We start from the raw sequence: 144,179 nt of genomic DNA, 5'->3' as shown, positions 1-144,179 counted from the left end.
TGAGGACCCCATGGCCCTCTAGAACTTGATTCACTCCAGCTTCCATCAACACCTACAAGTATGGCCAATGGTTAGAGATCATTAAAGTTTATGTATTATTTATTATAGTTATCTCTCACCTAATCAGTTAGATAAGGGACGCGGGTGGCACAGAGAGCCTAGGAGGGTCGGCGGTTTGAATCCCCGCGACGGGGTGAGCTCCCGTTGCTCGGTCCCTGCTCCTGCCAACCTAGCAGTTCGAAAGCACGTCAAAGTGCAAGTAGATAAATAGGTACCGCTCCGGCGGGAAGGTAAACAGCGTTTCTGTGCGCTGCTCTGGTTCGCCAGAAGCGGCTTAGTCATGCTGGCCACATGACCTGGAAGCTGTACGCCGGCTCCCTCGGCCAATAAAGTGAGATAAGCGCCACACTATTTAAAACAATTTAAAACAACTTAATTGTGAGGGTGATAAAGGCTTTGAAAGGTACATATTATTTTCATATTATTACAATAAATCAGTATAGTGAAAGGCTATCCTCAGAGGGGTTCACCTGGCTCTTCCTTTAACATCTTTTCAAGCCTTTAAAAACAATTATTTTATTACTGTAATGCCTGCATTTCAATGTGGTTTAAGCTCTGTGGCTTTTAGCTCAGCAAATAACTTTTTCTTGTGGCTCTCTGTATCATGTATCATGTGGCTCTCTGTATCATTGCTGAAATAGTGTTAAGCTCTGCTTTGATGTGGCTGTCCTGTGTGTTTGTGCTGTTATTGACTCATGCTTTAAACTGTGGTTTTAAAGTCTTTCTCCACCTGTCTTGCACCCAGAGAACTTGGATTATTGACCAAGTGGTCAGCAGAATGTAAATATGTAAGAAATGTCCACTACTCTTGCTGGAAGTGGCTCAGGGGATCATTCTCCTAACCTGATACAGTTGGGTTGCCAAATTCCAAACAGTGAAAATCTGGACAGGAGCTTTTTTTTTTTTGGCAAAGTTGTTGAGCTCGTTGCACAAAATCGCGAAAAAATGCCATTTTTGAGCTATTTTTTATGGCAAAAACGGCACTGCCAACATGGGCTACAATATGTCTGGATTTTGCCATACATTTTCCTGATTTCTGCCCAGGCACCGCTGCTGACTGCAGTATTCTGAGTATGTCCTGGAAAATCTGGATATATGACAACCCTAAATCAGTTTTCTTTTTGGGGTGCGGAGAAGCCTCAGCCCTGGGAACCAAATGTGGCCTTCTAAACCTCTTTAGTTGGTCCTCAGATATCTCCACATGACACACCTCATGTTGTACCCTGAATATCCACCCCTCCCCAAAGCTGGAATGTGTCCCTTAACTCTGGTGATGCCTCTCTTTTGTCCGGATGGAAGAAATTAGCCTCCTTTACAAAGATAACATTTACATGAATTGCTCCACCCACTTCCCCCTCTGACGTAGTTGCCTAGATCAGGGTTTCCCAAACTTGGGTCTGCAGTTGTTTTGGGACTACAATTTCCATCATCCCTGACCAATGGTCCTGCTAGCTAAGGTTGCTGGGAGTTGTAGTCCAAAAACAGCTGGAGACCCAAGTTTGGGAAACCCTGGGATGATCATGTGGCCCTTGGGTTGAAAGCACGTTCCCCACCCCTGCCCTGTGTGAGGATGCTGTGGGTGGTATGCATTTCCCCTTAACACAGATATGTCCCACACAGCAGATGTGTTGCCTGACAGCGAAGAAGAAGAAGAAGAAGAAGAAGAAGAAGAAGAAGAAGAAGAGGAGGAGGAGGAGGAGTTTGGATTTGATATCCTGCTTTATCACTACCCGAAGGAGTCTCAAAGTGGCTAACATTCTCCTTTCCCTTCCTCCCCCACAACAAACACTCTGTGAGGTGAGTGGGGCTGAGAGACTTCAGAGAAGTGTGACTGGCCCAAGGTCACCCAGCAGCTGCATGTGGAGTAGCGGAGACGCGAACCCGGTTCCCCAGATTACGAGTCCACCGCTCTTAACCACTACACCACGCTGGCTCCCCAAAAAAGCTAAGGGAGTCCTGGATGAAAATGTCACCTTAGCTTTGAGTAGAGAAGGTGGCTTGAGACAAGCCATCGCCTCTCGCCCTGTTGGTAATAGGAATACTTATCCACTAGTGAGGGCAACCAACACAATGTTCCCTCAAAGTGGTTGGACTCCCAAGTCCCTACAAGCCCCGGCCAGATTGATCGATGTTCAGGAATGATGATGATGATGATTTAATTAATATGCTACTTATATGCCAAAATGGCCTCTTCTGAGCCGTTTACGGCATAATTAAAACACACAGTAGCAAATCCACTAGGGCATTAAATCAGCCTTAATTAAAATATACAATAAAACAAACAATTAAAAAGCATAACAATTAAATCATTTTTAAAAAACAACAACAGTTAAAACAATGAAACCAGAAGTTCATTTCAGGGAAACGCTTGCCTAAACAGGTGCGTCTTCCAGAGATGGCAGAATGCCAACACTGAGGGAGCCTCTCGCATTTCAGCAGGCGGGGGGCATTCCACGTCACTGGTGCCACCAGTGCAAAAGCCTGCCTCTGAGCATAATGCGCTTACCAGGCAGTGAGAGGGATGATGGGAGTTGTAGTCCAACAGCATCTGAATGGCACCATGTTGGCTAACCCTCCTCTGTAGGGTTGCTGTGAAGTATTACGCATGCCCAAATGGCATGATGCAAATGGTAGGGACCCAGATGTTTAGAATGTCATTATTTTGCTCTGCTAATCAGCAACCTCTGAAGAGCAGAGATGCGGTGCTCTGGGTTTTTAACCCTTTTCTTCTCATGCCATCTCCCCCGCTCCTCTGCCCCAAGCTGTTTTTACTTTTGTAGGGGGATAAAAGACACGGAATGATGTATGTAGTGATGTATGGAAGTGAGAGGTGGACCATAAAGAAAGCTGATCACCGAAGAATGGATGACTTTGAATTCTGGTGCTGGAGGAGACTCTTGAGAGTCCCATGGACTGCAAGAAGATCAAACCTATCCCTTCTTAAGGAAATCAGCCCTGAGTAATCACTGGAAGGACAGATCATGAAGCTGAGGCTCCAAGACTTTGGCCACCTCACGAGAAGAGAAGACTCCCTGGAAAAGACCCTGATGTTGGGAAAGATGGAGGGCACAAGGAGAAGGGGACGACAGAGGACGAGATGGTTGGACAGTGTTCTCGAAGCTACCAGCATGAGTTTGACCAAACTGCGGGAGGCAGTGGAAGACAGGAGTGCCAGGTGTGCTCTGGTCCATGGGGTCACGAAGAGTCAGACACGACTAAACGACTAAACAACAACAACAAAAGGCATGGAAAATATATTTTCCTGTGGCCATTATAGATGCTGACATGGCCCTTATTAACCGAGTGGAGTAGATTAATAATATGGAACAGTTGTTCCTCTCTATAGAACTGTGCTACCAGAAAAAACAAAGAAGGCCTCCTCTGTACCACATACGGTTCATCAATGATGAGGGAAAGGTACTCTGCATACACTCAGAGGCAATGATAATTGCAAATAGCTTGCAAAAATGGGCTCTCATGGTTAAGAAAAGGCAAATCCACACTCCTGCCATGCTCCCCTTTCTGAGACATTTGTGATGCTCCCCTTAATGACCCCCATACCGGTGGAAGCTCTCTTAAGAAAACAAATGTCTTTGGAGGTGTGTGTGTGGGGGGGGGGAAGGGATGGACAAGAAACAGGGCCTTCTCGCTGCCTGCCCCCTTGTGATAGAACACAGCTGGCCCCAGCTTTGAGAGGTGCAAAATATCTGCTGGCTTTGAAACAACTTGGAGGAAAAAAACTAGCACTGGTCTTTTTTTCATCACATTCCACAGCGGGAACAGACCTTTGAGCATATGAAGCGGCGTAACAATGTGGTTAAAAGCCTAGAGTTATGAAACAGGAAAGCCACAATTCAGGTCTTGTGGCTGACATGAAAGGGGCTTCTACATCTTTCCGATGGGACTGCATTCCTTTTAAAGGAATGCAATGATGTAATGCATGAGAAATGCTTTGAAGGCTCTGAGGCAGCCCCAACCTGGGGCTCTCCAGACGTTTTGGACTACAACTCTCATCATGCCCCAGACAGCACAGCCTAGGACCCTCGTACCTGCGGGACTGCCTCTCTTGGTATGTCCCATGGAGGACCTTAAGGTCTGCAAATAATAACACTCTGAAGATCCCAGGCCCCAGGGAGATTAGACTGGCCTCGACCAGAGCCAGGGCCTTTTCGGCCGTGGCCCCAGCCTGGTGGAATGCTCTCTCACAAGAGACCAGGGCCCTGCAGGATTTGACATCTTTCCACAGGGCCTGCAAGATGGAGCTGTTCCATCAGGCCTTTGGTCGGGTTCAGTCTGATTCTTTTCTTTCTGTATAAGAACAAGCATTAAAGAGGCCTCCTAGCCCGCTCACAGGTCCTTTATAAGACCAGTGGTAACATTTGGCCCTAGGGACATGGGTGGTGCTGTGGGTTAAACCACAGAGCCTAGGACTTGCTGATCAGAAGGTTGGCGGTTCGAATCCCCGCGACAGGGTGAGCACCTGTTGTTCGGTCTCAGCTCCTGGCAACCTAGCAGTTTGAAAGCACGTCAAAGTGCAAGTAGATAAATAGGTACGGCTCCAGCGGGAAGGTAAACGGTGTTTCCGTGCACTGCTCTGGTTTGCCAGAAGCGGCTTAGTCATACTGGCCACATGACCTGGAAGCTGTACGCCGGCTCCCTCGGCCAATAAAGCAAGATGAGCGCTGCAACCCCAAAGTTGGCCACGACTGGACCTAATGGTCAGGGGTTCCTTTACTTTCACATATGAACCACTCTCAATTTTACCCATGGACTGCCATCTGTCCAGATTTTAATTTGTTCTGAACTAATTTTAAGATGTATTTTAATTAATTGATTGCCTGTTTTTATGTTCTTATGTTCTTTGTACACTGTGTTAGTTTTATGATGTTAGCCGCCCTGAGCCTGGCTCCGGCCGGGGAGAGTGGGGTACAAAAAAATTATTATTATTATGGAGGATAGTTTGTAGAAACAAGCATAATGTACAAAAATAAATTTTATATTCCTTGCTCTACTCACTTTGCATATGCACATCATCATTGGTGACCACACACTTTAGGCTGTAGACGGTTTTGTCTACCTGAGTTCCACCATAACCAGCAACCTTTCCATCAGTGCTGAGCTGGACACATGCATTTACAAGGCAGCTACAGCAACGGTTTGCCTCTCTAAATGGGTATGAAAGAATGCGAGATGCTAACATCCGATATCAAAATGAAGGTCTACCAGGTTTGCGTGTTGAGCATGCTGCTTTATGGAAGTGAGTTATGGGAAACTTACAACTGTCAGGAGCAATGCTTCTGTGCCTTCCACATGCACCATATTAGGAGGATTTGGGGTAACACATGGCAGGACAGAGTTTCAAACAAAGATGTGCTCTTCCAAGCCCATATTCCCAGCATGTTGGCACTCCTGTCTTGGTGACATCTACACTGGCTTGGTCATGTCCACAGAATGGAAGACATCAGGATCGCCAAGGAGGTGCTGTATGGGGAGCTAGGTTCAGGCACCAGACCCATTGGCGGGCCAACTCTGCCAATTTACAAAGATGTCTACAAAGATATCTGCATAATCTGTGTCTGTGGGAATCCCTTGCAGATGACGGCAGCCCCTGGAGACAGACAGTGAGGTTGTGCATCCATAGCTGTGACCAGAGGAGGAATGACCGCTGGGAGGAGCGCAGAGAGAAGAAATGTCATGGTGCATCTGCTGCAGCACAACCGGACGCCTTCCTCTGCCCCAGCTGCAACAAAACATGTCTCTTCCATATTGGTCTCTACAGCCACAGCAGAAGATGCAACCTTCCAACAATTTGACTTCACCTCCAAAGGCGCACCCCTCCATTATCTCCCGAGACAGATGGATGCCAACAACAAACAACAATGAGCAGGGTCAGTGGTGAAGCTGGCTAAGCAGATGTAGCTGTGTATTATCAAAAATGCCACTGAGCCCTTAGCCCAGGGAGGAGAACCTGTGGCCCTGCAGACATCAACACCCTTCAGCCCCAACCAGCATGGCCAATGGTTGGGGAAGGTGGGCTACAAGTTCAGTTCCCCATCCTTACTATAGCAGAAAAGGCAGGTGATGGACCACAGGGAGAGAACAGGGATATCCCTGGAGATGATTGGGCATGTGTGTTTTTTTCCAATCAAGTGTGCCCCCTAGTGGCCATCATCTGCTTGACAAGGAAGCTTGAGCAAAGGCTTCAACTGGAGCCTTTGGTACTGCAGTAGCCAATAGGGTGCCCTCTGGATGTTACTGGACTGCAACCTCCATCAGCCCCAGCAAGCATGGTCAAACATCAGGGGTGCTGGGGGTTCCTAACAAACCACATCCAGAGAGAACCACATTGACTACCACTGCTCTGACCAGACAAGATGGTGGAAGGGAATCTTACATCTGGGTCTGGCCCAGAGTTGGGTATCTACATTGCGGAGGCCTCTATTCAGAGGCAGAAAGTGTGTGCCAGGTGTGTGCATGTGCTGCTGCTTAACCCTTCCCCTGCCTTCAGCTCTACTTTTACCTCAATTAAGAACATAAGAAGAGCCTGCTGGATAATGCTAATAACCCATCTAGACCAGGATTCTGTCCTCAAAGTGGCCAACCAGATGTTTGTGGGAGACCAGCAAGTAGGAATCAAGCATCCCGGTTTCCAGTATGGTTATTCAGAAGCATTGCTGCCTCCAACTGTGAAGGTACAGCACAGCCATAATGGCTAGTAGCCATTGACAGTCCTCTCCTCCATGAATTGGGGTCCAATATCAGAAGTCAATATGACTGGGGAGAAAAGTAGCTATGGGGAGAGGGTTCAGCTCCCTTCACCCCCCTTTTTTTGCTCTGGCAGAGGTCATATCTCAGTGTTGGGGACGTGGGTGGCGCTGTGGGTTAAACCTAGGGCTTGCCGATCAGAAGGTTGGCAGTTCGAATCCCCGTGACGGGGTAAGCGCCCGTTGCTCGGTCCCTGCTCCTGCCAACCTAGCAGTTCAAAAGCACACCAGTGCAAGTAGATAAATAGGTACCGCTGCGGCGGGAAGGTAAATGGCATTTCCATGCGCTGCTCTGGTTTGCCAGAAGTGGCTTAGTCATGCTGGCCACATGACCCAGAAGCTGTATGCCAGCTCCCTCGGCCAGTAAAGCGAGATGAACACCACAACCCCAGAGTCGGCCACGACTGGACCTAATGGTCAGGGGTCCCTTTACCTTTACCTTTACCTCCAGTTTTACAACGGATCTTGCATAGCAGGGCTAGGAAGGCCACTCTCTAGTTAAGTTATCATAGGGAAGAGCCATAGCACAGTGGCAGAAGACATGCTGTCATTGCTGGCGTCCGTACTACCCTGTTTTCATTCCACGGAGAAGCTGGGAAGGCAAGGCCTGCAGCACCACGGAGAGCTCTGTGTGAGCCACTTGCTCTAGTGAAGCACCACCTACTAGTGGAACCTTGTAAAGGTCTAGCCTTCTGACTTGAAGACCAGTACTTCTCCTGCACTTCATGGCCTCCTGCCTGGTGTGCTACCTATGCTGCTGGTCTGGAAAGGTAGTTCAGGAGGCACTCCATTTCTCAAGCCCAGATAAAGGTGGACCTGAAGGTGTTGGCCCTGGGTGTAAAGGCACTGGTGCAATGGGAAGTGCTTCAGAGAGCTCCTGTCTTGCTAGCCTTGAGGTTGGTGCTCCCCAGAAAGAAGCATCAGACTCAGGGTTAGGCCTGGTTTATTAGCCAGTTACCCTATATCAGTGATGGCCAAACTTGGCCCTCCAGCTGTTTTGGGACTACAATTCCCATCATCCCAGACCCCTGGTCCTGTTATCTAGGGATGATGGGAGCTGTAGTCCCAAAACAGCTGGAGGGCCAAGTTTGGCCATCATTGCCCTATAGCCTTCATCTCAATGTACTGGCCACTGTTCCATAAAACTGTGTTTATGGAGAGGAAGGCACTGACGGCTGTTGCAACAACTGGCAGGGCATTGTTGCAACAGCCGTCAGTGCCTTCCTTTCCATAAACACAGTTGGTATCTATCCCCATGTCTCAATTTTAATTCCATGAGAACATCCATCTTTAAGAGAAGACAACCCTTTGTGGGAAATCCTTTGTAGGATATGAGTCACAGCAGTAGAAGCTCTGTTGTTGTTGTTGTTTAGTCGTTTAGTCGTGTCCGACTATTTGTTACCCCCTGGACCAGAGCACGCCAGGCACTCCTGTCTTCCACTGCCTCCCGCAGTTTGGTCAAACTCATGCTGGTAGCTTTGAGAACACTGTCCAACCATCTTGTCCTCTGTCGTCCCCTTCTCCTTGTGCCCTCCATCTTTCCCAACATCAGGGTCTTTTCCAGAGAGTCTTCTCTTCTCACCATGTGGCCAAAGTATTGGAGCCTCAGCTTCAGGATCTGTCCTTCCAGTGAGCACTCAGGGCTGATTTCCTTCAGAATGGATCAGTTTGATCTTTTTGCAGTCCATGGGACTCTCAAGAGTCTTCACCAGCAAGAAGCCCTGTTAGGACATCAAAAAGAGCAGTGGCTGGGACATATCACTGTTGTTGATGATATTGTAATGAACAGCAGTGGCTGGCGACCATTTGGGCTGGAAGGCAGGAAGCCAGCAGCAGGTGACGCAGTGACAGGTAGAGGCAACGAATTTTAGTTTTGTCCCCATATGCCCAGGACTGTTTGTAAGAAAGCAGGCAGGTGCGGGTTGGCTGAGGGCAGACTGAGGTTGGCGGGGCCTTTCCCATTTCCCTGATTGACAACTAGCATTGCATATGGAATATTTTGAAAATGTATGTTTGTTATTTTTCACTGAAGTCACTCTGAATATTATTTTAGTAGAAAAGTGGACCTATGCCCAGGTTAGCTGAAGAGCCATACCCTCCCATTTGAACCTCCCCAGACTCTGAGATTTTCAGGGGAGGCCCTTCTCTTTATTGGGCCACCCTCAGAGGCATGTTTGGTGAGGATGCAGGAGAGGGCCTTGTTGGTGGTAGCTCCCAGGCTTTGGAAATCCCTTCCTAGAGAGACCAGATTGACTCCTTCCTTGCTGTCTTTCTGCTGGTAGGTAAAGATTGTTTTATTTTGGCTGCTTTTAATAGTGCTGTTTTTAGTTATCTTGCTATCCGTTTCTTAATAGATTTGGTTTTTTTCATCGTTTCAATTCCATTATAGTTTAATTACGGTACTTTTTAGTTATTATCTTTTATGGGTTTTTAGCTTTCTGTGTTTTAGCTGTGCTTGTTTTAATTTTTGTGAGCTGCCTTGAGTCCTGGTTTTAGCAGCATATGATATCAATGAATGAATGGATGAATCTAATCTCTAAACGGCTGAAAATCTCTCTCAAAATAAGTTCTTCCCTAAGAGTAGATCCTTGACAAGAATTGTTTGAACTGTTGTTTTCACTTAGAGCAGGAAAGGAAAGCTATGTTTGGAGGTATTTTTTTTAAAAAAAAACATGCTTATTTCTAAAGTGTTAAAAACACGCAAACACACAATTACACACACAGAGAGACAGAGCAAAGGGTTCTCTAGAACATCAGAGAGTCAAGAAGTGTCCAAGTTGCTACTTGTATTGTATTTGAATTGACTTCAGATATATGTACTGATATTTTAAATTATGTGTGTTTGTGTGTGTATTTTAATCATTTTTATATATGCAGTTTTTAAGCTGCTTATAAATGAAATTGTCCTTTTTATTGTACAGGATTATAAAATTGCTTTGGGATTTCTCATGGGAAGTAATCCATAAGTTAAATTAATAACAACAAGAACTTTATTTTACTTATACCCACCTTCCTCCCAAAGGCTAACAAAAATAATTCTTATTATTATTAATAATAATCATAATACTGGAAGAAAAAATGGAAAAGAACATGGATTCTGTAAGAGGGATATCCAAAAAAGGGAGAAGAAAGTAGAAAGTGGGGAGGATTTACAATGCCTCTCCCCCATTTTAATCACAAAAGACGGAAAACTTTGTCAATGAAAAAAAAGTCTTGCCTTCCGTGACTTTCTTCCCTTTCTTCTTCATAAACAGAGAGGACAAGGGGTCACAGCCCCGGGGGCTTCAAAAGATGGCTTTCCCCTCTCCGCCGAGGGAAGATATTCTTCCCAACTGTTTACAAATTAGAGAAAAGTGAGGACATCTTAATGTTGCTGACAAATGGGCACCTGTCCTGTTTTCTGTGGTTTATTTGTGTGTGTGTGTGTGTGTGAAGTTCAACATCCTTTAGTTGGGTGAGTTGTTTTTTCCACATTTCATTTCCATATTATTCATTCATTCATTTCATTTATTCTCATCGTATAGGCCTGAGGTAGGTTACAAGTCCTTATTAGACCATCAGTGCACCTGATGAATTGCAAAGTATAAGCGGTTAGCCCCCTGTCCCTAGGCGCCTACAGTCTAATATTCAACACAGGAATGTCAAAAGAACAGATCAAGTTCTCAAACTCTCCCCGTCCTGCAGTGTGTAACAACCACTTCAATATTGCTGGGGGTGTCAGCGAACTGCTTAATTTTCTTGTTCTACAAAACAAAGCACAAACCCCACTCATATTTTAATTCCAAATTCTCTTGCCTTTTGGATGCCTGTCTTTATGTACAAAGTTCTATGAAGTCGATCTCCATCTTTAGAAAAAGATCGTATTAGTATTATTAGAATGGCAGTTTATCAGATTTCCGTCTCATCCTTTCTCCCAACAGAGCCCAATAAAATGCAGAGCCATACACAGGTAGCCTTGACTGTTCCACCAACATCCACCCTGAATGGACCTCGTGGACCACCAATGGTCTGTGGACCAGAGCAAGAACCTCTTTCACTATATAGACTTTATAGAGGGCCAATGTGGTGCACAGGGACGCGGGTGGCGCTGTGGATTAAACCACAGAGCCTAGGGCTTGCCGATCAGAAGGTCGGTGGTTCGAATCCCCATGACGGGGTGAGCTCCCGTTGCTCAGTCCCTGCTCCTGCCCACCTAGCAGTTCGAAAGCATGTCAAAGTGCAAGTAGATAAATAGGTACCACTCCGGCGGGTAGGTAAACGGCGTTTCCGTGTGCTGCTCTGGTTCGCCAGAAGCGGCTTAGTCATGCTGGCCACATGACCCAGAAGCTGTACGCCGGCTCCTTCGGCCAATAAAGCGGGATGAGCGCCGCAACCCCAGAGTCGGTCACGACTGGACCTAATGGTCAGGGGTCCCTTTACCTTCAATGTGGTGCATAGGCTCAGCCATGAAGGGTCATGAAGCCCATTGAGTGACCTTGGCCCAGTCGCTGTAGAATCACAGAATTATAGAACTGTAGAGTTGGAAGCATAGGAGTCAACTCATAGAGGTTGATGTCCCTCAGCTTCCCAATAAAATATTTGAGGGGCTGCCTCCCAAGTTTATGAGCACTGCCATTGAAATGGTGTGTATGTGTGCTCCGTATCTTGTGACCGATTATGTGGAGTGGGGCTTACCTGTCCCCTCTGATATTTTATTAAAGTTGGCGCCTTTGGTTGGAAGGGACCCCATCTAGTCCAAACCCTGCAATGCTGGATTCTCAACTAAAGCATCCAGGACAGATGGTCATCTGCATAAAAACCTTCAAGGAAGGAGAGTCCACCACCTTCCACTGTTGAACAGCTCTTACCATCAGAAAGTTCCTCTTGATGTTTAGTCGGAATCTCCCTTCTTATAACCTGAAGAGAACCCAAGAGTCATCTATTCCAATCGCCTACAATGCAGGAATCTCAACACACAGACCCCTGTCCAAATTGAACCGGACCCCGCTTAGCTTTGCAAATGTGCTAGCAGTTTTATTGCTGCCCCACTAGGGGGACAGCTTTTTTGAAAGAAGGTTTCCAAAACTGGAATGTGTGGAATGTTTGTATTTAAAAACATAATGGGGGGGGGGGGGGAGGGACTCAACACGAAATGGTGTTTGGAAGGGAAGATGTGTATCTTGTTGTAAAGACATTTCCTTTTAGTAAGAACTTCCCTGCCATAGACAATAGGCAAAGGTAAAGGGACCCCTGACCATTAGGTCCAGTCGTGGCCGACTCTGGGGTTGTGCCGCTCATCTCGCTTTATTGGCCGAGGGAGCCGGCGTACAGCTTCCAGGTCATGTGGCCAGCATGACTAAGCCGCTTCTGGCGAACCAGAGCAGCGCACGGAAACGCCGTTTACCTTCCCGCTGGAGCGGCACCTATTTATCTACTTGCACTTTGAGGTGCTTTCGAACTGCTAGGTTGGCAGGAGCTGGGACAGAGCAACGGGAGCTCACCCCGTCGCGGGGATTCGAACCGCCGACCTTCTGATTGGCAAGTCCTAGGCTCTGTGGTTTAACCCACAGCGCCACCCGCGTCCCACATGCCATAGACAATAAAGTACTCTTATTTTTTCTTTTATGACTACCCCACTTCCCTAATCAAGAGCATGTGTCTTCCTGCCCCACTCAGACCGGAAGGATATTTGAATTTGAAATATATGCACCAGGGCTTTTAGCTTGGCATTTTTTGCTCCCAGGGATTCTTTCAAGGCAAAATATGTCATTTTGTGTGTGACCACAGAGAGAGAGAGAGAGAGAGAGAGAGAGAGAGAGAGAGAGAGAGAGAGAGAGAGATATTACTGGCAACTACACCAGTAATTCCACCATATTGAAAGGGACAAAGGTATGGCCTTCTGATCTGCAGGCTGGTGCCCCCTAGTGGTGTTCCATGCAAAGCTGGCTAGAGATTTTTCTTAACTCAGGCAAGATCTTTGTTGGGGCAATTGCAGTGGCAGACCTTGGCGTCTCAAAATTCAGTTGTGCCCTGTGCAATGTCAAAATGACTATTTAAAGTGGTAAAATATTGTTGTAAAAACGTATGGTTTAAAAGCTGTCTAGGACAAATAGCCTGTCTCTGTATAAAGCTCCCTCCTGTATCCACATAGTGATGGAATAACCACACATGAATCTCTACTGCCACCTCCTGGCCAGAACTATTGAATGCACATTCAATGCTCCCAGCCAGGAATTGCAGTTTTGATGAAAAGCTATAAAAGTCACTTTCACAAATGATATTTATTTGGCTACAGTATTTGCATTTCTCATGCATGTTTTCCTTGTGCAGGCTTCCTCAAACTCGGCCCTCCAGATGCTCTGAGACTACCATTCCCATCATCCCTGACCACTGGTCCTGCTAGCTAGGGATCGTGGGAGTTATAGGCTAAAAACATCTGGCCGAGGTTGAGGAAGCCTGTCCTAGTGTAACACTGATATGGGCTGGAAAATCACACAAAAAACAGCTGACTCCCACCCTCCATCTCATATGGCCAACACATAATATGGGATCTAAACAGTGTAATAAATGAATAGAATTGGTAGAATATTCTTACATGAAGGTATAATTTCCCCCCAAAAAACTGTGCTTTGCACCCTCTTTGAGTGTTTTTGCCTGGCTGGGATATGTCCTTGAACTCTGCTAATGCTTGTTTGCCCAAATAAAGAATAAAGAGGGGTGTGTCTAGAAACTAGCCTAACTGTACAAAGGTAGAATTTACATCAGTGGCTCCTCCTACTTCTGCCACGGCCCTGCCCACTACTGGGGTGTGACCCCTGGAGGACTGTCCAGAGGGGAATGCAGCCCTTGAAGAAGGGTCTTAAGCCTGCTCTTAAAGATGTTACCTGTGGGAGCAGACTGAATGTCACCCATGATGTGGGTGTCCCATAGATGAGGTGCCACCACCAAGAGTGACCTGTCTTGTGTTACCAACCACCAAGCTTCTGCTATGGATAGAACCACAAGTAGGGAATCTCCTGCTGATCGCAACACCCAGGTCACCTGCTAGTGAGGAAGACCGCCCCCTAGGGCTTCCTGTGCCCACAGCAAAAATTTAGCTCAGTAGTTCACTGAGGACTAGGGGGCGCGGGTGGCGCTGTGGGTTAAACCACAGAGCCTAGGACTTGCCAATCGGAAGGTCGGCGGTTCGAATCCCCGCAACGGGGTGACCTCCCATTGCTCGGTCCCAGCTCCTGCCAACCTAGCAGTTTGAAAGCACATCAAAGTGCAAGTAGATAAATAGGGGGTGGGAAGGTAAACGGCATTTCCGTGTGTTGCTCTGGTTCACCAGAAGCAGCTTAGTCATGCTGGCCACATGACCCGGAAGCTGTACGCCGGCTCCCTTGGCCAGTAAAGCGAGATGAGCGCCGCAACCCCAGAGTCGGCCACAACTGGACCTAATGAGCCAACAGTGTGACTTGACATGAGCCAACAGTGTGACGCAGCAGCTAAAAAAGCCAATGCAATTCTGGGCTGCATCAATAGGAGCATAGCATCTAGATCAAGGGAAGTAATAGTGCCACTGTATTCTGCTCTGGTCAGACCTCACCTGGAGTACTGTGTCCAGTTCTGGGCACCACAGTTCAAGAAGGACACTGACAAACTGGAACCTGTCCAGAGGAGGGCAACCAAAATGGTCAAAGGCCTGGAAACGATGCTTTATGAGGAACGGCTAAGGGAGCTGGGCATGTTTAGCCTGGAGAAGAGGAGGTTAAGGGGTGATATGATAGCCATGTTCAAATATATAAAAGGATGTCATATAGAGGAGGGAGAAAGGTTGTTTTCTGCTGCTCCAGAGAAGCGGACACAGAGCAATGGATCCCAACTACAAGAAAGAAGATTCCACCTAAACATTAGGAAGAACTTCCTGACAGTAAGAGCTGTTCGACAGTGGAATTTGCTGCCAAGGAGTGTGGTGGAGTCTCCTTCTTTGGAGGTCTTTAAGCAGAGGCTTGACAACCATATGTCAGGAGTGCTCTGATGGTGTTTCCTGCTTGGCAGGGGGTTGGACTCAATGGCCCTTGTGGTCTATTCCAACTCTATGATTCTATGATTCTAATGGTCAGGGGTCCCTTTACCTTTAGTTCACTGCCAGCCAGTGCAGTGTACATTCAGGACTGGGTGCTATGATTCCTCTTGTCTGCACCCTCTTGCAGATGGGCAGCTGTATTCTCTGCCAACTGAAGCTTCCAGTCTTCAGGTATAGTCCCACGGAGAGCACACTACAGTAATCTATCCAGGATCTATCTAGGAATGGCTGTAGATCTGCATAGGTGCCCCTAGGCAGCGAGATCACATGAGGCTGTGGTGACAGCCTGGAAGAGAGAGAGAGAGAGAGAGAGAGAGAGAGAGAGAGAGAGAAACAGCACAATTAACTTAGACTACCTTCTGTACCAAAATAAAAAAGTCAACACCAAAGCACTCCAATGGCTACAATTTAAAAAAGAGGCACATTTTGACACTGTCTCTGGCCCAGGTGTGAAAGCAGTGCTTTTCTCCCCCTTAAAAATGTTTAGGGGTACTCTCATTTTCCTACTCATATTGAAATACTGCCCCTCAATGAGGCCAAACTTAAATTCACAAAATGTTTAGGGGTATGCGTCCCCCCAGAAAAAGCAGTGTGTGAAAGTACACACACACACACACACACACACACACACACACACACACACAGCGAGAGAGAGCAAGACAGCCTAGAATAAATGCATTTGCAGCCACAAGGTGGTGATAGATCTCTTTGAGCTATCCACACAAAAGTTGCAAGCATAGTTCTGATGGCCAAGTGTGTAGGAGAAAGCTGCAAAGTGACAGTAGCGTAATAAACTCGTTAGCATTTATTAAAATGTCACAAAGTAGCGAGAGAACTTGAGAGGCCCCTTGCACACTTCTCCAGGCTGAATGTGAAGCAGGCTGATTTGGTTACGCCAGGGGTCAGCAAACTTTTTCAGCAGGGGGCCGGTCCATTGTCCCACAGACCTTGTGGTGGGCCGGACTATATTTTGGGGAAAAAACGAATGAATTCCTATGCCCTGCAAATACCCCAGAGATGCATTTTAAATAAAAGGACACATTCTACTCATGTAAAAACATGCTGATTCCCAGACCATCCGTGGGCCGGATTTAGAAGGCGACTGGGCTGGATCCAGCCCCCAGGCCTTAGTTTGCCTACCCATGGGTTAGGCCATGCCTGATAAAGAGATGAGCCCAGATCTCCCCAACAGCTGCTCCCCCCTTGAAAACATAAATGCCAGCATAACATAAATGGCTCTAGCACACACATCTCTTGCAAGGAGAAGAGCAGAAGTCAATGGGAAGGTGGTCAATCTTTATTGGGCAGAATACCAATTTCTGGAAACCCCAGGAAGGGAGGATTCTCTTGTGCTCAGGTCCTTCTTGTGGGTTAGAATCATAGAATCATAGAGTTGGAATAGACCACAAGGGCCATCGAGTCCAACCCCCTGCCAAGCAGGAAACACCATCAGAGCACTCCTGACATATGGTTGTCAAGCCTCTGCTTAAAGACCTCCAAAGAAGGAGACTCCACCACACTCCTTGGCAGCAAATCCCACTGTCGAACAGCTCTTACTGTCAGGAAGTTCTTCCTAAGGTTTAGGTGGAATCTTCTTTCTTGTAGTTTGGATCCATTGCTCCGTGTCCGCTTCTCTGGAGCAGCAGAAAACAACCTTTCTCCCTCCTCTATATGACATCCTTTTATATATTTGATGTCCGCTGGACATCTCTGTTTGGCCACTGTGAGGAGAGGATGGTGGACTGGACAGGCCATTGGCTAGACCCAGCAGGCTCTTCTTATGGTCTTATGTTTCTATACAAGCACACACACTCTTCTCCACCCCAAGGAAGCAAAAGGCATGATCACAGTTCAAGTACACATTCAAACCAGACAAAAGCGCCTGGGGAGAAGTGAGTAGGGACACTGATGGATGTATGGCCTGGGAAGGGAGTGTCCCAAGGATCAGATATGGAGGCCCTGAGGGCTGAAATTCACCTCTGGAGAAGAACAATAGCATTGAGCTAGGTGGACCAGGCTTGGTACAAGGCAGCTTCCTAAGCTACTTGTCCCGTCTGACTGATTGTCCTCAGATCCTTTTGAAGTGTTGGTGTGTAGCTGATGCCTGGACTCTGGCCTGCAGCAACCTCCAGGCAAGAGCTGAGGAGGCCTTGCCCCCCTTCAACACCTCACCACAGGCCATTTATTTGGACCTTGGTGGAGATGCAGAACAGGGCCTTCTTGGTGGCTGCTCCCAGACTCAGGAACTCCTTACCTGGAGAAGCCAGATTCGTTCTCTCCTTGTAGACCTTTTGCCGGCAGATGAAGACCTTGTTCCAACAGGTTTTTGGGAACTGACTGCTTGTAATGAAAGGGCTGATGCGGTGCTGTTTTTATTGAAATTATCTGTATGTTTTAATATAATATATATATACATATAGTTTTTATTCTATTAATGTTTAATTGTTTTTAATGATTATTATTAATTAAATTTGTATACCACCCTTCGTCTGAAGATCACAGGGCAGTTCACAACATAAAAATACAAAATGAGAACGCAAAATGCATAACAAAAAAACAAAAACAAACCAATTAAAATACAGCAGTACCTCAGGTTAAGTACTTAATTCGTTCCCGAGGTCCGTACTTAACCTGAAACTGTTCTTAACCTGAAGCACCACTTTAGCTAATGGGGCCTCCTGCTGCTGCCGCGCCGCCAGAGCACAATTTCTGTTCTCATCCTGAAGCAAAGTTCTTAACCCGAGGTACTATTTCTGGGTTAGCGGAGTCTGTAACCTGAAGCGTATGTAACCTGAAGCATATGTAACCTGAGGTACCACTGTAATTTTAGCTGTTCCTATTTTATCTGTAAGCTGTTTTGAGTCCCTTTCTGGTAAAAAGGTGGGGTATAAATGAATATATGATGATGATGAGGAGGAGGATGGTGATAAGTTATTTCAACTGAAACATACTAGATGAAAGCCCCAACAAATTGGGCCACACAAGGTGAGCTCCATTGAACACACCCAGCCTGAAGAAGTTCTGGTCCTTGTAGCCCCATCTGACTGAATTTATTTTGACGTCGGCTGTTAGGGGAGAAGGCCAAGGCCAAACCTGGGCTATGACCTTCTCTTCCAGGCAGAGCCTACCGAGGAGGCCCACATTACAGTTTTAACTTTCCTGCCCTGCCAACCAAGTCTGCAGAATCTCACTCCTAAGGACGAGCTGAGGAAAACACGAGAGAACAGAGGGTTTCCTCCGCGGCCTGAGCTTGAACTGTTGGTAGCCGCCGGGGGAAGCGAACTCTGTCATGCTGAAGGAAGCCAGGCCCATCCTCTAAGCTTGCTCAGTCATGTTTTCAATGCTCACGTTGGGTGGCAGTGCTGCAGGGCTAACCCCATGACCAAATGGGTTGCAGGTCAGCCTCGACTCAATTTCACGACTGGTCAGCACCATCTGATCAGCAAAACACTCCTCCCTGCTGAACCGAAATCAGAAAGGCTGTAAGCTTGGGCTGCCTGCCAGTGAGATTTTGCCTCAAGCCACAATCAGCTCCATGTTTGAGGGAGACCCTCCCTTGTGTTGGTGGGACCCCAGCTACAGATGGTTCTGAGGCAGTATTTTGGAATTTCCCACTCTGAGGCACTGTAGGAGATTCAAAAGGGCAGCTCACAGACCCAGCCACATGTTGTCAAGGGCCTAGGGACAGTTGGGCTCTAAACCTGAGTGTTGTTCATAGCAATAGTAATAACAGTGATGTTTAGGGGGCAGATTGGGCTAGTCAACCTTGGAAGGTAGCCCATCTAGGAGAAGAGGAGAAGAAGAGTTTGGATTTGATATCCCGCTTTATCACTACCCAAAGGAGTCTCAAAGCGGCTAACATTCTCCTTTCCCTTCCTCCCCCACAACAAACACCCTGTGAGGTGAGTGGGGCTGAGAGACTTCAGAGAAGTGTGACTGGCCCAAGGTCACCCAGCAGCTGCATGTGGAGGAGCGGAGACGCGAACCTGGTTCCCCAGATTACGAGTACACCGCTCTTAACCACTACACCACACTGGCTCTCAATAAAGGAAAGGAAAACTCTCATCCTAAACCAACACTGCCTTGAGGGATATCTTCAGGAGAAGAAAAGGCTCAGGAGCAAACCCTACACAAATCCAGAGTGGAGTCGCTCAGGCGGTGGGATGGCGCTTGCTTTGTATGCCTTTTTCCAGCAACTCCTGCATCCAAGCTGGAGCTACATGTCTTGCTGTGCTTTGGACCACATCAGCAAGGCTGAAAGGTGGTGGGTCTTGACACAAGATCTACCCACCCTGGAAGAATGACAGATGAAGGTGATGGACTATATGGAACTGGCGGAAATGACTGGCAGAATCCGAGACCAGGGAGAAGAGTCGGTGGAAGAAGATTGGAAGAAATTTAAAGACTATTTACAGAAATACTGCAAAATTAATGAATGTTAGAATGATGTCGGAATGAAGTTAAGTGGTTTTTAGCAGCAATGTTATAAAGGAATATGTAAAAATGGATTGTTAACAGGTGATAATCTAAAGTTATAATATATTAAGATAAAGGATTAAGATAAACAAAGAGGGAAAGGATTTGCTGAATCAACTAATTGATCTGGAATACAAAAAAGGGAGGTGTGAGGAGGTCAGGGAAACAAGCAAACGAAAGACAAGATATGGAAAGATTGATTTGTTTTTAACTGTTTTTATTTTTCTGTACTTTGTATTTTCTTTTTTCTTTTTTTCTTTTTCTTATTTTTGTAACATTTTGAAACTTTAATAAATATCTTATAAAAAAAAGAAAGAAAGGTGGTGGGTCTTGTCACCTGGGCAACCGAGGACCTCCAGACGCACTGCCCAGGCTTGTGCCCCAGGGATGTCACTTTGGTGCTGCAGAGGAGGTGGAGAAGGAGACATTTCCCTCAAGCATCAAAATGCGCTGGGCCAGCCCTGTGGCAGATGTATTCAGGAGTTCCCGCTTCCAAGCCATGGAATTAGCACTCAAGAACTTTGAACATGTTGATCTCTATGGAGAGAAGTGGCTTGGCTCTTCTGCCATTGAAGGGAGCCTGCAAGGTTGTGGAGGGCAAGAGGGGAACATTATAGATGCTTATGTGCTACCTGACTCAGCTTGAGGTTTTGGCATTCACAAACCAAGTCCTACAGGGTTTGAGGCCCAAGTGCTTACAGGATCACATCCTGTAAGATGTGATTGAAGAGACCGAGAGGAGATATGATGGCCATCTTTAAATATCTCAGGGGCTGCCACATGGAAGATGGAGCAAGCTTGTTTTCTTCTGCTCTGGAGGGTAGGACTCGAACCAATGGCTTCGAGTTAAAAGAAAGGCGATTCTGATGAAACATCAGGAAGAACTTCCTAGCAGTAAGAACTGTTTGACAGTGGAACAATCTCTCTTGGGAGATTGTGGACTCTCCTTCCTTGGAGGTTTTAAAGCCAAGGTAGTCATGGGTGCTTTAGCTGAGATTCTTGCATTATAGGGGGTTGGGCTAGATGACCCTCAAGGTCCCTTCCAACCCTACAATTCTATGATTCTGTGAACTCCCAATACCAGCCCACCTATGCTTTGAGTTCTGTAGGTCCTGTTGATGGTGTTACCAATGAGCTTGGGCCCCACAGGTGGTGAACTGTAACAAGGCCTTCTTTAAGGTGGCACCCTGTTTTTGGAATGGCCTTTGCTGTGCGTGTGTGACATTACATTTCGTAATTAAGGTTGTGTTTTAAATATGCTTTATTGTATAGATTGCATATTTGCATATTGATGGTATTCACGGCCGTTGGCTTATATAAAAGAAAGGGTTGCATAAAAATGGAAATAATGATAATGTAGGTGATAATGATCTATAGTAACAATTTATGGAAAGTCCAGTTTAAATCCTTTTTTGAAGTCTGTGCCAGAATATAGAACCTACTTTCTGAGTTTTAGGGTTAGAGGTTGGGAACGTTTTTCAGCCCGAGGGCCACATTCCCACAAGGGCAACTTTCTGGGGGCCACCTGGCCATGGTGGGTGGGGCCTAAGGCAAAGGTGGGTGGAGCAACCATATGACCCTTGTAAGGTAAGGTACATTCTTGCCAGGCAAAAGCCAGAGATGACTATACACACAAACGTCAGTGAGAGTCATGGTCACAGTTAAGGACCCATTTCAGACAAGAGGGTGCGAAAGAGGGATGTGATTGGAGAGGGGTGGGTGGCCTCAAGAGTGGGGTGCTGAGGACTGGATAGAACAATCTCATCCAAAGTTTTTTTTTTGGGGGGGGGGTCCTTTCCATTTTAAAAATGCAGATGTGTGGTTGAGTCCATCATGCTCTTCAGCTTTCCAAACATGGGACGCCTCATTTGCTAGTCCCTGACCTTTGGACCCAGGTGGGCAGGCATGTGTTGCTAGCAATGATTTACAGGCTGTTCACTGCCCGGCATATTTCTTGATTGAAATCACAGGGGTTTTTGCTACCTGGTGCACACAGTGATTGAATCCCAGGCCTTGGTTGACATGCTACTGATTGAATCGCACCAGGACCTACCCTCCTTCCATAACCTGCAGAACCCATGAAGACAAGGAAGCACAACCAGATCTTCTGAGGGCTGCTTTTGATGTTGATATAGAGGAAGAAAGAACCCTCTTCTGGAGGAATTAATATGCTTTCTCTGTGTAAAGCAAAGCTCCGTTGCAACGAACAGGTGTCCCCAACATTGCAAATTGCCGTTATTTCCATAACCACTAGATGTCTCTCTTTATCATGCAGAAGAAGGTCCAGGGTTGCAATAAACTACTGATTGTGGTTTGCAAGGTAATGTAGGCACTGGGCAGTGATGATAAATCAAAGGTAGGGAAATATGGCTGGTCTTCCAGTTGGACTCCAGCTCCCATCACCCCTAGCCATTGCCTATTTTGGGTGGGGCTGATGGGAGGAGGAGTCCCAACAACATCCAAAGGACCACAGCTTCCCATTCGTGTTATAAATCCAGTGGAGCAACCCAGAATATGATTCTTTTCTCTATGGCAGGAGTAGCCGTAGAGCACCATGAGTCAGTGTGTCTGGCTGAAACCAGAAGGTTGGTGGTTCGAGCCCACTCAGGGACGGTTGTGGACAGGATTCCTGAATTGCAGGGGGTTGGACTAGATCAGGCACCCCCAAACTCAGCCCTCCAGATGTTTTGGGACTACAACTCCCATCATCCCTAGCTAACAGGACCAGTGGTCAGGGATGATGGGAATTGTAGTCCCAAAATATCTGGAGGGCCGAGTTTGGGGGTGCCTGGACTAGGTGATCCTCAGGGTCCCTTCCAACTCTGCAATTCTATGGTTCTGTGATGCCTTCTGGGTGATATTTGGCTTCAGCTTCCATCGGCCCCAGCTGGCATGGCCAATGGTGAGAGATGATGGGAGCTGTAGTTCAAAAACAGCTGAAGGGGACCATGTTAGCTATCCCTCCTAAGAGCATCAAAAGAGCCTGCTGGATCAGCTCAAGTGCCTGTGTGGTACAGCATCCTCTTTGCACAGTAGCCAACCAGATGCTCTAATGGGAAGCCCGTACGCAGGATCCAAGCACAAGTGCAGCTCTCCCTCAACAAGAGGTTGTAGGAATGATCGCTGGGTGGGGAGCACACTCCCTGCCCGCAGGGTGCCTCAACTGTCGGGACATCCTGCCCTCTGTCTAACCTTTTGCGGTCTCAGTAGTCTGCGGTGTCCTGTCTGTGACCTTTGTCTCTGAGACCTTTGTCTCCTTCGTCATACACTGTGCAAGGGGAAAAATGACGTGGTGGAAACAGGTGGCAAAATAACTTTGTACCACCCCACAATCTCGGGACTGGAAGATGTGTAAAGGTCACAGCCCAAAATGTATCTGCCTGGGTTTGCATATTGTGTCAGTAAAAGGAGCCTCCACAGAGCTGGCCGGCAGCTTGCTTTCAGCTCACCTGTGCGCAGCTCACCTGCATTACCACCTCCTGCCTCATGTCTTTCACTTCAGAGGTAATCAGAAAAATGACTGCCTTCGACTGTAGAGGCAGAGCACAGCCATCACGGTTAGCAGACATTGATAGCCTCCTCCATAAATTTGTCCAATCGTCTTTTAAAGCTGCCCAAGTTGGTGGCCCTCACTGCCTCCTCTGGGAGCCAGTTCCATAGTTAGACTACGAACTATGTGAATAAATACTTTCTTTCACCTTTCCTGAATCTTCCAGCATTTGGCTTCACTGGATGAGAGTTCGAGTGTTATGAGAGAGGGAGAAAAACGTTTTTCTATCCACTTTCTCCATGCATGCATAATTTTATAAACTTCTATCATGTCACTTCTTTAAACTAAAATGTCCCCAATATTACAACCTTTTCTCTTCCCCTTGACCATTTTGGTCGCCTTTTCCTGAACCTTTTCCAACACTTACAATATCCTTTTTGAGGCAAGTTGACCAGAACTGTACAGAGTAGATTCCAAATGCAGCCTCGCCATAGATTTGTATAACAGCATTATAATTTTGGAAGTTGTCTTCTCAATTCCTTTCCTAATGATCCTTAGCATGGGATTTGCCTTTCCCACAGCTGCTGCTACATCTTAGAAAAAGCATCTTGTTGGCCACTGCAGAAATGCCACATAATGTTGCAATGCTCTGAACTCTTTTGGCTTCTTTTCAGACACCCTTCTGCTATTAATCTATTGAATGGATTTGATTTTTAAAAATCATTAATATCCAAAATCTAGATCAGAGCAAAGTGAAGCAACTACTGAACTATCAAAATGTTTTCCAGGAAAATAATAATAATTCATAGATTAGATGCTCACAGGAAAGAACCTGGGGGGAATATTTTTCCACCGGGGCTTGAACGCTGCTGTTCTGCAGAAGACCTTATGACTAATTTTCTTAAGCTACAAAAGTCTGCAGCACCATAATATATCATATGGTGAGCCCAGGGTTTATTGAAGAAAAATTGGAATGACAGAGGTTTATGTTTTTTGGAATATGATACATGGTGTATGTTATTAAAAAGCATTCTCTCTCTCTCTCTCTCTCTCTCTCTCTCTCTCTCTCTCTCTCTCTCTCTCTCTCACACACACACACACACACACACACACACACACACGTTCCCTCTGAGCCCATGCACAAGGAGATGCCCTTTCCCAACTGTATGCCACTAAAGAAGACTTTGGCCACATTCCCACTGTACGTTTAAAGCACTGATGCCAGTTTAAACAGTCATATAGCTTCCTGCAAGGAATTCTGGGAGCTGTAGTTTGTTAAGGGAGCTGAGAATCGTTAGGAAACCACTGTTCACAGAGCTACAATTTTTCAGAGTGGCTTAACAGTCAATCCCTTGTCACAGGGAACTCTGGAAATTGTAGCTCTGTGAGGGGAATAGGGGTCTCCTGACAGCTCTCAGCTCCCTTAACAAACTACAGTTCCCAGGATTCTTTGTGGGGAAGCCCTCACTGCTCAAAGTGGTATGATACTGGTTTACATTTATTGTACAGATGGGGCTTGAGAAAGGAGGAGGTCAGATTGCATTAGGCCTCCATTAGGCAAGAATTTTACAGAATTTTGAAGGTTCATGGCCAAGAAAGAGAACCTTAGTAGATGTAAATGGTGAAAGATTTATACAATCTGACAGTCCTTTTTTCTGGAAAAAAATGTTTAGGGGTTACTCTTATTTCTCTACTCATATTGAACTGTTGTTGTTGTTTAGTCATTTAGTCGTGTCCGACTCTTCGTGACCCCCTGGACCAGAGCACAACCGGACACTCCTGTCTTCCACTGCCTCCCGCAGTTTGGTCAAACTCATGCTGGTAGCTTCGAGAACACTGGCCCACCATCTCGTCCTCTGTCGTCCCCTTCTCCTTGCGCCCTCCCTCTTTCCCAACATCAGGGTCTTTTCCAGGGAGTCTTCTCTTCTCATGAGGTGGCCAAAGTATTGGAGCCTCAGCTTCAGGATCTGTCCTTCCAGTGAACACTCAGGGCTGATTTCCTTCAGAATGGATAGGTTTGATCTTCTTGCATTCCATGGGACTCTCAAGAGTCTCCTCCAGCACCATAATTCAAAAGCATCCATTCTTTGGCGATCAGCCTTCTTTATGGTCCAGCTCTCACTTCCATACATCACTACTGAGAAAACCATAGCTTTAACAATACGGACCTTTGTTGGCATGGTGATGTCTCTGCTTTTTAAGATGCTGTATGTTTGTCATTGCTTGAGGCCAAACTTAGATTCACAAAATGTTTAGGGGTATGAGTACCCCTGCGTTCCCCCAGGAAAAAAAGCACTGTGAACTGAGAAGAAGCCAGAGTATAGAGAACCTTAGTAGATGATACCATGAATCTTAGAGGGTGGGTGTGTTATAAGGGAGGAAAAGGTCTCCAAGCAGCTTTTCTCATGGAGTGATCCAAAGCGACTGACTTTTAAAGCAATGAAGAACAACCAATAAAAAGCTAAAATACAGCTATACAGCTGGAAGGCCACAGCACTACCCTTCAAATTTTTAAAAAATGGATAAATGTGGTTCCAGACATGCCTCCCTGGATTACACAAGCTAGGGACACTCCAAAGGCCCAGTCTCATCATGTTGCTGCCCTCTGAACCTCCGATGAAGGAGGCCCACAAAGAAGGACCTCAGATGATGATCGAAGTTGGTCTGGGTTGGTTCATGTGGGAAGAGGTGGTCCTTGAGGTACAAGGGTCCCCAGCCAGATGCTTTATAGGTCAAAATCTATTGTGCTTGAATTGGTGACATATGTTTGGATGGTTCTGAGCCAATCAACAACCTGGCTGCCAATTCCTTCACCACTTGCAGTTTCTAAACTGTTTTCCAAGGCAGCCCAATGTATGATGAAATGCAGAAGTCCAGCCTAGAGGTTACCAAAGCACAGACAACTGAAAGTAGGCTGTCCTTGTATAGATTGGGGAGCAGTTCAGCCACCAGCTGATGGAAGCTGATGGAAGGCAGTCTGTGCCATCGAGGCCACGGGACCCTTAAGTAACCGTAGCTTATCCAGAAGTGCATATCCCTAGCCTATTTACTTGACTGTTATGTACTGAAGTTCTCACCCTGGGGCAGCAGGGGGATACTGTAGATAGTTTTCACTCAGGTCTACATATGCAAATAAGGGATTGAAAGTGACATTCAGTGATTGGATAGTTACAGAAAGTGTTACAGTTGCGTTGTAGTGGAGCTCTATATAAGCAGGCTGGCTGAACCCTTCAGTTCAGTTCTGTTCTGGCCTGTGAATAAACAAGACCTGTTTGAAGAATCACTGTGTCGTCTGATATGTTCACCCACAACTTAACACTGACCTTCAGAGAGAGCGTAACTCCATTCAGAACAGGCCACATCCCATTTATCCCTTAGAGTCTATTATAAGTCCAGCTTGTATATGTAATTGTCAGCACTTTTGAATTGTGCTTGGATACCAACACACAGCAGGTGAAAATTATATAACTCAGGTCTGTGCTCCTGGTAGACCCTGAAAAGCAGTAGGTGGTAGTAGTTTTTTGCAATAGCAACAGCTTCAAGGGCGGCTCTGCACAGAGCAGATTGCAGCAGCCAATCTTTCCAAATACACAGATGACAACAGCCAGATCCCTGCTCTCTCAGGGGTTCAAATCAAACTGCTTTGTGCTTGGGTTCACAAACCATGGAGCAACTATAATTGTGCTGGTTTTAAAGTGGTCTAAGCTTTGCAAAGCCAAAATGCCTTGTAAGTAATTACAGTACTCAATAATGCTTTGCTTCGGTGCTGTAGGGCTTCCTGGTGAATGGAGGTCCCTGTGGTCTCAGCTACATCGATTAATTAAAAATATACATGCTGGAGAGCACATATGTATGGTTCTTTAAGGCTACTTACATTGGAGTAAGCCCCATTGAATTCAATGGGACTTACTTTGGGGCAAACATTAATAAAATTGCTCTGTAAATGAATGAATTGCATCTTTGCAGGAAATAACAGTAACGGGGGGGGGGGGGGGGAAACCTACGCATGCTTCCTTCAAAGTCAGTTCCATTATTCCCAGATAAGTGTACCATACAGGATTGCAGCCTCAGGGTTGTCTCCAACCAAGTTCTACTCAGAGTAAACCTACTGAAATTAATGAACCCTGAGTCATGTCCATTAACTTCAATGGGGCTACTCTACCTTTTACATCAGGGGTCACCAACCTAAGGCCCATGGGACAGAAGCAGCCCACTGAGGTAGTTTGACCGGCCCACAAACCACCCCTGAACGAAGCTGCTCGCTTTTGCGCTGCGCTAAACTGGTGCTGCGCGATGTGGGGACTCACTTCCGTGGTGCTGAAAACCACATCTGCACAGATGCAGACACCGAAAATCTCCGCAGGGCTGATCTCCGCAGGATCCGATCCAGCCCAGGCAAGATAAACCTTGCTGACACCTGTTTTACATTCATTGAAATGTTTAGCCCACCCTAAGCATAAACTTTCTCTTTTGGGAGAAAGGCGATGGCAAACCTAGACAGCATCTTAAAAAGCAGAGACATCACTTTGCCAACAAAGGTCCGTATTGTTAAAGCTATGGTTTTCCCAGTAGTGATGTATGGAAGTGAGAGCTGGACCATAAAGAAGGCTGATCGCCAAAGAATGGATGCTTTTGAATTCTGGTGCTGGAGGAGACTCTTGAGAGTCCCATGGACTGCAAGAAGATCAAACCTCTCCATTCTGAAGGAAATCAGCCCTGAGTGCTCACTGGAAGGACAGATCCTGAAGCTGAGGCTCCAATATTTTGGCCACCTCATGAGAAGAGAAGACTCCCTGGAAAAGACCCTGATGTTGGGAAAGATGGAGGGCACAAGGAGAAGGGGACGACAGAGGACGAGATGGCTGGACAGTGTTCTCGAAGCTACCAGCATGAGTTTGACCAAACTGCGGGAGGCAGTAGAAGACAGGAGTGCCTGGCGTGCTCTGGTCCAGGGGGTCACAAAGAGTCGGACACGACTAAACAACTAAACAACAACCACAAAGCATAAACTTGGGGCAAAAAACCAGAAATATATATTATCCACTACAAACAAGATAAAATGCAGCAGAATCTAATAAAATCCAAACCGATTGTGCTGATAGCAGGCTGAACAGCTGTTCAAGCAGCAGTGGCTGGCATTCCCTTTTTCAGATGGAGGGCTACATTAACTTCTAGCAAGCAAGAGTCATTATCGGAGTTCAAAGGCACATTCTATTCAGACAGGAACACTTGAAGGGGGTGTAGAGCAGGGTCCATGAGGGGTGTGGCATGGGGACAAGAGGTGTTTCCTGGGAAGAGTTCCGAGGGCCAAATAGGGAGACCTGGAAGGCCACATTTGGGCCTGAGCTTTCCCGCTCTTGCCCTAAAGATCTGTCAGTTCAAGAGAGCAGCACTCTATGTCAACCCTGCTCTCCATTTATTAAGAATATCCAATGAAGGGTGAGGCACTGTCTCCTTTCTTCCCTAAAAACGTCAAGCAACACAGCAGCTCTGCATTCTTTCTCTGCTAGGCCCTGGCTGTACTGATTTCCAGATGTTTCCAGTGCACCAGCTGTGGGTCACCTGCAGGCTAAATCAACTTCAACTCAGGACTGACCTGCGATAAACTAGTAATGTAAACAAGCCGAGGCTGGAAGGACGTGTCGATTTATTTATTTAGGGTTTTCTTTTCTTTTCTTATATATAGAAAAAGCTTGTCCGATTCCCCCAGGCTCAGGGAGGATATCGGGCTCTTTGCGGAATATAAATATAAAAATCTTCAATATGAAATATTCAAAGTCAAGATAAAGCTGCAGCGCTTGAATGTTTCCTGCCCAAAATCATGGGGCAGATTTCCGTATGGTGGATCGGTTGGCACCAGTGTCCCTTTATACAGGCTTTCTTAACCTGGTGCCCTGCAGATGTTTTTGGGACTGCAATATCCATCGGTCCTATTGATTATGCTGGCTGGGGCTAATGGAGGTTGGAGTCCACAGTATCTGGAGGGCACCAGGTTGGCTACCCTTGTCATAGCCAACCTGAGAGCCAGTGTGGTGTAGTGGTTAAGAGCGGTAGACTCATAATCTGGTGAACCGGGTTCGCTTTCCCGCTCCTCCACATGCAGCTGCTGGGTGACCTTGGGCTAGTCACACTTCTCTGAAGTCTCTCAGCCCCACTCACCTCACAGAGTGTTTGTTGTGGGGGAGGAAGGGAAAGGAGAATGTTAGCCGCTTTGAGACTCCTTCGGGTATCACATCCAAACTACTACTACTACTACTACTACTACTACTACTCTTCTTCTTCTTCTTCTTCTTCTTCTTCTTCTTCTTCTTCTTCTTCTTCTTCTTCTTCTCCTCCTCCTCCTCCTCCTCCTCCTCCTCCTCCTCCTCCTTCTCCTTCTCCTTCACCTTCTCCTTCTTAGACTATGACAATCTGTGTGGGCCCAAGGTGTTGTGATCCAGAAACATCTGGAGGGCAACAGGTTGGCAAAGCTTCCTTCTGAGTTGTCTGGCTCTCTCCAGTAGAGTTGCTAGACATCCAGGTATGAACAGGTTTGCCTGGCCATCTCCAGGAGGGTGAGAGTGCTAATAATAATAATAATAATAATAATAATAATAATAATAATAATATATTACAAAGAATCATAGAATTGTAGTTGGAAGTGACTCCAAGGGTCATCTAGTCCTATCTCCTAGCCAAGGTATGAACACCTTTGTGTAGGGTAAAGCCATTCCTCCCCATCAGTGTTTCCTGGTATGGACACCAATGGAGAACAAATTGGTCACTAATGAAGCCATGCTGATGTGAACAGCAAGTGGGGAAAGAGCGATTCAACACACTGAAACCAGCCACAAATTTGCTGCACTTGAAGGAGGTGAACACACCCTACTTGTCCAGGATATTCCTGGTTTGGTTATTCCAGTTTCAACCACGTCTCAATAAGACACCTGGTCAGTAGCATTTCACTGATGGAAGGAACCAGTGGGGCTTATCATGACCCATAGACACCCAGAGCTTCATCTGGAGATGGGGGTTAACTCACTTGAACCACGTGGATAGATGATTAACCATTAAAGCAATAGAGGTTGCCGACCCATTAACCAAGTAGGAAGGCTTTCTAACTGGGACGGGGGCTGCTTTGGATGCCTCCAAACTCCCAACCTAAATTGCTTTCGTTTACCACCTTCTTACTGTCATCTCTTCTCTCCCATCTGCTCAGAGGTGTTACCTCTTTCCAGCTATCATAATTTTGGCTGCATGCTCCTGAGGGCAGAGACCTGCTTTTGCGGCTGTTGCATGTGTGAAGCAACCCTACAGCCGCTTTGCACTACAATGCCAAATGGTCCTAGGCAGGTTGGCGGAAGCTGAGATAGCCTGATTGGGAAATGATAACGATGATGATATACTAAACGGTTTCTGCCGTAGGTGCTCGTTGTATCTTCAGGGTTTTTTTGTACAATCAATCAATCAATCAATCAATCAATAAAATTGTTTTTATGGTGCATTTGTAAATCGCCTTGAGACATGGATAAAAGGTGATTCATGAATTTGTGGAATGGTTTTGTTTTGTTTTTTAATTTTAATTTATTTAACATAATGGTTACAAAATATAAGCAAAATATTGTAAATACATACATACATACATATTTCAAATAAGCACATATATATGAAAAAAGGTACAAAAGAGAGAAAAAAGAAGAAAAGAAAAAATAAAGAGAAAAGAAGAAGAAGATGAAAAGTTGGAATAATTTCTTCCAAATTTATTCTACAAATATCTCAATATGAAAATAGTAATAAAAGTTCATTGATTGACTTCCGTCGCTTACACTGCACTTCCTATATACATTTTAAGCAAGATTGTATCTGTCACATGAATTTGTAAATAGTAATAACAATGCCGCTGTGGCTGTCTCTACAGCTGTTTTCTGATGTGCTGCGGAGATCTCCACAGATAGCTCACATGCATGGGCATAGCCAGGTTTTTTGTTGGGGGGGGGAGGCATTTGTTAGGGAGGCAGAACCTCAGATTTGTATTGATTTTTACTGATTTTTACTGATTTAGGAGGGGCAGCTGCTCCATCGCCCCCCCTAGCTAAACCCATGCTGGCATGGAGGCATATTGACCTGATCATCCAGTCTGTGCTGAACTTGATAAGAGGTGTGTGTGTGTGTATTTCCATTAACATCCATCGCTGCACCTGGAACTGGATTGAGCCCATGGGACACATACTGAAGAGTAGAAACTCATGGGTCTGAAAGAGGGTGGTTGCTAGATTGCACATGTCTCAAGCCCCAGATCTGAAGGAAAGGAAGACTCATGAGCAGGATTCATCTAATGCGCCCTGTGAGTGGAAGCCCTGTGGAAGGAATTCCACTTGTATAATGGGGCTTCCACTGTGCCCATCTCAATTGGCTCTGAGACAGTCAGGAGAACCCCCAGAACAGGGGTGCATGGGGGTCAGTGGGAGGATAGGAAGACTCATTCGACCTGGAAAACTGCAAGACTTTGCAGGGGGAACATTTACAATTGTAAGACGTTGACTTTCACCCTATACAGTATTCGGTTTAGGGATGATGTTACCTTTCGCTTCAAAGGACGCGGGTGGCACTGTGGGTTAAACCACAGAGCCTAGGACTTGCTGATCAGAAGGTCGGCGGTTCGAATCCCTGCGACGGGGTGAGCTCAAGTTGCTCGGTCCCTGCTCCTGCCAACCTAGCAGTTCGAAAGCACGTCAAGGTGCAAGTAGATAAATAGGTACCACCCCGGCGGGAAGGTAAACGGTGTTTCCATGCGCTGCTCTGGTTCACCAGAAGCGGCTTAGTCATTCTGGCCACATGACCTGGAAGCTGTATGCTGGCTCCCTTGGCCAATAAAGCGAGATGAGCGCCGCAACCCCAAAGTAGGCCACAACTGGACCTAATGGTCTGGGGTCCCTTTATCTTTACCTTACCTTTCGCTTCAGAGACCTCTCATCTCAGGAGAGGTGTCTTGCCCCATAGGAGAGGCCACTAGTGAACTACCTCTTCTGAGATGGTGCCTGTCAGTCACAATAAGCTATTCATATTATTGTGCTAAGTATCTGTACTTAAAAATAACGAATAATTACAAAAATATGTGCCGTCCAATTGCTTGGGATCAACCGTTTCATCTGTCAAAAAGCTTGTCTGTCTGTTCAATCAGTTTATTAGTTTTTATTTTCGTTTTCAAACCCTTCTTTTTATTCTAGATTTTTGTGGTTACAGTTTAAAATGCAAGTCCCTCTTTTTTTTGGCGGGGGGCACAATAACAAGAATGAGTAAGTGAATAAATGCACACCAAGAAAAGGCAACTCATTGTAATAGAGCTACTGCCAGGGCCAGGATCACACCAGTGGAAACTCACACGGTGCAGAAATCCACATGAACCCCAAATTTCATTAGCGGGTTTCTGTCCCTCATGCCTATGGTGGTAACCTTGAGAATGTGTGGGCAATTTGAAAGTATGGCAAATTTTAGAAGCCAAGATAGTGAATAAGGGGGTCTGCTGTGTATATCTGAGGGTGAGGTTTCATCGCCCAGCACTTCATCATGTTCTCCATGATTGACATTAAGAAACCAAGCAAATTTTGCAAAAATAAACAGGTGCATGCATGCATAGCTTGATTTGCAAATACAAGGACTGCAATTTGGACTGATTTACTTATCATTTATTTCTTGATAGCATTTAGGACCTCACCCTTTAGCCAAAAAACGGCTCCCGGAGTGGCTTACAAAAATTACCATTAAAATGGTCCCTGCCCTCAGGTTTAAGATCTAGAAAGATAGGACATGCTAGGAAAATGGAATGGGTGGGATGGGGAGAGAGAGAGAGAGAGAGAGAGAGAGAGAGAGAGAGAGAAGCTCAAAGACAGGTTCTGAAATTAGAGTTCTTGTACTGCAAAGAAGAGCGACAACTCCTTGCCAAGATCAGTGATGGATCTGAGTACTTCTGGAGTTACAGCCCATTTTTAATTTACAAAGGCGTTTTTAAAGTGTAGTTTGTTTTCTCATTCTTTGATTATTCAGGCAGATTAACTGATGAAAATCTGAAGTTCTTATCTCATAGACCTGTATCAATTACATATGCTTTTAGGTAGGGATGGACAAGTCTGTCAATTCTGGTTCTCTCAATTTCTCATTTTTCCAACCTTAAATTTACTTCTCTACATTTCCACAACAATCTTTCTTTAAAAAATATCCTCACGAAAATTTGTCAACATTTTAACACAAATGTAACCAAATATTCACATTTTGTTGATTTTTATAAACACACACATTCTTGCAAGCCATTTCCCCATATACAACGCATTCTGTATGTCAACCTCACTGCAATTAATCCAGAATGCGGCAGCTAGACTGTTGACTGGGAGTGGCCGCCGGGACCACATAACACCAGTCCTGAGAGATCTGCATTGGCTCCCAGTATGTTTCCGAGCACAATTCAAAGTGTTGGAATTTAAAGCCCTAAACGGCCTCGGTCCAGTATACCTGAAGGAGCATCTCCACCCCCATCGTTCAGCCTGGACACTGAGGTCCGAGGGCCTTCTAGCAGTTCCCTCATTGTGAGAAGTGAGGTTACAGGGCCTTCGTGGCTACAGGTTACAGAGGGCCTTCGCGGTAGTGGTGCCTGCCCTGTGGAACGCCCTCCCACCAGAGAAGAACTACCAGACTTTTAGAAGACACCTGAAGGCAGCCCTGTTTAGGCAAGTTTTTAATGTCTGACACTGTATTGTTTTTAATATTCAGTTGGAAGCTGCCCAGAGTGGCTGGGGAAACCCAGCCAGATGGGCAGGGTATAAATAAATTTATTATTTTTATTATTTTTATTATATTTATTTATTTATTTATTTATTAATTAATTAATTATTATTATTATTATTATTATTATTATTATTATTATTATTATTATATCTGCATTGTGCCCCACACTGTCCCCAAATATAAAGCATGATTGTACCCATTACTGAGGCGGGAGAACTGAGTTGCAAAATTTGGAGCTGTGCGAATTTCAAAGGCTTCAGTCTGGTTTGCGTATCGCTCCGAGAAGCGCGATTTAGGTCGTTTCTCATTAAAACGTGGACCGAATTGACTTTCCCTAGGCAATCCAGAAATGAGTACTAATGAAAAATGCCATGCATTTGCTACGGAGCCGGGGTCATGCTGATTCTGTGACCTCCCTGCTTGGATAATTCCACTCCTTCTCCTCCTTCTTGGGTCTCCCTCCCGCCTGGCTGAGTCCCCTCCATCTCTTCTAAGCTCCCCTTTGCCTTCCAAGAGCAACAAGGAAACCCAAGGGGGGCTGGGGTTGCAGCGGAGGGCAACGCAAAGCCTTGGCAGCCTTCAGCGGCGTTACCCGCTTGCAGCCACGTCACATTGAGTTTCCAGAGTTTGTTGTGATTCACAGCAACTGCTGAGCACCAGATACTGTCCTTTCTTGGCCCACCCTACTGGGAGGGCACTTGAGGGCTCTGCAACAGCCAAAACATAATAATCACACATGAGGATTATTATTATTATTTTCCAAAAAGGGAGAAAAGCTCTTCTGGAGAATGTATGGTATAACAATGAGAACTGATTTCTGCAATATTCCTGACTGCAGTTGGTCTGGGGTGGCTCAGAAGGGTAGGAGGTGGAAGCCAGAAACGAACTCCTACACCACAATGGCTCGCAAGGTGAATTTAGGGGTTATTTAGAAGGGACATGGAAGTTTGGTGGTGCTCCTTTTCCTTTTCCTTCTGTGCCCATGAAGTCCAGCTCCGAGGGCCTTCTGGCGGTTCCCTCGTTGCGAGAAGTGAGGTTACAGGGAACCAGGCAGAGGGCCTTCTCGGTGGTGGCACCCACCCTGTGGAATGCCCTCCCAGAAGATGTCAAGGAAATAAACAACTATCTGACTTTTAGAAGACATCTGAAGGCAGCCCTGTTTGTTGTTGTTGTTTAGTCGTTTAGTCGTGTCCGACTCTTCGTGACCCCCTGGACCAGAGCACGCCAGGCACTCCTGTCTTCCACTGCCTCCCGCAGTTTGGTCAGACTCATGCTGGTAGCTTCGAGAACACTGTCCAACCATCTCGTCCTCTGTCGTCCCCTTCTCCTTGTGCACTCCATCTTTCCCAACATCAGGGTCTTTTCCAGGGAGTCTTCTCTTCTCATGAGGTGGCCAAAGTCTTGGAGCCTCAGCTTCAGGATCTGTCCTTCCAGTGAGCACTCAGGGCTGATTTCCTTCAGAATGGAGAGGTTTGATCTTCTTGCAGTCCATGGGACTCTCAAGAGTCTCCTCCAGCACCTTAATTAAAAAGCATCAATTCTTTAGCGATCAGCCTTCTTCATGGTCCAGCTCTCACTTCCATACATCACTCCTGGGAAAACCATAGCTTGAAAACTATACAGACCTTTATTGGCATGGTGATGTCTCTGCTTTTTAAGATGCTGTCTAGGTTTGTCATTGCTTGAGGCCAAACTTAGATTCACAAAATGTTTAGGGGTATGAGTACCCCTGCGTTCCCCCAGGAAAAAAAGCACTGTGAACTGTCTAGGTGCTGTCTAGGTTTGTCATTGCTTTTCACATTGTTGTGAAATATCCATGATTAAATTTTCTCAGGTCTTTACTGATTAGATTTTTCAACAGCCAGTGGGAGAGTGGCGGTGGAGTAATTGAATCCCAGAAACAATGCTGGGTGTGTTCTTCTGTCTTTCCTCCTTCTGGGGTGGGTGGGGTGGGTGGAGCCAGGTATCTAGGGAGGGGTGAGGGTAGCCAAGCAGTATGGTCTTTCAATTTAAACAGTATCTACCTTTGAGCAGCCACCACTGTGCTCCCAATACACATGTGTTGTTCCTTTTTTTACTGTTCCAAGTAACTGGAAAATACCCTGGCGTTAATACTTCAAAAAATGCCCCCCACCACTACTTATAAAGAACATAAGGTGAACCATGCTGGATCAGGCCATGCTGGATCAATCCACTATCCTCAGGGCCAGATTTAGGTTTGATGCGGCCCTCAGCTACTGAAGGTAATGGGGCCCTTTATACGTCCAGCTGTCCTTTGTCAACAACAAATTGTCACTTTTTTGTGTTGAATATATGCTATATGATAATTAAGAACAGATTAAGTTTGAGAACCCAGGTACCACTGTATATAAAAGGTAAAGGTACCCCTGCCCGTACGGGCCAATCGTGACCGACTCTGGGGTTGCGCGCCCATCTCGCTTAAGAGGCCGGGGGCCAGCGCTGTCCGGAGACACTTCCGGGTCACGTGGCCAGCGTGAGGAAGCTGCTCTGGCGAGCCAGCACCAGCGCAGCACATGGAAACGCCGTTTACCTTCCCGCTATAAAGCGGTACCTATTTATCTACTTGCACTTAGGGGTGCTTTCGAACTGCTAGGTGGGCAGGAGCTGGGACCGAACGACGGGAGCTCAACCCGCCGCGGAGATTTGAACCGCCAACCATACAATTGGCAAGTCCTAGGCGCTGAAGTTTTAACCCACAGCGCCACCCGCGTCCCAATACCACTGTATATAGAAATGAGCAAACCAGTGATATTTTAGGGAGCAGGCTAGCAGGCGGGGCCCATGAATTATATCATAGGAGCCTACACAACACAAAACAAAACAAAACACTGTTGCTGTATGTAGGATTTATTTTATTTGCTTTTTTATCTTATACAGTGGACGCTCGGGTTGCGAACGTGATCCGTGCGGGAGGCATGTTCACAACCTGCAGAATCGCATCTGCATACACATCTGTTATTTGGTACTTCTGCGCATGCACAAAGCGTGATTTAGTGCTTCTGCGCATGCGCGACTGGGTTTCGGCTTCCAGGTTTCAGCGCGTCCGTATCCCGAAAACGCACAACCTGAAGCGTCTGTAACCCAAGGTATGACTGTATTTTGCAAATGTGAATCCAGGTTTTCTTTTCCTTTAGGGGGCCTCAAGAGATTGGGGCCCAAAGCTACAGCTTCTTTAGCTTATACGTAAATCCTGCACTGACTATCCTCTCCTCTAACCAGATGTGGGGAGAATGCTGTTGTACTCAGGTCCTGTTTTTGGGCTATGCATTGGGGCATCCAGCTGGCAACTGTGAGAGCAGGATGCAGGACTAGATGGGCCACTGGCCTGATCCAGTTCTTATTTTTGACTTGGGATTTATACACTTCCCCCAGCATTCAACAACTATAGGACCCCCTCCACTTCCAATTCCTAGGCTCTAAGTGAGCAGAGCCCTCCCACATCTTTGAACAGCATCTGTGTCATCAGCCCTATCCACTGATGAGCTGTACGAGGACCTTATATTATTATTATTACATTTTTTATTTATACCCCGCCCATCTGGCAGGGTTGCCCCAGCCACTTTGGGCAGCTTCCAACATATACAAAAAACAGCAACAATCTGATCCAATATAAAAAGTCACGATAACTTTAAAATAAACAACTTTTATCAGACAAAGCAACATTCAACTACCAGAATCTAATTGTGAAGAGTATAATTAGACACCAGCAAATAATAATTAAATGGTTTACACTTATCAGCCACAACAAAGAATTACCAATCTTTAATCAATAAAAATAACAGCAAGTCACAATGCATAAAATACTACAAAACATACAAAACCATGTTAAAGGATCAAACTGAGAAACAAGGATGAACAAACTATCGCCACCCCCCGAACCAAACAAATTCAAGCCCCGGAGTGGAAGATTTTACGTTTAACCCAAAGTTCTTCCTTAAAATGGAGCAAGCATGGATGCCTGAGATTCCGAAACCAATTCCGTTGCAACAATGCCACAGATCAAGACATCAGCAGACGACACACCTTTGATTTGATGATGTAGGCGTCAGGCTACCCTTTGTGGAATTTGTTGGTGGCTGATACTGGATTGCGTGGATGTTTGGTTTAAACAGGCAACCGATCAAGCTCAGCTATTGGCCGAGTGAGCCTGGCCCACGCCACTGCGTTACCTGATCAAATTAAATCCAACAAAGGGGAACCAGTGTAGACAGGCCGCCCGACACAATCTGAAGAGAAATCAGGCTGAAGTGAATTGCGCCAGCTCAAAAATCTATCAGAAGCAAGTTCAGCCCAGGTGGAGTTTGTTCAGCCCAAATCGTTAATCATTCACCCTAGGATTGCCTGTGAAAGCAATCCTAGAGTTAAATCAAATTAGTGCGTTCAAACTGAATTACGCCTAATCATCTTAAGAGGCAAACCTCTCTTTTTTGAGCACACAATAGCAAATTTCTGAAAGGTTAAATATTTGAGACCCTTTCAGTTCTTTTTGGTAAAGGAAACAAATATTTGAATTCCAGGCACACAGAGAGGGACCGCTTCCAAAAACAGGGCGATATTGTTTTCCGAAAATGAATTGCATTTTAATTTTGGGTTGCTGGCTGCCTGTACCATCCTTTCACAACCGCATGGCATGCAGAAATTAAAAAAAAATGCATGCTCCTCTTGGAAGGAGAAAAGTCTGAAGTGCGGGGGCTGTTAAGGAAGGTGGCATTGACCTCTATTTCCTTCTCTGAAAATTTAGCCTATGGATGTAAAGATTTGGCATGGGATTCTGCCAAGTACTGTCAGAGGCTGAATTCCTCTATATACCAGTTGCTGGGAATGAACAACTGATTAAAGAACAGCCCACTGGATCAGGCCTATGGCCCATCCATCCAGCAACCTGTGGCCAACCAAATGCCTGTGCGAATCCAGCGAGCAGGATCTGAGTGCAAGAGCCCTCTCCCCATCTTCTCTTCTCCCTCTTTTTCAAGAGGATACCATGGAGCAAGGGACGCGGGTGGTGCTGTGGGTTAAAACCACAGAGCCTAGGATTTGCCGATCAGAAGGCTGGCAGTTGGAATCCCCGCGATGGGGTGAGTTCCCGTTGCTCGGTCCCTGCTCCTGCCAACCTAGCAGTTCGAAAGCACATCAAAGTGCAAGTAGATAAATAGGTACCACTCTGGCGGGAAGGTAAACGGTGTTTCTGTGCGCTGCTCTGGTTCGCCAGAAGAGGCTTAGTCATGCTGGCCACATGACCTGGAAGCTGCACGCCAGCTCCCTCGGCCAATAAAGCGAGATGAGCGCCACAACCCCAGAGTCGGTCACGACTGGACCTAATGGTCAGGGGTCCCTTTACCTTTACCATGGAGCAAGCTCCAGTCACGTAGTGCAGAATCCAAAGCTATTCTTGTGAATAGGAAGTAACGCAGGGCCTGTGGAAGAACAGGGCGAGAGGAGACCAATCAGCAATACAAGAACCTGCTGGATCTTCTGTCATGACCTCTTGGTAGATACCAACATTTGGGAACTGGCCTTCTATGGTGAGAGAAGAAAGAGGGAGGCAGAGAGGCATAGCCAGGCATGCAGAGCCTCATGAGATACCATGACCAAACCCTTTTTTAAAATAAATATTTTTTATTAGGGATTTCAACATAACAATTTATTAAAAATACGCCATCCACATTCCCGCCATTTCCCCCCTCCCCTCTCGCCCCCTAAAAAGGAAAATGTTATGTACTGAGTTGAATAGGATCCAAAAGGCAGCAGTCAAATTGGTCCTAGAACAATAGGATCCAAAATGCAGCAGTCTGATTGGTCCTAGAACAATGCAGCAGTATGATTGGTCTGCAGGAGCCACGCAATCGAGCTCCAGATGGAAGTGAATCCACAGCCTGATTGGCCTACAGGAGAATTCTGGAATTAGCCAATCACGTGCAACCCATTGTGTAAATAATGTATATAAAGCAGATATTTTGGGGGAACTTCCATTCTTCCTCACCACTATGAGCTGAATAAAGAGCATGAAATCCACTCTTGACTCCGAGTATATTTCAGAAAAACCCACCCTCCACCCCAGCCTGACTTCCCTCAGTTCCTCTCTCTGGTTTCTTAACACATGTTATTCTCTGCATATTATAAAATTGTAAAGATCCTCAATTTATCTATCTGTATGTTACCAATAAAGTTTTGTGTTTATTCAAAACCTGCCAAGGAGTCCAGTTCACTTTGTTGTTTCTTTAAATACTTCGTAAAAGGTTCCCATTCGTCTTTAAAATCACAGTTATCCTTGTCACGTAGTTTATGTGTCAATTCTGCCAATTCCGCGTAGTCCATCAGTTTCTCTTGCCACAGTTCTTTAGTCGGGATTTCCTCATTCCTCCATCCTTGTGCTGTTAAGACTCTTGCCGCCGTTGAGATACCATGACCAAACCTGATACGGTAGTTCCCGAGAGGGAGGAGGCAGTTTTTGGATACTGCATGTTATTTTGAATCAATATGGTGGACCGAAACATTCTGAACTCCGCCACTTCAGATGCCTCTGGAAATATTGCTGCCCAATTAGGTAGGTCTGTTCCCAAGACTGAGGAGTGGATTTTGGCCTGTGCTTTAATGCCATCAGACACTGTTTTGAATTCAGCTGGTGGACCAAACAGTTTCAAACTGCGATAATCTGGATGCCTCTGAATATGTTGTTGTTGTTTAGTCGTTTAGTCGTGTCCGACTCTTCGTGACCCCATGGACCAGAGCACGCCAGGCACCTCTGTCCTTCACTACCTCCCGCAGTTTGGTCAAACTCATGCTGGTAACCTCGAAAACACTATCCAACCATCTCGTCCTCTGTCGCCCCCTTCTCCTTGTGCCCTCCATCTTTCCCAGCATCAGTGTCTTCTCCAGGGAGTCTTCTCTTCTCATGAGGTGGCCTCTGAATATATCACTGCCCAATTTGTGGTAGCAGTTCCAAACTGTGCTGATGTGGATGTCTCCAAAGAGATCTCTCGCCATTGGTTTTGTCCTCCTTTGTAATAGTGACAGCTGATACAGGAATTGAGCCATGTACCAAGTGTGTGATCCTGAAGGGGTCTGCTCCGCCATCATGTTTAGGAAGTTTTTAATGACTGGTGTTTTAATGTATTTTTAATATTTTGTTGGAAGCCGCCCAGAGTGGCTGGGGAAACCCAGCCAGATGGGCAGGGTATGTATGTATAAGGTAAAGGTAAAGGGACCCCTGACCATTAGGTCCAGTCGTGGGCGACTCGGGGGTTGCGGCGCTCATCTCGCTTTATTGGCCGAGGGAGCCGGTGTACAGCTTCCGGGTCATGTGGCCAGCATGACTAAGCCACTTCTGGCGAACCAGAGCAGCGCACAGAAATGCCATTTACCTTCCCGCTGGAGTGGTACCTATTTATCTACTTGCACTTTGACGTGCTTTCAAACTGCTAGGTTGGCAGGAGCAGGGAATGAGCAACAGGAGCTCACCCCATTGGGGGGATTCGAACCGCCGACCTTCTGATTGGCAAGTCCTAGGCTCTGTGGTTTAACCCACAGCGCCACCCGCATTTCATATGTATGTCCCATATGTATGTATGTATGTATGTATGTATGTATGTATAAATGAATGAATGAATAAATAAATAAATATCTTGTGGTCTCCAGCTACTGCTATTCAGAAGCAAGCAGCCTCTTGACTGTGGAGGAAAAGCATAGTCATTGTGTCTAGCAACCATGAATGAAACATGCTGCAAATGAAGCCACTTAATGAATAAACCGGGTCCAAACTCTGCAAACGATTTCACACCAGGCTGCAGGTGGGGAGATTCCATTTCTTTCTTTTTAAAAAATTATGTTCATTAAAGATTTTCTCAGTTTACATGCATTGTCTCGGGAGATTCCATTTCTGAACGGTTCCTTGATTACCTCCCCACCCCACAAAAACATCCCTCCCTGCAAGAAGAAATCTAGCACAGCAGGAAACAGAGCTGTCCTCTTATTGGCGCAGCAATAAAACCGCTAGCAGATTTACAAAGCTAAGCAGGGTCTGGTCTGGTTACAAATTGGATGGGTATTGCAGAGGGTTGGACTAGATGACCCTTGGGGTCCCTTCAAACTCTTCAGTTCGACCTATGATTCTATGAACTTTAAACTGTCAAGGAACTTTCCCGCTTCCTTCTTCTCTAGATATGGGGGAGCATTCAATATTTCTACCCCTTCACTCTGTTAGGTGGCCTTGCAGAGCAGGCCTAATCTAATCGTCACCCACAGCACAGTTTTTCTGCTGGCAGGTGAAGAGGTTTTTGGGAACTGCCCACTTTTAATGAGGGTCATGCTGTTTCTGTTGAGATTGTCTGTCTGCTTTTGTTTTTAATTACAGTTTTTTCCCTATGTTTTTAGCTGTTCTTATTTTATCTGCAAGCTGCCTTGAGATTTCCTTTCCCCCAACAGCCGCTGCCACACAAGATTTTATGCAATATTTAATTGCTATTATTCCTAATTGTTAATCACCTTCCACATGCACGTATCCAGGTGAATGTAAAGGGTTCAAATCTTCACTTGACCATGCAGCTAACTGGGTGATCTTAGGCCAGTCACTGGCTCTCAGCCAATAGCCTGCCTCACACGGGTATTAAATTGGGGAGAGAAAGGAAAACCATGTACACCATTTTGAGCTGCTTGGAGAAAAAAGGTGAGATATAAATGCCAAAAAAAGAAAAACCTATAATAAAAACAGCAAAGAAAATACAATATATTATTATTATTAATTGAATTTATGTACCACCCTATACTTGGAGGTCTCAGTGCTCGATTAAACCCCTCCCCAAAAATATACCTGTAAGGGGGTTAGATAACATGATGCAGTGTAGTGGCTTCCTCAAGCTTGGCCCTCCAGCTGTTTTTGGCCTACAACTCCCATGATCCCTAGCTAGTAGGACCAGTGGTCAGGGATGATGGGAATTGTAGTCACAAAACATCTGGAGCAGGCTTCCTCTACCTTGGCCCTCCAGATGTTTTGAGACTACAATTCCCATCATCCCTGACCACTGGTCCTGCTAGCTAGGGATTCATGGGAGTTGTAGGCCAAAAACAGCTGGAGGGCCGAGGCTGAGGAAGCCTGGGTTAGAGTGTAGAACTAGGATATGAGAGAACCAGGTTCAAATCCACGCTCAGCCATGAAACTCATTGGGTGACTTGGGGCCAGTCACTGCCTCTCAGCCTAGCCTACCTCATGGGGTTGTTCTGGGGATTAAATGAGGTGAAGCAAAATACACCACTTCGAGCTCCATGGAGGAAATATATATATATATATATATATATACAGTGGTACCTCTGGTTGGGATGCGGGTGGCACTGTGGGTTAAACCACAGAGCCTAGGACTTGCCGATCACAAGGTTGGCGGTTCGAATCCCTGCGACGGGGTGAGCTCCTCTTGCTTGGTCGCAGCTCCTGCCAACCTAGCAGTTCGAAAGCATGTCAAAGTGCAAGTAGATAAATAGGTACCGCTCCAGCGGGAAGGTAAACGGCGGTTCCGTGCGCTGATCTGGTTCGCCAGAAGCAGCTTAGTCATGCTGGCCACATGACCTAGAAGTTGTACGCCGGCTCCCTCAGCCAATAAAGCGAGATGAGCGCCGCAACCTCAGAGTCGGCCACGACTGGATCTAATGGTCAGGGGTCCCTTACCTCTGGTTACGTCCACTTTATTTTAAGTTCTTTCAGGCTACATCCCATGGCGACCCAGAAGTACCGGAAAGGGTTACTTCTGGGTTTTGCCGCTCGCGCATGCACGCAAAATGACGTCACATGCATGCGAAGAAGTGGCGAATTGCGATCCATGCGTGCGCAGACATGCTGCTGCGGGTTGCGCTCTTTTCATGTTGCGAACGGGCCTCCGGAACGGATCCCGTTCGCAACCAGAGGTACCACTGTATACCTTCAGTAAAATAAATAAATAGATGCTGTAAGTAAATAAATCTGTCATTTTAAAAAAATGACAGGCTCTTAAAAACGGCGCACATATTAAAAGCATCAAAATATAGACAAAATCCACTGCTGCTGTTTTGTTTTTTTAAAAACCTCCAAATGCTTGGACACACAGAATTGCAGAATTGGAAGGGACCCCTTCGGGTCATCCAGTCCAACCCACTAATCATTGCTGGAGAGTCCCTGGCAGGTGGCCCCCCGACCTCTGCTGGAAAACCTCCAACAAAGGCAACTCCATCACCTTGCCAGGTAAGTCCATTACCTTGCCAGGTAAGTTACCATTGGAAAGTTCTTCCTGATGCGTAAGCGGAAGGGGGTTGGGGAGAGTTTTTGGCAGGCTGCGAAGCCAGCAGGGCAACAGGCGGGGAGTTCCAGAGAGCAGTTGCTGCTGCCCTGGCCGAAGATCGACTTTCCCCCTTCCCGGATCCACCTCTCCGTCCTCAGCTCAGGACCCGAAACTCGCCTCGCTCTCCCCGAGCGCAGCGCTGCCTCCTTTGCGCCGGTCTCCGCCCGGAGCGCGCGGAGGGTGGGGGGGAGGGAGGCGTAGCGGAGGGGGCGGGACTCCCCTCCTGGCCCCGCCCCCGGCCTTCGCCTCCCTGCTCGGGGCCCCGCCCCCGGCTCGCAGCTGGGCTCGGGCCGCCGCCGGCCTCCCTATAAAGCGGCCGCCTCCAGCCGCCCGGCTGCTGATCCGGCTCCGCGGGGGAAGGAACGAGATGGTCAGCCCGAGCGCCGCAGCAAAATGCTGGATGGACACCGCCTGCTCCGCTGGCTCTTCTTCTCCTCCGCCTCCTGCGCGCTCCTAGTGCTGCTGCTCGCCGGCGCCCCGGGACCGTCCCTTGCCTACTTCGGGTAAGTCGGCGGCGGGCGCGGCTGCCTCACCTCGGGGGGCTGCTTTTTATCTGACACCCCCCTAATCTCCTCTCCAGAGGTAACGCGGCGGGGTCGGACTCTGCAGCCGGCGATCGCGTGGCGCTGCGACGCTTTGCTGGCGAGGAAGCGAGCCCCGGGCCGCCGCTGGCTGCTCCGGGATCGGTTGGCTTTGGATCGCGCTGCGCTTCACCCGCGCGCAAGTGACGCTGCGCTTCGTGGGAAGTAAAGCGCAGCTGGGTATTCGGGGGCCGGTAGGAGCAAAGGGAGCGAGATCTGGTTGTGGTGGCTGGGGCTGCAGCGCTGTGCGCGCTTCCTCGCGAGTAAAGCGCCCTCGACCTGGGAGGGGCCTGCTTCAGAGCAAACCCGCTGTCCGCTTTTTATTTGTTCGTAAAATGCTTCCCTGGAAACGGGGCTTGTCTTTTGCAAGTTCACCTTCGTGCCTTCCTCTGCCCCACACACCCCACAACAACCTGCTAGCAGTGTTCCCCCTCGCAGCCGTGGCGTGCGCCCATCACCGCACCGTCGATCCTGCCTCTTCCTCTGGGAGCCCACCCTTTCTCCAACATGTTGCTTGCAAACCCTGAGGTTTTGCATTTAAGCCAAAGCCTCGACGCCCTTCCCTATTCTCTCTCCCTTCCATTTTCATATAGGGCGCCCGCTGTGCCCCCTCCCCACCCCCACCCCTGCGTGACTTGGCAGCAATCCGGCTGCCTCTGTCTCCCTTAGGTGTGCCCCATAATCCCGCTTCACCTTCCAGCAGAGAGCGGCAGGTTGCTCGCTCGCTCGCTCGCTCCGGCGGCGTCCCTGCCCGCTGGACGACCCGCGAGCGCTTCTCTCCGGCGCGTAAAACGCACCGCTCCAAAATACTGCCTAAGAAAATCTCCTGCAGGCTGCTCAACCCAGCCTCTATGCAGTCTGTATTTTCCCCTTACTAAAACCCCTTTTTCAGTATTCCCCCCTCTCTCCACCCAAAGCCCACCACATCTCCCGGCAAAGTTTTTGCAGACCCCCCCCCTCCCTGCCCAGTAGGAATGTTTAGGGATGAGGGGTTTGCACTTTGCACGAATCTCTTACCTGAACCACCTGTCTTCGCTCTCCAGGGCTGTTTGCTATGTAGACCAATCCTCCCCTCCTTTATTATCCCCCTCCCCAAATTATTTGGGGTCAGGTGCATCCAACAAGTGGCAAACGATTACTTGTTCCCCGCAGTCACCCTTCTAAAAATCCGATTGCATTGAATTGGAAGGGACAGGAAGTGGGAGAGGAGTAATTTGGGGGTGCCACTTTCCCTGCAGAACCAAGCGACTCTCTTGGGGTGGGTGGGTGGGTGTGAAACACAAATGCACAATTTTTGTCTCCCCTCCCCTCCTTGCAAACTACCTGTGTAGCCCCTTCTGACGCTCTTTCCAAAGAAGACACATTGAGTCTTCTTAAATGTGTGTTAGGAAATGTCCAAAGATTGTATTGTGTGTTCCTCACCCTGCAATGAAAATCTTCGGTAGATTGCATAAGAACAATACGCTGTTCCTGGGCTACCGGTGTCAAAGTGGTGGGTTTTTGGGAGAAGTGGCAAAGCTTAAGGGGGCTGGGTCTTTGCTTCTACTTTGGCATTCTAGCAATGACCCCTCCCTTCCTCTGCTTGTGTGACTCATGAGACTTGTCCTGGGTAAAGATGATGGCAATGTCAACCTGTTTAAACTCTGTGGATTTGCTTTAAGTTGGCATTAGGCTGGTCTTGAGGAATTGGCCTGAGTCTCACTGCTGCTGGTGGCGAGTTGGCCTTTCTGCTCAAGGCATGTCTCCTGGCTTGCTTGAACTGCATCCCTTTTCCACGTTAACTTCATGTCTGAAGTTCCAGGCTGTCAGCTGGGAACAGTTTGTTGAGCTCTTTCCTCGCTCCGCTTTGCACTTTGGAAGAATATCCATTGCTTGGCTTGCCTTGAATTTCCCTGGAAGCTGAGCAGGCTTGGAAGAGTGAGGTGAGAGGGTTTTTTTTTTTTGCTTTTGCTATAAAACATTGTGCTGATCTGCACGCCCTCTATTTATTTTTCTTTTCCGTGGCGTTTAGTGGTGGGCAACAGCCTGGGTTCTGCAAGCTGACATCGGTTTTAAATGTTTGTGGTCACTCTTCCTTTCTGTGTCTTGTGAGTTTTTTGCTGGCCGTGCAATTTACAGATGACTCTGTTAGGAAATGGCAAGATACATTTTATTTATGGGATGGATCATGCTGGTTGTTCCTTATAGCAGTAGGCTGGAGTGGCTTGTGGAGCTGTGCTACCTTTTGAGGCTAAATTGGCTCCCTGTAGAACAAACGTAGAAGGCAACAGTCTACTTTGCCAGATGCATGGTTTTCCTGCAACCCTACAGGCCAATCAAGGATATAGCCTTCTGATTCCATATCTACCTGCAGTGGCTTACAAGAACAGGCTTCTGCAAGAAAAACCAAAGTATTTCTTTTACTTGTTGCTCACCTGGAGTTCACAGGTGGGAGGCATTTTGCTTGAGAATGGTAGGTAGCTCCACTAAGGAGATGGCGGAACTTAACCACTTAGTCTGCGAGATCTTGCACTGGAAGCCAGCTGTGACAATGAGCTTCAGTCATCAGGGGTGTACAAGGATGCTGCAGAACTGGTGCATGAAGCTTCTGCTGTAAGGGGCTTCAAGGCTCCTGTAAACGCGTTTGTCGAGATGCAATTGCAGGGTCTGGAATGTGCGTTTCTGCTGCCCTGGTGTGTGTGTGTGTGGCTCCTTCTCTCTCCCACCCTGCCCCAGCTATAGTGATTACTGCTGCCATGTGTTTCTAAGCTCTGGCATTTGGTGGGCAGGCAATCAAAGAGAACAGCGAGAATAAGCTGTTTCTTTTCTTCTTCCTGTATTTCATAAGACTCTGTGTCTGGGAAAGTGCCCTCCCCCCCTTTTTTTAAAAAAAGCCTCACCGGCCTGTCTTGGAAGTATGTCCCCCACCCTTCTGAGCTGGTATGTCTGAGTCCCTCCCCATCCTCCCTCCTCTGTGTGCCTGCTCTGATTTCTGCAGCTTCCTTTCTGGAAATGCAAAATGGGTGGGGAGCTGTCATAGGTCGAAAGGCTGTTCTTCTGATCTCAGATCCTTCCCACCGGAGAGGAAAAAAGGAGCAAAACTATTGCGTGCTGGGTGTCCTGTTGTGGCTGCTGTTGCTCTCTCCTCCTTACTCCCCCATCCGCCAAAGACTTGCTACATCTTCCCCTGTTTTAATGAAGTTTGAAAGAGAAGCCCAATCTGTTCCTGTTTGATCAAAAGCATCCCTGTGGCTCTGTGTTTTGCTGTCCCTACTCCTAATTAAGCCTGATGGCAATTGGAGCAATTGGATGCAGTTGTAAAAAGTTGACCTTCCTTACCACTTGTTAAAACCACTCTAGTTTGAAGGGGGTGGGGAGCGGATGGTTTTAAGTGCAGTTCTGGCTCCTGCCAGCAGAGGGGTCCATTAATCCATGAATTAAGGTTTTTTTAAAAAACCACCACCCCCAACTACCCTCTGGTGTTAAGACTCGCAGGTGTATCCTGTTCTCTAAGAAAATAAAATATTTTCATGGGAAAGTTTCTTTTTGCACTCTCCCTCCCTCCCCTCGTCTTGTTCATTTCTATTTATTTTGTTTCTCTCTGGGAGGATCCATTCTCTGTAGGCTGGGATCGGAGGCAAATAGCCAGCCTCTCACCCCCCCCCCCAGCCCACAAGCACCATAGCAAGATGAGGTTTCTGTTTTAGTGCAGAAAGAATTAAATAAAATGCAAGGAGGTTGCTTTAACCTGCTTCCCTCTGTAACTTCCACCTCTTCAACCTGCTGAGGTCCTCTCCTTGAAGCGTGGCCATCGCTTGCCTCCTCTTAAACCTCGATGCTTAATGGGTGTTTTGGATTCCCGACAAGTATCATACCTGGAAAAGAAGCACTCCTGAGTCTTTGTGCGTGCAGGCACATAACAACCATGCACGGATCTCTTTCTGCATGGACAAGAGGAGTCTGGGTGCCACATATGGTGGAATAGGTATCTGCTTATCATACAGTTGCAGAAGTTGGATGCTTTAGCTGAGATTCCTGCATTGCAGGGAGTTGGACTAGATGACCCTTGGGGGTCCCTTCCAACTTTACCATTCCACGAAGGAACACCAAGGGTCATCCAGTCCAATCCCCTGCAGTGCAGGAATCGGTGCATGGGTGCAGAGCATGGCACTTGCCCATTGAATCCTTTCCACATGCAAGAATGTTGAAAAGGCCACTTAATTCATGTGTGCAATGCCTTTCAGAGTGACAGGGGAACCCAGGGCGTTGCAGGGCTTCCTGCAGTGTGGCTGATGTGCATGGGTGCATTGCAAACCCACAGGGAAAGAGCGTCACTTAATACACCAGGCATGGGCATTAATGGGTGTTCAGGGCATGCCTTTAGAGAGAGACTGTTCTGCAGAAATGTTAAGGCCTCCATTAAGGTCTCCACTGCAGGCAGAAGGCTTGACTTTGCTCAGTGTTTATAACACAGTTGAAGGCTGTCAGATGGGGGAGGCTGGTGGTTTCATGTGCTGCTTGTGGGGTTAGGCAGAAGCCAAATACCTCTGGTGGTTAGGCAGAAGCAGGACATTAGACTAAGTCCATCCTTCCAGCCTGGTGCCCTATGGAAGTCTTGGAGTATAGCACCCATTGGCTTCAGCCAGCACCAGGCTGGGGATGGACAGACCCAGCGAACTATTAGCGTGGTCTAGCGCTGTGGGTTAAACCACAGAGCCTAGGACTTGCCGATCAGAAGGTCGGTGGTTCAAATCCCTGTGACGGGGTGAGCTCCCGTTGCTCAGTCCCTGCTCCTGCCAACCTAGCAGTTCAAAAGCATGTCAAAGTGCAAGTAGATAAATGGGTACCATTCCAGCAGGAAGGTAAACGGTGTTTCCGTGCGCTGCTCTGGTTCGCCAGAAGCAGCTTAGTCATGCTGGCCACATGACCCGGAAGCTGTACGCCGGCTCCCTCGACCAGTAAAGCGAGATTAGCGCCACAACCCCAGTGTCGGTCACGACTGGACCTAATGGTCAGGGGTCCCTTTACCTTTACCTAGCTGGGCTCTGATATTGTCCTCATGCACCTGTGGCTGGAGCAGAAAACTGTGAGGTCCTGATCCGCTTGCGACCAAGCCTCCTTCTCTTTGCTTTGCCTCTTGCTGGGTTTTGTTCTTGGTCACAACACGGTGTGACGAAATGTCAGGCAAGAATGTTTTGAGTTGTCTTGGATATCGCAGCAGCAGCATCAACTGTGCGAGGACCAGGGTTGGAAAAATAAGTGCCCAGGCAGTGAGGTAGGTGTCTAAGAATGGAGGGGTGGGAGAAGTGGAGATATTGCCATGGGATGATGTGAGTAAACACTATTGCAATGCATCCTGTATCTGGTTGGCCACTGTGAGAACAGGGTGCTGGACTAGATGGGCCATCGGCCACCAGACTCTCCTTATGTTCTTCGGGCCTGGGTTTGCCGTGGGATGAAGGCTATGGAGGCTTCTTGCTGGAATGAGGCCTTTGGAATAAAAGGCGGAGGCAGTTCTAGGCTGATGGGATGGCATGGTAGAGCGGGCAGAGAGTACTGAAGGCAGGAGGTTTTTGGGTGATGGAGCTGGAACTGGGAAAGGCTTTTGCATGATGACTGTGTAGAATTCCTTGGGCAGAGCAGGTCCTCATCACAACTTGGGGCAAGTTACATCCTCTGTGCTTGGGAAAGCTGGCGGCTATGGCAAAGTGTGTTTTTAACGTGGACGTTGCCTCTTGGAAGATGCTTTGTAAAGAAACGAGCAAGCTGCGAGGATGCTTGCAGTTTCCACCAAATCTGTTCTGGCTACAGCTGCTTGGAACACATTGCGTGGAAGTGTCCCTTGGAACCTGGTGGTAATTGTGTAGGGGACAGTCTGGCCAAACATCTGTAACTGTTGCCTCTTACGACTTTCCCTGTGTAAGCAGCTGAGGAAATCACCCTTTGTCAATCAACTTGCAAATATTTGACTGTATTGTATGAGCTTCAGTATTGACTGGATTCAACAGTCCTAGTTGGTTAGGAAGATGGTTTCTGGATTAGCCCAGGCAAGGTCACTGGGGGCCTCCAGTGTTGGCAGCAGTTCATCTCATGTTAGAAAAGGAGGGTGGCTATCATCACTATGTCTTATGCAGCTCATTTCCAGAGGCAACTGGTGCCAGATAGAAAGGGAAGGCTGGGCTAAGACAAACCTCACTCTGATGTAGAAGGCATGTGTTCCAGAGGGCACAGCAATCTGGTGCCGTTTCTGAAGCTGAATGATACGCTTTACTGCTGATAGGCGAGCAGCAGACCGCAGTTTCTGGCTGTGATAGTTTTGCAAGAACACCTGTAGATGTTTCAGTCCACTGCTGACGTCCCAGTAGGTGCAGTGGTGGAGGAGATCCATGTGCCAGGAGTCATAGGGCTGTATCTGACAGTATTCGAATCCAAAACACTCCTGCATGGCTAACTTAGGTTCATTAATTTTAGTGGGTCCTTTCTGAGTAAAATTCCCTTGGCCACAATCCACAAAATCCTGACAGAAGGGGAACTTGTTCTTTGTACTAGGGTCCAGATGCAGGAAATGTGAAGAGTTCTGGAGCATGTTCCAAAATCTGTTTTCCGTGCATTTCCCTTTGCCATTTATTACATCTTTATATCCCTGCCTTTTCTTCCAAGGATCTCAAGGCAGTTTGACTCAAGGCAGTTTGACGTAGCCATAGCTGAATGGTAGAACATCTGCTTTGCATGCAAAAGGACCCAGTTTCAGTCCCTGGAATCTCTAGGGAGGGCTGGGGAGAAGACCCCAGTGTGAAACCTGGGAAGAACCTCTCCTAGCTAGTGTAGACACGGGAGGTGGATCCTGCGGTCCTTCCAGGCTGGTTCAACAATGTCTTCCATCACTCTGGACCACTGCCCTTGCCGGCAAAGGCTAATGGGTGTACAAGGAAGAGTGGGGGGCTCTCGGTCCCCATCTCTGGTAGAAACAATGCTGAGCTCATTGGACTGAGTTTGTAGAAGTCAGCTTTCTAGGAGATCTGTACCGCCGAACATCCCCAGTTCCCCTTTGGCAGTGGCAGTCAGCAGCCTGGAGCCAGCCTGGGAGCAGATTTTCCCGGGGACAGATTTGCAAATCCAGGGACTGTCCCCGGCAACCGGGGACATCTGGTAACCCAACCTTGGTGTGATCAGCAGCAAAATATTGGACACAGCGGAAAGGAAATGCTTGGGGAAGCTGTGCTGGTTACTTGGGAGAAACCAATCGGATCTCTGTTGTTTCAACCATCTGGTTGGCCACTGTGTGAACAGGATGCTAGACTAGATGGGTCCAGCAGGTTCTTCTTACCATCTTAAGAGGGATGGTCATAGACCTTGCCCCAGAATCTCCTGATAAAGCTTAAAGCGAGTGGAATAGGCCGCCCTCCTCTGTGCTGTGCAATGTGTGTGTGGTTTCGACGGCCATGATGCAGGAGCTGTCTGCAGCACCTGCCCCAGTCTTTGGCTTGGCCTGCAGCAGCAGCAGCAGCTGTTGCAACGTGCTCAATGCTCTTTTCCAGTGAGTCTTGTTGGCATGTCAGCTTTCCTTAAGCCTCTGTCTGCCTGTATAGGTTGCGCCAGCTGAATTGTCCTACTTTAGACTGTGCTGGGGAAGCTAAGCACCCTTTTGTTTCTTCAAGTGGAGACCCTGCTAGCGAAACCCTGGGCTACTCATAGGGCAGTCATGGGCAGAAGGTGGATCAGGATCTGCGGGTAGATCTTCAGGGGATCTCTCTCCTCTCGTGTTAGACGGTGAAACGGACAAAGCTAACCAGGAGTGGACTTCTGTGTGAAAGGACTGTGTTCGGTTCTGCGGCTGAAAACAAATTTCCATACAAAGTGCTATGACTGCAGAGAGCCAAGCTTGACCTGATGCAGAAGTCTTGTGCTTGAAACTTTTGATATCTCTCTCTTTCTCCCCTCCACCCTTTAACTGAAAGCAGGTGGTTTGGATTGGTGTTGTGGTGCTTGGAGATGCGGCGTGTCTGTTAATAAAAAAAACCCCTCAGAAGCGCCACAAAGATCTTCTGCTGGTAGCTAGAAAGAGCAGGGCTGTCTCGGTGGTTGTTGTTTAGTCGTTTAGTCGTGTCCGACTCTTTGTGACCCCATGGATCACAGCACGCCAGGCACTCCTGTCTTCCACTGCCTCTCGCAGTTTGGTCAAACTCATGTTGGTAGCTTCAAGAACACTGTCCAGCCATCTCGTCCTCTGTCGTCCCCTTCTCCTTGTGCCCTCCCTCTTTCCCAACATCAGGGTCTTTTCCAGGGAGTCTTCTCTTCTCATGAGGTGGCCAAAGTCTTGGAGCCTCAGCTTCAGGATCTGTCCTTCCAGTGAGCCCTCAGGGCTGATTTCCTTCAGAATGGAGAGGTTTGATCTTCTGGCAGTCCATGGGACTCTCAAGAGTCTCCTCCAGCACCAGAATTCAAAAGCATCCATTCTTCGGTGATCAGCCTTCTTGATGGCCCAGCTCTCACTTCCATACATCACTACTGGGAAAACCATGGCTCTAACTATACGGACCTTTGTTGGCAAGGTGACGTCTCTGCTCCCCCTCCTCTGTGGTGGGCCCCCACTTCGTTTAATGCAAGCCTAGAGCATCTACTCTGCCTGGCATCAGCTCGGCATTCCAGGATCTTGGGTAGGGATGTGTGGTCCCTCCTGCCCCTCTTGCCACTTTCTGCCTGGTTCTTTTTCAATGAGAGATGCCAGGGACTGAACCCTCTTGCATGCAAAACTCCTGCTCTAAGAGATTGGTTAAAGGAAGAGGAGGCAACCCAAGTAGCAGAGGTTGGTAAAACAAAAACCCAGTCCTGGTTCTTGGTAGATTGTAGTAGGAGGGGAGATATCTTAGGTGTGGTGCACTTAACCTGTCTCAGGGCGGGCAATGTGATCTGCTTGCGTACAGCCCCGTGGTAAAATCATTCCAGATCCTACAGTGCCACTGGTATGTATTCTTTGCAGATGATTCCTCCTTCCAATCAAGAAAAGGAATTCTTTGTGAAAGTAGCAGAACTCCATTCTTAGCAGAGGAAGCCAACTTGCCACATTAGATTATTGTCGGTCCTGACCGTCACCAGTTCTCCAGGGTTTTGGGCAGGGATTTCTCTTTCTCCGCCCTACCTGGAGATTGAACCACACAGCCTTAGCCACACAGCCCTTCTCCAGACTAGCATCATAGAAAGCTGCCTTATACCAAGGCAGACTTTTGGCCCATCTTGCACTGACTGGCAGGGGCTTGTCAGGTGGGGGAGATTCCCAGAGATGCCGTTGGGTATAGGATCTCTGCAAAGCAGGTGCTTTCCCGCTGAGCTTTAAAGCCCTTATTAACCATGAGATTAAATGAGAGGTGCTTCAGTTTGTTGGGGCTACACCTCTCTTCGCACAGAATTCCTTAGATAAGAGGAGCAGTAGTGGACCAGTCGGGAACTTGAGCAGGCCAGGGATGTAGTTTGGTGGAAGGGTATCTGCTTCCTAAAGTTTAACATTCCTCTTCTCCTGAGCTTTTGGCTAATTAAACAATCTATGTGTGGGTGGGTGGGGCATTGTTTTAGTCTGTTATTATGTTATGTACTTTTTATGTTTTTATATTGTAAACCACCCTGTGATCCTCGGATAGAGGGTGGTTTGTTGTTGCTGTTGCTGTTGTTGTTGTTTAGTCATTTAGTCATGTCCGACTCTTCGTGACCCCATGGACCAGAGCACTCCGGGCACTCCTGTCTTCCACTGCCTCCCGCAGTTTGGTCAAACTCATGCTGGTAGCTTCGAGAACACTGTCCAACCATCTCGTCCTGTCGTCCCCTTCTCCTTGTGCCCTCCATCTTTCCCAACATCAGGGTCTTTTCCAGAGAGTCTTCTCTTCTCCTGAGGTGGCCAAAGTCTTGGAGCCTCAGTTTCAGGATCTGTCCTTCCAGTGAGCACTCAGGGCTGATTTCCTTAAGAATGGAGAGGTTGAGGGTGGTATAGAAAATAATCATAGTAGCAGGTATGTGTGTAAGTGGGGCCTGCATTTGGGACAAGGGAGGACCCTGGCTTGAGAAAGAGGTGTAGCTTAGTGGTAGAGAATCTGCTTGAGTGCAGAAGGTTCCAGGTTTGATCCCCATCATCTCCAGGTAAAGATCCTGCCTGAAATCCTGAAGATCCACAGCCAGGGAGTGTAGGCAATGATGGATTGATAGCCTGACATGGTAAATGGCAGCTCTCTAATAGATGTAACACATCAGTCAGAGCCAGTGTGGTGTAGTGGTTAAGAGCGGTAGACTCGTAATCTGGGGAACCGGGTTCGCTTCCCCGCTCCTCCACATGCAGCTGCTGGGTGACCTTGGGCCAGTCACACTTCTCTGAAGTCTCTCAGCCCCACTCACCTCACAGTGTTAGTTGTGGGGGAGGAAGGGAAAGGAGAATGTTGGCTGCTTTGAGACTCCTTCGGGTAGTGATAAAGCGGGATATCAAATCCAAACTCTTCTTCTTCTTCTTCACAAGCAAAGCGATCTGTCTGCCTGGAGATCTCTGCAGTTTTAAGGCAAACCTCCCTGTCTGTTTCACAGCATCCTGATAAACGAGACTCCTTCCTAGTAGCAGCTATTAATGTTGCTCTTGTGCATCCAGGGCACCAGCAGCCGTGTTAAACAGATGTCACTTGGGTGAAGCGGCCTGCTTGAGCCACCGCTGCTCTGTTTCACAGTCTGCCGAAGCAATTGAGACAGCTGGGGCTAATCTCCAGCAACCCCAAAGTTTTTTCCCCCTCTCTTTTATTTTGAGCAAAGAATTTTTGGCCTTTCCAAATGTGTGGCCTATCCAGGAATTGGAGCAGCGGGACAAATCTTTCATGGTTGCCTGTTAATGAGATGGTGTCAGCCCAAAGCTATGCTGCTTGTCTGGCAACTCGACTGTGTTGGCAACTGGGTGAGAAGCATGCTGCGTCAGGTGGTCCTCTTTTCTTTCTTTCCTGGGGTAGGTTGGCGGGCCTGGATAGGGTCTTCACTAGGTGATGTGCCCACTGGGATTTTCAAGGTTCTTAACCGTAAACAGTTGTGTGTTTTAAAGGAGAGTGATTATGTAGGGTTAGGTATATCGTGGCATATCGGAATGAGCGGAACTTGTCAACTCCATTTTTTTGGTTTTTTCTAGTGTGAAAGATTGGTATGCTCTATTTCCCCATCAGCGTGTCATTTATTATTATTATTATTAAAGAAAAATCCTGTGCATTTATTTAGACACATTTGTATATGTGCCGTCTTGTCCTCAAACTTGGGCAGCAAAATGCTGGCCTGGCCTTGTAGGGATGTCCCACTTAGTGGACATGGATGGTGCTGTGTCTGGCCTGTGTTTAGCTGTATTCCACACACAAACATACCCTCCTCTTACCTGAATGGGGAGGGTGTGGTATGCTGTGTGCTAGATGCAGAGACATCATGTTTTGACACCATATGCATTGTTGTTGTTTACTCGTTTAGTCATGTCCGACTCTTTGTGACCCCCTGGACCAGAGCACGCCAGGCACTCCTGTCTTCCACTGCCTCCCGCACTTTGGTCAAACTCATGCTGGTACCTTCAAGAACACTGTCCAACCATCTCGTCCTCTGTCGTCCCCTTCTCCTTGTGCCCTCCATCTTTCCCAACATCAGGGTCTTTTCCAGGGAGTCTTCTCTTCTCCTGAGGTGGCCAAAGTCTTGGAGCCTCAGCTTCAGGATCTGTCCTTCCAGTGAGCACTCAGGGCTGATTTCCTTAAGAATGGAGAGGTTTGATCTCCTTGCAGTCCATGGGACTCTCAAGAGTCTCCTCCAGCACCATAATTGACACCAATGCATAGGCCTAGCTTTAAGCATGTAAGGTCTACGCAACCTGCAATACTGCCATAGCTGGAAGAGGATATGAGAATTTGCTTTCATTTTTGGAAGTAGCGCTGAATGGCTTGACTTGCGTTCTTTCTCCCTTCGCCCCCTGGTATTGGTAGTTGCTCCAAAGGTGTTCAACCAATGCAAGCTGAAATAGCTTCCCCATCTAAATCAAAGCACGAAATTTTGCATTGGCGAGTCGGTCGTCCTGGTGGTTTAGCCAGCTCTTGGCAAGATGCTTGAACCACAGTATCCGTAATACTCAGCAATTTGCCCGATTGTTATGCTTGGCTGGGTGTGTGGATTTCCTTTGTGAGCTTAGAGCTACTATCTTTATTAGCAAAATCCGGCTCTTTAAAGAGTCCCCAACCCCATGCTGATTCAAGTCTGGAGGACGGTGTGATTCAGTGGATAGTGGGGTGGGACTGGGAGAGCTTTTCATCTGCCTCTGCCTTGCGTGCAAAAAGGGAGGAATCCCACATTTTGGCACAAGCATCTTCCCGGTTTCTAAGTTCGCAAGATGTAGCTGAGCTTTATTAGATATTCTAGCTTGGGTTGGGCCCTAACCGTAAGTGCCTCTTAATTCTAAAGCCTTGCAAATGGGTTGCCCTGCCCATAAACAGCACAAGCCCCCAAAGTCCTGCAGCTGCCTCCACTTTTACTACAGCTGCCTCCACCCAGCATGAGGTCATGCCGTGACATCAGCATGGTTTTTTTTGGAAGCTAGTGGGTTTACTCCAGTTGCTGACATAACCCTTCCATGTCCACGGCAAAGCCATGCTGGGTGGTGCAGTGGTCATAATACAGGCAGGAAGAACTGGGTCAGGATGGCCTGTGTTGAGATTTGGGTTGTGTCTACATTGCTTTAGATCAGGGAAATGTTTTCAGCCCATGGTCCATGTTGTTTGTTCATTTATTAATTAAATTCGTACACCACCACCCTTCATCTGAAGATCACAGGGCGGATAACATAAAAGTGCAAAAGGAAAACACATAATACAGTTGTTGTTGTTGTTGTTGTTGTTGTTGTTTAGTCGTTTAGTCATGTCCGACTCTTTGTGACCCCCTGGACCAGAGCACGCCAGGCACTCCTGTCTTCCACTGCCTCCCGCACTTTGGTCAAACTCATGCTGGTACCTTCAAGAACACTGTCCCACCATCTCATCCTCTGTCGTCCCCTTCTCCTTGTGCCCTCCATTTTTCCCAACATCAGGGTCTTTTCCAGGGAGTCTTCTCTTCTCATGAGGTGGCCAAAGTCTTGGAACCTCAGTTTCAGGATCTGTCCTTCCAGTGAGCACTCAGGGCTGATTTCCTTCAGAATGGAGAGGTTTGATCTTCTTGCAGTCCATGGGACTCTCAAGAGTCTCCTCCAGCACCAGAATTCAAAAGCATCCATTCTTCGGCGATCAGCCTTCTTTATGGTCCAGCTCTCACTTCCATACATTACTACTGGGAAAACCATAGCTATACCTCGGGTTAAAGTTGCTTCAGGTTGAGCGTTTTCAGGTTGCGCTCCGCTGCAACCCGGAAGTAACGGAACGTGTTACTTCTGGGTTTTGCTGCTCACGCATGCACAGAAGCGGCGAATCGATACACGCAGACGCGGGTTGCGTTCTCTTCAGGATGCGAACGGGGCTCTGGAATGGATCCCATTCACATCCAGAGGTACCACTGTACAGTGGAACCTCAGTTTCTGAACATCTCGGCTGCCGAACGTTTTGTAAGCCGAACGCCAAAAACCCGGAAGTAAATGCTTCCATTTTTGTATGCGCCTCGGAAGTCGAATGGCTTCTGAGGTGCCTTTCTCCTTTTTCTCAATGAGATTTGCTGACCGCCCATTGCGCCTCAGTTGCTGAAAATTTCAGAAGTCAAATGGTCTTCCGGAATGGATTACATTCGACAACTGAGGTACCACTGTACATAATTAAATAAAAAGCGAACACCCCCCCTTTCATAGACAATCTGGCAGTGGGTGGGGCTTGCAAGCAACAAGGCTGCAGTTGTTTGGGGAGGGTTTGTGATGATGGAGGGCGTACCTGCAATGAAACGAAGTTGTGGCTGTGGAAAGAGGCAGACAGCAAGGCCAATGATTAACGTAGCCTTGTAGATGCCGCAGTGGCAGCCGTGAGACTGAAGGGGTAGAGGGGAAATATGCAGACCTCCACTGTACCCCCTTAACAGGAAACCATTTCTGTTTAATCATTACTGGGCACGTGCTTTATCTCTTATTTGGACATTTCCTGTGAGCAGGTAATTTAATTGGCATTCAAGGCAGGAGGCTGAGTGTTCAGAGTGGGGTGGGGAGAGGAAGTTAACTGCAATACATACATTTGCTGGGGGGAAAAGCTTCTCTGTGTGTTTTGTCATAGGAACATAATAAACTGCCTTATACTGGATCCCTGTACATTGCAGTTGCAAAGGAACAGAAGAAGCTGCCTTATGCAGAGTCAGCCCAATGGGCCATCTAGTTCAGTAGTGTTTGCACTGCCTGGCAGGGACTGCCCAAGGTTTCAGACAAGAGCCTGTCTGGAGATTGAAGCCTTCAGAGGTCTTCTGTAAGTCTGGTAGTTGTTTTTCTCATTGACATCTGGTGGGAGGGCGTTCCTACCGAGGAAACCAATTCCGTTTGTGTTTAAAGCTGAATATATCAAATTCACCCTTTCCAAAATCACATGACCATCCTTCAAAATTTGCATGTCAAGGAGTGGAGGGGGAGCCGGAAGCTGCAGGTCTTTCAGCAGAGCAGATACAGAAGCCCTGTGGTACCATGACACTTCATCTACTGTAGCCTGATGGAATAGCAGCTGTGGATGTTGCTTGAAAGAGCAGCCTGATGGAGTAGGTCTTCAGCAGAGCCTCTCCTATATAAGCTGCTGGAAGGACCACTCTGCTTCCAGTCCTCCTCAGCTTGAAGTCCGGGTCTTAAGTTGCAGCCCAGATGTCCACTTCACCTGTACACATGAGCGAGGAAACCATGTGGATAAAGAAATACCGTAATTTTTTGCTCTATAAGACTCACTTTTTCCCTCCTAAAAAGTAAGGGGAAATGTGTGTGCTTCTTATGGAGCGAATGCAGGCTGTGCAGCTATCCCAGAAGCCAGAACAGCAAGAGGGATCACTGCTTTCGCTGCACAGCGATCCCTCTTGTTGTTCTGGCTTCTGAGATTCAGAATATTTTTTTTCTTGTTTTCCTCCTCCAAAAACTAGGTGTGTCTTATGGTCTGGTGCGTCTTATAGAGCGAAAAATACGGGGTATATGGCTGCTCCATCATGTCAAGTTTGGCCTAGCAATGGGCTGGGTTGTCACAGCCATGCATAGCGCCACCTGAACTGCTCTACTTTGAATAAGCTTCAGGAAATGACACAAAGCCTGCAAGCATTCAGTGACATCATGGGGAAGGACATAGCAACCAAGCTTTGGCAGATAGCGCAGATGAGACTATTGAGGGTCTTCCTTTTAGAGGATGAATGGCCCATCTGCAGTTTGTCTGTGGAATAGGACAGCAAGCAAGCCCTGTTGTTGGTTTTAAATCTTGTCTGTTCTCCAGTGAACTTTCTTTTCCCCTGTTTGCAGAAGCACAGTTGTAACTGATGGGAAGAAACACTGGACTCAACAGGCTGGCAAATGCCAAGGTTTTCTGGTCTCCGGATGGAAAAAGCAGACCAAAATCTCCTTATGCCGCTTGTTCCAAGGAGTTGAAATAATTTCATGTCTTGCATGTTGCATGTGGTTCTCAGCTTCTGTTTCTGATATTAAATCGCTCATTTTCCAGCAAGAGTTGAGGGGGGGGGGGGTAACTTCATGGCTCTGGTTTTTTTTAAAAAAATAAAGAAAAACTTGGGGAGTGTGAAAGCATTTTAAGACTGAGTTACTCCCTCTGGCTTCAAATTTGGCAGCCGTCTGCAATATTAAGAGCACGGAATAGGTCCTCCACCATGTCGGTTCATGAACTTAAAGCAGATACACTGCTGAGTTCTGAAGCGAAGCTGGGAAACTCGCTATCTGAAAAATATCAAGTCGCTGGAATTTCCTGATCTTTAAAAACATAGAGTGCACATGCACACAGAAAGCTTGATGTCAATTCAATATCGAGTAAGTTTGATCTTAAAAATGCACACACCCTGTGATATTCCTTCTCCTGCAAAAGGTTTGCAACCCGTGCGGAAGGCCTGGAATTCAATCTACAGCATTCCCAGGGAAGCCTGGAAGAAATGCCTTTATTGAGACACTTAGTAGTTGCTCTTAAGGCACGGGTGAATCCATCAACTGCAGCTTCTCTTTTTTTCAGTTATCCCCATCAGTTTGCTTCAAACCCCCCACCCCCCCAAAAAAAAATCCACATGAAGATTCACCAGCATTTCTGTGTGAGTTGTCCTAAAATACCCATCTTTGCAAAGTAATTTCCCTTCGAAGCTACTGGATTATATTCTTGCTGTGGCATTTGTGACACCTTGTAATAATAATAATAATAATAATAATAATAATAATAATAATAATAAATTTATTATTTATACTCCACCCATCTGGCTGGGTTTCCCTAGCCACTCTGGGTGGCTTCCAACAAAACACTAAAATACAATAATCTATTAAACATTAAAAGCTTCCCTAAACAGGGCTGCCTTCAGGTGTCTTCTAAAGGTTTGGTAGATATTTTTCTCTTTGACATCTGATGGGAGGACGTTCCACAGGGCGGGTGCCATGACCGAGAAAGCCCTCTGCCTGGTTCCCTGTAACTTGGCTTCTCATAGCGAGGGAACTGCCAGAAGGCCCTTGGCACTGGACCTCAGTGTCCGGGCAGAACGATGGGGGTGGAGACGCTCCTTCAGGTCTACTGGACGGAGGCCGTTTAGGGCTTTAAAGGTCAGCACCAACATTTTGAATTGTGCTTGGAAACGTACTTGTGCATCTATTGTCTTTGGCTCCCAGTACAGGTCTCCCATTGCAGTTTGTTGCTTGAGTCTTCAGGGATGAACACGCTGTAAAATGCAGTGATTGCGACTGATGCAGCTGAAAGTCAAGTGAAGGTAGACAGGTCTTGAGCATGGAGGGCCGTTAGAATAGTCTTGGGTTGCCCAGGATATGGAGGGCAAAAGGAGTTAACTCCATGGACTGTGTCATTAACTATTGCCTCTAATTGGCCTGATCTGGGGTGGATTCGAACAGGATGTAATAGAGAGTGTAGGGCTGCTATTAAACCTTGGTCATTAGAGCCTTATTTACCTTGGTTACTTGCCTCTTGGGCTGCTTTATTCTCTGAAGGAGCAAACCATGAATGAAAATAGCTTCAGCGAGGGTGTGTGTGTGTGTGTGTGTGTGGCGCACTGCCACGCCACTATGTGCTGTGATCCCGCCAGGCAGCTGAGTCAAAGCAGGTCAGCGATTCTATGGGAGACCTACAATGGAGAACTGGGTATAAGCAGGTCTCCCTTTAACGCTCCTTTGAAGAGCCTCGCAGGATCAGACCAAAAGTCCATTGAGTGCAGGATCTTGTCTCTGATGTTGGCAGCAAGTGATGTAAGGCCTGATGGGAATTTTTGATTTGGGTTTTTTTCAAAACCCCCGCAAATGATGCTAAAGTTGCAAAGGGTAATTTCCATTGGAAAGTTATTCAGTGTCCTAGACAGTGAACCTATTTGGAGTTCTGTTTTGCTTATATTTAGCGAGCAAAGCTAAATGCTTAAGCTGTTGAACCTGCCTGATAACTGCATTTCCAATTGTGCCCATCCCTTGTCACTAATGAACTTGCAAAGCAGAATTTTCTGCAGAAAAACAATGCCCCTCTCCTGCCTGTTTTCCAGTTTCCCACTCCAGATCACTGAGCAACCAATTGCCTCTGGGAAGCCCACTTAGTGGGGTGTGAAGGCAATTTCTGCCCATTGTTTTGTATATTGAACTATAATGCCTTCTGAAGCAAGAAGTTCTGTTTGGCTATTGCCCACTCGCCTGTCCAGCTGCCCTGGAAAAGAGAGCTTGGTGGCAGAGCTGGTGCATTGTTATGCCAAAGGTTCCAGGTGCCAGGTTAAGCCTCTGGCATCACCAAGTCGGGTTGGGAAAGGACTCCTGGAGGGCTGCTGCCAGTCAGTGTAGGTAATGCTGAACTAGATGAGCAAATTGTCTGACATGCCCTTATATTCCTGAAAGCCACCCTTGTTGTTGCATATTGCTGCATTGTTTTGACGCTGCCTGCTAGAAACCAGGAGCTGAAAGGTACAATTAGATCTGCTTTCACTGATGCCACATAGTGACCCAGAGTTCTAATGCTTGGGTGGGTGAGGGGTTAGTAAAGGTAAAGGGACCCCTGACCATTGGGTCCAGTCGTGGCCAACTCAGGGGTTGCGGCACTCATCTCGCTTTACTAGCCGAGGGAGCCGGCGTACAGCTTCCGGGTCATGTGGCCAGCTTCTAAGCCGCTTCTGCCGAACCAGAGCAGCGCACGGAAACGCCATTTACCTACCCGCCAGAGTGGTACCTATTTATCTACTTGCACTTTGACGTGCTTTTGAACTGCTAGGTTGGCAGGAGCAGGGACCGAGCAACGGGAGCTCACCCCGTCGCGGGGATTCGAACCGCCAACCTTCTGATCAGCAAGTCCTAGGCTCTGTGGTTTAACCTACAGCGCCACCCACGTTCTAATGCTTTTAGTATCTATCCCCATTTGTTCCAATGGAATCTAAAACTGCATAAACCTCAACTCTGATCTCCCCACCTCGCCCTGATAGCTTACTTTTCTGGTGCCAAATGCTGCCTGCCCCTCCAAAGCATTTTAGCCTTTCCCTGTAGGGAGCATGTTTTGACCTCTGAGCATCTTGCTCGCTCTCCTCCTGAACGTTTATCAAGCTTTATAACACCCTTTTAGGGGTGAGAGAGACCTATGGGCTGTGTAGCTGCCGCTGAGATGAGGGACTGTCGCAATCAGGAGCTTGGGTGTCTTGTATTGCTCCAACTGCATCAGGCGTATGGCAAAAAAACCCCCGTATTTTTCGCTCTGTAAGACGCACCTTTTTCCCTCCTAAAAAGTAAGGGGAAATGTGTGTGCGTCTTAGGGGGCGAATGCAGGCTGCGCAGCAATCCCTCTTGCTGGTCTGGCTTTAGAGATAGCCGTGCAAAGCCTCTTCAACAACATTTGATTCAGAATATTTTGTTTGTTTTCCTCCTCTAAAAACTAGGTGCATCTTATAGTCGGGTTCATCTTATAGAGCGAAAAATACGGTAAATCATATCCTGAACTGTTTAGATGAGGTCCAAGGGTGGGGAAGCAGTGAATAGGCATCTGGTTTATATGTCGGAAGGTTGGTATTATCCACCTTACCTGGCAGGGGCTCACCGGTGTTATAGGCAAGGGTCTCTCCCACGAATACCTGAGATGTTGGGGGTTGACCGTGGAATGTGATGCATGCAAAGACATCCGCATTGCTACAGAGCCACAAGGCTTCCTTGTGTTCTCTGACTTGCAAGGCGAGGCCCATCTGAACTGCTTGTCAGCTGCCACCAAGCTTTTTGTTTATGTATCCTTCTGCTTGTAAAAGGGAAGAAATTTGCCTAATGCAATGGAAACCTCCAGTTCCAGGAGGGGAGGACTGTAGTTTTTTAGGCCGCAGCTTGGGAGAGGACCTCGGCCATGCGCTGCTTGCTTCTCTCCCTCTCTCTCTCTCTCTCTCTCCTCTCCAGGAAGTTCAGCCAGAGAAAATATCAACAGTTCCATTAAAAAGTCTGCCGGTTTTGCTAGAGTAGTGAAATAAACATACCTGTAGGCAGAGCAGTTTGAACCGCACAGGAAACATTAACTCGAGAGAACACACACAGAGCCCTCCTTGCTCTCCCCTGTATAATCTGCCCGCTAGAAAACATTGCTGCATGCAGATGGCAAGGAATAAATCAAAACAGCAGCCGAGGGGATTGTGCGGGATGTGGGGAGAGAGGGGATCGGCGGCTGGGGGGGTGGGGTGGGGAGGGTAGCGGCGCGGGAAGAGGAGAGACCCAGCTTGGATCGAATGCAGAAAAACTGGAGCGGCGTAGCCAACAAAAAGACTTGTGCCTCTGAACTCGAGAGGCAAAGCACGAAACTGGAGCTGTGGACACGGCGAGAGCCAAATTGAGCCACTTTGTCTCTCTCTCTCTGCTTGTTGCAAAAGTGGGGAGTGCCTGCAGTTCAGGGGCAGAGCAGATGTTGTACAAGGCAGGGGGGTGCAAGAGAGGTCAATTGCTGGCCCCTGCCGCCGAGTGAAAATATTTTGATGTGGCTGCGAAAGAGGGTTCTGCCTTGGGACTCTGGAAGAGTTGCTACCCCTCTAGAGTTTTCCGCGTGATGAGTATACACCGGAGTGAAGGAAGCTGCCGTAACCTGAGTCAGAGTCAGACCATTGGCCCATCTGGCTCAGTACTGTCTACACGGACTGGCAGCAGCACTCCATGGCTGCAGGTAGTGGTCTTGCCCACTTCTGCCAAGAGATGCCGGCTTTTGAACCCAAGGCTCATTCAGATCAGGTGTTCTGCCAATGAGCTCTTGACCCTTTCCTAAAAGGTAAAGGGACCCCTGACCATTAGGTCCAATCGTGCCCGACTCTGGGGTTGTGGCGCTCATCTCGCTTTATTGGCCGAGGGAGCCAGCGTACAGCTTCCGAGTCATGTGGCCAGCATGACTAAGCCGCTTCTGGCGAACCAGAGCAATGCACGGAAACACCGTTTACCTTCCCGCTGGAGTGGTACCTATGTATCTACCTGCACTGGCATGCTTTCAAACTGCTAGGTTGGCAGGAGCAGGGACTGAGCAATGGGAGCTCACCCCGTCGCGGGGATTCGAACCGCCGACCTTCTGATCGGCAAGTCCTAGGCTCTGTGGTTTAACCCACAGCGCCACCCACGTCCCGACCTTTTCCTAGGTGAACACTAATTGCCTCTTTATTCTGAAACCTTTGGGGTTTGGGGCCTGGGTCCAAGGAGTCATGACCTGGAACGGTGTTCCATTGGTTTGAAATAGGCCAGATCTTTGGGGCGCAGGCATTTTTTGTAAGAACACTTTGGGAAATGTGGTAGCAAAGGAGTGAGAAGAGATCTTCGTGAGTCTAGCAAAAATTAAACGATCTTGGCTGTAACCAGCGAGTCTGATAGGCTTTCAACTTTTCCCTGAACTGTGTTGACAAATGTTTCAATAGGTGCACGAGTGTTTGATCAAAGCCAGGGCTTCCCTTGATGGCCACTGCTTTCTCCTTTGACGCCTCTGGAGTCCAACACATCATGGATCACATAAATTAGGACAAATGTTGGCATGCTACATCTGATGTGCTGGTTTTGGTGAAACTGAAATTGCAACAGGAGTGCAGGAAACTGTCTTGTACAGAGGCCATTGGTCTACCTAGCTCAGGTTGCCTACACTGAATGGCAGCAGTTCTCCAAGGGGGACATTCCCAGCTGAGGAGTGCTGAAGAATTTGCCTTGAGGCAAACCTGGTATTTTGCATTAGCTGACAAGCTTTTGGAGAGAGAGAGAGAGAGAGAGAGAGAGAGAGAGAGGCTGGCTAAAGGCAAAATCTCATGACGCCTTTGATGCTGATTGGATACCTTTTTGTTTTCTGTCTTAATCCAATCTGGGAGAGCTTGGATTCCACCGACTCCCAGGTCTTCCTGGAGAGAATCCTTGACTTGAAGCTGGGTTCCCAATGGCGCTTGGATACATTTGATTTTGTCTTTAATATAGTCCACTTCTCTTGGGACAGTCTTCTTTGTTTGCAGAAGTTTGGCATGAACAATGTGGGGAGGACCATAGCTTAGCATTAGAGCATCTGCTTTGCATGCAGAAGGCGCAAGGTTCAATCCCAGACATCTCTAGGTAGGGCTAGGAATGTCCCCATCAGAAATGCTGGAGAGCTGCTGCCAGTCTGTGTAGGCAATACTGAACTAGATGGACCCAGTGGCCTGACTCAGTCTAAGGCAGCTTCTTATGTACTGCCCACTTTTATTACTGTTCACCAGTAAAGGTAAAGGGACCCCTGACCATTAGGTCCAGTCGTTGCCGACTCTGGGGTTGCGGTGCTCATCTCGCTTTAGTGGCCGAGGGAGCCGGCGTACAACTTCTGGGTCATGTGGCCAGCATGACTAAGCCGCTTCTGGCGAACCAGAGCAGTGCACGGAAACGCCGTTTACCTTCCCGCCGGAGTGGTACCTATTTATCTACTTGCACTTTGATGTGCTTTTGAACTGCTAGGTTGGCAGGAGCAGGGACCGAGCAACGGGAGCTCACCCTGTCGCGGGGATTCGAACCACCGACCTTCTGTTTTGCAAGTCCTAGGCTCTGTGGTTTAACCCACAGCGCCACCCGTGTCCCTGAACCTGTTCACCAACAATGATGCTAATAATCTACCTCTAGGAGTGTGCCATGTGCACACTCATCGACCCTGTGTCTTTATATGCAGTGCTGTTATAGCTGCCCTGTTCAAACCAGGCTCTCTTCTTCAGGAAAAACCCATCTGTTGATTCCACGCCAAACCTTTTGGGTGTAGCAGTTTTCCCTGCCTCATAACTCCACTTTCCCCTTCTGGCATGTTGTAATCTGGCAAGAACTAATTCCATTGGAACATGCCGTGTGAAACCTGGGCAGTTCCTGTGGCCGGCCTCTCCAGTTTCATTAAATAAAAAAAAATTCCAGGCCCTCCTGGGCAGGATGATTTTACCATCCTTCTCCCCCCCCCAACCCCCCCTCTCTCTGCTCTCAGGGATGGATGGAGATGAGTGAAAATTTGGCTGTCAACACAGAAATGTTTGGCAAGCAAGGCTTCTTGGTTGACTCCCATCGCTCGGCTTGAAGGCTGGTGAATGGTGACGAGAGCAGAAAGGTTCCAAGTTTCAACAGATTTAAAGGGGGACGGACCCCCAGAAACTACAAATACTGCAATTGACAGCTCCTTCAGCCACCTTCAGTGGCTGCTGATCTTATTGAACTTTGCATTGGGGGTGGGGTGGGAAGACCTCATTCCTTAAATTTGAGCTAGAGTGGGGAACCCGCATCACTCCAGATGTTGGGGACTACAACTCCCATGATCCTGTCTGTCGAGCATGTTGGCTGGGGCTGATGGGAGTTGGAGTCCATCGATCTCTGGAAGGCTACAGGCAAGTGTCAAAGACTTTCTTTTTCAAGCAGGCATTTATTCAAGCAGACATTTAAAAGGCAGTGTTTGGCTTTCTGATTTATCCCGATCTTACTGTTTTATTCTCTGTGGTTTATTTTATTTGCGCAGCTTAGAAATGCTTATGAGGAAGCGCCATATAAATGTCTCAGATAGCGTTTTTATGGTGTTGTTTGGCTCTGTTCAAAGTGCAGTTGCAAGATGAAGTCCCATTTTGGTTCCTGTGGACTTTACCTGTGTTAACATGGCTGAATATTCAAAATATTCAGAGAAATCTTTCTGCATCTCTGCTAGGGATTGATGAACCTGCCGCTGTTCAGTTTCCCAGTTGCACATTTCCCCAATATTTTAAGTTCAGTTCACCACATTTAAACATCAAGTTTGTAATTATTTAAAGAACAAAATGCCCTTCACAAAATTTGTCAGTTTTAGGGCACATTTCTTGCAATACATAGTTTTGCAAACAATTTACCCCTGAGTTTTGTATGTTGTTTTCACTATGCATTTTTATTCACAATATATGGAATTTTTGCGCTTGCTTTTTGGGTTGGAGAGCTGCATCACCATTCAGAAGAATGCAGATCTTGAAGAATAGCTACCTCCTCCTTGTAGGGACTTATGATTTCTTGTTATCTCACTTATTGGTTTGCACCTTTGGGTCTGCTGTGACTTTAGATGTCACAATGTCTACTTGATTGCATTGAAGCCACTGGTAGCTGCCAGCTTGGTGTTGGTCCAGGGTGGAAAGATGGTTCAAACATTAAAACTGAAAATTGACTGTGCCTATTGCACTTCATGGAAAAACTCACCATCTGAGTTTTGCGGGATGCTGTGAAACCCGGAGGATTATGCAGCTGTCTGGTAGACTTTCAGGGCATAGGTCAACCGTTGTTGTTGTTGTTGTTTGTTTAGTCATTTAGTTGTGTCCGACTCTTCGTGACCCCATGGACCAGAGCACGCCAGGCCCTCCTGTCTTCCATTGCCTCCCGCAGTTTGGTCAAACTCAAGCTGGTAGCTTCGAGAACACTGTCCAACCATCTCGTCCTCTGTCGTCCCCTTCTCCTTGTGCCCTCCATCTTTCCCAACATCAGGGTCTTTTCCAGGGAGTCTTCTCTTCTCATGAGGTGGCCAAAGTATTGGAGCCTCAGCTTCAGGATCTGTCCTTCCAGTGAGCACTCATGGCTGATTTCCTTCAGAATGGATGTGTTTGATCTTCTTGCAGTCCATGGGACTCTCAAGAGTCTCCTCCAGCACCAGAATTCAAAAGCATCCATTCTTCGGCAATCAGTCTTCTTTATGGTCCAGCTCTCACTTCCATACATCACTACTGGGAAAACCATAGCTTGAACTATACGGACCTTTGTTGGCAAGGTGATGTCTCTGCTTTACCATTGCCCACATCTTAATATGGTCCCTGCTGAGCATGAGTTTGTCTGGAAATGCCTCTAACTTTTACCCTGGCTGCTTGCCTTTTCCCTACGTATCTTGGGAAATGTTTTCATCCTCTGCTAGCCTTGTTATGGACATATGTCTTCCTAGCTCAATCGGTAGAGAGCATGAGACTCTTAATCTTAGGAACATGGGTTCAAGCCCCCATTGGGCAGAAGATTCTGGGGTTGCTGGGGGTTGGACTAGATGACCCTCATGGCCCCTTCCAACTCTACAATGCTGTGATTCTGTTTTACACTCCTATAGCTTCTTCACAGCTCTATTGCTTTTATGTATACTTGCTGTGCTCATGCCCTTTGGTTGCTTCATTGTTCTTCGTTATTTCCGTCTCCTTTTTCTCCGATGCCACCACATACCTGTTAAAATAAGCCATTTAAATTTTTAAGAAGAAACTTACCTGACCTCTGGTTCGGATATGTTTTTCAGGAAGCGCGAATTAGGTTTTCAGTATACTGGTCCCTCCAGTTAAGAACTTAATTCGTTCTGGAGGTCTGTTCTTAACCTGAGGTACCACTTTAGCTAATGGGGCCCCCCGTTGCTGCTGCGCCATCGCCGTGCGATTTCTGTTCTCATCCTGCAGCAAAGTTCATAACCCGAGGTACTACTTCTGGGTTAGCAGAGTCTGTAACCTGAAGCGTATGTAACCTGAAGTGTCTGTAACCCAAGGTACCACTGTGAAGTGCAAACTGAATCAAATTTCTCCCTCCCCCATAATCTCTGGACCCAGGGTACTTAGCAGGCTTTGGAAATGGGATAGGCTTTTGCTCCTGCGATCGTGGTCTCTCTCTCTCTCTCTCTCTCTCTCTCTCTCTCTCTCTCTCTCTCGTCTCATTCCATTCCAGTTCACTGTACAATACACTCTCCTTTATGGCTTGCATTTGGGTCAGTCTAAATCAGGATGGTAAGTTCTGCCTAAAGCTTGGATCTATTTTTAGGTGGGTAGGAAACCCTCATGGCACCCTGTGGGGGAGCCCTTTACATAACTAGATTGCTCCCAATTACTGCAGTTTGAACACAGCCTAATCGGATTGAAGTGCTTTGCCGCTTTTTAAAAATACTGCTGGGTTGAGGTGCAAAGGGAGGTTGGTTCAGTCACCAAAACAGTCTGTTTCTTTCCTTTCTTTTTCCCTTTGCTAAATGTTATATCTGATCAGCAAATGTGGGACCAGGAAACAGTTCTGCCTGCTCCTGTAGCATGTAGCTTGTGAATTGCGACCATTGATAGGTCTCCTGTAACGCACATAGTAAGGGACGCGGGTGGCGCTGTGGGTTAAACCACAGAGCCTAGGACTTGCCGATCAGAAGGTCGGCAGTTCGAATCCCTGCAAGGGGGTGAGCTCCCGTTGCTCGGTCCCTGCTCCTGCCAACCTAGCAGTTCGAAAGCACGTCAAAGTGCAAGTAGATAAATAGGTACCTCTCCGGTGGGAAGGTAAACGGTGTTTCCGTGTGTTGCTCTGGTTCGCCAGAAGCGGCTTAGTCCTGCTGGCCACATGACCCGGAAGCTGTACGCCGGCTCCCTCGGCCAATAAAGCGAGATGAGCACCGCAACCCCAGAGTCGGCCACGACTGGACCTAATGGTCAGGGGTCCCTTTACTGCACATAGTATTTGGTCTGGGTTCCTCTCTATTCATGTCCAGAGAGGAGGACGAGTTGTCTTACTACTGCAATTGCTTGCCAATCCTCAGGCTTCCTTATGCAAAGACAAAGATCTCGTGCCATGAATCTGCCTGCTGATCGGAACGGCATGTGCTGCCTTCGGCAGTCGGAACGGCAGGACTGCAAACCCGATCCCAAAAGTTAGAGCGTTATGTCGCTGGACTGTCCTGATCTTGGGAGGTCATGAGAACAGGCGGAGGTGAAATGGTTAACTTTTCACACCTCTGCCTTGGGTGTTGCAAATCCCCGTTTAATCAAGAGGCACGCCACCTTCAGAAAGCAAAGCCTGCCCCGGCCAGTGTTCTGGTTTCCAGCATTTCTCGACATTTGCTGAGGAGTGGTTTTAAGTTCTAGAAGGCAAAGATCCCAGTCTGCTGCAGCTTGGATGACAAATTGCTCCTCCGAAGGTGCTATTTACCTTGGGAGGAAACCCCCAGGGGTGGCTGTGTGGGGTTCCCCACCCCCGAAGCAAACTGTTTCGGTGGAGGGATTTCCCTTTGAACTGTAGCCAGTTTAACACCCACCCACCCCCAGCACCAATTCTGCCCTGCATGCTGTGGTCTCAATTGATCAGCGCCCTTTCAGTGGATGCATTTTTTAAAGTACATGTTAAAATGCTAAGACGCATTTAATGTTGTGTGTGTTTTGGCCAATTACGTGGAGTCAGCTGGAGGGTGAGTTCAGCCTGGTCTGCTTAAAGATGCACTAGATGTTGGCCTTTCAGTGGGATGCCCTCCATTGATCCGGCTGTTGGCAATGGAGTCCATGTTTGCCCTTGATCTGATGTGCAGCTGTTCCAGCATCGCAGGTGCAAACAAAGTGCTATCTCTGGCAAGCAAGGTGCAAACACTTTTCCCACCGGCCTCCCTCCCTTGGTGGTGTAAACAAAATCATGGACATGCCCAAAGTGCTCAGTGGTTTCTCTCGCTGACTTCAAAAATTTTATTATTTTTCGAACATTTATACAGTTTTCCAAAATACAACAAATTACTTCTTGTTTGTTTTTTTGAACTTCCCTCAGCGTCTCTGACAATCATCCGTATTCATAACTGTAATTACACAGTCCTCCTTTCATATTGCCATTACACTTCCCTTCTCCCACTATTTACTACTGACAATACTTCTCCTTCTTTACAGTGCCTCTTGAAATCCCGCTAGCATTATATTCACACCACATATGTTTTTCAGATAGTCTACAAACTTTCCCCAGTCTTCGATGTCTCTCTCGCTGACTTCAAGTGCCAAAGTCCTCATGCAGCGCACATCGGCCATTTTTACACAAAAAGTTATTGTGCATTGTGCTGCTTTGCTCAGTTACGCAGCTATATGTTTTAGCCAATATATATTTAAGAGCTAACACAGAAGATTGACCCAGTGGCATGTAATGCTAACAGGGAGCGAGGCTCTCATTCACCTATGGCTTATGCAAGAAATCCTGTTTACGATAACAAGTGCTGTGCCAGAATTTTACCCTATGGTTTTTGGCTGTTCTCCCTTGATAAATGAGGGAAAGGCATTGCCTTCAAAAATTCCCAAGGGGAGAGGAACTTTATCATGGGGTGGGGGTGCAGGGGTTTCATTGCACTTATGTTGTTCCATGGCAACTCAGAGCAGAGCCTTCTGTGTGGCTGCCCCTGCTTTTGTGGAACAGCATCTGTACTGATGGAAGACAGCCCCTCCCCACTATTTGTACTTTCTGGAAACAAACTGAAGGGGTTCAGGGTTCCTTCCAACTCCATGAATCTATTGGTCTCTTTGCCTTGGGTGTTTTTTCCTTGTGTTGGTTTGCAAAACCCTCCTTTTAGTTGTTTTTGCTGCATGCTTGCAAATTGCCTTGAGGCTTAAACGTGATATGTCAGTTAATGGAATGCTAAAATTAGGGTTGGTGGGATCAGGGAAGCTCGAACCCCCGTAGCCGGTGATTTATTTTTTTTAAAGCACCCTAAGAACGAGGCAGAAAAATGGAAGCTTCTTTTCACAGGGGGAAGGAAACACTGGGGAAATTGAGAGGACGGATTTCTGCACAGCGCTAATGAGAATCAAATTCTGGCAGCTTTGCAGCTAAGTTGGCTTAGTTTTTCTGAGATAAAGGAAACCAGGAGAGGGGGAGGAAGAAGTGATGATGGCAGAGGAGGCTGCATTCATGCAACACTCCCGTGGGAGCCCTTCCTAGCCAAACCACATTTTCTGTGCATCTTATTATTTCTTAATTGCCTCCATATCCCACCTTTCCTGTAAGGTGGTGTGCAACATTCTCCATCTCCCCTCAACAACCCAGTGAGAGGTAGATTAGGCAGAGAGTGAGGGACTGGCCCCAGATCACTCAGGGAGCTCCCTGGACAGCTGGGGATTTCAACCCTGGTCTCCCAGGTCCTAGTCTGACACTCTAACCACTGCACCATGCTGTTGTCCAGGAAGGAAGTGCATAGTTAGTGCAAAGTGGCTGTAGGCATGCAGTCCAGAAATCTACCAGCAAAAGGATCTCGTAAGAGCAGTGCTTTCTTTCCCTTCACAACACAGATTTGTTCTTGTGAAGTGGCCTTAACAAATTCAGACTTTTTGAACCCAGGACTGTTCATCCTGATGGGTTCTACAGGGTCTCAGTACAGAGATGTATTTTCCTGCCCCACTGTCTGAAGGTGCCGGCAGTTTGAACCAGAGAATTATTGGCATGCCAAACGCTGCTGTGGACTCTGTTTTGCCATGGAGTAAAAACGGTTCCTTTTCCTTTGTCCTGGGAAACCTCAAGGCTGGGGGCCAGGTGTGGCCCTCCACAGCTCTCTGTCTGGCCCTTGGAACTCTCCCCAAGCCACACCCCTCACTAGTCCTCCTTCTCTCCTTCCTTGACTGTTTCCCCCTGATTAGAATGTGTCTTTGAAACCCTGATGGATGCCTCTTGCTTGGCTGGATGGAGAGAGGTCTGTAAATATGTGGAGAAGCTCCTGTGCAACTGTCCAATTTGCATCCATTGCTCCACCCACTTTTGCCTCTAGCCTCACCCACCAGTGGCAGGTGGGCCCTGGAAGGTTGCCCAGAAGTGAATGCGACCCTTTCCTGCTTTATCTCATCAAGGATCATGTCTTGCAGTGGTAGCTGGCCCCATGCCCTCCAAGTCTTGATGGACTCCAATTCCCATCAGCCCCAGCCAGTGTGGCCAGTAGTCAGGGATGATGGGGGCTGTAGTCTGTCAACATCTGGGCTTCTGGAGCTCCCCCATGCATGGTGCCTTCCTTAAGTAAGCAGAACTAGCCCAAGAAACAGGATTTGAAGAAGCACCAAATGCTTCTCCTTCCCTTCTCATCTACATTCTTGGCTTCTAATTTTCCAGCTGGGGTGTTGGTGGGGGAATCCCTCCCTTTTGCCCGTCTCGTCTGTCTGCAGCTGCCTGTTTCCGACCCAGGCACATAAGCAGCAAACCTCGACTGCGCTTATTGGGGCTCCTGGCAGCCTGCAGCACGACGGCCTGTCCATCACGGAACTGTTTTAAATTTAGGAGGTGAGACCGAACCAAAGGCTGGCCGTGTTAGGGAGACAAATGGGTGGCTGATTACGAAAGTCAGCTGTGTGTGTATTGTTTGGCACTGCACAATCCACCTCTTTAACCGTTTTTGCATTAATTCAAATAATTTACCTCACAAAACTTCTTGCAAACCTACAAACGTAATCTGGTCATCACAATTACTTTTCAAATAGTCCGTAAATTTACACCAGTCTTCTGTGAATCTCTGGTCCCGCAGGTTTCGAATTCTTCCGGTTAGTTTATCCAGTTCTGCATAGTCCATCAATTTCATCCTCCATTCGCTCCAGCATCCTGCTTCCAACAGGGGAAGGTACCAGTGGTTGTAGCCACAGCTAGACTCATGTGCCATGGATTTTTCTAATCCTCGTTTGGAGCCATCCGAGTGAGTGGCCATCCTTACCTCTTGGCTACTCTCTGTGAAACCTGCGCTGGCTCACCCCACTTCCAGATTCCAGCACTCTGCTGTGGTAATGGCTCCTCATGGCATGTTATGAGAGTGACCCTGCTTAACTTCCATAGGGGCTGCCAGATCACAGGGCACATTTATATGCAGAGATTTCGATACGGCAACATGCATCTGCTCTGCTTAAATACGATTCAGAACTTGCAGAGTAGTGGGGGGGGGGAGGTATTTGTCAGGAAACTTGGAGTTCTGATACTCTTGCTAATTTGAACTTTAGATTCCCAGTTGTTGGCATCCATCTGTCTCAGGAGACAATGGAGGAGTGTGCCTTCAGGGGTGAAGTCAAACCATTGGAGAGTTACCGTGCCTGCTTTGGTTGCAGAGACCGATATGGGAGAGACATGTTTTGTTGTAGTTGGGGCAGGTTGGTTGTGCTGATGCAGATGCGCCATGGCATTTCTTCTCTCTGTTGTTGTTGTTTAGTAGTTTAGTCATGTCCGCCTCTTCATGACCCCCTGGACCAGAGCACGCCAGGCACTTGTGTCTTCCACCGCCTCCCGCAGTTTGGTCAAACTCATGCTGGTAGCTTTGAGAACACTGTCCAACCATCTCGTCCTCTGTCGTCCCCTTCTCCTTGTGCCCTCCATCTTTCCCAACATCAGGGCCTTTTCCAGGAAGTCTTCTCTTCTCCTGAGGTGGCCCAAGTATTGGAGCCTCAGTTTCAGGATCTGTCCTTCCAGTGAGCACTCAGGGCTGATTTCCTTCAGAATGGAGAGGTTTGATCTTCTTGCAGTCCATGGGACTCTCAAGAGTCTCCTCCAGCACCATAATTCAAAAGCATCCATTCTTCGGCGATCAGCCTTCTTTATGGTCCACCTCTCACTTCCATACATCACTACAGGGAAAATCATAGCTTTAACTATACGGACCTTTGTTGGCAAGGAGATGTCTCTGCTTTTTAAGATGCTGTCTAGGTTTGTCACTGCTTTTCTCCCAACAAGTAGGTGTATTTTAATTTCGTGACTGGATGTCAAGCACTAAAAAATTATCAGTTAGGGAAAAAAATGCATATCTCTAAAAACACATACAGTGGTACCTCGGGTTAAGAACTTAATTCGTTCTGGACGTTGGTTCTTAACCTGAGGTACCACTTTAGCTAATGAGGCCTCTTGCTGCCGCCGCCCGATTTCTGTTCTCATCCTGAAGCAAAGTTCTTAACCCAAGGTACTATTTCTGTGTTAGCGGAGTCTGTAACCTGAAGCGTCTGTAACCTGAAGCGTCTGTAACCCGAGGTACCACTGTACTTGAAATAGGTACCTATAGCTTTTGTGGTATTCGAGATGATACATTATAGTCAGGGGCTGGGGGAAGAAAGGAAGTGTTTTTCTTTCAGCAGGAGGAATAAGTAGATTGCTGAATCTCTAGAATCCAGCTTTTCTCCATGCTTTATCTGTAATATGGTAACAGAGGCCCCATCTGTACAACATGTTTAAAACAGTACCGTGCCACTTTAAACAGTCATGGTTAGGAGACCCCCTCACAGAGCTACAATTCCTGGAGGGGTTTAATAACCTATCCTCCTTTCCGGGGAACTCTGGAAATAGTTGCTCTGTGAGGGGAATAACATCCAGCACCCTTAAACTACAGCTCCCTCGATTCGTTGGGTGAAACCATGTCTGGTTAAAGTGGCATGGTAGTGTTTTAAGCAGATGGAGAACAAGCAGGTAAACCGGCTTTGTGGGTTAGTTCTCTCCACCACCCTCTGATCCAAGTGTTGACCCTCTTAGTTGAAAAGCTTAATATCAAATGGGAGTTAGGTTTAGGTTGACGGGTTGTTGTTGTTGTTTATAAGTTATCACCTGCCCTTCACTCCAAGGTCCCAGAGCATGTTACAACAACTCAAACACAATGTTAAAAAAAGTTTGGAACAGGTTATAATTGCAGAAATAAGGCGGGTTGTAAAAGGCCCTGGTAAAGAAGTGGGTCCTCAGCATTTGCTGAAAGCTGTATAATAAAGGGGCCAGACACACCTCTGTGGGCAGGGAGTCCTTCTGCTCAGGTCCAGCCACTGATAATGGCCTCTCCCTGGCTGCACACACCTTGAGCTTCTGAATAAACAGCGAAGGCGGCATTTGTCAGGTATGTGGGTCATTTTGGGCTTCAAACACTAATGTGACCACCTTGAATTGGGCTCAGAAACAAACTGGCAAACAGCTCAGCTGTTTTAAAATGGGGGCTATATGAGAGCTAAATGGAAACCCAGCCAGTAATCTGGAGGGCTGCATTTTGGACCAGTTGAAGTCATCTTCAAGGGCAGCCCCATGTAAAGGTAAAGGGACCCCTGACCATTAGGCCCAGTCGCGGACGACTCTGGGGTTGAGGCGCTCATCTCGCTTTACTGGCCGAGGGGACCAGCGTACAGCTTCTGCGTCATGTGGCCAGCATGACTAAGCCGCTTCTGGTGAACCAGAGCAGCGCACAGAAACGCCATTTCCCTTCCCGCCAGAGTGGTACCTATTTATCTACTTGCACTTCGTGCTTTCGAACTGCTAGGTGGGCAGGAGCAGGGACCGAGCAACGGAAGCTCACCCCGTCGCGGGGATTCGAACCGCCGACCTTCTGATTGGCGAGCCCTAGGCTCTGTGGTTTAACAATCCAATCCAATCTGGAAGTTGCTACAGCACGAGGCATACAAGGGGCTGTCGCCGGCAAACCAACTGGAGCTGGGGAAAGGCAGTTCCCGCCGAGGCCACCTGAGCCTCCGGTGACTGTGTTGAACCCATGATCGCCTGCAAGTTGCAGGCCTAGCTCCTTGCAAGGAAGATCAACCCCATTGAGAGCAGCCTGGCTCCCCACCTCCCAGATGTGGGAACGTGGGACACATAATGCCTCTGTCTTTTCAGGATTCAGATTCAGTTTGCTGGCCCACATCCAAATTGGGGGGGGGGGGAATTAACAGTATCTATGTTGCTGCAAAGAATCTTGGAGGTGGTTTGCATGGATCTAGCAAGTCATTAGTCGTGGGAGGGAAGGAATAAATCTTGGCAAGCGCAGTGCCAAAAAGCCGAAGCAGAGTGGGGCGAGGGGAGATACCTGAGATGAAGAGTAAGAAATTCCAGCCTTCTCCGCTCTGTGTACATTCCATTGATACTGCAAGTCATTTTGCAGCCTAGAGAACTCTTTCTTCTTTCTCTCCCCCCCCCCCACCGTCGCATGATCAGCCCATGGTAGGGTTGCGACGCTGGCTCCCAGCTCCCATCGTCCCCAGGCAGCATGGCCAATGGTTAGCGGTGTTGATAGTTGTAGCTCGTGTTTCTATTGGCAATATGTTCGTGTATGCAATGATGGCAGCCAGAATATTAGTGGCAAGAAACTGGAAAAATGAAGCAATGCATACAATAGCAGTGTGGCAAGCCCTAAGGATAGAATATCTACAGCTAGCAAAGATGACAGGGAGAGTAAGAGATCGATCGAAACACAATGCATATAAAGAATGGAGAATATTTAAAGAATACCTAAAAAATTATTGTAAGAATCAGAATCTCCTGGCAGAGCTAGAGTGAATCTTGTAAATAAAAGGTGGAAATGATATTATGTTTGGACGTACAAAAATGATTAAGTAAATTTGAGACTGTGCATTATAAAGGAAAGAATAGATAAAGTTAATGAAAATATTTGGTAGTCTTTTTTAGCTAATTCACAGTAATGTTTTTGTTCTTTTTTGTGAGTTTGTAAATACGATATGGCATTTACATATATGAAATGTATAGGTTTTTTTGTTTTAATTTTTCTTTTTATTTTCTTTGTTAGTTTCTTGCTTTGTGTCTGTAGTAATGTAGTTGTGTTTTTATATTTTTTAATTCAAATCAATAAAGATTTATTAAATGCGATAGTTGTAGCTCGACAATACCTGGAGGGGCACCAGGATCCCTGGCCCAGTTGCCATATCACTTCTCTGTTTAATGCTGAGAAGATGTTGGCCTGTTTCAACAAGTGGCGCATGGTCTGAAACCAAGACCACGTTCATACCTGTCAGGGGTTCAGGAGCAGAGGGACAGGAAAGGGAGGAATTAGAGACCGAGGGAGAGGGTTCGGAGGGAGAAGTCAGCGATGATAGCCATCCGAGGTCTCTAAGTCTCTCCAGTGAATCAGAGGATTCACAGAAAGGGGCTCCAGTGGTCAGAGCCGGGGGGTTGCCAGAGGGAACACCCCAGGAAGGAGGGGCCAGAGGGGACTCAGAGAGCAGCAGCTGGAAATCGGGACCAGCTTCTCCACCGGAGAGCAGTAAGGGGGAGGAGTCCCAAACATCGGCAGCAGGCAGCATTCCGTCAGCGGAAGGACAGGAGTCAGGGTTAGCCACGCCTGCATCAGAGAGCGAGGTAACGGTCAAAAGGAAGGTCAGGGGCAGCGCGCGCGCGCCAAGTTCAAATGTACAAGAGGGGGGCGCAATGGGCAGTCCGGAGAGAGAGCCGGGTCCCAAAGCCCGCCGGAGAGAAGGGGAGGAGTCCGAAGGGTCCGCTTCCGAGGCATCCAGGAAGGAAGGCACCCAGGGGGGTAGTAGGACCCAGAGGAGGAAGGAGAAACGTAGAAGGTGGAGTAAGGTTGAGTCTTAAGCTGGTGTACAGGGGGCGGAGACTCAGACGAGGCTTCGCTGGTCTAGGGTCTAGACGTAGAGACGCACGCTAGTGCTTGAAAATGGAAACTAAATGTCAATAAAGACTTCTGTACAGTTCTACTGGCTAGCGTTGGTCTTCTGTGAGCTGAGACCTGGAGGCAGTCTCTGACAATACCATACATTTAAAGCACTGTCATACCAGTCATGGCTTCTCCCAAATATTCTGGGAGTTGCTGTTTAAGGGATCTGTTTGGAGACCTCCCCCGGTCACCTCCCAGAGCTACAATTCCCAGAGTTCCCTAGAAGAAGAAGAGGAGGAGTTTGGATTTGATATCCTGCCTTTCACTCACTTTAAGGAGTCTCCAAGTGGCTAACATTCTCCTTTCCCTTCCTCCCCCACAACAAACACTCTGTGAGGTGAGTGGGGCTGAGAGACTTCAGAGAAGTGTGACTGGCCCAAGGTCACCCAGCAGCTGCATGTGGAGGAGCGGAGACGCGAACCCGGTTCCCCAGATTACGAGACTACCGCTCTTAACCACTACACCACACTGGCTCAATCTTCTAGGACGATTGATGGTTAAATCACTCTGGGAATTGTAGCTCTGGGCAGGGGAACGGGGCTCACCTAACTCACAGCACCCTTAACAAACTTCAGCTCCCAGGATACTTCAGGGGAAACAAAGACTGTTTAAAGTGGTACCATAGTGCTTTAGATGTGTGGTGTGAATGTGGGCCAAGTTATTCTTCTCTGGATTTTCTTAAAGCTTACTCTTTAGGAAGTGGGAGGTTTGGGACAGGAATGCAATATTTCCTCAGCATCTCATCAGGCCTGTCAGCCCACTGGCTGTTAAATGGGTGTTTTTGCTCTTTGATGTTGTGGGGTGGGACTTGGCACATCAAAACTCGTGTGTAATTGGGGAAGCATTCTTTTGATATCTGCAAGTGAGGGGGGTGGGGGGGTGGAATCGTCCTGTATCTTGAGTCCCCATCCTAAACCCAAAATACTTGAGAGCAAACTCTGAATTTCATGTCCCAGCACAAAGGAGGTGGAAGAGGCAGACCTTGAGCATCTCTGAGATCCATGACTGCTGCTTCCTGGCACAGTGAGGAACAGCTTTTGTAAGGGGGCTGTGGCAGGCCTGGTCCTCCTGAGAACATGGAGAGAGCCCTGCCAATCTAGTCCATCACCCAGTTCTCATGGTGGCCAAACAAGATACCTATGTGAAACTTGCAAGCGGGACCTGAGTGCAACAGCACTCTCTCCTCTTGTGATTCCTGGCCTACTGAGGCATACTGATTATTGTAACACACAGTACGTGGGGCTGCCCTTGAGACTGACCCAGAAACTCCAGCGGGTGCAGAATGCCGCGGCGAGACTCCTTATGGGGTCCTCGCTGTGGGATCACATTCATCCAGTGCTATAGCAGCTGCACTGGCTCCCAGTGGAGTACAGGATCAGGTTTAAGGTGCTGGTTTAAACCTTTAAAGCCCTATACGGCCTGGGACCCTCGTACCTACGGGACCACCTCTCCTGGTATGTCCCACGGAGGAACTTACGGTCTTCAAATAAAAACATCCTGAAGGTCCCAGGCCACAGGGAGGTTAGGCTAGCCTCAACCAGAGCCAGGGCTTTTTTGGCCATGGCCCCGATCTGGTGGAACACTCTGTCACAAGAGACTAGGGCCCTGCGGGACTTGACATCTTTCCGCAGGGTCTGCAAGACAGAGCTGTTCCACTAGGCCTTTGGCCGAGGGACAGTCTGACCTCCTCCTTTGGTATTCCTCATAGAACTCTAGCCCATGGTTGCCATGAATTTGATTCTGAATTAATTTTAGAATGAATTGATTTTAGAATGCTGTTACTTTTATTGTTAGCCGCTCTGAGCCCAGCTTCAGCTGAGGAGGGCAGGATATAAAATTTATTATTATTATTATTATTATTATTATTATTATTATTATTATTATTATTATTATTATGCAGCCTCTGAAAATGGAGGTAGAAGATAGCCATTGTGCCTATGAGCTATTGCTAGTCTTATTCTCTTTCCCCCTCCCAACCTTTCAGGTCCCCACTGCTGTTGGGCAAAGGCTGTAGCTCACGGGTAGAGCACCCGCTTTTTGCATGCAGTAGTTCTGAGGTTAAGCCCTGGCAATTCCTGGTGAACTGCTGCCAGTCCGTGTAGACATTGCAGAGCTTGATGGGCCCAGTGGTCTAAGGCAGCCTCCTATATTTCTGTTGGCAAATGATGCTTCTTGCCTGGCCTCTCCCTCTAGGCATGAGGACTTGAGCCTTCCTATCTTCAGTGATTTATCAAGTAAGCTTTCAGCAGCTCTGAGTGACAACAGATCTTGTTGCTCTCCCAGGAGTACATGGCCAAAGCCAGGAGGCATCGCACACAGGATTCGTCTTTGGATAAAAAGTCCCTCGCTGTAGCTGGGTCTTCTCTCTCCAGTTTGTTGGCAGGGCTGGAATGCAAATCGGTTGGATTGCTGCAACCAAGAATCTCTTTGTGATTAAAAAAAGATGCCCCTAGTGACAAATTTGGTTCCTCCTCTTAAATAGGTGCATGCCACAATTGTTGAATTCCATCACTCCAGCTTATGCCAGCATGGTGCCTTCCAGGTTTTTTGGACTATAATTCCTATCGGTCCTCTCCAGCGCGGCGAAGGCTGCCTTAATTCTGCAGTACTCCAAGACTGTAGTTGGATGATGCTCCTAATCTTGCAGTAACTGTTTTCATAGAATCATAGAGTTGGAAGAGACCACAAGGGCCATCGAGTCCAACCCCCTGCCAAGCAGGAAACACCATCAGAGCACTCCTGACATAGGGTTGTCAAGCCTCTGCTTAAAGACCTCCAAAGAAGGAGACTCCACCACACTCCTTGGCAGCAAATTCCACTGTCGAACAGCTCTTACTGTCAGGAAGTTCTTTCTAATGTTTAGGTGGAATCTTCTTTCTTGTAGTTTGGATCCATTGCTCCGTGTCCGCTTCTCTGGAGCAGCAGAAAACAACCTTTCTCCCTCCTCTAGATGACATCCTTTTATATATTTGAACATGGCTATCATAACCTCCTCTTCTCCAGGCTAAACATTCCCAGCTCCCTTAGCCATTCCTCATAAGGCATCGTTTCCAGGCCTTTGACCACTTTGGTTGCCCTCCTCTGGACACGTTCCAGTTTGTCAGTATCCTTCTTGAACTGTGGTGCCCAGAACTGGACACAGTACTCCAGGTGAGGTCTGACCAGAGCAGAATACAGTGGCACTATTACTTCCCTTGATCTAGATGCTATACTCCTATTGATGCAGCCCAGAATTGCATTGGCTTTTTTAGCTGCCGCGTCACACTGTTGGCTCATGTCAAGTTTGTGGTCAACCAAGACTCCTAGATCCTTTTCGCATGTACTGCTCTCAAGCCAGGTGTCACCCATCTTGTATTTGTGCCTCTCATTTTTTTTGCCCAAGTGCAATACTTTACATTTCTCCCTGTTAAAGTTCATCTTGTTTGTTTTGGCCCAGTTCTCTAATCTGTCAATGTCATTTTGAAGTGTGATCCTGTCCTCTGGGGTGTTAGCCACCCCTCCCAGTTTGGTGTCATCTGCAAATTTGATCAGGATGCCCTTGCTGGTCTATAATGTCCCCTTGAACTCTGATATTGCCTCTTGCTTCCTAGATCTACAGGCACATTTAAGTAAATTAACACTTGTTGCTCCTCCCAGTTTTGCTTCTGGCCCCTCCCACACCTGGCATGTGGCCCTTGGAACATTGCCTGGAAGGGAAGGTGGCCCCGGGGCTGGGAAAGGTTTCCCGACCCTTTGATAGAGCAGCTCTTGTCCTGATGAATCCCTCTGACCTCTGTCTGGCTGAATCCCCTTGAACACCAAAGCAAGCTGCGTGTCGGACGCACGTTCAGGACACACTGCCGCTCTCGGCATTCCAGCGGGGGACTCCGATGAGCTTGTGCCAAAGCTGGAGGGCTCAGCTGGGTCTCTTTTGACACAGTGGCCGGACATGACCCCCCCCCCCACTTTCCCCCATCCTTTTCATAAATTGCATGAAAGAGTTTTAAGGGATTATATGGGTGCCATGCAGAGGCTGCTCCCAGCTAATGTCCTAAGCCCTGGGCATGGATCTGGTTTGTAATTCCTGTCCTTGTGAACTCTTTCTAAAAAGGGAAAGTACCTGGCCCACAAAATATCAAAATTCTATAGCAAAAACAAAAAACAAATGAACAAAAACAAATTATGGGACGCGGGTGGTGCTGTGGGTTAAACCACAGAGCCTAGGACTTGCCGATCAGAAGGTTGGCGGTTCGAATCCCCGCCACGGGGTGAGCTCCCGTTGCTCGGTCCCTGCTCCTGCCAACATAGCAGTTCAAAAGCACGCCAAAGTGTAAGTACCTTCCGGCGGGAAGGTAAACGGCATTTCCATGTGCTGCTCTGGTTCTCCAGAAGTGGCTTAGTCATGCTGGCCACATGACCCGGAAGCTGTACGCCGGCTCCCTCAGCCAGTAAAGTGAGATGAGCGCCGCAACCCCAGAGTCAGCCACGACTGGACCTAACGGTCAGGGGTCCTTTACCTTATAGCAAAAACGTACTGCTTACGTATACAAAACCTTTGTCCACAGCAACCATGGAGAGTGTTTCCCTCTCAGTCTCTCTTTTGAAGGGGGAATAATCTTTGATTTTGATGTTTCAGATGGTGGCTCAGCTGTGTTGAAGAGTTATTGGGGTTGTTTGAACCCTTTCAAGCACCACAGGATAGCTGGCATAGAACTACTTGCAATAAATTAGCCCAGAGATCAAAGAGGCGCAGATTAACCTAACACAGGAAAACCTTTCCTATGTGGAAAGGTTGCAATGCTTTGGGGGTTTGGAGAACTGACTACTAACAGGGAGGTGGACATAATAAAGGTAAAGGGACCCCTGACCATTAGGTCCAGTCTTGGCCGACTCTGGGGTTGCGGCGGTCATCTCGCTTTACTAGCCGAGGGAGCCGGTGTACAGCTTCCGGGCCATGTGGCCAGCATGACTAAGCCGCCTCTGGCGAACCAGAGCAGTGCACAGAAACGCCGTTTACCTTTCTGCCGGAGTGGTACCTATTTATCTACTTGCACTTTGACGTGCTTTCGAACTGCTAGGTTGGCAGGAGCAGGGACCGAGCAACGGGAGCTCACCCCGTCGCTGGTATTCGAACCGCCGACCTTCTGATCGGCAAGTCCTAGGTTCTGTGGTTTAACCCACAGCGCCACCTGCATCCCTACAGCTCCACCCGCATATTAAAATTCTGCATGAACAGGAGAAAGTGGATATTCTCCAGTGGTGCCACTCATTGAAGTGGAATGTTGGAGGATTCCGGACACTGCTTCTTCATGCTGCACAGAGTTAAACTATGGAGCTCCCTTCCACAGGGGGCTGTCACCGACTTTGGATAGCTTTCGAAGAGGATTAGACAGATCTCTGGAGGAGAAAGCTCTAGATGGCTACTAGCCACAACGGCTATGTTCTGTCTCTGTTGTCAGAGACATTCCGCTTCTGAATACGAGTTGCTTGAAACCCTGGGAGGGGAGAAGGCTCCTGTGCTTGGGCCACAGCTGTCAACGTTTCCCTTTTTTTAAAGGGAAATTCCCTTATTCTGAATAGGATTCCTCGCAAGAAAAGGGAAAAGTTGACAGCTATGGCTTGGGCCCAGCTTCCCACTGGGGTATCTGGTCGGCCACTGTGAAAACAGGATGCGGGGCTAGACAGGTCTTTGGCAGGATCCACCCACCTCCTTTGTAGACATGCTGGATCACAGCCTCTTTATGGAACCAAAGACCTCGCTTGAGGACCAGAATCCGGCATGACTTCAGGATTCTTGCTCAACAGCCTTAGTTCCCAGCAGTTTTAGCCAATCCCTAATTCTGGCACCAGAAGTGACTCTCTCTGTGTGTGTTTCCTCTTTTTAGCGCTGGGGAAAAGTACCCAAACTACTTTACGGCAGCTTTTCCTGACTCTCCAGCTTCCACCCTCCCTGACACCTGGTTAGAGGAGAGCCTGAGCCAGGACCTCGGGTGATTGGCCAGCAATCCTGGTCGCAGTGCCAACAGATGTTTCTGCTGCCTGTGTTCACCTCTTTCCCCCACCCCCCACAGCCGGTGCCAGCCTGGTCCCCATCCAGCATGTTGTCACCCGGCACTGGGAACACTGTCCTGGCTACACTTCGCTGCACGTTTTTGTGAGAGAACAGCCGGGCCATGTGTTGCGAAGCAGCTCTGGGAGAAGGAACAGGGAGGGACCCATGTTCCTGGTGGGTTGGTTTGTTTGTTTTCGAAGGCTTCCTTCCCAAAAATTAGTTGGGCCCTTAAGCCGTGTCAGGATCTGGGTGGGCTGCAGGTACTGGGATATTGGGGAGGGGAGTTAGCGGGCTGCTCTCCAGAAAGGACTGCTCTGTGGCTGGAATAGATGGTTGAAATATGGTTGCTTTTTTGCGTATGTGAAATATATACAGAGTCGAGAGTGGATTTCATGCTCTTTATTCAGCTCATAGTGGTGAGGAGGAATGAAAGTTCCCCCAAAGTATCTGCTTTATATACATTAGTTACACAATGGGCTGCACGTGATTGGCTAATTCCAGGATTCTCCTGTAGGCCAATCAGGTTGTGGATTCACTTCTATCTGGAGCTGGATTGGGTGGCTCCTGCGGAACAGTCATACTGCTGCATTGTTCTAGGAACAATCAGACTGCTGCATTCTGAATCCTATTGTTCTAGGACCAATCAGACTGCTGCGTTTGCTTGTGGCCGTGTTGTATCTGAGCCTCAAGATCACTGACGTCGGTCACCTTGTTCTCCTCTCCAAAGGTTGACTGGGAATGAACCCCTGACCATCCTCCCTCTGACTTCAGAAATGGAGGAAGCTGCCGTCAAGGCCCATTGCACATCAAAGTGCAAGTAGATAAATAGGTACCACTCTGGCGGGAAGTTAAACAGTGTTTCCGTGTGCTGCTCTGGTTCGCCAGAAGCGGCTTAGTCCTGCTGGCCACATGACCCGGAAGCTGTATGCTGGCTCCCTCGGCCAGTAAAGTGAGATGAGCTCTGCAACCCCAGAGTCAGCCATGACTGGGCCTAATGGTCAGGGGTCCCTTTACCTTTTTAAAAGATGCTTAGTCCTCATTGGGTTTTTAAAAACCCATTTTTCCAAGGGTTTGGCTCATTTATACTCAAACCCCTGGGTTTACACAAGCCTGCTGCTGCCTTCCTCTTTATGCATGGATGGTGCTGTTAAGGCTATTTAAGGAATGGCACACACACCTTGGACATTGGAAATAATGGGAGTGATATTGCACACCCGTTGGCATTCACGGATATGGCATACATGATGGCAGGTCGTTGCTTGTGGCCGTGTTGTGTCTGAGCCTCAAGATCACTGACGTGGGTCGCCTTCTTCTCCTCTCCAAAGGTTGACTGGGAATGAACCCCTGACCATCCTCCCTCTGACTTCAGAAATGGAGGAAGCTGCCGTCAAGGCCCATTACAAAGTCTGTGACCGCCTGAAACTGGAGAAGAAGCAGCGGAGGATGTGCCGGCGAGATCCCGGTGTGGCCGAGACTCTGATGGAGGCCATCAGCATGAGCGCCCTTGAGTGCCAGTACCAGTTCCGCTTTGAGCGGTGGAACTGCACCCTTGAGGGGCGCTATCGGGCCAGCCTTCTGAAGAGAGGTGAGCAGTTGGAGGAGGGAGGCAGTGGAACGGGAGTGGGGGAGCTTCTGGACTGAGAACTAGATGTGGCCCTCCAGGTGTCTCTGTCTGGTTCTCAGGGCTCTCACAGCTTGGGGGTTGGTGGTGGGATGACAATGAGTGGTCAGAGGGAGAAGAGGGAACAGACTTGGAGGAGGAGGTATCAGAAGCTGCAGAGGCAACAGGGCTTAGTGAGCTGGGAGAGTCTGTGATAGAGAGAAGTCCAGAATCAGAGGCTGAAGCTGAAGCAGGAGAGAAGGTGGCCAAGAGGCAGAGATGAGTCCGACTGGTGTCTCCCTCTCCTGCTGCAACAAGCTCCCCTCTCCCTTAATCTCCGAGTGGATTAAAGGGTTGAGGAGACATCACCTGACTCACCATGTTGAGGAACATTGGGAGAAGCTACTCTAAGCAAAAGCTGGTTCCTGTTGCGGCATGGAGAATACTCTCTTTTCATGATTCTGGCTTTGTCTTCCATTTAGAGGGGGACAGAAGCTAGACAGTGCATAAACGTCTCACCTTCATTTATTAGAAAACCTACGTTAGTCAGCCTTTTCTAGCTATGGAATTTCATTTTCAGCAAACACTGTCCTAATGCTTCCGTATGCACTCTGTGGGCCACAAGGATTATAATAATAATAATTTATTACTTATACCCCGCCCATGTGGCCGGGCCTTCCCAACCACTATGGGCGGCTCCCAACAGAATATTTAAAATGCTATCAAACATTAAAAACTTCCCTAAACAGGGCTGCCTTCAGATGTCTTCTAAAAGTCAGATTGTTGTTTATTTCCTTGACATCTGATGGGAGGGCGTTCCACAGGGCGGGCGCCACCACCGAGAAGGCCCTCTGCCTGGTTCCCTGTAACTTCACTTCTTGCAGTGAGGGAACTGCCAGAAGGTCCTCAGAACTGGACGCTCCTTAGAGATATACAGTGAGGACTTTAAAAGATGTAAACCCAAACGTGTGTGTGTGTGTGTGTGTGTGTGTGTGTGTGTAGCTCTGTAGCCATCCTCTGGGTAACGATGCCATTGTCCTTTGCAGGTTTCAAGGAGACAGCCTTCCTTTACGCCATCTCTTCGGCAGGACTTACGCATGCCATGGCCAAGGCCTGCAGTGCCGGGCGGATGGAGCGATGCACCTGCGACGAGGCCCCCGACCTAGAGAACCGGGAGGCCTGGCAGTGGGGTGGCTGCGGCGACAACCTCAAGTACAGCAACAAGTTCGTCAAGGAGTTCCTGGGGAAGAAGTCCAACAAGGACCTGCGAGCCAGGGTGGACTTCCACAACAACCTGGTTGGCATGAAGGTGAGGCTGTGTGAGTGATGGAGGCGATCGTTGTTATTTATTTTTTTTTAAACGATTTTTATTAAAGTTTTCAAAATGTTACAAAAAAAAAGAAAAAGAAAAAATACAAAGTAAAAACAGTTAAAAACAATTCAATCTTTCTGTGTCTTATCTTTCATTCGCTTGTTCCCCAGACCTCCTCACGCCTCCCTTTTTTGTATCCAGTTCAATTAGGTGGTTCAGCAAATCCTTTCCCTCTTTATTTTTATCCTAATCTTTAATCTTAATATATTATAACTTTAGATTATCCCCTGTTAACAATCCATTTTTACACATCTTTATAACATTACTGCTGAAAACCACTTAACTTCAATCCAACATCATTCTAACATTCATTAATTTTGCAGTAAATAGTCTTTAAATTTCTTCCAATCTTCTTCCACTGACACTTCTCCCTGGTCTCGGATTCTGCCGGTCATTTCCGCCAGTTCCATATAGTCCATCACCTTCATCTGCCATTCTTCCAGGGTGGGTAGATCTTGTGTCTTCCAATACTTTGATCGTTGTTATTTCTTCTTGATTGATTGGATTTATATACCGCCCTATACCTGGAGGTCTCAGGGCAGAAAGATAAACAGAAAAACTACAATATATATAACCAAAATAAAAACAACTACCCTCCCCCAAGAAAGAGCCACATTTTAAAAGGGCATAGTATGTCAATCAGACCAACCAAAGGCCTGGTTCTTGCCTGACACCTAAAGGTGTATAATGAAGGCACCATGCGAACTTCCCTGGGGAGAGCATTCCACAGATGAGGAGCCACTGGAGAGAAGGCCCTGTTCTCGTGTTGCCACCCTCTGGACCTCTTGAGGAGGAGGCACATGAAGAAGGGCCTCAGAAGATGATCACAGGGTCTGGGTAGGTTCCTATGGAGAGAAGCAGTCCTTGGGTTATTGTGGTCCTGATACTGCCAACATGGATAGCATTAAAAGAGGATTGGACAAATTCATGGAGGAGAAGGCTATCAATGGATTCTAGACATGATGGTTTCCAAGGTCAGAAGCAGTAATGCTACTGAATTTCAGTTCCTAGGAATCGCAGGTGCTCAAGTCCTGCTTGCAGGTATCTTGTTGGTCAATGTGGCTCTCCCCACTCTCTAGACCAGCAGTTCTCAACCTGTGGGTCCCCAGATGTTGTTGGACTACAACTCCCATCATCCCTGAGCTCTGGCCTTGCTAGCTAGGGGTGATGGGAGTTGTAGTTCAACAACATCTGGGGACCCACAGGTTGAGAACGGCTGCTCTAGACAGAGTTGGCAGGTCAGGTTTTGCATCAAAGGCCAATTCTCCCCTTGCCTTTGAGGTGTTGCTTTGGAGAGAACTTTGTAGTGTTCCCAAATGGGACTTCTTGCAGGGAAAGAACAAGTACTATGGAAATCTGTTGCAGTTCAAGTGGGGAGAATGAAAGGAATCGCACTCCAACAACTCAAGAATCGGATCATTCACCTTATTTCCACCCCGGCCCTGCTGTCTAACCCTCCAAAAAAAGTGGCGCCCTGTATCGGAAAGGCCTTGTTGCCACTTAGGCTTTCCCAACAAGTGCAGTTGCACCCCAAACTTAAAGGCTGCTATAAGCTGGTTGAAGTCACTGAGATTCTGTTTCAGTGCAAACAAAGAGAGCCTCCATTGGGTTGGGAGGGATAAAGGGGAGGGGGAACTGATCACGGTAAGCTGACACTAATAAGATTTGGGTTTGAGCAGTGTGTTAATCAGACCTGAGAAGATTCGCAGGAGTGTTGCTATGGGAACGGCTTTGGGGCGTGGGCATGGGTGTCTGTGCAGCTTTTCTGAGACAGAGAGCTGTCGGAAATGTTTCGTGCATGCACACTGAGCAGGGGAGATCTAGAATCTGCCGGTTCTTGCAGAACAGAAAAGCTGGCATTTCTGACAAGGATATTGATTGGGTTTCTGTCCTATTTCCCCCCTTCCTGGCACAGCCTTTCTTGGCTTGGTGTCCTCCTCCAGATGTTCTGGACCACTGGCTGGGATGGATGGGAATTGTTGGCCAAAGCACCTTGAGGGGTCCAGACAGGGAAGGCTGGCCTCAAAGCTCAGGACTTGTGTGGATGCGGAGCATGTCCTATATGAGAGTAGGCTAGGTGAGAAGAGTGACCAGCTCAAGGTCACTTGGTGGGCTTCGTGGCTTCATGTGGATTTGAACCCTGGTCTCTCAGGACCAGTTTTGATGCTATTACCCCTATACCATGCTGGTTCCTCCCCACCTAGCTCCTTAACTGTGAAACTAGTAGAACCCAGGTGACCCTATACCAGTAACCCCTGTCTCCCCACACTTCTGTGGGAGTATGGCAGGCCGAGGGGGAAGTGGTAGTGTGTACAGAACACTTTGAGGATTTTGGCTCTTTGTTGGTATTAAAAAGGCAAGTTTGTAGCTCTTAAGCTTACAGAGTGATGTTTCCAAGTGGGCTGGACATCCCTGGGTTAAATTACAGTGGTGCCCCGCAAGACGAATGCCTCGCAAGACGAAAAACTCGCTAGACGAAAGGGTTTTCCGTTTTCTGAGTCGTTCCGCAAGACGAATTTCCCTATGGGCTTGCTTCGCAAGACGAAACGTCTTGCGAGTTCTTGCGAGTTTGTTTCCTTTTTCTTTAAGCCGCTAAGCCGTTAATAGCCGCTAATAGCCACTAAGCCGCTAATAGCCGTGCTTCGCAAGACGAAAAAACCGCAAGACGAAGAGACTCGCGGAATGGATTAGTTTCGTCTTGCGAGGCACCACTGTACCAGACTTTCCTTGGGTATTCTGCATAGCTCCCAACCAATGACTAGCCAGAGAGACAGATAACAAGCGCTCAATAGAGTTTATTCTAAGTTTCCCTCGAAGATCGACCCTGAATTTGAGCAGTGGTTATTTACAGATGCTTGTTGTATGCGCAGATTAAATTCTAATCTAGGGGTGCAAGAAACAGTCAAAGGAGATATAAGACCTGTCCTAGGCTTTGCTGCCATTCCAGCACAATTCTCCATTCCAAATCTGCTTCCTTAGCCCTGCGGCCGCCATACTGTGAGCCCATGGTGGCTTGGTGAACCATGCCCTGTTAGCCTCTTGCTCTGCTTAGTTAGTGGCCAGGCCCCATCCCACTTCAAATGTTTATCTGTTAACAGAACTTTCCCTGTTCAAAGAATCCTGGGCATGGTCTCTTGAGGGGACTGAGGAATTTTCTGGCTCTGTAACTTCACACACAACTACAGTGGTACCTTGGGTTACATACGCTTCAGGTTACAGACTCTGCTAACCCAGAAATAGTACCTCGGGTTAAGAACTTTGCTTCAGGATGAGAACAGAAATTGTGCTCCGGTGGTGCGCCGGCAGCAGGAGGCCCCATTAGCTAAAGTGGTGCTTCAGGTTAAGAACAGTTTCAGGTTAAGAACGGACCTCCAGTACAAATTAAGTCCATAACCAGAGGTACCACTGTATGACTCCCAGATGATAATTAGGGAGTCTATGTCAATTTCTCTAAGCTTAAATTTGGTTCTCCGCATTACCATGCCATTTATTTTTTAAGTCCTGAAAATTCACCAGCCTTTGGGTGCAAATTTCTCCTAGAACCACCTGTTATTGTACGTAACGTTGCCTAAAACGACCCTTTTGCAAAGCTGTTTCCTGGAATAGAATGCATTTTTTGTAAGTTTTCACTTTTTACCTCCAACATATGCATTTCTATGGATGTTACTTGGCTGGAGAGCAGCATTGCAAAATTCGGAGAAGTGTGCATTTCCAAGCATGGCTGTGTTTTGTTTGGTTCTCGTATTGTTTCGGGGAGTGCAGATCTGGTAGGTTTGCCATTAAAGGTGAGCTGCGTCAAATGGTCTTCCCCATCCTTTGTGACGGTTGAGAAATATGCTCTAGAAATAGGCAGGTCTGTTGGGCCCTCTGAAAGTGTCTTCTCCATTGCCCCGGCTTGGTGGTCTCTCAGCGGTCTGGAATGTTGTGTTTTCCATTACACACACGCACTTGCTGCGCTTCTGATCGTAACGGCTCTCCTGAGGCTCAGTAGACGGGTTTCTCCTTCCCGACCCTTTGAGCTATTGGCAGACGGGATTGCTTGCTGCTACGGGGACAAGGGGAACCTTTTTCCTGACCCCGCGCTGGAGAATTTGAGTGACGCAAGTCTTCCAATGCCACGCTTGCCATCCAGCCCACCCCTTTGCCGCCTCTTTAAAAATTTGCTTCCCGGTGAGGATTTCATTCCTCCCCTTTTCACACCCACCTCAGCAGTGTCTCTTTGCCCCAGAAGAGTGCAAGAATCGCCCTCTTGCGCCCATTTCATGCCTCGCTCAAGCGCTTACGATATGACCTCAACGCCGGTGACAAGGCCAGCTTGTCTGGCACGGGGGTTGAGGTAATTAGCCAGAAGGAGTTGGCCCAAGCTCCTTCTTTCTCTTTCTTGGTGAGGTGGAAAAACAAACAAAAAAACAAGCCTAAGAATTCTGCAGCTTATTTAAAAAAAAGAAAATGAAAGCATCCCCCCTGGCTCCTGCCAGATCCATCCCAGTTCATTCAACTATTCTTGGGAATGGGAATAGTGGAGAAAGAAGCGGGAGTGAGAAACCAAAGAACTCTCTCTCTATCTCCCACCCTCCAGGCCTCCCATGTTCCAAGGTTGCTAGATGATTTTCATGTATATTAAAAACGAGCGGCTATATAATTCCAGCAATGCCCCCCTCTCTTCTGCATATGGTACCTTCCCCCCTCCCCTGAAAAAAAACAACCTCCCCTCGATTGCAATTCTCCCTTTTGTGTCCCATTAATGAAAAGTCAGAGTGTTAGCACACTTGATTTTGTTCCACCGGGCCAGAGTTAAGTGATGTTTTAATTAAATCTGCCTCTCCGCCGCGCCCCCCCCCCCCGGCCTCTTGCCCATGTTTCTCAGCAAAGTATCATTAAGCATAACTTTCTGACTACCTCTCTGGAGCGTTGCTAAGTTCCTTAATCCCCCAAAGGGCTGACCCCTTCTTTCTTTCTTTCTCGTTCCCTTCCACTCCACCTCCCGCCCCCCCCCCCCCGGTGAGGTATGTCTGTTCAAGCGTGTCTTACAAATCTGAGGGGCACCATGAAAGGGGAGGCTGTTACCCTGGGCAGGATAATATCCATGTTTGCCCTTCCCAGTCTTGCTGGCTTCATCAGAAGAGGAGGAGGAGGAGGAGAGCCTTCTGGTATCAGGCCAATGGCCCATCTAGTCCAGCTTCCAGATGCCCCTTATGGGAAACCCACAAGCAGGATTCGAACACAAGATCTGCCCTCCTGCGGTTTCCATCAGCTGGTACTCAAAAGCATTGCTGCCTCTGACAATGGAGGCAGAGCCTCTGACAGCCCTCTCCTCTATGAATTAGTTGAACTGTCTTTGAATTTGAATTTGTGGGTTCTCCCACAAAAATACTGATGTCTTACAAAAGAGGAGCAAGTATTCTAAGAGAATGGGAATCGTATGAATTATACCAGTTAAATGAATAGTCAAGATATTGAGGAGCGGGATAACGTTTCAGGCCCTCCTTTTGAGTTCCCCAGAGACATCTGGTTGGTGACCAGTGCGGATTTACGTATAAGCTGAACAAGCTATAGCTTAGGGCCCCACTCTCTTGGGGGCCCCAAAAAAATTTAAAGGGAAAAAAACTGGATGTAAACTTCCAAAATACAAGATAAAAAAACAAATAAAATAAAACCTACATGCAGCAACAGTGTTTTGTGTTGTGTAGGCTCCTATGATGTAAGTCATGGGCCCCGCCTGCTAGCCTGCTCCCTAAAATACCACTGCTTTGTTCATTTCTGTATATAGGGTGCCTACATTCTGCATGTGCAAATGGCTTTAGGGAGTGCCTGGCGTGCTCTGGTCCATGGGGTCACGAAGAGCCGGACACGACTAAACAACAACAACCTATTAGGTCCATAAATTACCATATAGCATATATTCAACACAAAAAACTGCGACAATTTGTTGTTGACAAGGACAGCTGGACATATAAAGGGCCCCATTACCTTCAATAGCTTAGGTCATAGGTAGGCAAACTAAGGCCCAGGGGCTGGATCTCGCCCAATTGCCTTCTAAATCCGGCCTGCGGATGGCCTGGGAATCAGCATGTTTTTTCATTAGAATGTGTGCTTTTATTTAAAATGCATCTCTGGGTTATTTTGGGGCATAGGAACTCATTCATCCCCCCCCCCCAATCTAGTCTGGCCCCCCACAAGGTCTGAGGGACAGTGGACCGACCCCCCCTGATGAAAAAGTTTGCTGATCCCTGGTTTAGGGCCTCATCCAACCTAAATCTGGCCCTGTTGGTGACTGTGAGATGCTAGACGTAATGGCTCATTGGCGTGATCTAGCCAAGGCTATGTTTCTCTTCTCATGTGTAGAGTTCTGGGAACCTCTTGTCAATGTTAACAGAGAACGCTTGTCTTTGTAGCTTTTAGAAACATTCTTTTTTAAAAGGAAAGAGGGCACAGTTCATTTGCCTGGAAGCCTGAACTCAGTCACTCCCCACAGCACCATTTTGCTGCCGGCTCGCTTGCCTTGCCCGTCATTAACGCTCAGTTCCTTACCTGCAGGTCATCAAAGCTGGCGTCGAGACCACCTGCAAGTGCCACGGCGTCTCTGGATCCTGCACCGTCCGGACGTGCTGGCGGCAGCTCTCCCCCTTCCACGAGATTGGCAAGCAGCTGAAGCAGAGGTACGAGATGGCCCTCAAAGTGGGCAGCACGACCAACGAGGCCACGGGCGAGGGGGACATCTCCCCGCCCAAGAAGTCCATCCAGGGCCACGGCGACCAAATCCCACGGACTACGGACCTCGTCTACATTGATGACTCGCCCAGCTTCTGCCTGGTGAGCCGCTATTCGCCCGGCACCTCGGGCAGGAAGTGTTACAAGGACAAGAACTGTGAGAGCATCTGCTGCGGCCGGGGGCACAACACCCAGAGCCGCGTGGTGACCAGGCCCTGCCAGTGCCAGGTCCGCTGGTGCTGCTACGTGGAGTGCAAGCAGTGTACGCAGAGGGAGGAGGTCTACACGTGCAAGGACTGATGTGGCGCACGAGAGGGGTCTTGCACACCAGCGGATTGCCTTTGCTGATGACGGGAGAGGGCCCACCCAGGGAGGTGAAACAGGGTTTGAAAGGGTGTTTTTCACGGTTGACTTGAGAAGCGATGCCGAGATGGTGTAAGCACTTTGTAGGGTACAGGTGACCCCCCCAACTCTTGCCTTCTTGTTTCCTCGACCTTCTGCCCCCTTCTCTGCAAACCCAGCTGATGCTTCGGGAGGTCCAAGTGCCTATTGCATGGAGTCCATATCAATTGTGTGCTGTTGCGAAAAATGCAGCAAAATAATTTGTGGTGACTGAGATGGGATTCCTAGAGGTTTTCCCTTGTCACTGCCCTTCACAAAACCTTGGCTAAATCAGGCATTCTCTTTTGGGTAGAGAACCTTCTGGCCTGTAATCTGGATTGTCCTATTTGTTCCATGACTGCCTTGAGATCCATGGTGAGGAACGGGAAAAAGCACCACCCCGTTTTATGAAGAATTCGATACCAAAAGTGTATCAAGGGGAAGGGGTGGTGATGTCGGACTTTAGCACCTCTTTAAAGGAGGAGAGTCAAAGTTTAAAAAGTTACATACTGGGATCTCCTAAAATAGGATGTTTCAATGTGGCCTGCTTGATGGAAGGCGGTTGTGGTTCCTCAACGTGGAGGGTTTGGTTTGACCACCTCAACTTTGAAGCAGACATTTTGAGATTTCCTTCCAGATGTCAAGACGTCCCATTGCATTGCCCCACTTCAATCCCCCTCTGACTTCTTGTCACCTTCACGATCTACTTTTGTAAATGATGAAAACCACTAGAGGCCTTCTTAAACCTTCCCAGGGACACACCAGCACTCTATAACTCCTTATTGTTCTTATTTTTATTTTGTACCTCTTATTGCTCCAAAACTCACCCTGTGGATGGTGCCTTAAATTCCAGTATGTACTGAAATCCTAACTTCTGTTTTGGCAAGTTGCCTTCCTGGTTTTATGGAGAAACCCTGTTGCCTTATAGGCTGCAATGCTGCTTTGACTTTTCCTCGTAAGCCGTTCTTGACCGGATCGCACAACCCAACTTCCTCTACATCTCTTCGGATCTCATTCCAGTTACACTCAACAGCGATAGTGGTTTATACCGGCACAGATCTCTGTAAAGATCTTTGTAACATTTCCCTCCTTGAGCCGCTAGATTGAGGCATCATGTGTGCTAGAAATCAAGTACAACAGCAGTGCAAATACTGGGTTCTGAGTGACTGACTGGCGACCATCAAGAGGGGAAGGGAAGCCAGAGAAGAACCAACAGCAGTGACCAAAACCAAAGGGTGGTCTGGGCTACTTGTGATTCTTCCATTGCTTTTTTAAGAATTGGAACGTTACAGATCTGATGACTTGGCTGCGACGATTTTCCTCCTTCAACAATACTACTTGGATCAGAAGCGGCTAGCTAACTTCTTGGCAAAGTGCCCACTGTAGGCAGTGATCAGCATTTCTGATTCTCCAGTAGTAGCATTTTTTTAAACTTTTTTTTTTAAAAAACCTGTTGACCTGGTTTTCAGTGGGGAGCTGGATAAGAAAAAGAACCTTCTGCATGGTTTCCGTTTGTGTGCCTGGGGCTGTCCAATCTTCGAAGGATGCCCTCTCTATCTTCCCCCCCCCCCTTTACTGCCGCTTCTCTAAAATAATAAAAAATAGTAGCCACTCGCCTCGTATCTAAGCTATATTATTGTGCATCTACTGGGAGGGGATGGATTTGACTGGCTTTGTATACTGTCAGATTGGAAAACTGATTGAGGGTGGTCAAGAGGCGAGGCCTGCTTTTGCTGGTCCAGGATTCTGCAAAATTGGAAGACGGTACTTCTTGTCCATCTTTTGGAAGGCCAGATGAGACCGGTTGCAACAGATGTTGAACCTCAGAGACACATATTCCCCTCCCTCTCTGCCCTGGTGGCTCTCCATGCAACAGACTCCTCAATCTGAACTCTGTCCTTGGGTGTCACACCAGATGGACCAGTCCTGTAGTTCTGTGCAAATTGGTTTAAGAAAAGGCTGAATAGAAACCTATTATTCAATGTGGATATATATAAATATATATATATATATATATGCGCGCCTAAATATAAATATGGAACATTTATTTATTAAGCCTTTCAGAAGTACCTTCTTATGGTTTCAATGTGGTATTATGTCCAGTCCTCTCTTGAGCATGCTTGAGCTCTCCTCCCCACCTTGTTTTGCACGCCCACATAACTTTATCCAAATCATTACTTCTTTGACAAAATTTAAGATGCATGCCGCATGCCACATTCTCCAGATTTTCTTCTTGTGTGTGGGATCTGGACCACTCAGCTCAGTCCTTGCTCACTGGAAGAACGGATCGCAAATAGTCAGGGAGGAAAGTTTAGGCCAGTCCACATTTTTTCAGCAAACTGACCTGAATTTACACCCCCTGGGTTTGATGTGCGACTTGGAACATAATTTTCCTTTGGATCTTGCCTGTCTCCAAATTGAAAAAAAATAAATGTATTTCCAGATGCAAAAATGGGATAGAACTAAACAGATTTAGGGATTGATTCTTAAGAATTTGATATGAGGTAGAGCAGGCATAGGCAAACTCGGCCCTCCAGATGTTTTTGGGACTACAACTCCCATCATCCCTAGCCAACAGGACCAGTGGTCAGGGATGGTGGGAATTGTAGTCCCAAAACATCTGGAGGGCCGAGATTGCCTATGCCTGGGCTATAGATATTGACTCATTCATGCCTGATCTCGCTATGGTACCTTAACTCTTACAGTTGAGCTCCATTCTGAGCTGGGACAGGGCCAGACTGAGCTATTTTGCTGCCCCAGGTGAAACCTGTTTGAGTGTGTTGAGGTGGGGAGGGCCACCATTTATATTTTTCTCCCTAGGGAGTGTTTCCCAGCTTGCAATTGGCAAGAATGAGTGTATAATCTGGGAAACCTTTTGCCAAAGACACTGTGACCCCAAAGATCTGTGTTGAAGAGGAAGCGAGGGGATTTCTCCCCCCCCCCCATTTCCGAGCCAACAACTTTGCCTGTTGCCCTGTGCAGCCCCCATGATTGGGGTAGCCTTGTGCTCTCTGGGCCTGTCCCCCTTATCAGCTGTAAATGACCTTGCTTTCTGGATCTTTGCCCAGATTGGCTGACGAAAGGCAGACATCCTTTCACACACACACACACACACACACACACACACACACACACACACACCAGTTTCTTGCTTTTGCTGGGGTTCCTCTCTTGTGAAACCATCCTGATTGAGACCAGCGTGCAATGAATTGGCTTTAAGTTAAGTGGAAGAAGGGGTAGCCCCAACTTCAGTGCTATTGGCTAGGCGATAGTCTGAATGGCGGTAGCTCAGTGACAGAGCAATTGCTTTGCCTGCACAAGATCCCAGGTTCCATCCTCAATATCTCCAGGTCAGGCTGGAAAAAGTTCCAGTCTGATACTTGGCAGACAATACTGAGCTAGTTTCACGCAATGGATTGCCGCTGGTGATAAACCTGGCTGTAAGGAATCAAACCCTTGTAATGGATGCCACTGTGGTATTTTGCCATGGAGATCTGGCTAAATGTTGTGTTCACCGGAAAACAAAAAGTGTGAATGGGCTTTTTCTTTCTTTGACATCTTGCCCGTATGGGTAGGATGGCGCTGTAGCTGACTGTAGGAACCCAGCTTTGCTGCAAATATTGATATGCCAGTTTGAACTGGAGTTGGGGGAACCCGCAAAATGCCCGCATTCTATTGCAAAAACGTTCTCAAAACGTGGGGGAAACCATCACTGGTCCTGTGCAATTTAAAAAGGAGCAAATCTCTGGGCTCACTTAGGACTTCCTGTAGAAATCTGCATAGGATCACAGCCCTAAATTATATTGCATCTCAAAGTGGATCAACCTCCAACTGTGTGGCAAATTTGAGTGTACCATTAAAGACAGTCCTGTGAATTGTTACTACTCAGTAAACCCTATTGAGATTGCAGCTTCAGATTAGTAATTTTACCCCCAGTAAAGGGGAAGGAGGGATTCTGCATTTTCTGCCTCCAACACCAAAATGTCTTAGGCCCCAAATCCTGGATGGATTTCCCTTGTGGGTGAAAATGTGTCAACCTTCTGAACTGAGAGCATTGCAATAGTAAAAGGCCAACTTTTTAGGACTTCAGATAGGCAGAGTAGTGAAATTGCAGGTGTACATTCTGGGAATGTGGCCCCCATTTTTTTTGTACATGCTTGCCTTGTTGAAACCTTGTCCCAGATCACACATCACAGTAAACCAGTCAGCGATTTTGCATGAACACACCTATTCTTGCGTACAGAGGTAAAGGGTCATGACTCCTTGCCTAGTGTTATGTCTAAACCAGAGACTGTGGTGTATCTCAAACAAACCATAATTGGCTACAGATCATGGTTTGCTTGGGGAGCAAAATAAATCCTATTCCTTGGTTTGAATGAATGCAAGCCAACGACCATGGTTTGTTATTCCCCAACTCTTGCATGGAGGTGCAAAATGAACATAATTGGCTTATGCACAGTAAACCATGGCTTACCCTGATGTGTGAACATGGTCTTATGTGCAGCTGTGCAAAGAAAGGAGAAGCAGAGCATCTCTTGCAGTCTTTTCCCACCCACCTTTGCTCAGAAGTTGGTCCCGCTGAATTCTATAGGACTTCCTCCTGAGTAAGCGTGTGTAGGATTGTGGCATTTGAGCTGAGAGGCAAAGGAGTGAGTGAACTACTGAGTGGGAGAAACTCCTCTTTGTATAATAATTCGCGCACTGAAGCCCGGGTGTTTCTGTAAGTATTTAAAATTGTATTTATGTTAATGCAAATATTATTGCTTTCATGTTATATAGATATATATATATTGTAAATAGTAAGGTTTATTCTCCTGTGGTTTTTTTAAATATATATATATATATATATATAAATAGTATTGAGGCACATGCATTGAATTGTATAGGCAGGTGTAATACACATTATTATTATTATTATTATTATTATTATTATTATTATTATTATTCCCCTTTTGAGATTGGGCTAGCTTTTATGGGGCTTTCATCAACCCAAGGCCATATTACAAGTTGTCCTCCCCAGTAAGGTTGATGCTAGTGTGCAGTGCTTTCCTTGCCTTAAATCCTGGGAAACTAACATGGTGTCTTACATACTATCTAGGATTCAGACTGCCCTCCAGCCCTGACCATTGGCCCATGCAGACTGAGCGTGGCGAGGGTTATGAGTCTCTACACAATATGAGGACAATATGTTGGCTCCCCCTGCTATCATTGTTGGTGGAGAGACAATTGACCAGGATCCAAAATGCTACCCTTTGGAGAAGCTTCCAAAGGCTGGCTTGTGTCCAGTGAGACTTTTGATTTCGAGTTTAACCCCCGAGCTGGATCTCAGAACTGCTCTCGACTCTTCTGAAAAAACCTTTTTGTGTCATGGAGATGGGCGAGGGAGTTTCTGTTGTTTGTGGAACAGCAAGTCGAAAGCCCGCCGGGTTCTGCGTAACTAGCTAGCCGTGTTGGTTCTTTAGATGCTCCCTATGGAACAGAACGAGGGAGAGAGAGCCCTCAATCCAACCTTCACCCACCTCTTGGTGTTGTTAGACTGTAGCTCACATCAGCCACAACTGGGCGTTGCAGCCCAACAACATCTGGAGGGTACCAGGTGGGTGAAGAGAGGTCTTAAATTCCATTAAATTTTAATGAAAGTGTCCTCTAGTAGCTGAGGGCCAGCAGATCCCTTGTATTCTACACCTTCCATTTTGCTTCTCTTTGTTGCTTAATCTCTTGCGGCTGTTTCATAAGTTAACATGTTTAGCAAATGTTCCTAATATACACACAATGATATTTTGTAGTAATATATATGCAATATGGGTGCACACTGCAGAGGATGTTTTGCTCAGCCACGGTGCCTTGTAGCAAGTGCCCTTGTGACCATCTGCCTTCTGCATATTTATGGCAGTTTTGTGGAAAGCCAGGAGAGTCAGCGTTAGGGTGTTTTTTTGCCAGACAAAATGAAACAAACCCAGGAGGATGTGTTTTGTTGAACCTACTGAAGTTGCAAAGAACCTGTGACCGTCCATGCAGTCACCAATTGACTTAAATGGGCATGCTGAGACTGTTGCTCCCCTATTGAATTGTACTGGGTCATGATCATGGTCTTCATGGAGATGGGTTTTTCATCATCTGCCAAATTCCCACTGGGTCCAAGAAATATCTGCTCTTAATGGGTTTTTTGTTCCATGACCTAGCAGTGGGCTGTTCCTATTTGTAGCCCAAAAGTAGGTCGTTGACCCAAAGATGAAAATGATCTTGTGTTGTTTTAACACATTGGTTATGCCTTAAGGTAGACACTTTCCTGGTCTCCTAGAACACTTTTTGCTGCTTCAATCTAAGGCAACTGGTTCTATTGTGACAATCATAAGAATTGGCTCCTTTGTAAAACATGGAGCGACAGTACACTTTGACTGTCAGTCTTTTCCAGGCAAAGTGTAAATCTGACTCCATATGAAACCTAGTCAATGAAGGGGAGAGAATGGGGAAGAACCTGCCACAGCTATGCTAGCCCAGGGCCAGCTAGGGGCAACCTAGAGAAGGCTGGAACATAGGCAAGTCATAACATAGCAAGTCATAACCTTGGTCCATCTAGCTCAGCATGGTCTATCCTAACTTGCGGCCCCTTTCTAGGGTTTCAGATGAGGCGGACATTCTCAGCTCCTCTTGGAGATGCTAGGAATTGAACCTGGAATGTTCTGCACACAAAGCAGACTTGGTTGAGCACAGCACCAGTGGATTGTGCATGAGTTGGACTGCTGCGGTGGCCATCTTGCCTCTCATTGATTTCCTATACCTCTCTCTCAATCTTGATGGAAACCACATTGAGTCCTATCAGGGGGAAAGGCGGGCTATAAATAAATGTATAATAATAATAATAATAATAATAATAATAATAATAATAATAATAAAAAAAAATTGGTTCTCCTTGCCCAATCAACCTTGTCTTACTGACATTCTTCCTCTAGTCGGGTGCATCCATTATTTATATAAATTACTATTCAATAATATAGTTACAAAACTACTTTTCCCAACCTGATGTAACTGAGACACCTTTTGTGGTAGGTTTTCCGGTGTTACATTCAAACCCACAAAACGCCACACCAGGTTCTGTCTTCTAAGACTGCCTGAGGCAGCCCTTGACTTGCGGACCTCTAGGTGGTATTGAGGCTCCAGTTCCCATCAACCTTTGCAAGCTTTGCCCATTGTTAGGTATGATGGGAGCTGTAGGTCAACATCTAGAGGTCACCAACTTGGGGAAGGCTAGGCCGAAGGTGGAAGAGTCAGTGGTGTGCATAGAAAGTTGTCAACGTCCTATCGGATAGTAAAGGCAGCCATGTGGTTGTCCTTGAGATATGATAAGTTGATGTCAGATGCCGTAATAAAAAGTTTATAAACAGAGGCCCTGTTAGGGTCTTACTTCCAAGCTTGGACATGTGAGGAAAGGGGGAAGTACAATGCTTCTCTTTTGAAGCTAAAAGTACAGCCAAAATGGCACCCCCATGTCAACTGGTTTTCTCTCCCTGCCAGAAATTGTTAGGATCTCTTTCACAATTTGGAGTGGAGACTGTAGGGGTGGGGAGTCTTAACATGATGTCGAAAAGGCTGTAGCTCTTTGGTAGAGTGTCTGCTTTGCATGCATAAGCCTCCAGGTTCAATTTCTGGCATCTCAGGGTAGGTTTGGGAAAGATCTCTGCCTGAAATGCTCTAGAGCTGTTGCCAGTCCGTGTAGACAGTACTGTACTAGATGGACCAAAGGTTTGAGTCTGCGTAAGAGAGCTTCTTGTTTACCTAAGCCAATGCAAGAGGGGAGGTGGAGAACTCTGGAGGAGATGTGTTCAGCAGAACTTTTCTTAAATTTAAAGGTTCATAGTTTCAGCCTCTATTTATTGGTTTGGAGAAAGACACGGAGAGGTGATCTCCCTGAATATGAAACAAACAAACAAAACCAGCCTTTGGGTATTAATGATTAAGTTTTAAAATTGCCATCTGAAATTGGATCAGCATCCTCCGTTTCTGTTTTGGGTGTATCGATTTTTAGTCAAAAAAGTATTGTTTAGCTCATTAATGGTCTCTGATTCCATTTTCCATCTAGGAAGCATGAACGGGGACTTGTTGTGCAAACTGAGTTCCTTTTGGGAAGGGTTGTGAGGAGCAAATTCTGACATATGAAGGATTTGTAGTATGTATTATTGTATTTTCCAGGGGGTGGGTTTGGGGTGGTTAATGTCTTATGGGAGCCTAAATTATTTTTCTCTACCTCATATGTACAGCTTTGTTTAGGTATAAATCTGATTCTTGAGTGACTGTGGAGAATGTATTTAAATTATTTAACATCTTTGTATAACAAATGAGAACAAATGAAACAATAAATGTATTTTAAATTATATCATGGAGCCTGTCTTGATATCTTGCTGAGGTGGAATGATGGCAATAGATTACTCATATACTACTGCCCTGTGGGGGAGGGAGTGTGGGTCCCATGGGTCTTCCAAGACTTCTAGAAGTCTCCAAAAACAGAGTGCTTTCCACCGGTAGAGCAACTGTCTATGTAGTATGATGTTGTGTCCAACTCTTACCCATAGAGGAGTTGTGAGGAACCTTTGGCCTTCTGAACTACAACTCCCAACAGCCCCAGCAAGCATAGCCAATGGCAAAGGGTGATGGGAGTTGTAGTTCAGCAACAACTGAACTACAAGGTTCCCCTCACCGCCCAGTAATAGAAGGTTGGTGTACAGTACAATCCAGATAACATGGGTTAGAAGCTTTCTATAGCCAATTCAGCTAAACTACTTGTGGAGTGCAATCACACAGTCCATGATTATGCTATGGAATTTGGAATAAAGTTCATGAAGAGATAATAAAGATTTTTTTTAAAAATCGTTCAACAAGAAACCAGATGCGTAATTTCTGGGATTAATAACAAATGACATCCCCATAAATAAGAAAAGGATATTCTTATACGCATCTGCTGCCGCAAGAGTTCTTATAGCAAAGAACTGGAAGGGAGACAAAATACCCACAATAATAGATTGGCAAATCAAACTTACTGAATTTGTTGAATTGGCCAAAATGACGACAGCTATCGGAGGTCAAACAAATCAAAATTTAATAAAAGAATGGAGTTGCGTGAATGAATATATGAAAAAACAGAAATATTGATATGTCAAGGTTTGTAAGGGGAAAAGGTAACAAATGCAAGTAAAATCAGAATGTTTGTCAAATACAATATAACAACACAACTGTAAAGATAAGTTATAGAATTAAGGTCAAGCAACGATGGAAGGAAGTAAAATTTTAACTCACATTTCAAGTTATTTCGAAGCAATGGTGGGGGGGTGAGGTAGGGGGATGCTTTGTGTTACTAACATGTACACATGTTTAAACCTTTCTTTCTTTTATTTTGTAGAGATAAAAACTTCATTATTATTTTTTAAAGTATTTGCTCCTATGGCAGGTAGTGATAACCACCAACTCTGGTGTCTTAGAAAGGCAGAATAGATGAATATATGGAGGAAAAGGCCATGTTTTGCCTCTGAATACAGCTCGGTCCCTGCTCCTGCCAACCTAGCAGTTCGAAAGCACGTCAAAGTGCAAGTAGATAAATAGGTACCGCTCCGTCGGGAAGGTAAACAGCGTTTCCGTGCGCTGCTCTGGTTCGCCAGAAGCGGCTTAGTCCTGCTGGCCACATGACCCGGAAGCTGTACGCCGGCTCCCTTGGCCAATAAAGTGAGATGAGCGCCGCAACCCCAGAGTCAAACTCAAGTGGGGAGCACTGTTGCACTCATGCCCTGCTTGCAGGCTTCCCATAGGTATCTGGTTGGCTACTGTGATAACAGGATGCTGGATTAGATGGGCCATTGGCCTGATCCAACTGCCAGGTTCCACTTATGTCCTTAGAATCATAGAATTGTAGGGTTAGAAGGGTCCTAGAGGGTCCTTTCTAGTGTATCCCTCTGCAATGCAGGAATCCCTGACAGATGGTCCATGCAAGCTCTTTTTTAAAACCTCCATAGGAGGAGATACAACCTTCTTAGGTAGACTCTTCCATAGTCCATCAGCTTCTACTGTCAGAATGTTCTTTCAGATGTTTAGTCCGAACCTCCATTCTTTGAATCAATTGGGTTGAGTCCTTCCCTGTGGAGCAGCAGAAAACAAGCTTGCTCCATCTTCCGTGTGACCCCCCCCCCTTCGGATATCAGAAGATGCCTGTCATAGCACCTCTCGGTCTCCTCTTTTCCAGGCTAAACATACCCAACTCCTCCAATGGTTCCTCCTAAGGCTGGGTTTCCAGACCCTTCACCATCCTGGTCCTCCTCATCCTGTGTGTGTTCCAGTCTTTCGATATCCTCCTTAAACTGTGATGCCCAGAACTGGACTCAGTACATTTGTAGATTCTTTGCTCACTTCAAAGTTCCATTTAGCTGATGGAATTTATTCCCTTATCTATATCTCTTCAGGGTTGTTGACTTTGAACGGCTGGACATTGAGCTCCAATGGAAAATGGGTTCCACATATAAGGCAGACACTACCTGCTCTCAGAAATGCATAATGAGACTGAGTTGGGTCAAATATCCATTTATGCATTGAAAGTGAGAGCCATTTTGACCCTAAATCGAGGCTTCGTTGCTGCAGTGTACTTACCCTAAGCCTTAATCCAGACCTCCTTCTGTCATTTGCTGTCTTGCCTTTATACAGGCTGATATTGCGATGCCTTTGTTTACTTTGGCTCTTTGACTAAGACGACAGACGCACAACACCCATCTCTCCCTTAATGTGGCTTTTGCCATATGGGCCTCATACTGCCGAGATGTTAAAACACCCTATTTATTTCACAAACCACAAATGTGCTTGTTTAAAACAAAACAAAAGTCTTTCCAGTGCAGGCTGGGAACAGGATCACTCAACCCTTTAATGAATTTCAGTTCCTCATGGTGGTTGGTCTGTGTAGCTGGCTACCGCCTTAGAGCAGTGATGGGGAAACCTCTGGCTGACTCCAACTCCCATCAACCTTAACCAGCACGTCAGAGAAGATGGACACTGCAGTGGAGAAACATCTGGAGGACAGCAGCTTCCCCATCCCTGATCTAGAGGGCCGTGTAGAATGCCTATGGCCTGCCTTAAGCTAGATGCTTTGGACTACATCTCCCATCAACCCCCGCCAACAATGTTCAGGGATGATGGGAGTTGTAGTCCCGTAATACCTGGAGGAGTTCCGCAGCCCTGGTGCAACCATTGAGATGGTTGAGCATCTTCCACAGGCCTCATACATTGGTTGGCTGTGGATTGGCCCTAGAGCAACCTTTCTCAACCTTGGGTCCCTAGATGATGTTGGACCACAACGCCCATCATCCCTAGCTAGAAGGACCAGTAGTCAGGGGTGATGGGAGTTCTCCAAGGAGTTCTAGGTTCTTCTCATTTAATCACTACCCCAACAACCCTTTGAGGTGGGTTGGGCTGAGAGGCAGTGGCTGCCCCAATGTCACTCAGTGAGCTTAGGAAAGACTCGCCGCGTGGTATCCTGGAGAGCTACTGCCAGTCAGTGTAGAGAAACACTGAGCCAAATGACCCAATGGTCTGGCTCAGTAGGAGGCAGCTTCCTATGTTTCCTACCCCATGTCTGTATACTTGAACACTGGTCTCCTATGTCCTAGGTAAAGGTACCCCTGCCTGTACGGGCCAGTCGTGTCCGACTCTAGGGTTGTGCGCTCATCTCACTTAAGAGGCCGGGAGCCAGCGCTGTCCGGAGACACTTCCGGGTCACGTGGCCAGCGTGATGAAGCTGCTCTGGCAAGCCAGCACCAGCGCAGCACACGGAAACGCTGTTTACCTTCCCGCTATAAAGCGGTACCTATTTATCTACTTGCACTTAGGGCTGTTTTCGAACTGCTAGGTGGGCAGGAGCTGGGACCGAAAGACGGGAGCTCACCCCACCGCGGGGATTCGAACCACCGACCATACGATCGGCAAGTCCTAGGCACTGAGGTTTTACCCACAGCGCCACCCGCGTCCCTTCCTCCTAGGTCCTAGTCCTCCTCCTAGTCCAACACTAATCAGGACACAACCACGGCTCTCATGCTCTCATTCCTTCACTTCTCAGTAGTGGTTGGGTTACCTGACTTTCTGTAGACTAGAGAATAAATGGCTGAAATGGGGAGCTTCCTGCAATTGCAGAGGCTCCCTGTGTCTTTTAGAAACTCACACCTTCTAAAATGCATCTTCACGAGTATGAAAAGGTCCCCACTTTGGACAGCGCCCCCTCCCCAAATCATGGAGGGTGATGAGAGTGATTGCGGCGAAGGCTGTAATCCAGTCATAGGCAAAATCCAGCCCTCCAGATGTTTGGGACTACAATTCCCATCATCCCTGACCACTGGTCCTGTTAGCTAGGCAAGATGGGAATTGTAGTTCCAAACATCTGGAGGGCTGGAGTTTGCCTATGCCTGCCGTAATCTTTCCCGTATCTTTACTGAACGTAGCATTGGAATGGCTGGGGTTTTTCATTTAAAAAGCAGCTGGAAGTTTGTACACATACGCAGTGCTTCCCCCCCCTTAAAAATATTAAGGGGTACTCTCATTTTCTTACTCATATTGAAACACTGCCCCTCAATGAGGCCAAATTTAGGTGCACCAAATGGTTAGGGGTATGCGTCCCCCCAGAAAAAAAAGCGCTACACATACGCAATATCATATGTTCATTTATACAGTGGTGCCCCGCAAGACGAATGCCTCGCAAGACGAAAAACTCGCTAGACGAAAGGGTTTTCCGTTTTTTGAGTCGTTCTGCAAGACGAATTTCCCTATGGGCTTGCTTCGCAAGACGAAATGTCTTGCAAGTTCTTGCGAGTTTGTTTCCTTTTTCTTAAAGCCGCTAAGCCGTTAATAGCCGCTAAGCTGCCAAGCCGCTAAGCCGTTAATACCCGCTAAGCTGCTAAGCCGCTAATAGCCGTGCTTCGCAAGACGAAAAAACCGCAAGACGAAGAGACTCACGGAACGGATTAATTTCATCTTGCAAGGCACCACTGTAGTTCGTTTGTTGATGGAATCCATTGACATACCCTGAAATTGAGGTCAGGTGCAGTAGCAGAAACATTATTACAGTCATTCATTCATTTATATGAATCAGTCATTTTTTAAATAAAAAAATAGCTCAATGTGTCTTATATTGTTGTTTAGTCATTTAGTTGTGTCCGACTCTTCGTGACCCCATGGACCAGAGCACGCCAGGCACTCCTGTCTTCCACTGCCTCCCGCAGTTTGGTCAGACTCATGTTTGTAGCTCCGAGAACACTGTCCAACCATCTCGTCCTCTGTCGTCCCCTTCTTCTTGTGCCCTCAATCTTTCCCAACATCAGGGTCTTTTCCAGGGAGTCTTCTCTTCTCATGAGGCGCCCAAAGTCTTGGAGCCTCAGCTTCACGATCTGTCCTTCCAGTGAGCACTCAGGGCTGATTTCCTTCAAAATGGATAGGCTTGATCTTCTTGCAGTCCATGGGACTCTCAAGAGTCTCCTCCAGCACCATAATTCAAAAGCATCAATTCTTCGGCGATCAGCCTTCTTTATGGTCCAGCTCTCACTTCCATACATCACTACTGGGAAAACCATGGCTTTAACTATACGGACCTTTGTTGGCAAGGTGATGTCTCTGCTTTTTAAGCTGCTGTCTAGGTTTGTCATTGCTTTTCTCCCAAGGAGCAGGCGTCTTTTAATTTCGTGACTGCTGTCACCATCTGCAGTGATCACGGAGCCCCAGAAAGTAAAATCTCTCACTGCCTCCATTTCTTTCCCTTCTATTTGCCAGGAGGTGATGGGACCAGTCGCCATGATCTTCGTTTTTTTGATGTTGAGCTTCAGACCATATTTTGCGCTCTCCTCTTTCACCCTCATTAAAAGGTTCTTTAATTCTGCCTCACTTTCTGCCATCAAGGTTGTGTCATCTGCATATCTGAGGTTGTTGATATTTCTTCCGGCAATCTTAATTCCGGCTTGAGATTCATCCAGCCCAGCCTTTCGCATGATGAATTCTGCATATAAGTACAAAAATTGCAACTAATCTAAAACTGAAACAGAATAGAAGCTAGAGCATAAGATGAGGTTGCTAGATGAGGCCAGGGGGCCATCTAGTCCAGCATCCTGTTCTCAGGTGCCTGTGGAAAACCAGCAAGCAGGATTCGAACACAAGAGCCCTCTCCCCTCCTGCGGTTTCAGAAGCATTCAGAAGCTTTGCTGAATCCAATTGCAGCATTCTTATACATCAGAAGAGGTATAACACATCCCACCTGCTAAAAGGGACCACCATTTCTAAAATCCAAATCAACACTAGATTCCAGTATTGTCAGCTGAGGCCTGGGTGAACGCTTCTGGTGGAAGAAAAAGTTCTTTGCATGTAGAAATGTCCAGATGCAATTCTTACAAAATAAAATCAGCCTGAAACTCTGGAAAGCCATTGACCCTTGTTATAGATCAGGGGTATCTAAACTAGTGACCTCTAAATCAGGCTTCCTCAAACTCGGCCCTACAGATATTTTTGGCCTACAACTCCCATGATCCCTAGCTAGCAAGACCAGTGGTCAGGGATGATGGGAATTGTAGTCTCAAAACATCTGGAGGGCTGAGTTTGAGGAAGCCTGCTCTAAATTTACTGGCTGAGGGAGCCGTTTGTCTGCGGACAATTTTCCCAGGTCATGTGGCCAGCATGACTAAGCCGCTACTGGCAAAACCAGAGCAGCACACAGAAACACTGTTTACCTTCCCCTCTGGAGTGGTACCTATTTATCTACTTGCACTTTGACGTGCTTTCAAACTGCGAGGTTGGCAGAAGCTGGGACCGAACAACGGGAGCTCACCCCGTCGCAGGGATTTGAACCGCTGACCTTCTGATCAGCAAGTCCAAGAGGCTCTGTGGTTTAGACCACAGAGCCACTCGCGTCCCTTGGCAGCTCTCACTGTAGCAAAAATTGAGCTACGGACCGTTGGTCTGAAGTGACCTTTGCTCCCAGATGGGGATATTCTGGAGGACAGCTGCTTGCCACATCTGGATCAAAAGCTCCCAACAGTTTGGTTGGTTTGTCTCCTGACAGAGAAAGCCGCTACCCAATATCCTTTTCGACTGGAGATGCCAGGACTCAAACCTGGAAGCTTTGAGATGCGAGACAAATCCTCTACGATGGGCCCTTCTAATGGCATCAAAGGTTGTAAAGGTAAAGGGACCCCTGACCGTTAGGTCCAGTTGTGGACGACTCTGGGGTTGCGGCACTCATCTCGCTTTATTGGCCGAGGGAGCCGGCGTACAGCTTTCGGGTCATGTGGCCAGCATGACTAATCCGCTTCTGGCGAACCAGAGCAGCACACGGAAATGCCGTTTACCTTCCCGCTGGAGTGGTACCTATTTATCTACTTGCACTTTGACGTGCTTTTGAACTGCTAGGTTGGCAGGAGCAGGGACCGAGCAACGGGAGCTCACCCCGTCGCAGGGATTCGAACCGCCGACCTTCTGATTGGCAAGTCCTAGGCTCTGTGGTTTAACCCACAGCGCCACTCGTGTCCCATCAAAGGTTGTAGCTGCAGACATCTCCCTGTTTCGGCAACCCCCGTTAATTGGTGTGCATACTTTCTGCAAAAAAAAGAGAGAAAAAGCTCTTGGACCCAAACAAGGAGCCATTGATGGAGCTGCCATCTTTCCACCGGCTTTGGGACCACCATGGGGAAGGCAAATTCAACTTGGGCGTACCTGTCATATGTCAGTCGACGTTATGCCCAACTTCTCGCTGGCATGGAGCAAAGGGAGATGGAGTTTCTTCCCTTCGCTCTCTCTCTCTCTCCCCCACCTCACCCTTCTCTCCTCGGCGGGGTTTGTTTACGCTCCACACGGCGGGTGGGTCTGCTTTGCTTGGGGCTCCCTCCCTGCTCCCAGAGATGCCACCCAGCTCCACACAAACGTTATCCTTTTTTCCAGCCCCTCTCTCGAAAAGGCTCAGGGGGGGTGTACTCTGCGAGGTAGCGCAGGGTAATAAAAGCAGCTGTCGCCTCAGCGCTGGGCAAACAAGTTATGTCACACTGTTTAGTAAACCCGTTTCCCCTTCGCACTGTGGAAAGAACCTGTCCTTTTTTTTTTCTAAACTCCTGGAAAGTATAACGTCTGCCGTTCCATCCTTGCCCCCTCCCTCCGCTTGCCCCTTCCACGTTTCAACGTATTAGGCTTATTCCATTTGTTGGGAAGGATCCAACTTTGATTTTGTTTTGGTTTTCCTTACAGGTTTCGATTGTCACTCAAGATCCCCATCTCTGCCACACCCTGCCAGCCCCTTCTGAATTCTCCAGATAAATCTGAGGGGAGCAGTTAGCATGGGTTTTATTTTCATTGGCGACTGTCGAGACTGGGACCGCTCACTCTTTTCCGTATAGAGAAGAAGACCTATTAATCAATACTACACAGCTGACACTTCAAACGGTGGGGATACGACTTGATTAATCAATGCAGGAAATCGTAGCCCGCAAAGAATGCGTAATGGGACTTGGCTTCAAAGGACAGTTTTGGGCCAGGATTTCAAGCCTTGTGAAGATCACGCTTGTCCGTGTGTCAGAACAGAGACAGCCCAGCCATTAGGGAACTGGGGTGCAGTCTTCAGCACAAGCTCCTTAAACCTTGTTGACATCAATGGGATTTAAGGAGCCTAAATGCAGGCGGGATTTGCAGCTGTGCTTCCAAATTTAAAAGGGGCTTAGGCCAGGCACTCGCAAGGTCTCCAAGTGGTGACCTGGGAACAGGAACGGAAGCGTGCCACCACCTGGCTCTGGTCAAATGAGGGAACGGCAAGGGACGGGTAGCCACACCAGTTGAGGGAATGGTTGTGGCTCTGTGGAAGAGAGGCCGGAGAGCCACTGTTGGTCAGTGTGGACAATGCTGAGGTAACTAGACTAGTGGTTGGAATCGATATAAGGCAGCTTTGTAGGTTCCTATATTCCTTCCCACACCATTCTGAATTTAAGAGAGGTAGCATTTCAGTTTTGGGGTGTGGCAATGAGGGAGCGCAAAACTTTGTCTGAGGACTCAGAACTGGCCTTTTGTATTCTGTTGAAAGCCAGTGTGGTGTAGTGGTTACGAGCGATAGACTTGTAATCTGGTGAACCAGGTTCGCATCTCCGCTCCTCCACATGCAGCTGCTGGGTGACCTTGGGCCAGTCACACTTCTTTGAAGTCTCTCAGCCTCACTCACCTCACAGAGTGTTTGTTGTGGGGGAGGAAGGGAAAGGAGAACGTTAGCCGCTTTCAGACTCCTTCGGGTAGTGATAAACCAGGATATCAAATCCAAACTCTTCTTCTTCTTCTTCTATTGATGTTGTTAGCATATGTCTGTATCAGGAGACACTCCCCCTCTCTAGGAAACTTACAGGAAAACTCTGCACTTCACCTCCTATCATGTGCCTATCTAGCAAGCATGCATTGTTGGGTTGACTGCACCGTAAACATCCGACACTCCAGGAAGGGCTGGGAATGTTCCCTGCCTGAAACCCTGAAGAATCGCTGCCATATTGTATAGACAATATAGAGCTAGATGAATGGTGTTCTGAGTGAGTGTAAGGCAACTTCCTAAGTTCCTATGATGTTTATACACCCCGATCTCCAAGTGGCAAGACACACCAGGGGTTCCGGCACTTACCCAAGGCTCAGTTTCCTTTGAATGGAAGTCAACGTGGTATTTTTAGAATATATGGTTGTATTTAAACACACACACACAGATCCACACACACCCTGATCATAGGATGGAGGGTCTTTGAGCATTAATACCCCAGCAGATTTTGCTTCGCCTTTAGGTTTCCAGGGAAGCCCCAAGTCACAGGTTGGGTTCCATCACAGAGCAGACATATCTCAGTATCTCCAGCTTCCAGCATCAGCCCAGAGAGGACTCTGAGAGACACTCCCACTGTGCCCTGTCAGAAGGAGGGTGAAGCCATACATATAATCTCCTCACCTGGCTGGGCAAGTTCCTATTTGCTCTTTCACCTCATTCTAGCAACGCAGAACATCTGCATGTCTGAGCTCCACAGCTCAGACTCCACTTTAAGCTAAAGGATGTCTCTGTAAGTAGATTACCATTTTAAGCCTGCCTAAACAAAGCTGCTGCTATCTGTTATTCTTCAGCAAGTGTTCTGAGTAAATGTTATGTTTACCTTTTACAAGACTGTTTGTGTGATTATTGTTTTAAGGGGGAGAAAAGGGCTAAATGTCATGAGAACCCAGTCTGCCTTAAAGCATCCTGAATTACTTAAACTGAAAGTTTTAATCTAGCCTATCTAAGCTTCCCGTTTAAGATGCAAAGGGATGCACTCTGCTGAACTCGCAAACATGAGGGAGGAAGGATAATATCTAATAAATATATTCCCACTGGAGTGGTACCTATTTATCTACTTGTACTTTGACGTGCTTTCAAACTGCTAGGTTGGCAGGAGCAGGGACCGAGCAACGGGAGCTCACCCCGTTGCGGGGGATTCGAACCACTGAACTTCTGATTGGCAAGCCCTAGGCTCTGTGGTTTAACCCACAGCGCCATCCACGTCCCAGGCAGAAGATATTAAAAATAAATTTAAGCAACTGCAGAAAAAGGGGGAAGGAAGTCAAGCTTTGAAATGTTAAAATGATTGTAAAATTAATAAAATGTATAAACCTGAAAAGTATAAAAATATAAAAATATCTTCCCTTAGCATCTATACACATCCCAAATGGAGAGCCCGGGGATTGAACCTGGGACCTGCTACATGCAAACCAGATGCCCTACCACTGATCTATGCCCCTCTCTGTTTTTGTGAGAAGAAGTGTTTGGAGTTGATATCCCGCTTTATCACTACCCGAAGGAGTCTCAAAGCGGCTCACAATCTCCTTTCCCTTCCTCCCCCACAACAAACACTCTGTGAGGTGAGTGGGGCTGAGAGACTTCAAAGAAGTGTGACTAGCCCAAGGTCACCCAGCAGCTGCATGTGGAGGAGCGGGGAATCGAATCCGGTTCACCAGATTACGAGTACACCGCTCTTAACCACTACGCAAATCCCCCTGGCGCAGCTTCTTCTGGTTGCCCGCCTGCGTTTTCTTCCACAAGGGCTACCTCTTGCGTCTACACATTTTCACCGCGTTTCTCCCTTCTTAGCCTTGAATCATCTCTGGATCGTCAGCCAGCATCCACCAGGGAGCCAAGTCCCCACTCCGCTCTTTGCCACGCCCAGACTCCTCCTTCCTGTTTCGTTTGAAAACTCCTCTGTAGCTAAGATTTCTCTTGGCGGGGCTTCAGGAAGTCAACGTCTTCTTTGGAAACAACAACTCAGAGGGGAAACCAGGTGATGCAAAGCTCCCCATCAATAAAGCAGCCACGGTGGCCTCTGGAGAAACGCAACCCGGTTTCAGACGTCCCGTCGAAATCCAGAGGCTGCGCCTCAGCCGGATCCCTTCCTTCTGTTTCCCTACTTACTCCGATCCACTTTCCCTCGCCCTCGGCCTTGCAGCCTGTGTGCTTTGGATCCGGTAGCATCCCTCGCTCTTCTGAGAGACGGGAGACGGGGACATATATTCGCCGCACGTGTTAAAAGAGGCAGATAAACTCCGGGAAGCCGCCCGCTTCCAAAAGTGAGTCATCCCGAGAACCGATCTGGACAAACAGCTGTGCTAACATTGACTAAGTTGCTTATTAAAAATATTGGCAGACGAAGAAGAATCGCTCACTATTTGATCATCCCCCCTTCTCTGTCTTTCTTTTCTTTTTTTGCAATTAGCAAAACAATCCGGGGAGATTTCAGAATAATATTTTCGGGTCAAGATAAGGCCTGTTGTTCTTCGCTGAAAAACCGCCCGCCTTTCCTCTCTCTGAGAAGTGCTTAGGGCAGAGGAAAATGATCTTTGCCAGCCGTCGCACCCTTCCCAAAGGATGGCAACATAATCTGCTCCCTCCTCTAACCCTCCCTCAGTTTTCATAGAAATGGAACAGGCCGGAGACCTGTTGTTGCAAAACTCACTGAAGGGAAGGGAGCCTGATTTGCTACTTGTCTATTAATAGTGGATTAATTAAAGGGAGGGAGGTCTGCTTGATGTCTGTGCTAGGAAACGTCGGGGCTGGAGACCAGATGCGGCCCCCCGAGGGCTTTCTGTCTGGCCCTCACATCTCTTCTCAAGTCATATCCCAGTTTGGGTTGCCACCAAAGGTTGGGCAAAATACAGGACAGGTCGGGGATGGGAATTGGGGGGCATACATACGTTCACTACACCAAATCTTCCCGCTCCTTTGTGGAGGGGGGTCCCCCACAGTAAACCTCCCTTACCACCTTACCAGCCCTGTTCTTCCCCTCAACTCACGTCGTCTTCTTCTTTGGCGATCTCTCGTAGCTGAGTAAGATTGTCTTCCATAAACATGGTTTTAACAGTGAGTCCGTAAGTGACTGTGCAGGCCAATTCTGGATCCACACGTCCTCCCACAGTGGGGACATAGGTTTCCGGGCTGGAGCTGATCACGGTGAGGGTTTGCCAAGTTTGCCTTCCTCTTAGCGCATTTCTCCCTTGTGTCCTGAGTTCAAGAGTCACCAAAGCCCATGAAAAAGAAGAAGAAGAAGAAGAAGATGATGATTTTGGATTTGATATCCTGCTTTATCACTACCCGAAGGAGTCTCAAAGCGGCTAGCATTCTCCTTTCCCTTCCTCCCCCACAACAAACACTGTGAGGTGAGTGGGGCTGAGAGACTTCAGAGAAGTGTGACTAGCCCAAGGTCACCCAGCAGCTGCGTGTGGAGGAGCGGAGATGCGAACCCAGTTCACCAGATTACGAGACTACTGCTCTTAACCACTACACCACACTGACTCACATAGTTGGGCAGGTGCCAGGGTAGATCGCTGGCTCCCATGGGTGAAGTGAGTTGCAGCTCCAAGCCTCTTGCCCATGTTGATGCCAGAAGAGACCCAAGCATGGATGGGCAGGCAAGAAGGAGGAGGAGAAATCATGGAGGGGCCATGGAGGGGGCCAAGCAACAGTGGGCCTGCACCATGCTAGACTGGCGGAGTCAGCTGAGCGCCAACGAGAGGGAAGGAAGGAGGGGGACGAGGAAGGGAGAGGAGGTTGCTCCTTCTGCCTTTGCTCTATTGTTGCTTATGTCGGCCTGGGCTCCTCGTCAGCCACACCAACAGAGACACAACCACTATTTTGGGCTGGCCAAGCTTCAATCTGAGGGGAAAAGGCGTCTTGTTTGAAGTGCAACCAGGCAGGGGACACTTTTGTTCAAAATGTGGGAATGTTCAGGGATGCAGGAGAGGATATGTTGTTTGATTATAGCCTTTCCAACTTCTGTAAACAAGTTCACAATTTAGCAGAGTAACATTCCCCTTTTTAAACTCACAGCGGATGCGTTTGCTCAGGCTCGCTAAAGCCTCTATAATAATTGTTCTGGTATTTCCCCCTTATTCCCTCATAAAAGATAAGACACGACACAGTCTTCTATAAAAGTATAAAAAGAGTTTACTCACATTTTGTTCACAATCGGATTCCAGAACACAGACTTAGCTTAGAAAAGTAACATACACCTGGAAACTATCTCATAAGGAGACAGTCCCTTTGTCCTCTCTTGGCCGGAAGCCAAGAGAGCATCTTTGGCTAAGCAGATGTTGCTTCTTTGACAAATGTAGTCAGAGAGAGAGAGATGGCTGCCCTGCCCTGCCCTGCCCTGCCCTGTACTTTTGTCATTACCTGCACAGGTGAGGCCACACCCACCTCTAGTCACATGCAGAGGAAGTCTGTCCCAGCCTAGAAGGAAACAGGAAGTTTATCATGGGTTTCTGAAAAATAAGTCATGTCAGACTAACCTGATCTCGTTTTTTGACAGAATTACAAGCCTGGTAGATGAAGGGAACGCAGTGGATGTAGCCTACCTTGATTTCAGCAAGGCATTCGACAAGGTGCCCAATGATATTCTTGTAAAGAAGCTGGTAAAATGGGGTCTTGACTATGCTACCACTCAGTGGATTTGTAACTGGCTGACTGACCGAACCCAAAGGGTGCTCATCAATGGTTCCTCTTCATCCTGGAGAAGAGTGACTAGTGGGGTGCCACAGGGTTCTGTCTTGGGCCCGGTCTTATTCAACATCTTTATCAACGACTTGGATGATGGACTCAAGGGCATCCTGATCAAATTTGCAGATGACACCAAACTGGGAGGGGTGGCTAACACCCCAGAGGACAGGATCAAACGACCTTGACAGATTAGAGAACTGGGCCAAAACAAACAAGATGAACTTTAACAGGGAGAAATGTAAAGTATTGCACTTGGGCAAAAAAAATGAGAGGCACAAATACAAGATGGGGGACACCTGGCTTGAGAGCAGTACATGTGAAAAGGATCTAGGAGTCTTGGTTGACCACAAACTTGACATGAGCCAACAGTGTGACGCAGCAGCTAAAAAAGCCAATGCAATTCTGGGCTGCATCAATAGGAGTATAGCATCTAGATCAAGGGAAGTAATAGTGCCACTGTACTCTGCTCTGGTCAGACCTCACCTGGAGTACTGTGTCCAGTTCTGGGCACCACAGTTCAAGAAGGACACTGACAAACTGGAACGTGTCCAGAGGAGGGCAACCAAAATGGTCAAAGGCCTGGAAACGATGCCTTATGAGGAACGGCTAAGGGAGCTGGGCATGTTTAGCCTGGAGAAGAGGAGGTTAAGGGGTGATATGATAGCCATGTACAAATATATAAAAGGATGTCATATAGAGGAGGGAGAAAGGTTGTTTTCTGCTGCTCCAGAGAAGCGGACACGGAGCAATGGATCCAAACTACAAGAAAGAAGATTCCACCTAAACATTAGGAAGAACTTCCTGACAGTAAGAGCTGTTCGACAGTGGAATTTGCTGCCAAGGAGTGTGGTGGAGTCTCCTTCTTTGGAGGTCTTTAAGCAGAGGCTTGACAACCATATGTCAGGAGTGCTCTGATGGTGTTTCCTGCTTGGCAGGGGGTTGGACTCGATGGCCCTTGTGGTCTCTTCCAACTCTATGATTCTATGATTCTATGATCTGCTGGCTGGACAAACATTCCTCCCCATGTGTAAACATGTTCACTCTAGGAATGTTGTACTTGACTGCTCTTGTGTTTCGCATCCCACACAAAAATGGTCCCATCCCATTTTTCTAGCGACGGGTGGCAAACTTACTGGCAATACTTCTCACCCTCATTGAGGGTTTTTGCTTGGCTGGGGTGCATCCTTGGACTCTGAAGGTGCCTCTTCCTTGTGTAAATGGAGGACAGAGAGCTGAGTGCGAATGTCTGTGGAAACCAGCCTACTGTTCAAAGGCAAACATGATCTTCATTGTCCTGCCTCTGGCCCCACCAAACACTAACCTGTGGCCTCGGGAAAGTCGCCCAGAAGGGATTGTGGCCCTTGGTTTTCCGCCTCTGCCCCTAGTTAATTGGAATGTATCCATTTGCACCATGCAGTTGATGATAGCCTTCACTGGAGAGACTGTTCAGCCTTCCAGAAATGTCCCTGCAAAACATAGTTTCACAGCAAAATCCAAACCAAAGCTGATTGTCTCTCTCTGTCCTGGTTTTAATGCTTGCCTTCCTTTCCTTTCTTTTGCCCTATGTAAATTCTGCACAATGTCTGATCTGATCTTTGCCCTCACTTATATTATTTTAAATGTATTTCCCAACATGCTGTGGAATGTGGGATTATTCCTTGTAACGCAGGACTGAAAGAACCTTCCAGAGTAATAACTCAGTTCCCCAAATCAGTGGCGTTGTTTTTTGGTTGTTTTTTTAAGGCCCTGTTGCTTTTCCTAATGAAAAAGGGGGATTTAAGAACAAGATCTCGAGGCCTCACAAAGGAAAACAACATCATAATAATTCAAAAAATCCCTTTCCCAATGCATTAAAACCCTTTAGTATTTGACGGAGCCGGCAATTTAGTAGCTTAATCCATTTGGCAAATGCGAGACAGTGCAGGCCTCAATGGTCCCCGGCTTGGAGGTTTTGTTTGGGAGAGTGTTTGCTAACTGAATTCAATAAGGGCAGGAAAACGCTCTGCTTGTTTTAATCAGGAGGCAAAAGAGGACCTTCTCACAATGTCCAACGTTGCCTTGGCTTTGGGAAAGCGAGAGAGCCTAGAGGTCTGAGTTGCTGGAGGGCCGTTGTCCCCGAAACACGGCCGTGCCATCTGGTGGGAATTCTGCTCTGTCCGCTGGCTGCCCCCCCCCCCCCCGATTTCAACTAGGCAAATGCTAATCTCCTGACATTTCACCCAGCAAACAATATTCCTGCTTGCGATACAATGGGGGCTTAAGCAGGAAGGAAGGCACTGTGGCGCATGCAACAGAGGCGAGGATGCACAGAACAGGCTCACCTGCACATCCTTATTTGAGATGCGAGGGACCTGTAGCCCTCCAGATCTTGTGGGGCTCCAGATCCCATCATGCCATAGCCAATGGCCAGGGGCAGGGCCCATTCGCCTTGGTGAGGCCGTCATCTCAGGCAGCAGCCCAGGAACAGCTGGGAGGGCTGGCAGATCTAAAAACTTAGATGTGTTCCGGATCACACATTGCTTTGAAAAGTGGGAATTGGGCACTGTATTTTTCGCTCCATAAGATGCACCCCACCATAAGACGCACCTAGTTTTTAGAGGGGGGATGCAAGAAAAGAAATATTCTTTAAAGGGAGCGCTGAGCAGAGCCTGTACGCATCCCAGGCTCTGCTCAGCGCTCCCTTTCATGAGCCGCGTGGAGCATGTGTGCGGCGCTTGCAGGCTTTTCCCCGAGGAGGGAGAAGGGCAGCCCGTCACTGACTGGTTGCCCTTCTCCCTCCTCGGGGAAAAGCCCCGAAGAACCGCACACATGCTCCATGCAGCTCTTTAAAGGGAGCGCGGCTCTTGCGGGCTTTTCTGGGAGGTGGGGGAAGGGACAGAGCATGACTAAGCCAGAAGCTAGAACAGCGAGAGGGAGCGCAGCGATCCCTCTTGCTGTTCTGGCTTCTGGGATAGCTGCGCAGCCTGCATTCGCTCCATAAGATGCACACAGATTTCCCCTTACTTTTTAGGAGGGAAAAAGTGCGTCTTATAGAGTGAAAAACACCGTAGTTGCTGTCATGGACTGGCAGGATTTAGAGGAGTGATGGGAGGCACCAGCTGGGGATCCTATGAAGCAAAGACGGCTCAGAGCCAGAGGATTGGTGGGGGGACGGGACGATGAGCAGTCAGAGGGAGAAGACTGGGAAGAGGTGGTGTCAGAAGCTGAAGAGGCAACCAATCGTTTCGTTTTGTTTAAATCTTTATTTCATTTAATTATTATAACATGGAATATATGCTCTAAGGCAGCGGTTCTCAACCTGTGGGTCCCCAGATGTTGTTGGACTACAACTCCCATCATCCCTGACCACTGGTCATGCTGGCTAGGAATGATGGGAGTTGTAGTCCAACAACATCTGGGGACCCGCAGGTTGAGAAACACTGCCTAAGGTATGCAGTGTAATGTATTACATTAATAAAATCTCTGTTTTCCATTCTGTATCTGTATCATTCTATTATTGTGACTTCCCTCCACCACAGCTCGACATCCTTTAATATATTTTAAAATTATCATTGTGTTATATACATTGACTACTTTGGCCCCCCGAACAATCTTAACAATAATTTTTCCTTATGTTTACAAACTTAATCCATGCATATCATGGTTTTGGAACGATACTTTCTAAGCAGTTCCATTCCTTCTTAAGTTTTTGATTCGACTAACGTCTAATGGCTGCTGTCATTTTAGCCAGTTCTATAAATTCACATAATTTGTTTAACCAATCCTCTATTGTGGGGACGATGCCCCCTTTCCAATTTTTAGCTATCAACAACCTGGCAGCAGCCGTGGCATAAAAAAAAATATTCTTTTCTTATCATTAGGGGTGTCCTTAGTGAGCTGGGAGAGGCTGGGGCAGAGAGCAGTCTAGAATTAGAGGCAGCAGTGGAGGCTGGAGAGAAGGGGGACCGAGAGGCAGAGATGAGTCTGGCTGGTGAGGAAGCCAGGCTGTCTCTCCCTCCTGCTGTGACCAGCTCCCCTCCCATCTGGTCTCCCAGAACACGAAGAGGTATGAAGAGAGCGGAGTAAAGGCAGGCAAGACGACGGAGGCTCAGATTAGTTGGGAAGGAACCAGGGATGGAGGGGACTTAGGCAGCTCTGGGAAGCCAGGGATCTTCAGTCCCCAGAACAGCCTCATTGGGGCAAAATTTACTTCTCTTCCCTCCCCCTCCCCTTTTATGAAGATTACCCGCTCTGAGACCCCACAGCTAATTCTCCCCTGGCCTCTTCGCTGGCCCAAGTAGGACCAATTCAGCCAGCTAGCCCTGGGGGTTTATCAAATTGATTTTTGATTTTTATTGTTATTCATGTTTTTATACTGTATTTTATGCTGCTTTTACAATTAAGTGTTTTAAATTTGTTATTAGCTGCCCTGAGCCTGGTTTTTGAACTGGGAAGGGCGGGGTATAAATAAATTATTATTATTATTATTATTATTATTATTATTATTATTATTATTATTATTATTATTGATGTACTCCAGGCACCTGCTCCCGACAGTTTCTCATGAAAATCAAATCTACCCCCATCCCTAGTTGGGGAGGTGTGGTCTAGTATACAAGAACTAGCTATGATTCCTGCATTTCAGTGAGTTGGAGGAGATGGAGGACTTCTATGATTCTACGATAAGAAGCTGCAGAATTCTGCAGACAATTGTGTGTGCACCATTCAGGGTGTGAAATAAACACAACCTCTCCTTCCCACGACGGGCTGTGTGTGCATGCGCACACACGCATGTGCTTGAATTTTTTTGGCACAATTACCACCCCAAGTTCAGATGTTACAGCCAGTTTTGCTTTATATGCATATTGGACAGGATACTAAATTGCAGAATCACTCACCAGGCTGTATCTCGACTCCCTTGATTTAATGTCAGATCTCTCCACATAACATAACTCGTCTCCCTTATAGAATTTGTTGAACAACCTTTGAGAGATCAGAGGATAGCCTGGACGCAGTCTGGAGGAGAGAGCCAAGTATGATATACAAAAGAAAGCGTCTGGGCACGCTGCCATTGGAATATCATCAGATACGAACCAATCCTAAGGGCATGTTGCGAATGAAAGGTAAGAATCTGCCCTCCCCCGCCACCCCTCTTTGAAAGTATGTGGAATGGGATGAAAAAAGTAAACGAACGTTGATCGGTGTTTGATTGTCTAGCAAATTTACTATGGAAAATTGCGGGGTCTCTGATGAATAGTTGGAGGGTTTGAACGCCAGCCTGTGCCAATAAAACCTAAATGTATCTTTCAGAAGTAAAGATAACAAGGAGCTCAGCTGAGATGCGAGGAACAATATGAAGGGTAAACATTGCATTTTTAAAATAAACCAATCAATCTTTTTTCTTCTTTTTTAAAAATGGAAAATAAGGATCCAATTAGCGGGAGGGATTGCATAGATTATACAAAGGAGATAAAAACGGGGAGATGTAATTGGAAACACTGACGCTCAGTATCAAACTATCCAAAGCATGTTATCTAAGCTGAAATGCTTTTCTCGGGGAACGAAAAGGGTCGATGCTCCCGCGGGGGTTAGCAGCGGAGAGCAGGCAACGACAAAGTTGCTGGATTTACGCGAGGCTCTCACTTGAGATGTTGGTAGCGTTGAGGGAAGGAGAGTGCTTCAGGATCTGACCAAAGGTCCATCTAGTCTGGCATTCGGTTGCCATGGCAGTCAACCAGGCATCTCTTCAGCTGGACCTGAGTGCCACAGCACTGTGATTCCCTAGAACTGATATTCAGGGGGCAGTGGAGACATAACTTAGCCCTTGTGGCTAGTAGCTACTGATGGTCTTCTCTTCTGTGAACTTATCTATCCTCTTTCAAAGACATCCATTTTGGCCATAATAATAATAATTTTTTATTTATATCCCGCCCTCCCCAGCCAAAGCTGGGCTCAGAGCGGCTAACAACAGTAAAAATAACACAGTTTACATAAAATCACAATCAATTAATTGAAATACGTTCTAAAAGCAATTCATTCTTAAAGCAATTCAGAGTCAAATTCATGGCAACCATTGGGCTAGAGTTCTGTGAGGATTACCAAGGGAGGGGGTCAGGCTGTGCCTTGGCCAAAGGCCTGGTGGAACAGCTCTGTCTTGCAGGCCCTGCAGAAAGATGTCAAGTCCCTCAGGGTCCTAGTCTCTTGTGACAGAGTGTTCTACCAGATCGGGGCCATGGCCGAAAAAGCCCTGGCTTTGGTTGAGGCCAGCCCAACCTCCCTGTGGCCCGGGACCTCCAAGATGTTTTTATTTGAAGACCACCAGGTCCTCTGTGGGACATACCAGGAGAGGCGGTCCCGTAGGTATGAGGGTCCTAGGCTGTATAGGGCTTTAAAGGTTAAAACCAGCACCTTAAACCATCTCGCTGCTTCTTGTAGGAGCAAGTTCCAGAATTAAGCTCTGTGCCGTGCGAATGAATTTTTTCTTTTATGTGAATGCTAAAAAATGCACCTGACCAGGGACACCTGAGATGTTTGATTCCAGGGCCGTCTTATTACTGTGACTGTGCTTAACTGTTTTTTAATTCTGAAGTGCACCACAAGCAAAACATGAGTCTACAGTGTGATGCAGCAGCAAAAAACCCCAAACCCTAATGCTATTCTAGGCTTCATCAACAAATTCTAGGCTTCATCCCCCACAACAAACACTCTGTGAGGTGAGTGGGGTTGAGAGACTTCAGAGAAGTGTGACTAGCCCAAGGTCACCCAGCAGCTGCATGTGGAGGAGCGGGGAATCGAACCCGGTTCACCAGATTACGAGTCCACCACTCTTAACCACTACACCACACTGGCTCTCAGTGACAGAAGAGACAGAAGAAAGGACGTGGTCAGAAAGGACAGAAGAGACAGAAGAAAGAGACAGAAGAAAGGACGTGGTGCAACTTAAGCAGCACAACCAGACGCCTTCATTTGCTCCCGCTGCAACAAAACATGTCTCTCCCACATTGGGCTCTACTGCCACAGCAGGCGCTGCGACCCTCCAACAGCTTGACCTCACCCACAAAGGCACACTTTCCCATTGTCTCCTGAGACAGATGGATGCCAAGCAAAGGGCTGTCTCATGGGAGATGGAGCAAGCTTGTTTTCTCCTGTCCTGGAGGGTAGCACCCGAACCAATGGATTCAAGTTACAAGAAAGGAGAATCCGACTAAACATTGGGCTTTCTGACAATAAGAGCTGTTCGACAGTGGAACAGACTCCCTCGGGAGGTTGTGGACTTTCCTTCCTTGGAGGTTTTTAAGCAAAGGTTGGATGGCCATCTGTCATGGATGCTTGAGCTGAGATTTGAAAGCCTTGCCAGGCCATGGTCATTCACGCCTGCTCGGCCCTCCAACCACGCCTGCTTCCAGCCTCCCAACTTCACGTTTGTGCCAGCCTTGGTGTGACGCCTGTGGAGTTTGCCCTCCTTGGTGATATCATGCTGGGCCATAAGGAAAGGGTTAAATGAGTGTGAAGTGATTGGCAGTGGAAACCCAAGGGGAGGAGTTAGAGTTAGAGTTGTTGAGGAGTCAGTCAGGTGTTAGAAAAGAGAGAGGGAGGATAAGTCTGTGGGTTGGGATAGTTTGATATGAGAGAGTGAGTGAGAGAATCTGTTAAGAGGAGTCAGATAGACAGTTGGGATAATCAGTTAGAAGTTATTAGGAAGGTATAGGCCAGTAAAGAAACTAAGATTAAGAAACTGACAAGAAAAATTATCCGAAACCATAAACTTGCTAATGCTTATAAAATAAACTTGTTTACAGTGGTACCTCGGGTTAAGTCTTAATTCGTTCCAGAGCTCCGTTCTTAACCTGAAACTGTTCTTAACCTGAAGCACCACTTTAGCTAATGGGGCCTCCTGCTGCCTCCGCGCTGCCAGAGCACAATTTCTGTTCTCATCCTGAAGCAAAGTTCTTAACCCGAGGTACTATTTCTGGGTTAGCTGTAACCTGAAGCGTCTGTAACCTGAAGCGTCTGTAACCTGAAGCGTCTGTAACCTGAAGCGTATGTAACCTGAGGTACCACTGTATTTGGATTAATGTTAACAACTGTCTGAACTCCGTGTGTACCCGAGAGAAACGGGTTGGTGGCAGCGGGGAAGCGATCACAGTGGTGGCACAGGGATCAATAGACCGTCAAATGTCCGGGGACCCTGTGTGATCCGTCCATGTAGCCGTCTCAGCCTTGCCTGGGTAACGGCTGCAATCCTGACCCCACTTACCCAGGAGGAAGCCTCATTGGATTCAGTAGGCCTTCTGATTAGACATCTTAGGCTTACGCTGCGAGTCACGGCAGCCTCCCCCTCTCTCTGAAGCACAGAGCAGTAAAGAACTCTAATTAAAGATTATCCAATATTGCTTGCAAGGCGAGGGTTCTCTGGAAAGAAGGGGGGGGGGAGGTCCGGGAACGAAGCAGCCAGCAGCGCAAACACTTGTGATGGGCTGGCAAAGTGCCCTGCATACCAAGCAATCCTGTCTGACTAGCCCAAATCCTCTGAGGATGGGAAACCCTAGTTCCATTCAGATTCGGAACAACTGCAGAGAGATGAATCAGCGCGGTGATATCACTCCTGCCTTGATGCTAAGGCACCAGTTGCATTTCGAGCCCCCAAGAACGCTCAGGGGCGGCCCAAGACCAGGGGGAAAAAGAGAGAAGGGAATAAAATGAAATAGACTTTCCACTTGCGCGCCTGGCCTATTGTTCTCCTGTCCCTTGAACTGCCTGCCAAACTTGCCTCCTACTCCATCCCTTCGGCACGTCGGTAATGGCAGACTTCTCCCCCAAAGAGATTTCCAGCCCATTCTCCCTTTGTGGAGAATGCCTCTGCTAAAGACCATGGAATATTTTGCACCTCCTAGAGCAGGTGGGAGGACAGACGTCAGGAGAGGGAGGGAGGCTCCATATCTCCCGACGTGACGTGACTTTTTCCAAAGAGGTCCTCCTCGCTTGAGTCAAGATGGATATTTTTTTCCACCTGGGATCCTCCTTCGAGATCTTTCGCGGGTGAAAGGAAACAAAGAAGGGTCATACTCCTTAAATGCAAGGCCGTACATATTGCAATTAGGGGCGTGGGTTGAACCACAGAGCCTAGGGCTTGCTGATCAGAAGGTCAGCAGTTCGAATCCCCGTGATGGGGTGAGCTCCCGTTGCTCGGTCCCTGCTCCCGCCCACCTAGCAGTTCGAAAGCACGTCCAAGTAGATAAATAGGTACCACTCTGGCAGGAAGGTAAAAAGCATTTCCGTGCGCTGCTCTGGTTTGCCAGAAGTGGCTTAGTCCTGCTGGCCACATGACCCGGAAGCTGTACGCCGGCTCCCTCAACAAATAAAGCGAGATGAGCGCAGCAACCCCAGAATCGGCCACGACTGGACCTAGTGGTCAGGGGCCCCTTTACTTTTCCTCTTTGCAATTAGAAAGAGGCAAAATTCTCAAAGAATTGGGTTTAAAAAACAAAACAGAAACCCACTTGCTTTGAAACAAACGAATTTCAGTTTTGAAAAGGTTCACCATTTTTGTCTATATAGGTGCACAGTTTCAATTACCCGCCTGCCTTTTCCCTCATGAAAAGTCTGTCTGTTTCCTACTGTGGATGCTGGGACACTGGGTGGTGAAGGATGTGCCGCCTGAGGTAAATTTTGGGGCCTTTGGAGAGGCAGAGGAGGAGGAGAGCTTTCTCAGAGTTCACCAAATGATCAACAAGCCTTGAGCCACTTCTAGGTGAATCTGGAGAGTTATTACCCATCTCTGCTTTAGATTCCCTAGATGGCCTAGTCCCAGATAATCTAAAGGACAGTCTTCTTCCAGATGGACTTCTTCCAGTTGAGACTGGCCTTTGTCTGATGAGTCTGTCTGCCTCTGGAAGTTAGCCTGGCTGGCACCATGGCTGGCACCAGTGGGGAGACCACAGCCAGTAGCTTGTTGTATATTAATTTTTTAATTAGTTTTTTAACATATCATTTTCAACAGTAATTAAGCATACTTTTACATCTTATTCATTTTTTTTTAACTTCTATTTTCCAATCTAATCTCTTAGTATGCATTTCTTATTTTCCCTATTACATTTCAAACTCATAACCAATATCTCTATCTTTTTCCACTTTGTACAGTGGTGCCTCACAAGACGAAATTAATTCGTTCCACGAGTTTTGTCGTCTTGCGATTTTTTTCGTCTTGCGAAGCACGGTGTCGGGAAAGCTTCAAAAATCACCAAAGTCTTTAAAAACCTCAAAAAAGGCTACCACACCGCGTTCTATGAGTTGCTCCTCGAAGTCAAGTCGCAACTGTATTAATGGTGTTAAGAAAAAGGAAACAAACTTGCAAGACGTTTCCGTCTTGCGAAGCAAGCCCATAGGGAAAATCGTCTTGCGAAGCAGCTCAAAAAACAAAAAACCCTTTCGTCTAGCGAGTTTTTTTGTCTTGCGAGGCATTCGTCTTGCGAGGTACCACTGTAACACTTCGTATATTTCTCCTTACAAAACTTCTTGTAGTCCTACTAGCGTAATTTGTTGATTACAGTTGCTCTTCAAATAATTCATATACTTCTTCCAATCTTCTGTAAATTTCTGGTCCCGCAGGTTTCGAATCCTTCCTGTCATTTTGTCCAATTCTGCATAGTCCATTAATTTCGTCTGCCATTCTTCTTTTGTCGGAATTTCTTCTTGTTTCCATTTCTGGGCTAACAATACTCTTGCCGCAGTTGTTGCATATAAAAACAATTTAACATCTTGCCTATTAATGTCCTGACCTATAATACCAAGTAAAAATGCTTCTGGTTTTTTAAAAAAATGTATATTTCAACATCTTTTTCATCTCATTATATATCATTTCCCAGAGGTTCTTTACTTTTTTACATTCCCACCACATATGACAAAATGTTCCTTCTTTTTCTTTACATTTCCAACATTTATTATTTGTCTTATACATTTTAGCTAATTTCACTGGTGTAATATACCATCTATACATCGTTTTCATCATATTCTCTTTCAAAGCATTACAGGCTGTAAATTTTATCCTTTCATTCCACAGCCTTTCCCATTCCTCAAGCTGTATATTATATCCAAAGTCTTTTTCCCAATGTATCACACTGCCAATAGCTTGTGTCCAGGCACAGTTTGGTTAGGTACGCTGAGGTTCTCATCGGTAGCAGAGATCGCCTAGAAGTGGAGGCCAGAAGCACCAAGAAAGGCTGGCTGGCTGGAGGCAGGGCGATTGCACCATTGTTGTTTAGTCATTTAGTTGTGTCCCCATGGACCAGAGCATGCCAGGCACGCCTGTCTTCCACTGCCTCCCGCAGTTTGGTCAAACTCATGCTGGTAGCTTCAAGAACACTGTCCAACCATCTCGTCCTCTGTCGTCCCCTTCTCCTTGTGCCCTCCATCTTTCCCAACATCAGGGTCTTTTCCAGGGAGTCTTCTCTTCTCATGAGGTGGCCAAAGTCTTGGAGCCTCAGCTTCAGGATCTGTCCTTCCAGTGAGCACTCAGGGCTGATTTCCTTCAGAATGGAGAGGTTTGATCTTCTTGCAGTCCATGGGACTCTCAAGAGTCTCCTCCAGCACCATTGCACTGTATATAATTGCAATACATAAAATAATAAAGTGACAAAGTGAATTCTGAGAAATTTCGGGAGCAAACCCATTTCCTTTCCCACCCCCTCTTCTTAAGCAGAGACTATATGTGACCCTGACTGCTCTGCATGCCCACACTTTCCTCTCCCCCACCCTATCGAGGGAGGTCCAAAAATTGTATCAAAGGGAGCGTTCCAACTCCCTCAAATTGTAGGCGATGGCTTTGGGATGACATCAAGCGAGTTGCTGCAATTGCCCCACCAACTTCTCACCCGGGCTCAGGCTGTTTTATTAAAACCTGATGGGACAAATTTATCCCCATCTTCTCTTTCCTAGTTCTTTCCCACTCCACTAGTCTTGGCAAAGAGTGCAGAAACCTGCTCCAAGCCATTGACAACCCTCATTACCTAATTATCCTAAAGCATACCCAGATCTTAGGAAGGAAGGAAAGAAAGAGAGAGAGAGAGAGAGAGAGAGAGAGAAGAGCCTTGGCACAGAGAAGAAATGGAAGGCAAATCTATCCAATTGGCATCTTCCAAAACAATATGTGAACCCAAGCACTCCTGTTCTATGAAATCTGCATTTCTCTGAATTTTGCAATGCCATTCTCTAGCTAATGTGTAAAGGTAAAGGTAAAGGGACCCCTGGCCATTAGGTCCAGTCGTGGCCGACTCTGGGGTTGCGGCGCTCATCTCGCTTTATTGGCCAAGGGAGCCAGCGTACAGCTTCCGGGTCATGTGGCCAGCAGGACTAAGACGCTTCTGGCGAACCAGAGCAGCGCACGGAAACGCTGTTTACCTTCCTGCTGGAGCGGTACCTATTTATCTACTTGCACTTTGAGGTGCTTTCGGACTGCTAGGTTGGCAGGAGCTGGGACCGAGCAACGGGAACTCCTCCCGTCGCGGGGATTCGAACCGCCGACCTTCTGATCGGCAAGTCCTAGGCTCTGTGGTTTAACCCACAGCACCACCCACGACCCTTGTCCTTTGTATAACCATAAACAAATAAATCCTCCTGTTTATACAATTCTCGTTGTCTGTCTGTACTCATTTACAACTACTGTTAGTTAGACTAATCTCCTTATACATTTTGCTTCTTATTGCATTCATTATCCATCACTTTTCTTAATCTATCCCGTTGGAAGATAAGTCCATGTTCTGCTGCTGAATGCCAGGTGGAACCACAAGTGGGGAAAGTAGCTGTTATTCTTATGTCCTATTTGTTAGCCTCCTATAGGTATCTGGCTGGCCACTCTGGGAACAGGATGCTGGACAAGAAGGGCCATTGGTCCTGATCCAACAGCCAGGCTCTTCTTATCTTCTTAGAATCATAGTGGAATGCTCTGTCCCATGAGACTAGGGTCCTTCAGGATTTAATTTCCTTCTGTCGGGCCTGTAAGACAGAGCTATTCCACCTGGCCTTTAATTTGAATTCAGCCTGATCTTCTATTTCCCTTCTCTTCCCTCCCCCTCCCCTTTTATGAAGATCACCCACAGCTAATTCTCCCCTGGCTTCCTCGCTGGCCCTGGGGATTATCTAATTGATTTTTGAATTTTATTGCTATTCATGTTTTTATACTGTATTTTATGCTGCTTTTATAATCGTTTAAAAGTGTTTTAAATTTGTTGTTTTGAACCGGGAAGGGAGGGGTATAAATAAAAATTTATTATTATTATTAAAATGCAATTTAAAATGCAGCCTCATTTATCGCTCCTGTTCAGAGTCATTTTTCAACAATGCAGAAACAAGAAAAGGTGGGATCATGGAATCATAGAGTTGAAAGGGACCTCTAGGGTCATCTAGTCCAACCCCCCTGCAATGCAGGAATCTGAACTAAAGCGTCCACGACAGATGACCATTCAACCTCTGCTTAGAAATCTCCAAGGAGGAGAGTCCACAACCTCCTGAGGGAAACTGTTCCACGTTGAACAGCTCTTGCTGGCAAAAAATTTTCCCTAATGTTCACTTGGAATCTCCTTTCTTGTAATTTGAATCCATCACAGAATATCCAAAGCTCAGCTCCACATCCTGTGCAAATCAGGCAATTTAAGAATATTTGCATCTCCATAGTTGGCATCCCTTAATTCTGCTAGCCCTGGGAAGAGACAAGGCCAAGTCATGAGAACACAGATTGCATTGAACTGGGGTCAAGGGTGCACGAACAGCGAATATACTTTGTGACAATGACATAGAAAAATGTATTGCATCCGGGGGAAATCGCTTTACAAAAAAAGGCACGTTATTTAGCTTTTGCATCTATATCCCAGCTTTTTTCCCAAGAAGCTCAAGTTCTCCTTCAGTCCCCACAACCCTGTGGAGCAGGTTCGGCTGACAGAAGCAGTGACCAGCCCAAGGTCACCCAATGGCCAAATGGGGATTTGAACCCTGGTCTCCCAGGTCCTAGTGCAACACTCTAACCACTACGCCACCCTGGAAGAAAATAGTGTATGCAGTGGTACCTTGGGTTACATACACTTCAGGATACAGACTCCGCTAACCCAGAAATAGTACCTCAGGTTAAGAACTTTGTTTCAGGATGAGAACAGAAATCGTGCAGCGGCACAGCGGCATCAGGTGGCCCATTAGCTAAAGTGGTGCTTCAGGTTAAGAATAGTTTCAGGTTAAGAACAGACCTCCGGAACAAATTAAGTACTTAACCCAAGGTATTGGGGGAAACTCGCACTATGATGTTGACGAACTTTCACAAGGACTTTAAAAATAAACGAATGGAATGAGAAGAAGCGACAGACCGGCTGCTATTGTTGTTGCATATTGTACTACGTTTATAAGCAATAAAACACGTGGTTTTTTTTTTAAAAAAATGAATGGCTACAAAACTGGCGTGGCAATGTGAAGGACCTAATTTAAGATCTGAAAAACGAGAAACTGGGTGAAATCGAAACGGGGAATTTCGCCCCTTCCTACTTGGGAGCGGAAGTTTCTTTGGCCACGACTTCCCTAAAGGGGCTTCTGCGACAGGGTTCTCCCTCGACTGCCCCCGCCCCCGACATCTTGGGGTTAAAGGGGATAATCCTTCACATTATCCAGCCTATTAACTACCGCGCCTATAAAAACACCCGAGCTTGTCACAGTTACCGCTGGCAGGGTTCCCTTCTGCCCATCAAGTGGACGGGAGATCATTTGTAACGGGATACCCCCGGGGCCGTGTGCTGTTGACACTGAGGAAGAAAGAATTCGGGCTCGGAGTGCTACTCGGGTTACTGATGATTTGGAAAATCCGCCCACTCGTACGGGTGTTGACAGCGTTGTATACAAACTCTCTCTCGCTGCTCGGGATATGGAAACAGCAGCCGGATGGAGGCTATAAGGAACTTGATAGACAAGGCCGATGGGGGAGGTCAAAGGAGTCATCTCTTTTTAAAGCGATGATGCTATTAGATGGGGTGGGGTCTCTGCACTGCACATGCTCCAGTGGCCCCTATTTTCCAGGAACTGTCCCTACTATTTAAGAACATGAGAAGGGCCTCCAGGATCAGGCCAATGGCCCGTCTAGTCTTTGCACAGTGGCCAACCAGATAACCCAGTGGGAAACTGGTAAACAGGAGCTGAGGAGCAACTCTCCGATCCGGTGGTTTCCAGCAACTGGGATTCAGAAGCCTTGCTACCACCAGCAATGGGGAATCCATGGCAGAGGGCCATCCCTGGTCCTGAATGGGGTCACTGTGCCCCTGAAGGACCAGGTGCGCAGCCTGGGAGTCATTCTGGGCTCACAGCCATCCATGGAGGCGCAGGTCAATTCTGTGTCCAGGGCAGCTGTTTACCAGCTCCATCTGGTACGCAGGATGAGACCCTCCCTGCCCGCAGACTGTCTGGCCAGAGTGGTGCATACTCTGGTTATCTCCCGCTTGGACTACTGCAATGAGCTCTATGTGGGACTACCTTTGAAGGTGACTCGGAAACTACAACTAATCCCGAATGCGGCAGCTAGACTGGTGACTGGGAGCGGCCACCAAGACCATATAACACCTGTCTTGAAAGACCTACACTGGCTCCCAGTACGTTTCCGAGCACAATTCAAAGTGTTGGTGCTGACTTTCCAAGCCCTAAACGGCCTCGGCCCAGTGTACCTGAAGGAGCATCTCCACCCCCATTGTTCTGCCCAGACACTGAGGTCCAGCGCCGAGGGCCTTCTGGCGGTTCCCTCTCTGCGAGAAGCCAAGTTACAGGTGACCAGGCAGAGGGCCTTCTCAGTCGTGGCACCCGCCCTGTGGAACGCCCTCCCATCAGATGTCAAAGAGAAAAACAACTACCAGACTTTTAGAAGACACCTGAAGGCAGCCCTGTTTAGGGAAGCTTTTAATGTTTAATAGGGACATCTGAGGGAATCCCTTCCACTGTCAAGCAGCTTCTACACTTGGATGTGAGAACACCACCCACGCAAAAATTAACTAAAATGACAGTTTTGCACTCAGATGATCCAAAGGCTGCACCGTGCAAAATAGGATTTTTCAACCTACACAATGCATGCCATTTATTTAACCTGTGAACCGATGGCTATAACAACTAAAACACATCTACCTGCAATTTAACAGGCCCTTGGGAGTATAATCCCAAGCCTCTAATCCAGGCTTCCTCAACCTTGGCCCTCCAGATGTTTTGAGACTACAATTCCCATCATCCCTGACCACTGGTCCTGCTAGCTAGGGATCATGGGAGTTTACACAATAATACACACAGTTTGAGGTCCATTGGGTCGTACGTATAATGGCCTCCAGAGTTGGGCATTTCTGCCCCCAATTTTCTTTGCAAAGAAAAGCAGACTTCAAATTCAACATGTCTGATACCTAGCGAGTTGCAGATTAAGTTTAGAAATTATGAATACAGACTTGAATAGGGCTTCTTGTATTAAGTTCCGGCTGCAATCCTGTGCACATTTTCCCTGCGAGAAAGCCTCCCTGAACTCAGCAGGTCTTACACCTGAGTAAACAACGCACAGGCTTGCTCTGTCAGATACCATTTTAAACCAGCTGGATTTAAAGGGTTGCTTACAGCACCACCGTATCCATATGACTTCAGAAGTAAACCCACTGAGTCCAATACGATTTACTGTCAGGTAATTGTATGCACTCAGGATTACAGCCTTAGGCATGTAGATATTGTATATGGAACTGCTTTTTTTTTAAACTCTCAAAAACCCAAAATATAATTAAGACAACACCTGACTGTGTTGTTTTTGTTAAAACAAAGTCAATCCATGCTGTGAACAAGGACTGCTTTCAGTTTGGGCAGCAAAAGAACCCCCTGTCATGGCTATAATTCCTTGGCTTTAGTGATCCCCATCTGTAAAATGGGCCTAATGGGCCCAAAGGAGAACTAAGCATTGCGTGGTGAGTTCCTGCCCCCCCAGTGGAAATAATGACACATGACACAATTATTAAGGTCAATGGGCTAAATAAGGTCACAACTTTATTGGTTACAGGTGAAGTGTGGTATTGGCTTAGGCATTGGTCCTAACCAACTATCTGGCTTCAGCCCATCCGCTTGAAGTCCAGGAAGGGTTAACCACCAGTAGGGGGAGTTCTGCTGATGCACATCAACTAGGAACTCCCCTGGGGTCACCGATTGGGGGCGTGCCTTAGGCCCTCACCTCCATAGGCTTTGGACAGGGCCACACCCCCCGGAATCCTTTATCGGACTACCCTTCACTATGAGGGGCAGGTGATGGCACTACCTCTCCTTTTCCATCTACAGAACTATACCAATGCCTAACAGCCAATACCCAGACGATTTGCTACAAGGTAGGTGAAAACCAAGTGGCTGGTGCCAATTAGCCTAGTGGAAAAAAATCCTACCAGGACCCTCAACGACGACCAACCGAGGTCCATAGCAAGGTCAAGGAACGACAACCTTAAAGGGTGGGAGGGTGGGAAACCAGAGCAGCTGGAGGTGGCAAAAGAGGGAGATCCCCGGGCTCACCTGCGTTAAATAGAGCAGGCCACTCCCCCTGAGCCAGCCGATTGGCTGGCCAGGGGGTGACCCGCCCGGGGATTCCCTCAATCGCGTGGAGGCTGAGAGTCAGCCGCCGCACGCGTGGTGGGGGCGTGTAGCTCGCAATACCACCTCTTTTGTAAGCAGAAGTGGCTTTCCCTTGCTGCCCTGGGGCAAGGAGCTTCTCTCCGTCCCTCAGTGTCCCCCAGCATAGAATTTCTATTCTTGCCAGTCTGGTGGAACGCTCTCAAATAATAGATATACAACCCCACTGGTACAATGCAAGCTAAATAGTTGGGACTTTCTCTCTCCCCCCCCCCCCGCCAGCCTCCCTTCCACTGACTGCCCACCCTTGCAAGAAGCTCCGCTATGAGTAACTCCATCTGGGCCATTAAACCCAAAACCTCTCTCTGGTGTCCATCCGGGAGGAAGTTCAACATCTCCGCTGAACATTTCCCAAAGAGCAGATCATCGCCAGCATGCCCAGAGCTGAGGTTTCCTCACTCAACAAGAGGCAGGTCAAATGTCCAGGGATGCGTCCCAAACAAATTCCGCGCAGCCCTCAGACTCTGTGCCTAAAGAAAGCGAGCAAATACCCAGCAGGCCTCGGGCCTGACGTGGCGCATTTTCTCTCCACAGCTGTCTCTGTCCGTAGCAAAGTCCAAAGGCCCCTTCCAGATGACAGCCTGCTGTGGGGTGGGATGACCGGTGACAGGGGGCACTGTTGGGCTGCCTGCGAGCTCAGAGGAATCTACTTTCCATGAGGGGAATGCAGAAAGGGTACAGAGTCAGGCCACGTGCCCATCCCAGGCAGCTTCTTCTGGACTAAGGGTGTGCATTTGCAGAAGCACAGAGGTGGAAGGGACCGTGAATTTCTGAGGAATTCACTGCTGAACAGCCCCTGATGGACGACTGTTGAGGGTCTCCTTAAAAACATCTGAAGCGAAGGTAGAATTGAGCCATAGGGCACCCCTTTTGGTCCACTTTTCTTTTTTATGATTTTTAAATTAATTTTCAACATATCACTTTCAACAATAATTAAACGTACTTTAACATCTTCTACAATTTTTTTTTACTTCCATCAATCACATCTGAAAATTTTCCAATCTATTCACTTGATTTACATTTCTTATTTTCACTATTACATTTAAAACTCATAACTAATATCGCTCTTCTCTCTCTTCTTTGCAATATTTCAAATATTTCTCCTTACAAAACTTGTAGTCCTACTAGAGTAATTTGTTGATTACAGTTGCTCTTCAAATTGTTCGTATATTTCTTCCAATCTTCTGTGAATCTCTGGTCCCGCAGGTTTCGAATCTTTCCTGTGATTTAATCAAATTCTGCGTAGTCCATTAATTTTGTCTGCCATTCTTCTTTCGGCGCTATTTCTTCTTGCTTCCCCATTTGGTCCACTTTTCATCTGTCCCAAAAAGATGAATGAATAGGCATTTCTGAACACCCATTCAAGATACCTTCCTTTGGAAGGCCACCATTTTATTTACCCACAATGCCTTGGTCATTCTATCTTTCCAGGGTCTTGTAGGGAAAACTATCGCCACCATCACCATCGAGGTGGCGCGCACGGTTCTCCCCCTCCTCTTTTAATTCTTGCAATGACCCTGTCAGGTAGGTTAAGCTGGGAGAAGGCAGTGACTGGTCCAAGGCCACTCAGTGAACTTCATGGCTGAGAGGGGATTCGAACCCTGGTCTCACGGGTCCTAGTCTAACACTCAACCCACTCCGCCACGCTGACTGTCATAAAATGGCAGCCAATTTTGAGAGCATCCTCTATTCTAAGATGTGTCTGGTTTAATGGTAAAGAACGGGTCAGCAAGGTTTGCCTCGCCTGGGCCAGTTCACTCCTGCGGAGATTGCTCCAAATCGTGTCTGCACAGATGCATTTTCCGGTGTCTGCGCAGATGCGATTTCAGGTGCATGCGCAGACGCAATTTTCAGCGCTGTGGAAGCGAATCCCTGCTCTGCGCTGCGCCAGATTAGAGCAGCGTGCGGGGACTCACCAAGCGGGTGGCTCGGTTCGGGGGTGGTTCGTGGGCCATTTCATAGAATCATAGAGTTGGAAGAGACCACAAGGGCCATCGAGTCCAACCCCCTGCCAAGCAGGAAACACCATCAGAGCACTCCTGACATATGGTTGTCAAGCCTCTGCTTAAAGACCTCCAAAGACGGAGACTCCACCACACTCCTTGGCAGCAAATTCCACTGTCGAACAGGTCTTACTGTCAGGAAGTTCTTCCTAATGTTTAGGTGGAATCTTCTTTCTTGTAGTTTGGATCCATTGCTCCGTGTCCGCTTCTCTGGAGCAGCAGAAAACAACCTTTCTCCCTCCTCTATGTGACATCCTTTTATATATTTGAACATGGCTATCATATCACCCCTTAACCTCCTCTTCTCCAGGCTAAACATGCCCAGCTCCCTTAGCCGTTCCTCATAAGGCATCGTTTCCAGGCCTTTGACCATTTTGGTTGCCCTCCTCTGGACACGTTCCAGTTTGTCAGTGTCCTTCTTGAACTGTGGTGCCCAGAACTGGACACAGTACTCCAGGTGAGGTCTGACCAGAGCAGAGTACAGTGGCACTATTACTTCCCTTGATCTAGATGCTATACTCCTATTGATGCAGCCCAGAATTGCATTGGCTTTTTTAGCTGCCGCGTCACACTGTTGGCTCATGTCAAGTTTGTGGTCAACCAAGACTCCTAGATCCTTTTCACATGTACTGCTCTCAAGCCAGGTGTCCCCCATCTTGTATTTGTGCCTCTCATTTTTTTTGCCCAAGTGCAATACTTTACATTTAAACAACCCCTGTGGCCCATGGGCTGCAGGTTGCTGACCCCTGGTAAAGAACCATAAGAGAGGAGACTGTGAAGTTACTTGCCAACAGTTAGCAAAGTGAGCGGGTGCTATAGGTCTCTTGGTCACAGTCTCCCCCACTATGATGAGAAGGGATGGGATTTTCTGAAAGTCTTGACATCGAATTTACTGGCACAGATTTCCCTCCCCCCTGATTTCCGTCTCCCTTCTCAAATGCAACGAGGAGGAGCCATTTCTGTGTCTCTGACTCTTGCAGCTGTTCATGAATTGTTTTTTAAAATGAGATTTTTATTAAAGTTTTCCACGATACAACGAGCTCTTCGAGAATTCATGCAAGAGTTTTCCCCGCCGCAATGTCAGAAATCTTTCCTGATATTGACATTTCATTCCTGTTTGATATTTTATTGTCTTTATAGCATTCTGTTGGGAGCCTCCCAGTCAGGTGGGCGGCATACAGATAATAAAATAATAATAATGATAATAAAACAGAGATGTGGGGTATTGAACTCAGGACTTTGGAGCACACGATGTGCTATGGATTGGACAAGCTGATGGAACAGCAGGGTATCAATGGCTACATGCCACGTTGGCTATGCACTGCCTCCAGGGCCACAGGCAGCCGTGCTTCTGAAGGCCAGTTGCTGGAAACCTCAGGTCCCAGTCTTGCTTGCGGGTTCACCTTTAGGGAATCTGGTTTCCCAGTGTGGGAACAGGAAGTTGGACTAGATGGGCCACTGGCATCCTCCACCAGGCTTTTCTGATGTTCTTATGTTCAATGCATGAACTACGGAATAGAATAGAATTTATTATTTATACCCCGCCCATCTGGCTGGGTTTCCCCAGCCACTCTGGGCGGCTTCCAACAAAGTATTAAAATACAGTAATGCATCAAACATTACAAGCTTCCCCAAACAGGGCTGCCTTCAGATGTCTTCTAAATGTCAGGTAGTTGCTTGTTTTCTTGACATCTGATGGGAGGGTGTTCCACGGGGCAGGCGCCACTACTGAGAAGGCCTTCTGCCTGGTTCCTTGTAACTTGGCTTCTCGCAGTGAGGGAACTGCCAGAAGGCCCTCAGAGCTGAACCTCAATGTCCGGGCAGAATGATGGGGGTGAAGATGCTCCTTCAGGTATTCTGGACAGAGGCCGTTTGGGGCTTTAAAGGTCAGCACCAACACTTTGAATTGTGCTTGGAAACGTACTGGGAACCAATGTAGGTCTTTCAAGACCAGTATTATGTGGTCTCGGTGGCCGCTCCCAGTCACCAGTCTGGCTGCCACATTCTGGATTAGTTGTAGTTTCCGGGTCACCTTCAAAGGTAGCCCCCCATAGAGCGCATTGCAGTAGTCCAAGCGGGAGATAACCAGAGCATGCACCACTCTGGCGAAACACTCTGCGGGCAGGGAGGGTCTCAGCCTGAGTACCAGATGGAGCTGGGAGACAGCCGCCCTGGACACAGAATCGACCTGTGCCTCCATGGACAGCTGTGAGTCCAAAATGACTCCCAGGTTGCGCACCCGATCCTTCAGGGGCACAGTTACCCCATTCAGGACCAGGGAGTCCTCCACACCCGCCTGCCTCCTGTCCCCCAAAACAGTACTTCTGTCTTGTCAGGATTCAACCTCAATCTGTTGACCGCCATCCATCCTCCAACTGCCTCCAGACACTCACACAGGACCTTCACCGCCTTCACAGGGATCCATGCAGCCTATCGAGGGAGACCAGTTCCATACTCTTGTCCTGAAGCCATCCTGAGAGACTTGTCCCTGCAGCAGAACCCTCTGCCCGTTCCCCTTGGTTCCAGGTCCTTCCCAAAGTCTCGGGAGCCCGGGCGAACTTGCCCTGAAGGCGACAGGACACGTGCCAAGCGCAAACAAATATGATTATTGCAGCTGGCTGAAGGGAGCTATTTGTTCTCAGAGCTCGGCTTTTGCAAACAAGCGCAGGCCGAAAGCGTTTAATTTCTGCTCTGCCGTCCTCTGCGGAGAGAGGGGCGTGGATCATCTATGGGATGCCGGGAGCGTCAAGGAGAAGGGGACGCTGGCTCTTCCACTAACCACAGAATAAACAAGAGAGGGAAAGGAGGGATTGAATTCTCACCGCAAGATGATGTTGGGATTGCGATTTGATACGAGGGAGATTTTCTTCTTCTTCGTTTTTTAAAAAAGCAAAGAGCTCTAACGAAATGGAAGGGGTCGCCATGCCAAGAAAGTCCAATGGCGTGCCAAGGGAAGGCGTTTTCTCAGGGTGATGCGGGAGCTGGCAGCGCAAGCGTGAAGAATTGGTCGGAGTGATTGTGGAATCGCCGGCCTTCGGCCAACGTCTGCATTACACACAGATCTGTAAGAGGAACAAAGGGGGGGGGCGGAAATCTCCTCCCCAGGGCATTTTTCAGCAGCGTTTTCTGTCACTGCAACACACGTTGCTTTGCATTGAGTCAGACGATGGCTCTGTCTAGCTCAGTACTGTCTACACTGGCTGGCAGCAATTCTCAGGCCGGGGGCTTTCCCAGTCCAAACCGGAGATGCTGGGTATTTAACGCAGGACCTTCTTCATGCCCAACACCTGCTCCACGACTAAGCAATGGTCCTTTCCCATAATGTGCTGGTTCAGACCCTTGGTCCAATTAGCAACAACACTGTCTACACTGGCTGGCAGCAGCCTCCAGGGTTGCAGGCAGGGCTTTCTCAGTCTAAACTGGAGATGTTGAAGACTGGATCTGGGACCTTCTGCATACAAAGCAGGTGTTCTGCCACTGAGCTATGGTCCTTCCTAATGTAAAAGTCAAAAGGTAAAGGACCCCTGGATGGTTATGTCCAGTGAAAGGCGACTATGGGGTTGCAGCGCTCATCTCGCTTTCAGGCCCAGATAGCTGGCATTTGTCACTGGGAGAATAGGATTTTGGACTAGATGGGCCCCTGGCCTGATCCAGCAGGCTATTCCTATGTTCAGAAGCCCCTACATCAGAGAAGGCCCTCCTGTATTGCATTTATCAAGTAACTCAAGAGAATGTACCGTATTTTTTGCTCTATAGGACGTACCAGACCATAGGAGGGGGAGAACAGGGGAATTTTTTTTTCTTGTTCTCCCCCTCTAAAACAAGGTGTGTTCTGTGCGTTCAAGGTGCGTTCACCCGAAGCCTCTGGAGCCCAGCGTTGCAGCCTTCCCCCCACCTTCGTACAGCCTTCGTAGCCTCCGCAGGGCAGCAGGATGAAGGCACCCCGCTGTCCTGCGGAGGCTTTGCACAGCTAACCCCAAGCTAGAACAGCGAGACGGACCACTGCTCAGTGCTCTGTCTCCCTGTTCTGGCTTTGGGCTTAGCCGTGCAGCCTGCATTCGCTCTATAGGACGCACACACATTTCCCCTTAATTTTTGGAGGGGGAAAAGTGCGTCCTATAGAGCGAAAAATACGGTAACTAGCAACCCACACAAACACACTCCTTATCCTCTTTGACCTCTCCTTGACACACCTGAGAAGACAGGCTGCATGGCTCTGTTTGACCTCCATGACCGGGTAGCAGCATCTGATACCAATGTAAGTTGACAGAGTCTCAAAGGCATCATTGGGGCAGCAGGCCTGCTTGTTTAAAGCTGAATATGCCCCGATCACAAGTAGTAGTAGTAGTAGTAGTAATAATAATAATAATAATAATAATAATAATAATAATAATAATAATTTTTTATACCCTGCCCTCCCCAGCCAAGACCGGGCTCAGGGCGGCTAACAGCAGGTATAAAAACAATTGATTAAAATACAACTTAAAAACAAGATTAAAATACAACATTAAAATGGAGCCCCATTTCAGTAGAAATGCAAATCAAAAACCTTTTGGGGATGAAAACGTCAAATCTTCACCAAGGCCAACTATCCAGACTGGTCCTACATGGGCCAGAAAAAAGCCAGCGAAGTTCCCAAATAGGAGTTCCATCACAGAAGGAGAAAGGAAAAAAGAAAGAGGGGGAGGGGATCAAGTTGATTCCAAGCCAAAGGCCAGGCGGAAAAGTAAAGCAAAGGGTGAGTATTCTGATTTTTAGAGCAAAAGGGGAGCTGATAAACCCTCCTCACACAATCGCTGAGCATCCTATAGCTAAAAGATAGCTATCGCAGACCCTCCATTTTCCAGGGACGCCCTGGATTTAGAGACGCTGTCCCAGTTTTTTATTTGACTCCGGAATGTCCCGCTTTTCCTTAGGATGTCCCTATTTTCACTGGAGAAATGTTGGAGAGTATGGAGTTATTCGACTCCCAAGCTTTCTGAAAGCAATCCCATATAGGGAAGGTTTTTTAAAAATGTTTAATATTTTATTATGTTTTTATATACAGTTGTACCTCGGCTCCTGAACGCCTTGGGAGTCAAACGTTCCGGCTCCCAAATGATCGATAACCAGAAGGAGTATTCTGGTTTTTGAACATTCTTTTGGAAGCTGAATGTCCATTGGGGCTTCCACGGCTTCTGATTGGCTACAGCAGCTTCCTGCAGCCAATCAGAAGCCGCACTTCGGTTTCCGAACATTTTGGAAGTCGAACGGGCTTCCGGAACAGATTCCGTTCAACTTCCGAGGTACGGCTGTACAGTGGTACCTCGGGTTAAGAACTTAATTTGTTCCTGAGGTCCGTTCTTAACCTGAAACAGTTCTTAACCTGAGGTGTGCTTTCGCTAATGGGGCCTCCTGCTGCCACTGCACTGCTGGCGTGCGATTTCTGTTCTTATCCTGGGGCAAAGTTCTTAACCTGGAGTAACCAGTTCCTGGTTAGTGGAGTTCATAACCCGAAGTGTCTGTAACCTGAAGTGTCTGTAACCCGAGGTACCACTGTATGTTGGAAGCTGCCCAGAGCGGCTGAGGCAACCCAGTAAGATGTGTGGGATATAATTAGTAAAATTATCATTATGGAATGGGATGTCCCTATTTTCATTGAAGAAATGTTGGAGGGTATGCTCTTGTTGTGACCTCACAGCCTCCCATCCTCAAAGAGGCTTCTGACCAGGCCTAGAAGAAGAAGAAGAAGAAGAAGAAGAAGAAGAAGAAGAAGAAGAAGAGGAGTTTGGATTTGATATCCTGCTTTATCACTACCCGAAGGAGTCTCAAAGCGGCTAACATTCTCCTTCCCTTCCTCCCCCACAACAAACACTCTGTGAGGTGAGTGGGGCTGAGAGACTTCAAAGAAGTGTGACTAGCCCAAGGTCACCCAGCAGCTCCATGTGGAGGAGCAGGGAAGCGAACCCAGTTCACCAGATTACGAGTCCACCGCTCTTAACCACTACACCACACTGGCTCTCCAGAGTGTATATGTTCTTACAACCTAGACCAGGCACCCCCAAACTCGGCCCTCCAAATGTTTTGGGAATACAACTCCCATCATCCCTAGCTAACAGGACCAGTAGTCAGAGATGATGGGAATTGTAGTCCCAAAACATCTGGAGGGCCAAGTTTGGGGGTGCCTGACCTAGACGCTCAGGGATCCTTTCGTTTCTGATGGAGCCTGATATTGGGAGCTCATCCTGAAATTCTGCGAAAGCCACAGTTGAAGTGCTCTGATCCACTGGAAGTTAATTTCACCAGCAACTGTTATGGGGTGGGGAGCCGAACTTGCAAACATGGATAGATCAGGCACATGGTGCAAATCTGTAAAATATTGGTTCATTTGGGACAAGTTTTTCTGCTTCCCCCCCTGAGAAACGAACAGAAGCAGATTGTGGAAATTCCGCTCTGCCTCCACCTGAAACTGTCTTTGCTTGCATGGTTCCAAAATAACCCCCGTAGCTTTAAGGGCTAAAAAATTGCTTTTAAAAAATAAAAAATAAAAAAGGAAGGAACAATGAGAGGCGGACTTCTCAAGATGCTGCCAGATTCCCCAATGTGACTTCGGAATGCCTCCCCTCATAAGGCACCAGCGTGGAATTCGCCTTTTCCTTCAGACAGACAGCTGCATTCTTTGGAGCCACGGCCGGGCCTACCCAGTAAACAAAAACAAAATTTGCTTCTGGATGGGAGTCGTCGCATGAAACAAGAAGCTAATTTCCCTCGCTCTGGTGTTTGCCATTTGCATTAGCCTTGGTCTCAGGGGAAAGTGAATGGAGCCATTATTCCTAGGGTAGTCTTGGCCGTATAATTCCGACGGTGGTGAAACTGTAGACCGCGAGAGGAAAAACATAATACTTGTGTGACCGGCTTGCCATCGGCCCCCTGAGCTGGTGTCTACCTTGTTTTGCGAACCGAGGAGTCGGGCGGGCAGCTTAAGGGGTGATAGACTTCAGTGTCCAAAATGCATGGGAGGCAGCGAGTAATTAAAGCGCTACGTTGGGGTGGATAGCTGAGCTAGGAGGCAGAGCAAGGCTCTCTATTGATTTCTCGAGGCTTCTCAGTGACGGGGCCACGAACCGTGGAAAAATCAGTGTGGGACCTCCTGGAAAGGCATTTATGAGCCCTCTCGGAACGTCTCGACCCCCTCCGCCTTTGCCGTATTTCCTTCGGTTTAGGAATGCAGGAAATCTGGAAGCAGAGCATTTGGGTGACACCACACCTTCTC

General features: G+C 47.5%; 1 protein-coding gene across 1 annotated transcript; it reads left to right on the top strand.

The window, feature by feature from the left end:
* Window positions 1–44,210: 44,210 nt before the first annotated feature.
* On the top strand, window positions 44,211–103,643 carry WNT9A (Wnt family member 9A). Its single transcript, XM_028750730.2, has 4 exons — window positions 44,211–44,420; window positions 86,531–86,790; window positions 87,852–88,114; window positions 94,715–103,643. Exons 1-4 carry the CDS (start codon window positions 44,311–44,313, stop codon window positions 95,186–95,188), a joined length of 1,107 nt encoding a protein of 368 aa, XP_028606563.1. The 5' UTR covers window positions 44,211–44,310; the 3' UTR covers window positions 95,189–103,643.
* The last annotated feature ends 40,536 nt before the right edge of the window (window positions 103,644–144,179 follow it).

Source organism: Podarcis muralis, chromosome 12, assembly GCF_964188315.1.
Source record: "Podarcis muralis chromosome 12, rPodMur119.hap1.1, whole genome shotgun sequence".
In the NCBI taxonomy this organism is placed as follows: Eukaryota; Metazoa; Chordata; class Lepidosauria; order Squamata; family Lacertidae; genus Podarcis; species Podarcis muralis.
The sequence above is the reverse complement of the archived record's forward strand: the minus strand, read 5'-3'. Positions and strand labels throughout refer to the sequence as shown.

Coding starts and splice junctions, on each gene's coding strand:
- WNT9A (XM_028750730.2), top strand. CDS start 44,311: ATGCTGGATGGACACCGCCTGCTCCGCTGGCTCTTCTTCTCCTCCGCC. Junction 86,791..87,851: donor GGCCAGCCTTCTGAAGAGAG/GTGAGCAGTTGG, acceptor TGTCCTTTGCAG/GTTTCAAGGAGACAGCCTTC. Junction 88,115..94,714: donor ACAACCTGGTTGGCATGAAG/GTGAGGCTGTGT, acceptor CCTTACCTGCAG/GTCATCAAAGCTGGCGTCGA.